This window comes from Moschus berezovskii, chromosome 10 (assembly GCF_049115385.1).
Source record: "Moschus berezovskii isolate FMDL1 chromosome 10, NW_MosBer_1.0, whole genome shotgun sequence".
NCBI classification, from domain to species: domain Eukaryota; kingdom Metazoa; phylum Chordata; class Mammalia; order Artiodactyla; family Moschidae; genus Moschus; species Moschus berezovskii.
The window spans coordinates 101,601,311-101,717,305 of record NC_142469.1 but is presented as its reverse complement, the minus strand read 5'-3'; the positions used below and the strand labels follow the sequence as shown (position 1 = coordinate 101,717,305).

At 51.4% G+C, this 115,995-nt stretch overlaps 1 protein-coding gene and 1 long non-coding RNA gene across 5 annotated transcripts; one reads left to right on the top strand and one right to left on the bottom strand.

The window, feature by feature from the left end:
- Nucleotides 1-4,096: 4,096 nt before the first annotated feature.
- Nucleotides 4,097-108,295, bottom strand: SYNJ2 (synaptojanin 2). Of its 4 annotated transcripts, none has more exons than XM_055433078.2 (27): nucleotides 108,050-108,295; nucleotides 71,707-71,793; nucleotides 60,699-60,969; nucleotides 56,562-56,787; nucleotides 49,196-49,279; nucleotides 43,029-43,090; nucleotides 40,456-40,552; nucleotides 37,963-38,135; nucleotides 37,521-37,602; nucleotides 36,761-36,910; nucleotides 36,494-36,659; nucleotides 33,509-33,700; nucleotides 32,120-32,204; nucleotides 31,102-31,242; nucleotides 29,265-29,457; nucleotides 27,064-27,222; nucleotides 24,185-24,341; nucleotides 23,007-23,124; nucleotides 21,292-21,510; nucleotides 21,130-21,208; nucleotides 19,729-19,897; nucleotides 19,111-19,284; nucleotides 16,347-16,481; nucleotides 14,340-14,452; nucleotides 13,127-13,235; nucleotides 10,891-11,042; nucleotides 4,099-9,359 (listed from the first exon to the last, which is right to left on the bottom strand). In XM_055433078.2, exons 1-27 carry the CDS (start codon nucleotides 108,174-108,176, stop codon nucleotides 8,649-8,651), a joined length of 4,431 nt encoding a protein of 1,476 aa, XP_055289053.2. In that variant the 5' UTR covers nucleotides 108,177-108,295; the 3' UTR covers nucleotides 4,099-8,648. The 4 variants fall into 4 exon arrangements, with proteins under 4 accessions (XP_055289054.2, XP_055289053.2, XP_088696992.1 ...); XM_088840867.1 differs by lacking the exon at nucleotides 4,099-9,359 and adding an exon at nucleotides 9,372-10,411; XM_055433079.2 differs by lacking the exon at nucleotides 16,347-16,481 and having other exon boundaries at nucleotides 4,097-9,359.
- A 136-nt stretch (nucleotides 108,296-108,431) lies between these two features.
- On the top strand, nucleotides 108,432-110,353 carry LOC129560862 (uncharacterized). The gene is made up of 3 exons (XR_008686867.2): nucleotides 108,432-108,963; nucleotides 109,060-109,722; nucleotides 110,003-110,353. It is a non-coding gene; the product is annotated as an uncharacterized LOC129560862 (long non-coding RNA).
- The last annotated feature ends 5,642 nt before the right edge of the window (nucleotides 110,354-115,995 follow it).

Sequence of the window (115,995 nt, the reverse complement as noted above, 5' to 3'; positions counted from 1 at the left end):
ACTAGGATATGGCAAGCCACTCCTGTACTCTTGCCTAGAAAATCGCATGGACAGAGGAGCCGGGTGGGCTGCAGTCCATGGGGTCGCTACTAGTCGGACACGACTGAGCGACTTCACTTTCACTTTCCACTTTCACACATAGGAGAAGGAAATGGCAACCCACTCCAGTGTTCTTGCCTGGAGAATCCCAGGGACGGCGGAGCCTGGTCGGCTGCCGTCTATGGGGTCGCACAGAGTCGGACACGACTGAAGCGACTTAGCAGCAGCAGCAGGATGAGAGTCCAGGGGAAGTGAATCCCAGGAAAGCCATTAACAAATCCTCAGAAGTGGGAGAGGCCGGATCTTTAAACAAAGATACTATAAGGCTCTCCCCAGGGGTGCTATGGGGGTAACCCTTGCCCCTTCCCACACTCAGATAAAGGAAGAGGGGATGAGCAGTAACATCAAGCAGGGATGAATAGGAAGCAGCTTCAGATAAGGTGGGGGGGAGTCTCAGGAGAGTTCATCCTCCATTTAGCAGGGCAAGTTTGTCTGGATGAAGTTTATTATACATAAGATGAAATGGCATGATACCTAACATAAGAAAGCAAACCAAGTTTTATATATACTGATGGCTGAAGATTCCATTATGAAAGGAAATGTAATCCTTGAAGAACACAAAGAATGATGAACAAGGAAAAAAGATTCAGAAACAAATTGGAAACCCAATCCAGACAATTACAGGATAAAGCAGAAACCTCATTAAAGAATGGGAGAGACATGGATGAAAATCCTCTTAATAGAGGGTTTGCTTAATGGTTGCAGAACCACAATGAATGCAGAAAGAAAATTAATTAGAAGATAACGGATAAGTCACCATTCTGTAACAGACAGACACAGTCAACATAAACTCAGGGAATAGGGACCTAGATGTGTTTTTTGGCAACTTTGATTATTGACCAAATCCTTGCATACAAAAAAAAAAAAAAAGGAATGAAAATACTGCACTTTAAGATGCAAACAAAAATTCAAAAACCAATAAAATGCCTTCATGTTAGAAAAGAGTGATGTTAGACAAAAAGAATTGTGCTCAGTTGAATTGCCCTTGACATGGGTACCAAGGTAATGGACCAACATGCTCAAACCTAGAGGAGCTCAGAGAATATTGTTAATCAGTTCTTCTAGTTCCATCCTCTTAGATTAATTTCGGGTAAATTAAGCTTGATACTTAACACTGACATGGGCTTCCCAGGTGGCTCAGTGGTAAAGAATTCGCCTGCCAATGCAAGAGATGCGGAGTTGATCCGTGAATGGGAAAGATATCCTGGAGTAGGAAATGGCAACCCACTCCAGTATTTTTGCCTGGAAAATTCCATGGACAGAGGAGCCTGGCAGGCTGCAGTCTTTGGGGTTGCAAAGAATCAGCATGACGGAGCACACATGCATGCATATACAATGACATACGGTAGAAGTTTATCTAGGCCATATTCTGAGGTCATAATCCAATAAAATTAGGAGGAAACAATTTTACAGTGCCAAACAAACTCTTAACTCCTGGAAAACTGCACAGTCTCCCTTGAACCGAAGAGAAAATAAAAGCAAATTACAGGGCTTCTCTGGTGGCTCAGTGGTAAAGAATCCACCTGCCAATGCAAGAGATGTGGGTTTGATCCTTGGGTTGGAAAGATGGAGCAACTAAGCCCATGCACCACAACTATTAAGCCTGTGTTCTGGAGCCTGGGAGCCACACTGCCGAGTCCATGTGCAGCAGTTAGTGAAGCCTGCGTGCCCTAGAGCCTGCGCACCACAACAGAAGCTCCTGCAAACAGAAATCCACAAGCCACAAGCGGAGAGTAGCCCCTGCTTTCCACAACTAGGAAAAAAAGCCTGCACAGCAACAAAGACCCAGAACAGCCATAAATAAAAAAAAGGAAGCATAATTCTTTAAAAAAAAAAAAAAGCAAACTGCAATCTAGAAATTAATGAAAATGTGTGCAGGGTGCATTTAAATGTGTGTAAGGTGCATTTAATAGGTGTTTTTCTGAAACTCTCTTGCTTTCTCCATGATCCAGCGGATGTTGGCAATTTGATCTCTGGTGCCTCTGCCTTTTCTAAAACCTGCTTGAACATCTGGGAGTTCACGGTTTACATACTGCTGAAGCCTGGCTTGGAGAATTTTGAGCATGACTTTACTAGCGTGTGAGATGAGTGCAATTGTGCGGTAGTTTGAGCATTCTTTGGCATTGCCTTTCTTTGGGATTGGAATGAAGACTGACCTTTTCCAGTCCTGTGGCCACTGCTGAGTTTTCCAAATCTGCTGGCATATTGAGTGCAGCACTTTCACAGCATCATCTTTCAAGACTTAAAATAGCTCAACTGGAATTCCATCACCTCCACTAGCTTTGTTCGTAGTGATGCTTTCTAAGGCCCACTTGACTTCACATTCCAAGATGTCTGGCTCTAGGTCAGTGATCACATTATCGTGACTATCTTGGTCGTTAAGATCTTTTTTGTACAGTTCTTCTGTGTATTCCTGCCACCTCTTCTTAATATCTTCTGCTTCTGTTAGGTCCATACCATTTCTGTCCTTTATCGAGCCCATCTTTGCATGAAATGTTCCCTTGGAATCTCTAATTTTCTTGAAGAGGTCTCTTGTTTTTCCTATTCTGTTGTTTTCCTCTATTTCTTTGCATTGATCACTGAGGAAGGCTTTCTTATCTCTCCTTGCTATTCTTTGGAACTCTGCATTCAGATGCTTATATCTTTCCTTTTCTCCTTTGCTTTTCGCCTCTCTTCTTTTTACAGCTATTTGTAAGGCCTCCTCAGACAGCCATTTCGCTCTTTTGCATTTCTTTTCCATGGGGATGGTCTTGGTCCCTGTCTCCCGTACAATGTCACGAACCTCTGTCCAGAGTTCATCAGGCACTCTATCAATCAGATCTAGTCCCTTAAATCTATTTCTCATTTCCACTGTATAATCATAAGGGATTTGATTGAGGTCATATCTGAATGGTCTAATGGTTTTCCCTACTTTCTTTAAGTCTGAACTTCGCAATAAGGAGTTCATGATCTGAGCCACAGTCAGCTCCTGGTCTTGTTTTCGCTAACTGTATACAGCTTCTCCATCTTTGGTTGCAAAGAATATAATCAATCTGATTTCAGTGTTGACCATCTGGTGATGTCCATGTGTAGAGTCTTCTCTTGTGTTGTTGGAAGAGGGTGTTGGTCAGGAAGCAACAGTCAGAACTGGACATGGAACAACAGACTGGTTCCAAATAGGAAAAGGTGTACGTCAAGGTTGTATATTGTCACCTTGCTTATTTAACTTATATGCAGAGTACATCATGAGGAACGCTGGGCTGGAAGAAGCACAAGCTGGAATCAAGATTGCTGGGAGAAATATCAATAACCTCAGATATGCAGATGACACTACCCTTATGGCAGAAAGTGAAGAGGAACTCAAAAGCCTCTTGATGAAAGTGAAAGAGGAGAGTGAAAAGGTTGGCTTGAAGCTCAACATTCAGAAAACAAAGATCATGGCATCTGGTCCCATCACTTCATGGGAAATAGATGGAAAAACAGTGGAAACAGTGTCAGACTTTGTTTTTTGGGGCTCCAAAATCACTGCAGATGCTGATTGCAGCCATGAAATTAAAAGACGCTTGCTCCTTGGAAGGAAAGTTATGACCAACCTTGATAGTATATTAAAAAGCAGAGACATTACTTTGCCAACCAAGGTCCGTCTAGTCAAGGCAATGGTTTTTCCCGTGGTCATGTATGGATGTGAGAGTTGGACTGTGAAGAAAGCTGATCGCCGAAGAATCGATGCTTTTGAACTGTGGTGTTGGAGAAGACTCTTGAGAGTCCCTTATACTGCAAGGAGATCCAACCAGTCCATTCTAAAGGAGATCAATCCTGGATGTTCATTGGAGGGACTGATGCTAAAGCTGAAACTGCAATACTTTGGCCACCTCATGCGACGAGTTGACTCCCTGGAAAAGACTCTGATGCTGGGAAAGGCTGGGGGCGGGAGGAGAAGGGGATGACGGAGAATGAGATGGCTGGATGGCATCACCGACTCTGTGGACATGAGTTTGAGTGAACTCCGGGAGTTGGTGATGGACAGGGAGGCCTGGCGTGCTGTGATTATGGGGTCGCGGAGAGTCGGACACGACTGAGCGACTGAACTGAACTGAACTGAAGGTGCATTTAAAGCCAATGTGTGTAGGGTGCATTTAAAGCCAGAATCAGGGTAAAATATATAACTTTAAATGTCTTTATTGTTAAGCAAGACTAAAAATAATGAAACCCAGTATGAGCTTTAATTAAGAAATTAGGAAAATAACAAAACCAGAGAAGGGTGCAAATGAAAGATTTTAAGTTAAAATTCATTAAAAATGTTTTAAAAAACTGACATAAAATAAACAGTAGGAAATATAAATACCAATGCTGTTATTTGAAAATGTCAACAAAATTGGATAACACCTTGAGAAACGCAATTTAGAAAGTGAAAGTGATGGTTATTTAACAAATGGCATATATTTAATAAATGGCATAGGGTAACTACCCCTCTGATGCTGGGAGGGATTGGGGGCAGGAGAAGGGGACGACAGAGAATGAGATGGCTGGATGGCATCACCGACTAGATAGACCTGAGTTTGAGTGAACTCCGGGAGTTGGTGATGGACAGGGAGGCCTGGCGTGCTGTGATTCATGGGGTCGCAGAGAGTCAGACACGACTGAGCAACTGAACTGAACTACCCCACAGGAGCATGTCGGACCCCCACCCTCACACCATTCATAAATGATGTTCCAGATGCTTTGAAGCACTACTATTAGCCCAGGCAAAGCCTGTAATCTTAAGCATACCAACACTCAGATTTATTTAGGCATTTTTGCTGCCTGCTACTTCTGTATCTACATAAATAGACAAAAATCCTAAGAATAGAATAAAATCCTAAACTGTCATTTAAGGTGCTCTGACATTCTTTCCCATTCGCTCATTCTTTCCACGTACAGAAATCTACTTTGCTACATATCAAATTCTTAATCCACATTCTGTCAAATCTCCCCTGGCCCTCTGCTCACAATTAATCATTCTCTCATTTGTGTTCTCCTATCTCATGGAGACAGAGCTGATTAGACAGGCGCAAACAGCTTGCCCTGTATGAGAATGAGTTTCAGTCTGTGGCCTTGGGTAAGGAAGGCACTGTAACGGGTTGTTTCCTTCCTCCTCATCCAAGTCCCAGGCACTCAGATTAAATTAATTCAATACAGTACTGCCTGGTCACAAAGGACTAGGCATCTTTAATACGTGGAGACTGTCAGTATATTCTTATACCTGAAAGGCATCAGAGAACATTTATGACCTAAATTTCGTGTGTTAGTGAGCTAAAAACAAACCTAGACAGAACTGGAAGATTACTCCTTTCGCCTGTCTCCATGCAATAATGGACTCAAATCACTTCAGCAATCTAAGATTGCTATAAGATCCTATAGAGCACGAATCCTAGCATCTCTCAATATTACAGCACAAAGTTATTAATGTTCTGGCAGCAAGCCCGGCCAGCAGCATTCAACTCATAAATTCTTAACCAAGCTATTACTTTTATGCTGCTTCAACTTAGTTTGATGGTTGAAAAAAGAAACAGAAACTCAGAGGAAAAACTAATAATCACATTTCAGCCAGAATAAAAGGCTGGCTGAAGATACCCCAAGCTTCTCTTCTTATCTGAAAAGAACAAAGCCAAACATTTTCTTTAAAAAAAAAAAAAAAAGACAAAACATTTAATAGGTGTTTTTTTTTTACAATTTCAGTACAAATTATCACTTCAAATAAACAGAGTTTTTATTCATTGCTAGTCATCCAGTAAGATTCAGTACGCAATTTTGCAGCTTTCCTTTTTAATAGAATTCCTTTATTACAAAAGAAATGTTTTTATACATTACCTTGCTGATTACTTATACACAGGTCAGGAGAATTTTAAGTGTCTTGAACTTCAACAACTTTAAACTTTTATAGGAGTCACTTGGGCAGATGTACCAGTTTCAGTAATTTACTGGAACAATTTTTTTTTAAATAGGCAAGAAGTCTGGGAAGATTATGTTGTAAAAAGGAATTTAATTGGGTTCAGGGAGACAATGCCTAAAATACTCTGTGGTGAATGGTAATGCCTTACAGAACAGTAATGAAATAAACTGCAAGGGCACAATAAAGATTAAAAATAAAAACCCTAGAATCAAACCCCCAGGATGCCAGCTGCTCACTGTCAAAATTATTCAACCAACCCCACTGCCAGCCTAGGAAAGATACCAACTGTTAAGCAATGATTTAAAAAACAAGACAATTCCAATTTTCCCTTTTAAAGAGAATGTTCGTGTGAGAACCTCACATATTATCAACTCAAACCCCAGTCTCTGTTGTTCATTAAATCTGAACAGCCATGATCAAACAGTATTCGTTTCTTCATGTTAAACTACTTGTAATTTTTCCTTCGACCTGCCTCAATACAATTGTGTTAATGCTTACTGTCAGATTCTTTAAGTACTGTTTATGTGATGAACACCTACCTTAAAAGAAGTTCTGTTCTCAGTACCATTTATTGGCTATTTGCTGTCTAGAACAAAGAAGAAACCTGAAAATTAAGCCCTAGAAGCAACTTTTGTGGTGATTACTACCCCCCACCCATGCTTTTTCTGACCTGATACACAGATATGCTTTCAAATTCACCTCCTTTTTAGCAGGAAAGAGGTTACAGAGAAAACAGTGTTTGAATTAATCTTTGATTCCATTCTCAGTTGTACCCTTTAGAAGCAATGTGAATCCTGCAAATGGTCTACCTTTCCAAAGCCTATCCCCCATCTTGCGGCCTCTCTCCCAACTCTTTCAATGATCACATTTACTTTTAACATTTCTTAGAGACGTAAAGATGATATAAAGGAGGTAAGTGCCAGAGAAGGTGTCCTAATCAGCTAAGGCTAAAAACACCACTTTTTATGACCGAGTTAACTACTCACATTACCTGTTTATCTCCATGGCTCACTAGTATCTTTTTCTTAGTTTTCAGGTGAAATGAGATATAGCTTTGTTTTTGTCTTGAGTGCCAGACTTAAATAATCTGTACTGTACCTTGACAGTGACAATGAGAGTTAATTCTGAAACCCCAGAGGTTTGATTAGTAGAACAGTGGCATTTCCCCTGGTAAGATTACTGCAACAACAAAACCATTAGCTCTGAACACAGGAATTCCCTGGTCCATTGATGTTTGATTCTACGACATGAAAGATGCCTAAACATGGTATGAGGCACACCACAATCTTGCCAGTCAATTTCTTATCAGCAAAATTATGAAGTCTGTTCCCAAAGACTTCCTGGTCTAACATTCTTTTGGAAATGTAAAGCAGCATGGCGATGTCTTTCTAGATGACTGAATAGTTGAGAGGAAAGATTGAAGGCAGGAGGAGAAGGGGGCGACAGAGGATGAGATGGTTGGATGGCATCACCGACTCAACGGACATGAGTTTGAGCAAGCTCCAGGAGTTGGTGATGGACAGGGAAGCCTGGTGTGCTGCAGTCCGTGGGGCTGCAAAGAGCTGGACACGACTGAGTGATTGAACTGAACTGAATAGTTAAGAGGTGGTGCTGGAAATGTATAGGGGGAAAAATACCCTAATAAAATGTAGATGATAAGTTAACTCAGGATATCCTGGGGCTTCTTATACTTGGGGACATATGGTGTTTTCCCTCCTGAAACCACAGTCAGGTAGACCAGACTAAAACAAATATTCTTCAAGTTGTAACAATGAGACTCAAGATTATGTGCCGGTATGAGTTTTCACAACCTGTGCTGCTTTTACCAGGTGTGGAGTATAAGGGGGGAAAGTCCATGAGGTTTTATTCAATAGGGAATAGAGCGTGAAAAGTAGCACACCAGAGCTTAGGACTGCAGCAATTGAAGGGACACGCAAAGTCTAAGACATGGTACAGGAGGCTCTAGCCCGCTGGAGCTCCGGTGAAGCTAATAGTATATGGTCCAGGGAATGCCACCATCTCCCCTAAGACTTGCACACCATCGTGGTTAATATACATGTACATAAATAAACACAAGGGCTGCTGGGAATGTAGTCTTGTCTTTTGGTGGACCTGTTTGCTGCTTCCTACTCTGGTATTTTTTTTTAACCTGGTGTTGGCCAGGTCCAGCTCTCAATGGTCCCAACCACCTTCTAGTGTAATCTTGTATGCATCAACCTTCAGTGGGTCACCAAAAAGTTATTCCAAATCTGTAAACTGCAAACAATAGTTTTCTAAAAACCACACCACGTACACACATAAATTAAAATTCAGTGGGAAGGAGCTTCCTGGGCATTAGGGGCTAGGTTTCCTTTCCTAAAATCCACAGGCTGAATCTACCCGGAGGTTTCTCATACCCTGAGAGGAGAGTAACATGCACGAGTCTGCAATAAAACATATCTTGGTGGCTAAATAGTAATCGCTTAGAGTAAGAGACACGAGTTTTGTAAACTACACAGGAGTACCCATGTTTTTTCAGTGTGCCTTTAACTAATGTCTCTTTCCACGTGGGGCTGAGGGCAGTGGGCCTTCCCCCTGTAAAGTGGAGCCCAGGGGAGAAGGCAGGCATCCTGCGGAGCAGTGGCCGTGGGCTTCCCCGTCAGGTTTTCGCCAGTGGGTCAAACACCTGAAGCACCGTCCTCTTGTCCTTGTCGCTGACTGTCGCCCAGGGACCGAAGTCTTTCGGTCTGTGCTCCGCGGGCGGCTCCTGGGCTGGTGAGGTACTGAGTTGCAAGGGGGCCGAGTGCACCCTTCCGAGGTTCCCGGTCCCCGAGTCCGGGGAATCGGAGCTCTTGGAAAGCCAGGAATCATTCAACAGGTTAGGGTGGTGGAGGAGGCTCCAGAAGGGATCCTGACAGTCACCAAGAAGGGGGGCACCCACTGATTTTCTGTCCGTGGTGCCATCAGCCTCGGGGCTTGCAGGTGATGATGAAACGCCCAGGAAAGTCGGCTGTGGAGAGAGCGCACCCCCGGCAGGCAGGGCTGTGGGGGGACCGTCGCTGCAGGGGAGCCCCTGGAGAAGCTGGCAGCTGCTCTGCAGCGCCTGCAGGTGGAAGGCCGCCGGCGCCGACTTCTTCCTGCGCGGGGGCACCTGCGGCACGAGGGGCGGGGCCCCCGGAGTGGGCGGGGCGGTTGCGGGTGGGGCCTCGTCTGCAGCGGGCTTCCTGGCAGCACCTTTCTGCGGCTGAAGGGTTCTCGGTTTGGGAACCGGAGGGACTGTCGCTAGTGGAGGGGTGTCAGGGGTCGACTCCGGGGGCCCAATTGTAAAATGGACGGTCTGATGCCCAAGCTGTTCTTCCGGTGACGCGGGCTGAGAAAAGGTACGACAAAGACCATCAATAAGCAGCCTGCCCAGGGAACTGGGACTCGATCAGCACACGTGAGATGGGGCCACGCGGACATTCTAGCAAATTCAGGATTTGAGAATGTCTGGGATGCGGGGGTGTCATCAGGCACAAAAGAGCATGGAAGAAACACACAGGTATCAAGGAGGAACAGCAGGTCCAAAGAAATATGAGTGGAAGCTTTAAACCCACCACAGGGAATAATCTGAAACAAGCTTCTCTGTTACCTAGGAAACGGGATTATAGTCTTCCTTTATAACAGCGAACCTCTCTGAAAACTCTTCCTGGAGGCTGCAGCTTTGATGATTCAGTGAAGTAGCTTATGTCACAGTGTTAAGCTAATTGAAGGACTCTTTGAAGGGTATACTGGCTCCTTGAATCTTTGCTATTTAAATACAGAAGAATGGCAAATTTCACACAGGAACTTCTCTTCCTCGGTTCTGATTCAAACGGACCACAAAGGAAGCAACTGCATGAGACCAGAGGGAGCTTTTGTACAGACGTGGCTGTCGGTAGCTTAAACATCAGCGTTTCAGTATCGCCACTGGTTCTTTAGACAAACCAGCTGCAAAAAACAGCCTGTTCTCTGACAGCCTTTCACTGTAGCTCCTGTGCAGCTGATGAGGAAAGTGAACCCATTTTTACCTCTGGCCTTGAAAAGACAAAGTGAGAACAGAGAAGAGGCTGAGGAGAGAGGTCTGTAAGTGCAAGGAGGCATGGAAAATGGGCGGATGAATGAGCAGACGTGGAACAGCAGAGCAACCCAGAAAACACAAAGCCGACTCTGGAAGAACCAGGTGCCCACGCCACGCTCACACGTTCTCCAGGTGGACAAGCAGCCACTCTGTAACGACCAGCCAAGGATTACCGAGGGTCCGTGACTGGCACACTGAGCTCAAACGGAAGATCCAGATGTCTCTAGAGGTGCCAGTCTTTGGGCTGCTACTGTCCTGACAAACTCATGTCTCTGAAGCAGCAAGCAAGGCTGAGAAGCTTGAGAGCGAGAGCAGAAAACAATCTGCAAGAAAAGTGGCAAGAAAAGCTGTCGCGCCTCCAGGATCCGAGGCTGCACAAGCGCTTGTCAAACAAGGCCCATCCGAAGACCGGCGACTGTTTTTCTAATGCAAATAAGATCTGTACACGTGAACCGTGGGCATAGGACACAGACCACACACACAAATGGGAATTACTGGGACATGTGGAATACAGCGTCCCACGCTGGTTTGGTTTGGGAACGGAAATGGAACGTTTGGACAGAATGATACCTCCAAGCTGTTCCTGTCTTGGTGAGACATTCCCTATGTTTCTGCTCAGTGAGAGCCAAGAAGCAGCAGGGATGAGAAGGAGGAAGCGATTGCTGGGCATGGTCCTCAAGGATGGGGCCACGGCTGGGAGTCGCGACCATGTATAGAGAGACCAGACTCATCGGAGACATCCTTATCTAAGGAGACATCTGAGCATCCCAGGAGTGACAGGCTTACACGACCAGGTTCTTACCTTCCCTGTCCTCCTCAAGGTTGGCTTCTTGATGGCAGGAACCCTGGGGGCGGGCCGACGGGGCAGAAGAGGCGCCACCCCCGCTGTGGGCTCTGGTTTGGAAGATCCCTGGTCCCTCAAGGCTGGAGCATTTAGGGCTTCTCCTGGGACGCCTGAAACATGGAATGGCATGGCGGAGGTGTAAAGGACAAGGCATTATTCGAAGGATAAGGCAACGTATTTCTCTTTGATCTAAATCTCTGAGGGTTGTCAGGACCAACCAGCTAGGTTCAGCCCCAGCTCCTCACACTCACCATCCCTCAACAGGGATGATGATCTCAGGGTCTGTGTAGGGGCGAATCAGTGAGACCCTAAGATCAGGTGCAAAGTTTACTGTGTACCCATGTTGCTCAGGGGAGATGATGTAGAACTCCTTGAAATCTCAGCAGGGCCCATGAGAAGGAAAATATTAAGTTGCAACGGAGGGTAGAGTTCAAACCTCAAACCTCTCCCACTCTCCACGTCTATACAGACTTAGAAAAAAAAAACCTTGACTGTAATCTAATTAACATACCATAAAATTTACCCTTTTTTAAGGATTATACTTGTGGTTATAATCACAATGTTGTACAACCATCATCACCATATGGTCCCCAATACGTCTTCATCACCGCAAAAAGAGACCCCGCACGTTTCCACAGCAGTCACTGCCCAGTCCCTCCTCTCTGCTCGCCCCTGAAAACCACTATAATTTTCTCTCTGTATAGATCTGACTCTTTTGGACAGTTCACAAAAATGGAATCATATAACACATGGCCTTTTGGGTCCATTTTCTTTCACTCAGCACAGTATTTTCACGATTCACCCATGACAGAGCTTGTGTTAGCACTCCATTCTTTTTTGTGGTTGAGTAATATTCCACGGGATGGATATGCTGCATTTTATCCATCTGACCTTGGTGAGCAGCGGCTGACAGAAGGGGGAAGTATGAGCAGTTCAGGCCAGTTGTCTTCAGAGAAGAGGCTAAAAAGAGATCTGCTGCTGCTGCTAAGTCACTTCAGTCATGTCCGACTCTGTGCGACCCCATAGATGGCAGCCCACCAGGCTCCGCCGTCCCTGGGATTCTCCAGGCAAGAACACTGGAGTGGGTTGCCATTTCCTTCTCCAATGTGTGAAAGTGAAGTCCCTCAGTCATGTCCGACTCTTAGCGACCCCATGGACTGCAGCCCACCAGGCTCCTCCGTCCATGGGATTTTCCAGGCAAGAGTACTGGAGATCTGCTGCTGCTGCTGCTGCTAGTGGGGCCTAAATAATGCAGTAGGGATGCTGGTAACAATAACAATAGGATTTTAGAGGCAAGGCATTCTAGAGCATGGCACTGAGCTCTAAAGCCTATGGGTGAAGGTCAGTGGTCTACAGGTGAGGAAGGAGGGAGGTGCCATTGGGGATCGGGTGGAAGAGAGTCCATCAGCTGATGGACGGTTTCATCCATACCATACAATGAGTTGTTGTTGTTTTTTTTAATAAAAGAGAAACCATGGTGTTATCAAGCAACAATGTTTCTCCTCCTCTTCATCCATGCCCTCTTTAAATGTTATTTGGGAATTTCAAATGAATGAAATATCCAGACTAACAAGAAATCAGGCAACTGTAACTGCATCTGGCTTTTCAGAAGGCATACTTTGCCCTCTTCAAATGAGAGTCTAGTACAAAGTCAAAACAAACAAAACCCAAAATTGCTAGTTACCAGTGATTTTGAATGCATAGGGGAGAGTCTAAGTTAAAACATGGTTAACAAGGGTTAGGTGACGTGACAGCAACAAAAAGTGAATCAGGCAGTATGGCAGAGAAGCGGCCCCTGCCTGACGGTAAAGAATCTAGGGATGCCGGTAATTAAGAAAAGAGCTGTTCTGCCTGAAGGAGAACACCTACTTAACCATCTCTTTCCACAAAGCCAGCAGGATGAGTTAGTGCCTCAAGCATGAACCTCTTCTAAAACTCATTTTCATTTATTTCTGTCTCTCCCTTAAGTGCTCCTTAATAATCTTGGGATTATCTATTGATACTTACTGAATTTTAAATACGTAGTTCTAAATCGATGATAAATCTCTGTATGTGAATTTTATAAAATGTTGCTAAAGGGTACTTTTACTGAACACTGCCTCCAGAAAAAGAGTTCTGCTCTTTTCTAGGCCCCTTTTTGCAAGAATATGAGAAGAAAAGCAGAATCTTGAAGGAGCCCCGGGGGAATACCTACCTCCTCTGGCTTCCAGGAGACATCGGATGGCTGCTTCCGCCTCCTGAGCGTTGGTCGTTTTGATCTGCTTGACATTATAAGGCTTACTTATCCCAGTCCTTGCTTTGGGCTTGAGGACAAAAATCAGGAAGAAATACATATTAGCATGAGTGGGAAAACAGCCTCACCCGGTGAGACCTCTGCCTACAGATCCATATGTGAGCGTGAGGTGGACAGAGCTCCATCGTCGACGAAGGCACAACTCCCATCTAAACTACATCCCTCAAGTCTCTCTCCCCTGGAGCACTCGAGTACCCGAGGGGAGGGATGCGATAACATTTAGATGACGCTGGTCTCCCAAACCAGGTGGTTCTAGGATTGTGCAATGTGGACCAACCATCCTCTATTTCGATAACAAAGTAAAAGCAAAAAAGGTTAGTCAGAAGTCACTTCTTCCAAGGTCCAATGAGTCACTCAACAGTTTCCAAATAGTTCTCAAAAGTGCTCATTCTACTTCACTGTTCTACCTCTTAACCTCCACCTCTGGGTCGCCTTTGAGGACCTGCCCTCATCACTGTAAAGCACCGAGGTCAAGTCAGCCTCCTACTCCTGCTGTGAGCATGCCCATGGCATCAGCTGGCCCAGCTCTCCTTATTCTCCCTTCCACCCGGCTCCCAACGGCACCTCCCTCTTTCCTCACCTCTAGTCCACTGACCGTCACCCACAGTCTTCCTTAGAGCTCAATGCCACCCTCTAGAATGCCCCGCCTCTGAAATCCTATTGTTACTATTACCAGCATCCCTACTGCATTATTTAGATCTCTTTTTAGTCTCCTCTCAAGACAACTGATCTGAACTTCTCATATTTCCCCTTCTACCAGCCCCTGCTCTATACACCAAGGACAAAGGCAAGCTCCCTCAGAAGGGAGAGAAGCAGGTATGTCTGGAAACCAACAGTCCCTCCATGAAGGTGCGCTTGAGAGTTTTCATCAAATGTGATTTTCTCTCTCATACTCCAGACGACCATTAAAAAACCCTATAAAGGACCTAGTAGTAAGTTATAGGGTTTGGGGGTGAGTGGTGGATAGGCAAGGAGTTAAGAGACAGAAATCTATGTATTCACTTGAAAGAGGTGATCCGGCATGATGTTAGGGGCTATGCATGGACCACGGGGCAGATCTCATGGGTTTGAAAAGCTGGCCCATTTCGCTCTGATCTGAGAAAGGAGAACTCACCGCTTGCTGAGGGGCTCCTGGCAGGAGTTTTGCCGTCTGCAAAATCGAGTACTGCCCGTGGGTGCCGGAGGAGATGGAGGCATCCGAGGCTGACTTTTTTACCATGAAACCAGCTGTAAAAACCAAGGAGGGCAGAGACTCCATCTCAGTGAAGTCACAGCTACTTCAACACGGAATTCCAAGCCAGCCGAGAGCAAGGTCATGGTCTGAGTACGTCCATGGCCTTCAGCGATTCAGAGGTGCTTCGGAGACTATCTTTTGATTCTCTAATAACTTGGGCCTGTTAATGTAGATTCTCTGGAGAAGCAGTGTTTGAATGAAAATTTTAATCTAACATCCTGGGCGGGGGGTGTTAAATCTGACATAAAACCTAATCAATCATTTTTAAGTGGTTTAAAACACACTACTGTTATTAGGACCAAATTTTAAAGATGTTTTGTGGGCAAAGTCTTAAAAAAAAATTCCTAAAGTAGGAGAATAAACTATATTTAACAATACTTGTGGAGAAGGAAATGGCAACCCACTCCAGTACTCTTGCCTGGAAAATCCCATGGATGGAGGAGCCTGGTAGACTGCGGTCCAAGGGGTCATGAAGAGTCGGACACGACTGAGCGACTTCACTTTCGCTTTTCACTTTCATGCACTGGAGAAGGAAATGGCAACCCACTCCAGTGTTCTTGCCTGGAGAATCCCAGGGACGGGGGAGCCTGGTTAGCTGCCGTCTAAAGCGTCTGCCTGCAATGCAGGAGACCTGGGTTTGATCCCTGGGTCAGGAAGATCCCCTGGAGAAGGAAATGGCAACCCACTCCAGTACTCTTGCCTGGAAAATCCCATGGACAGAGAAGCCTGGTAAACTACAGTCCATGGGGTCGCAAAGAGTCGGACACGACTGAGGGACTTCACTTTCACTTTATGGGGTCACACAGAGTCGGACACGACTGAAGTGACTTAGCAACGATACTTGTAGCCATTAATTAATCATATTTAGAACAACATTTAGTGATAGAAACACTAGATGAAAGACAAATGACCAAAAAAAAATTGGATACCAATTCTGTTAAAAAAAAATTAAAAATTTTGCATAGACGTAGATATATCTAATTGGAAAAAGGATGGAAATCTTTTGGTTAACAACTATCATTGCTACGTAAGTGAAATTAAACTTTTTACTGTTTCTATTATCTCTTTTTGTAAACCTCCACAATAATATAGGATATCACTTTATTTTTATTTAACATTTTATTTTCTGAGCATGAACTCTGAAAAGTGAAAGAATATGCTTAACAAGTCATGTGTTTCTGACGTGCCGATGATTACTATTGTGATGTAATCCAAGATGAACCCAATTCTGAAAGTATGGCTTAGGAAAATCTTTACTGTCATGGTGGGGGAGAAGTAAACAGTGGAGGTAAATAGAAACTGATCAAAAGCATGGTACAACCTTATTTCCGATTATTAAGGAGTGTTTTATGGGCAAAGCATTGCTTTTTGAGGGAGTCAGGAAGAAAAGTGCTATGCTGAGACCCGTTCTCAGCAGACTCGGGCTCACAGATGGAGCGGTGCCTGCTTAGAAGTATGCGCCTGGCCACCTTCTGGGTCAGGGCGCCTGGGCTTACTCGAGTCCTCATGAGCAGAGAGAGGGTGGGCAGTGGTCCAGGAGAGAAGATGCTGAGAGATGCCGTTGGGGGTGTGGGGGAGAAGAAGCTCAAAATGTCCCCAGCTCGTTTGTGGTCCCCGTTCTCCAACCCAAAAGGTTTCAAACTGAAAGCAGCTTCAAGCAAAAGCACGGCCACAGGAGGGCGAAGAGCAGCTTTAGGAAGGGCTCCTTTGATTTGCCCGCAAGACACAAAGCGCTCTCTGACACCAAACTCGCCAAGGATTTAAGATGAAGAGGAGCCCGAGGAGGGGAGAAAGGGCAGGATTTTAGAGCCATTCGCTCAGCAGGGGGGAAGGGTGCGGTTATCCCCAGCAGGCACGGTGGTGAGTGGAAAGCAGGCCGAGTCTTACTTGGAGGGGGGGGTCTCTGCGGCGGGTGAGGCGGCCGAGGCCGACTGGGAACCGACAGAGACCTGCTCGGAGAGCGGTGGCGGAAGTCCCCAGCTGCTTCCAGCTGCTGCTTTAACTCCACCAGGCCGGCATCATCTGGAGGACACGGCGGGGCGTGAGTCAGGGCAGTCGGGCTCGGGTCTGCAGGGACCCGGCGGTGGCAGAGACCCCTCCCGCAGGACAGCTCGAAGGGCCCCTTTCTGCTGGTGTGGGGTGGGGAGAGGGTACCCAGTGCCTGCTTGGAACACTCGGTGAGCCGTGGACAAGGTGTGGTGTCCCCACACGAGAGACACCGAAGAATTTTAAAGTGTAGGCGCGCTTTCTTCCCAAATAATCCACAAGACTGCCACACAGAATGACAGCTGAACACCAGAGCCCCTCCATTTTTCTTTTTTTTAGGTTGAGCTGTGTAGCATGAGCAATCTCGGTTCCTTGACCAGGGATCGAACCCGCACCCTCTGCACTGGGAGCCCAGAGTCTCAACCACTGGACCACCAGGGAAGACCCCAGAGCCCCTCGTGTTTCAGTCCCCACTCCCCACTCTGACACAGGGCAGTGACAGTTTTGGCGTTGAGAATATTTGCACTTCTGTGCCAGCGGGGCAGCCTGCTGTCCAGCATGGAACATCCCTGCTCACTCGAGTCCCAAATCCCACAGCCCACGCCAGCGACTGCACGAGCGTTTGCCATCCTGACTCACCAGGGGCATGAGGAGGGGACTGCTTCCATTTTATTATGTGTTCATTTATTACATTTGGGGCTTCCCTTGTGGCTCAGCTGGTAAAGAATCCGCCTGCAAGGCAGGAGATCTGGGTTTGATCCTTGGTTTGGGAAGATCCCCTGGAGAAGGGAAAAGCTACCCACTCCAGTATCCTGGCCTGGAGAATTCCATGGACTGTTCCCATGGGGTCGCAAACAGTCGGACATGATTGAGTGACTTTTTTCACTTATTACATTCAAATTCAGGACAGTTTTAGGTCTTCCACACCACAGCACACCCCGATTCATTTCTTCCTAGCTCATACTCCCATCCCTCAAATCTAAAAGCGAGGTGCATCTCGTGAACTCTGCTGGGGGAAGCAGGATGTCTCCTTCTAAAGGGAGTGCCTCAGGGCCCTTTTCCAACTCGCTGGAAAATACCCTGATGCTGGGAAAGATTGAAGGCAGGAGGAGAAGGGGACGACAGAGGATGAGATGGTTGGATGGCATCACTGACTCCATGCACATGAGTTTGAGCAAACTCTGGGAGAGAGTGAAGGACAGGGACACCTGGCGTGCTGCAGTCCACGGGGTCGCAGAGTCAGGCATGACTGAGCAATTGGACTGAGGGCCTTAAAGCATCAAGGAGATGTTCCCCCGATGTCCACCAGGGGGCGAGTCTGCCCACATGTCAGAACTCCATGTTGCTCTATTAAGTCTTCATTCAAAAGGCACACACCTGCTCTGCCCTCCAAAGCATGCCTGAATGATGGCCACCCTGGAGAAAAGACCCATTTCCTGTCTAAAGAGCACATCCCTTCAGCCACTTCCGCTCCAGGGTGGGAGCCCTCTGGACGTGCAGCGTACAGAAGCAGATTCGCTGAAGAAGGCTGTTGCCTCTGAACTGGGCAGCAGTCTCACACCTGGGTGTGCATCCGAGTCACCAGGGAGCTCGCTGAGTCGCCAGGTTTCCAGGGTCCCAGCCACACCTGCCAGACCCACATCTCTGTAATGTGGCAACTCATCAGGCCTCAGCAGTCCATTAAGCTCCTGATGTTTCAACGCAGCCAGGCTACTGACCGGCTCTGGACCAAATACAGTCAAAGGGGCTTGGGGGTGGTCTCTGTACCTCCTGGGAAGCATCTAACTGTCACCCCTGTTCCTTGTTCTCAGTCGCAGCTCAGAGGGTCCTGACACCTGGCTAAGCCTCTGCACCTGCAAGCCTCCAACAAGGAGATACAATGTCCAACAGCTGGAAGGCACTGGTGGCTTGCGGCTGAAACGGAGCTGGAGAGTCTGATGCAGAATGTGAACCACTCTAATCATCTAGGGACCAGCAGTTCGATCCCAGTGACTTTCAGTCCCTCTTGAGTCTAAAATGACATAATGATGCTAAGATGCAAAATTACTGTATAACAATACAATGTCACACAAATACAACCAGACACCAACAACTCGGGACACTGATAGTGAGCATGTGTCTTATGGGCCTGAGTCAGAGAAGTCTCGGAGTGGGGGGAAAAAATCACGAATGTAAAAACCAGTTCAGAGCCATGCCAATTTAAATAGAGGAAAGTGACTGACACATTGAAAAAGACCCTGATGCTGGGAAAGACTGAAGGCGGGAGGAGAAGGGGACGACAGGATGAGATGGCTGGATGGCGTCACCGACTCAATGGACATGAGTTTGAGCAAGCTCCGGGAGTTGTGATGGACAGGGAGGCCTGGTGTACTATAGTCCACAGGGTCACAGAATCGGACACGACTGAGAGACTGAACTGAATGGTCATGAATCTGGTGTGTTAGAGGGGTACCAGTTGTTAGAAAAAAAATGAAATCACTAGAGGAAATCAGTGTGGTGGCAACGGCATTCCTTCCCAGAGCCCAGTGTCCACCTCTTGCTATGACTCATTTTACACTTCTGTTCATGGGCCGAGCACACTGGATAGTGGCTTTACGTGACGCCCAGCTGCTGAGCGAGTGAGCACTGCACCAGAGGCGAGTTAGAAAGGGAAAGTCCACGCCACCTTTGTAGGTCGGACGCTGCTGCTTCTTGGCGAACGCCGGTGACCTGCCGGGAGGTGCCGCAGAGGTGCAGCCAGCGGCATCGGAGACCTCGTCTCCCCCTGGGTCACTGTCTGAGATCACAGGCTGGCTCAGCTCATCCGCCAGATAGTCTTCGTCATCTTCGAGAACATCCCCTTGGGGAAGGAAGTGTCCCAGTGAACAATTAGGGGGAATGTACAGAGTCGTTCATCAATGGGTCTGTTTCAACATCGAGGCCCATGGCTCGTGTCAGGACCCCCGAGGCCCCCCGTGGCACAGCCACCAGCAGCCCCAGGCACCCACGTGGCAGCCGGGCTGGGACCCCAATTCCACGTAAGTCTGAGACACAGGACCAAGCCCACAGCCCTGACATTCACAAAACCACTTTCAGACGCCTCCGGTCTTACCACTGCAGGTAGCACCCGTCCGCATGAATGCCCCCCAACTCCGGCCTGGAAAGTGAGCCTGCACTTCCAGGGGTCTCTGGAATCTCCCCAAGGTGGGGGTCTCAGAAGGAATCTTGAGGCTCTTGTGCTGGGAGAAGGTCTCGTCTTCCCACCTCGCCACACTGGGTGGGAAGTCCTGGCAGGGTGACTCACCTTCCGACTCATAGTCCAGACTTGTGAAGTCGAAGTTCTCCTCCAGCAGACAGGAGTTGGCCGTGGGGGACATGGAGGCCACGCTGTCCCGCTTTCGAATGATCTCCTCTTGCAAACCTTTCAGCCAGTCCTTGGTCTTCGGTCTGATCTTCACGGCTCGGCCCTTCACCTGAGGACAGAGTGGCCGCCTGAGAATGATCGCTGACCTCAGACCCTCTGATCTCAAAGTGCTTCACACTCGAAGGCACGCACCGGGAGCCAGCCCACCTTCACTTTTTGCCCAGAGGGTCTAGACCTCAGGCAGGCCTGGCACAGTTTACATTTGGTCTGAATAGAAGTCAAACTGTCATCCCAAGCTTTTCATTCGGTGTGAATTTAAAACCAGCATATTATCCATCAAAATGGAAACCACCTATGAGCCACATGTCCCAAACCATAGAGACAGAAAAGTGACAAAGTCGCTCAGTCATGTCCGACTCTTTGCGACCCCATGGACTATACAGTCCGTGGAATTCTCCAGGCCAGAATACTGGAGTGGGTAACCTTTCCCTTCTCCAGGGGAATCTTCCCAACCCAGGGATCGAACCCACGTCTCCCGCATTGCAGGCGAATTCTTTACCCAGCTGAGCCACAAGGGAAGCCCATGGAGAGAGAACGACCCCAATATTCCTGTCGAGGGTGGAGCAGTGAGCACAGGGAGCCCCAGTCACGCAGGGGGCGCTGTGCTCCAAAACTTGCTGTTTCTGCCCAGTCCTGCAAGGAGCTGGGGCTGGAGAGTAAATACCAAAAGCAGAGGTGGTAATGAGGGGACCTCTCTGGTGGACTGGTGGTTAAGACTCTAGGCTTCCAATGCAGGGGGCATGGGTTTGATCCCTGGTCAGAGAACTAAGATCCCACATGTCTCGTGGCATGGCAAAAAAATAAATTTAAAAAATTTTTTATTAAAAAAAAAAAAAAGATGTGGGACTTCCGTGGTGGCTCAGTGGTAAAGAATCCACCTGCCAATGCACGAGACACAGGTCCAATCTCTAGTCTCAGTCCCACAGGGCACACAGCAACTAAGCCCACGAGTCACAACCCCTGAGCCTATGCTCTAGAGGCTGGGAGCCACAGTGAGTGCATCTCGTGTGCCCCAAAGCCCGGGCCCCACAACTAGAGAAGCCACTGCGGTGAGAGCCCACACACCTCCACTAGGGAGCAGAATCGTGCACGCCACAACTAGGGGAAAGCCCGTGCAGCAACTGAGACCCAGTGCAGCCAAAAATTTTAAAAAATAATGAAAAATTTTTAAAAGACGTGGTAAAGCGAGACCCAGCTCCTCCCCTCCTGCGGGCATCTATGTGGAAGCACAAGAAGCTGGAGGGCACAAGCACGCCCCATGCGTGACCAAGCACGCCTCACCTTCATTCCGTCCACATCGAGGACACTGAGCGCTGAGTGGCTGTCGGCAAAAGTCACGAGCATCTGCCCTCGGTTGATCCTGGGAGAGAGGAGATTCGCCAGGTCAGCCCCGGGGACACGCTCTCCAGCGATGAGCACCCAGCTCCGCCCAAGCGCGGCCACCTGACAAGCACGATTGTGCCGTAATTCCCCAGGGTCTGCATGAGCTCCAGGCGCACGTCCTCAGGAAACTCGTCCTTCTCTTCTGAGCTTGGCGACTGCAGGTTGACGACGACGGTGGCATCCGGGGGGCCCTGGAAAGAGGACACTTCCTGGAACACCCTGTCCCGAGCCCCCACGTTGACTTCTTGCACTTCCACCTCCACAATGGCCAGCACGGGTCTGCATTAGACACGGAAGGAAGAGAGGGCACCGTTAGCCCAGGGCAAGACCGTCCCCCAGCCCCATCACCATCCCTACTCTGCTCTCAACAGCAAACATCGACACTGCAGCCTAAGTGTGCGGCAGCCCCTTGGGCCTGGAACCGAGCTCTCTGGTCCTGGGGTTTCCGTCCGTCTTTCCCTAACCTTGGCGTTATCTTGGCTTTTCTATCTAAGGACGATTTGAGAGAAAATCCATACCAGCCATCGGCAAAGGTTCTTTATATGTAATCCCAGGACTGCTGGAGAAGAAAATGGCAACCCACCCCAGAATTCTTGCCTGGAGAATGAATCCCATGGACAGAGGAGCCTGGCGGGTTACAGTCCATAGGATGGCAGAGAGTCGGACACAACGGAGCAACTAACAGACACAGGACCACTGAGGATGCAGAAAAGTGGGGATTCTCCCTGGGCTGGGGGTTCAGCATTCTGCAGGGCGTGCCATTTGGAGGTTTGCGTTAAGAACCTCAAAAGTGATCATCTTTTGAACAACAAATTCAGTTCTAGAATTTTGTTCTGAGGAAATGACCAGAGTCAGACAAAGATTTATACACAAGGTTGATCTCTGCAGCACTGTCGATGGGGGGGACAGAGGAATAACATCTAACTGTCCCAGGAGAGGGAAGGAGTTACGACGCAGCCACACAACCGCATGCCATGTGCTCACTAAGAACAACGTTGTAGAAATCTACCTGACATTCACTGAAAACAGATGAGCAGGAAATAAGGCAAACCTTGTAATTCTTACATAGGGATGGGTTTACTCTACAAAAAATTTATAAAATCCTCTATTAGGCAGATGACATCACCTTACTGGAGACATCTACCATATTAAGTGGATAAGTGAAGCTGTATCTAATATCCTGGGATAAACCATATGGAAAAGAGCATAAGAAAGAATGTATATGTATGTATAACTGAATCCCTTTGCTGTGTAGCAGAAATACAACATAAATCAACTATACGTCAATAAAAAAAACACAAAAATCCTGAATATAATACTATAAACTCTATGGTGTTTTTAATAACAAAATATTAGGAAAATATTCATCAGTAGGGGAGTGGGTAAATTCACTGGATATACTTAGCGGAATACGGGACAGTGGTTGCAAATGAGAGTCAGATCTCTTAACAGCGACATCACGATCTCAAAAGTATTTAAGTAACAAAAAGGCAACTTGCCCAATGACATAATTTGTCAAAACTTAAATGACACAAAACACCATACAGGCTGTATCTTGGCAATTTTCACGAATGAAGTCACTTTTGATGTGGAGTGATGACAAAAGGCTAACACTGATTAACTCCTGGTGGCGAGCACACAGCTACTCGTCACATGCTCTTTACCGTGTGTCACACAAGCACACACACGCATTCGGACGGGCAGGTCTGTTTGCAGGGACCACCCGACCCCGCCTTCCCCAGCAGCGGATATGCCAACGGCAGCCAGGACCTTACCTGTGGTCAGACGCTTGCAGCTCTGCCCGGCCGTAATACTTGAGGGCACCGGGAGACCAGGTGTGTCTGAGTTGGGTGCCAGTGTCCAGATCGCTGTCGAGAAGGTTGAGTTCTCCAGCTGCTCATGGAGATTCCAATCAAGGGATGCACACACAAGACAAAATTGTATCAACATGAACAAACGCTGATTACAGAGCAGGGGGCCATGTCACGGACCGCTTCCTTTCTCAGACTCAGTGGCTCTAACCCCTTGGACTTGAAACTGTGTCAAGGCGGCCTTGGGGCCTGGGGTAAAACCCCTCCCCTGGGACTTCCCTAGTGGTCCCAGGGTTAAGACTCCGCACTTCCAATGCAGGGGGTATGGGTTTGATCCCTGGCTGGAAACCAAGATCCCATGTGCCTCAAGGTGCAGCCAAAAAAACAAAAAACACTTGTCCTGAGCGGGCAAAGTGGGTGAGAACACGGCAGTCACTGCTGCAGGCATTCTGCCCCGGGCCCACGGTAAACAGGACACCTGCAGCTCTTCGTACAGTAGGAGAGGCAGAGACTAAGGACACAAAGCTTCTTGCGCAGATGTCCACAAACTGATCTGGACAAAAACGCATCTTCTCAATCTGCAGGCGAGATTTCTGGGCTTTGCAATCTCAGCATCCGTCTCACCAGGACAGTTTAATTGTTTATGTATCAGTTTATAGGTGTTGGAATTTTTAAACAAACTGCACTTCTTTCTGGGCCTCAATAATGGTTCAAAACGCAATCGATGACTAATGAAGGAAACGTATCTTTCTTGTGTCTCGCTGATGTGTGATCTGGATTGGGGCTTTCAGCAGGTAAGAGCTGAGCTGAACAAAACGGGCTGGAGAAAGGGCACAAGTGTGAACAAAAGGCAGCGGGGTTGGGTGGCGTGGGCAGAGAGCCACGAGGCACAGATGCAGAGACCCAGGAGCCCGCACACTCGCAGGCCACAGTCTCCAGAAAGAGGCCAGGGTGGGGCTCCCCCAAAGCACCACGCCCAGAGCTTAGGGGTAACATCTGGAATGAGTTTCATGTAGTTCCGGGTTAACAGGAGCCTTGTTCTTTAAACAGCGAAGAGCACTGGACTAAAGAAACATGATCTCCCCTGTGGCACACGGGTCACCGCCCTGCTCTGCGTCTGACGGTGCACACATGTCACCCACCTGTTCTGTCCGAAGGGTACCTCTTTCTCCACCACAGGACCCTGTCCGTCCAGGCGGGGGTGCGGCACTTGTCACTGGTGTCATAGGCAGCGGAGCCCACGTCGTACTTGTAGGTGGGTCCAAAGTCAATGGTGCCCTCGTGAAAGTCTTTAAAAATCTATCGGGAGAAGTCACAGGACCATCTCAGTTCTCCTACGTCACGTACGTTACACATACCAGAGGGCATGTTCCAGAGCGGTTCCTTTTGTCCCCGACAGGGACGGAATCTATATCATAGTGGCAGGCATGTTAAAAATGGGACATCTGAATGCCTTTTAATTAGCAAAAAAAGTGACGATCATCTCTTTGTTCTGCCGACAGACACACTACTGGGTCTCCCACCCCCCTCAGCACCGGATCTATCACATGGGGGGCAGTGACAGACACAGGCAAAGAGGCAGTTTCCACGCTGAGAGGACTGTCCAGCCCAGCCCCAGAGAGGCCTTGATCTATACCTTTTAACTAAACCAACTGGCTGTCAACTGCAAATCAGTGCTCGCCAAGGACGTTTGCCATCTGCGTCTGCAGATTGAGCTCTGTGCTGCTATAGCTTCTGGCCTTCATCACCCCCTGAGGGAGTTCAGGGAGAAGACTCTTGAGAGTCCCTTGGACTGCAAGGAGATGCAACCAGTCCATCCTAAAGGAGATCAGTCCTGAATATTCACTGGAAGGACTGATGCTGAAGCTGAAACTCCAATACTTTGGCCACCTGATGCGAAGAACTGACTCACTGGAAAAGACCCTGATGCTGGGAAAGACTGAAGGCAGGAGGAGAAGGGGAAGACAGGATGAGATGGTTGGGTGGCATCACCAACTCAATGGATATGAGTTTGAGCAAGCTCTGGGAGTTGGTGATGGACAGGGAGGCCTGGCGTGCTGCAGTCCGTGGGGTCACAAAGAGCTGGACACGACTGAGCGACTGAACTGAACGGAGGGAGTTCAGGGTGGAGAGTGAGGTACTCGGTGCTCCAGGGAATCGGTGGGACAGGACTTTGATAGATACTTTCAGGAACTGATTTCCTGATCCCAATCCCTGCATCCCTTCATATCGAGAAAATCACTATATCCCTTCGTGACTAGCAGAAAACCTTTTGTAAAGTGAGCGCTTGACTGCACTGAACTCCTCCTTCACCCAAAATCTTATATATTGAATTTTCCCCACTGCCTCTTTGGAGCAGTCTCTCAGAGCTCTCCGAGGTGCTGTCTCCCGGGCTGCAGTCCTCATTTTGCCCCAAATAAAACTTAATTCGCAACTCTCACGTTGCGCATCTTTTTAGTCACCACAGGTAAGGAGCAGCTCAGAACGGAAGCCCAGTTCTCCTCCGTCTTCACTTAACCGTGGTCCAGCCCTGATGCTTGGGCAGACCGGGAACAGACGCTCACTCAGTGTTCGAGTGGAAGGGTGTGGAGGACACCAGCAGGAGGAAGGAAGAAGGACCCTTAACAGAAAGGCCTGTTAAGGTCACTTTGCCCTCTGGCCATCCCCAGTGACCCAGGTCACCAAGGGGGACGACAGAAAACCTGTAGGAATGACCAGATCTCGCTGCAGAAGGAGTCTTACCCTCCCTGCCTGCACCATCTAACCGCTGCATTTCCACCAGGTGAATGGAACTAGCTGTGATTCCCTCCCCCTCAGTCCATCCTGCTAGGAAGCAAACCAGAGCCGAGATGTGGAGGCCCACCAGTGTGACCTTGAACTGAAGACAGATCCTATAGCTGAATCTTCCCTGTTACGGTCGTGACCTGAGAAGGCACTAAAAACCTGCACAGGGTCACACAAGGGAAGCCTGAGCTGAACTCTGACAGTCTGGGCTGTATCATGGCTCTGTTTACTGACTGTGTGATCTTGGCCATGTTATGTGACCTTAGCCTCAGTCTTCTTATCTATAAAATGGGTATAATACCTAATCTGTAAGATGGTCTTGAGAATTATGTATACAAATCAGTGTGTGAAGTATGTTAGACAGTGTAGTAAATGAATTTGTTAGCACGTTCACTAACAAGAAACAGAGATATCACTGAAATAAATTGCTTTGAGTAGAGTCTAGCATGTCACTTGCTGGTTTAGTGCGCCTGACATACAGCCGTTCCTATGAGCCTCAGCCCGAGTAGAGTGCTTGGACTGTATATGTCAGACCCGCCATCCTCACCAGCTGTGTGCACAGAGGCTGATGTGGGGCTGTTTGAATCAGCTTGGATTCAACCTTACTCCCTGGGAAGCCCTGGACCAGGGTTCAGCTTGTCAGGAAGAGGAAGGGACGGCTTCCTGCCCCTCCAACCACAGAGCCGGGGCATAGAGGCTCCTGTCACCCTGGGCTCCTCCGGCGGCTTACGTGTAGCCAGTATCTTTTCAAACAGCGACAGCCCCTCTGGCCACGAGAAGACACAGACCCTGACTGTGGCCAGAGAAAGTAGGAGCAGGACACGAGTGTGGATGGACGCTCACATGTCTCTAGCTTCTCATGCCGGGCACGTTTCTACCATATCAGAAGCAGTTAAATCCACGCATGAAGCTTAATTTGCAAACAAGAGCGTGTAAATTCAGTAGATGCTGTTCCATACCGGGGGTTCCCAGGTGGCGCTAGTAGTAAAGAACCCGTCCGCCAATGCAGGAAACAGAAGAAGAGGGTTTGATCCCTGGATCAGGACGATCCCCCGGAGAAGGAAATGGCAACCCACTCCAGTATTCCTGGCTGGAGAATCCCATGGAGAGAGGAGCCCGGCGGGCCACCGCGCACAGGGTCATAAAGAGTCCGAGAGGCCTGAAGCAACGCAGAACGCACGCACGCACATTCCACATTGGAGCAGGTGTCAAAAATGATTTCAAAAGCACAACTTACTTTTCCACTTGACTTCTGCAGCTGTAGCTGATCAAATTCCAGAAGCTTCTTCCAGTCTTGGCGTTTAACAAAATAGAAGACTTCCTCGTAAGTGAGATCAATGCGGTAGTTGAAATCACCACACCAAAACACATAATCGTGAGAGAAAATGTTTCTTCCCTAAGTCATAAAAAGAAAGAAATCCTGATGATTTGATCCATCTTGCAAGGAGTGTGGGAGAGGGGAAAAACAAATTCACTATACAGAAGGTGGGCAGATATGTTTTTCTTAAAATGTTATTTTTAAAACAAGAGTCTGCTAAAGCATCTCATTTTTCACTAATGCCATAAAAAACCTGCTGATAGACTTGCACGTGGCCTACTTTTTACATTTTAAATAGTGTTTTTGAGTGGTCTGGAGAAAGCCCCAACCTTAACACAAGGAGCATGTTGGCCAACATTCACTCTGCCCATCAGATCTCGGCCACCAGGTTGTACTCTGCTTTGTTATGTCTGTATCCTAAGAACAATTGCCCAAATAGTCAGTGTTATGAGAATGAGGTTTAAGAAAATAAGTATAAATGCTCAGGACATGCGACTCTGTGAAAGCTGGTGGATTTCATACATTTTTATCCTTGATCCTCCATCACTCTCCTTGATCAGTCCCCCTGCCCCCAGCCTGCCCAGTAAGCTCTGTGTCTGCATCCAGGGCAGCCCTGTCGATCTCAGACATCTTCCCCTCCCCCCTCAGGAACCACAACAATAGCAGCGCAGTATCCGCCGCCCACAGTGCTGGGCGCTGTTCTGGGGCGCCCTGTCCTCACAGTGGCCCTACGAAGCACATACTCTTGGTTCTCTAACAGATTAAAAGAAAAAAAAAAAAGTTCAGAAACTTTGCTGAAGGTTACACTACTAGTACATGATATAGACAAGATATGAACTCAGATCTGCCATGCCCCGAAACCTGTTTCTGTTCTACTACACTGCGTGATACTTCCACTCCCCTCAGCCCACAACAATATTCTGGACAGAAGACTGAAATTATCACAGCCCAATAAAAGAACCGTGCAGAGCAGCTCTGCCTAAAAGAATGCTCTGTAGTGATGGAAAGGCTCTGAACCTCGGCTGTCCAAAGCCCAGCTACGTGGGGCCATGCACGTGAAATGCGGCCAGTATGACTGAGGGCTTTTGGCTTTATTTTATCTATTTTACATTTAAACAGCTGCTTGTGGCTAGTGGCTACTCTACTGAACAGCACAGGTATACAGTATATGGGTACCCTCAATATTTCTATTGAATAAAACCTCTGTCATCAACTCTTTAATTGTTGAAACTGTGTCCCATGCTTGCTACTTCAAAATAGCACTCTTCAAGTGAGAAGGGTTGGACTTTACTTTTTTTTAAGTTACACAGACACAAAAATAAAATATCAGTCCTACATAATCTGGAAAACTACAATGACAAGCTTCCCAGCTCACTTCTTTCTTTTTATTCCAAGAAACAAAAGCTTCAACAAGGACTACAGCTCTTCTTCATGAAAACTAAGGAATTCTTGCCCTGAGTGCAGGCCAGTGAACAGGATGGCAGTTTCAAGGGATCTGGCCTTACACAGAACAACTCTGTGACCCAGCCGTGTCTCAGACAGAATCTGTGGCAGGAACGGCTGAAGTCCACCCTCACTGCTGGGGAACAGGTGTGTCGGCAGTGTGCGAGACCATCATCTCTGCATAGAAAGGAAAACATTCAAATCTGAATTCGCAGAGATGCCCCAGCTTCAGAATGAAAACTTCGGAACCCCCACTAGAGGGCGGCATGATGCATGATATTGGCAACCAAGAAACCAGACCAGGATCCGGGGGCTCCTGAGTCAAGAAACGGACTGTTTTGGAAACCGGGTATTCTTTTCTGAGCCACCACAAGTCTCAGGAAGACCAAATTGTACACTGGGTTTGGATTCAAACATTCTTCACCAACTTAAGACAAAGCCTGACACACGGATTCTCCTTCCCAGTTCCAAGCAGTTGCCTTAGAATAAGAACATGCAAAGTATATCAGCATGTTCAGAAAGGTATGGAGATACAGCGGGAACCCAACATTCCTGGGCTGGTCGCCCCGCTCACCTCTCTCTCGGCCTCCCTGGTGGATTCCCCTGCCTGGAGTGCTGAGCCCCCAGGGTAGGGCTGACCCAAGCAGGGACCCAGCACCGCCCACCACCCTGCTCACCATGGGGAAGCTCAGCTTCTGGGTGATCTCCTTGTAATCCTCATTCCGCTCCTTCACCTGGGACTGCCCGGCCGTCAGGTGGCAGCAGACGAAGCAGAAGCTGCTGCTGTGGAACTGGAAGCGGATGGCCACGGCGCCCTTGTTCCCTGCCTTCCCTCCCATGCCCGTCTTCACCGTGTCGATCGCCACGTCCCTGGAACAGAGGACGCACACGTGGTGGGGGGGTCTTCCCAGTGGCTCTGAAGGAAAAGCAGACACTGTTCTGCTACAGAGATGAGCCACCTCGTGGTGGCACGGGGCTGGGGGCTTTGAGAACCCCCCATACCATCCGCTCAGAGGCTCCCATCGCCAGTGACCAGGCTGCACGGGGACCCGCGTCACCGTCCACTCCACGTCACCCCTCCCCTTCCTCGCCCTGGGGGCAGCCCCCTGGTGCAGATAGGAGCATCCTCTCTGTGGTCCCAGCTCCCTCCGAGGTTGCTCACACAAAGCACCCCATGAAGCACCTTGGAGTTGAGTCACCTCCCCCACCACCTGCTTGCAGTCTCCAGGCTACCGCAGAAGCAGCCACCTCCTCCTACACAACTTTTCTGCAAAGTACAGGAGGGGCCCTCAGATAACTGACATATGTTTAAGAAACAGGAGCCATCCAGTTATCTGTGCTGGACTGGTGGAGAGGGGTGGCTTCCAAGCAGTGGCCTGTTGGTGTAAGATGCTGACTTACAATGCACACAAGTGAGTGCGTGGGCCCACAGGACTACGGAGTCTCCACCTGCTCCCTGGGACTGGCGCCCGACAGACAGAGTGTGGGGCAAGCCTGCCAGCAAGGGTGCGAGCTCACCCGGCTCGAGACTGGAGGGCCACAGGGCCAAGGATACCGGGGTCGGGACCTCAGCGGGCACCCAGGGAACCCGGAGCCCCTCAGCATGGATCCCTTCCTCGTGTTCCATCTCTGATCCCGACCCCAACCGCAGCCTCACTCTAACCATAACCAACCTTTACCCACTCCCTGTGGACACTGCCAGGCTCTCACAGCAAGCACGGGGGACACAAACTGTAGTTTCCCAAAGGTCACAGAAGAGATTATTAGGAACACAGAGCATTTTGCTCTACAGGTGCTGCCCCGGGCAGTCTGTGGTCCTCGACCTCCGAGGAGATGCACAACCTGTGTGACCCTATTGGGTTCAGGGGTCAGGCCAGCTCAGTGCCAGGTATCGGCAAAGAGAAAGACTGGGGGGATTCTAACAACATGAGTGAGACCAGGGAGCGAGGGAAGGCTGTGAGACAGCTGAGGTTCGAGAAGAGGAGTTCCTCCCAACCTTAAAACACACATGCATGCATGCGCGCGCGTGCAGACACACGCCCTTTCCTAAAAGACATCCTGTTCCAAGGCATTTCCCCTGATGACATTCATAAAGCTGTCACTTTGGAGACTGGGTAATGGGGTGACAGCGGTAGAGTTTCTGCCCACACATCTTTTGAAATGTGGAATTCTTTTGAAAAGAGACAACAACTCATTTCCTGATGAGTTACCCAGCTCTAGGTCAGAGGTTTCCTGTCTAACACTGCAGCGAGGGTGCCCAACTGAGCCTGGCTGACACCGATGGTGAAACACTCCTCCTAAAAGGGTCCAGCTTCCTAAGCTAGAAGTTCCCTTCAAGGCTTTTTAAACACTAGACAGTATTCTATTCAGCCTGGTTTTTCCCTGGGGTTGTTTGCATTTGACAAAAATAATGACAGGTCCTGATTCCTGCTTCAGGAAGTGGGGGGCTGGGGGGAGGAAGGAGAATAAAACAATCCTGGGTTCCCCAGATGTCTGTAAACGAAACGTTCTTACCTGATGAAGGGGACATGGTACGGGCGCACAAAGATGTAAAGACAGACGCCCACCAGCTGTGCTGAAGTCAAGAGAATGTACCGATGAGAGCGTGAGATGGCCTTCTGGAGCTGCTCACCCCACATCTTCCTGTTGGTGGTACTGGAGAAGAGAAAGCAACGATGCTGCTCATAGTTAGCTGCACGCAGGCTCTCCCACCTGGAGACTCCTCCAGCCCTGAGCTGGTTTTTTTATACCAAACTGACGTCATATCGCTTGCATGCCTGCATCAGTGCCCTCTGAGCCTCAGTCCTCATAGCGGACTATCTGCGTATTTCTGGTGTGTTCCGCACATCACCTCTACCCCTGCCACCCAGCTCAGGGCCTTACTCGTAAGACCAGCACGTGTGCGTGCTAAGTCACTTCAATCTTGTCCGACTCTGTGACCCCATGGACTGTATGTAGCCCGCCAGATTCCTCCATCCATGGGATTCTCCAGGCAAGAATATACTGGAGTGGGTTGCCACTGCCTCCTCCAGGGGAATCCTCTTGGACCAAGGATCAAATCAGAGTTTATTAGGTCTCCGGCATTGGCAGGTGGGTTCTTTACCACTAGACCTCCACAGAACCAGGCTTTATTATTCGTTCAGAAAGTGCCTTACAGTGGACTAGGAAAAAAAGAGTCCAGCTGAGTTCACACCAAACGTTTAGTCCAGTGGTTTTCTTTCCTTTGTTCTGGTTTCTTACACCTCTTCCTCTCTCGCCTTTCCCCAGGAAACCTGAGTCAGTCCCCGCCCAGCCCAGCCCAAGCCCTCGGGGCTCACACACACTGCAGGCAGCATCATGACTCAACCCTCCAGGCGAGGCAGCTCCTGGAGCACAGAGCCTCCCTGACCCTTCCTTCTATTCCCTCGATCAGCAGAGAGAGGAACAGGGAGGAGCAAGTCTGGGAGGACTTCGGGAACTCAGGCAGCACCAAGGGTCGCAGGTCAGTGGCCGCTCCAGCTCGGGACCCCACACCCCAGGCCCGGCTGCCCACCTGGCGTTGACGATGTTCCCCGCGCTCAGCTCCACCATCTCTTCGAAGCCCACGGCAAATATGTCAGCTGGGCTGTCACTGTCATCTGCAGAACAAGCAGGAGATGGAGGAAGTCAGACCCACCCACCAGCGACTCCAGGGCCAGTGCCCTGTGGCCCGGGCGAGCCCTCCCGGCCACAGGCGAGCACACGCCCACCTCCCTCCAGCTCCCACTGTGCACACGGTCCTTCCCTGCCTGCATCCCAGGAGCATCTGTGGCTTTCTCTTCAAAAGGAACGGTTTAACGGTCACCTTGAAGGGTGGTCATGAAGTCACAGGACACGTGGAAAGTGCCTGGACTCATAACACCCATGCCAGCAGACCTGCCCCTCCCACCTGCTAGACCCTAAGCTTCGGTGGGTAGGGGGCACTGGCTCAAACCTGCGTGGCCCTCAGTACTCTCACAGCCCTGGACCAGCCCCTCTGGGTTAATGTCTGACTGTAGTGCCCTGGGGGTCAGGGGACGGACATGCTCTGATGAAGTCTGCCCCAGAAATGCTGGTCTACAGACCTCAGAGCGAGCAGAGGGGCTTCTCATCAGCTCTTTGTTCAGCTCTTTCTTCCCTTGAAAGGGGGGCCTTCGGTGAACAGAACCCTGCAGCCACCTGCCACATCCCTCTCGACGAGCCCTAAGCTATCCCCGTGACTCTGGGCCGTGTCCTTGCGGTACCCTGCCCCCTGCAGACAGGGCAGACAGCAGAAACGGGGCTCTGGGCTCTGATCGTCTTCAAGGTACATTAGTGCAGCCCCCCACAGGCCCCCCAGCACTGCACACAGCAGGCAGGGAACTGGCCCACGAGGCTTTCCAGAACCCAGATGAGCAGGAGAAGAGCCAGAGGCCTAGATAAACGGCTGACTCTCAGAGAAAAATCACGTGTTTGGATCCTGACCTCTGAGGTCATTAAATATTATCTTGCATGACACAGGATAAAAGGTGAGGTGTCCAACCTCATAATTATTTTTTATTCTTAAAAGGGGACACAACTGCTTCGTGACTGCTGAAGCAGACACGTATCAACATGGGGGGTCTGACAAAAGGCAGGAGTGTGTGTCCTAGGTCAGGGCGTGGGTCCAGCCTGGCATCTCACTCCCTACAGCCTGAAGGTTCTAGTCATCAAAACCGAAAAACTGCAAAGTCTACGTGTGAAGAGAAAAGGGAGATTCACCACTTGGGTAACCCTTCCAAACACTTGGAAAAGAAAAGGTGCCACATATGCAACTTGCCGGACATCTGGAAAGTCAGACCACAGCGTTTGCTAAATGTTCTGAGGGTGCGAGAAGGCCAAACGCCCACCTTCCCGCCCGCGGCGCGGGGGCTCGACCCCGCCGCCCCGTCCCAGCCACGCTCACCCGGGGGCCCAGCGGCTTGGCGCAGTGACGGCGCGTCCAGCAGCCAGTCGGCCAGCTCGGCCGTGCCCAGCAGGCGGCTCCTGAACTGCTTGCCGCCGTTCACGTTCCAGGTGCCCACGGCCACGCGCACTGGCTTCAAATTCGTGAACTCCGACTGGCGCTCCGACATGGCTCTCAGGACCCCGGGAGTCACTATCGGGGACACAGAAAGGGCGTGTCTGTCTGCACCCCAATCCTCAGGAGTTTCCCCCGCCCCCCCGAAACCCAGCCAGGCCTGCTGCCAGAGAGGGACGCCAAGGCCATCCACAGGGACCAGCGGCCGTGCCTTATGAGGATGAGGCTAAACCCCATCTCGAGCAGAGCACCTCCCCGTGGCCCTTCTGCCGCAATGTCCCCTCCACACTTCTCCCAGCAGAGCCACCGGGCTGGGACTCCAGGTCACAGGGACGCGCATCCTCCGCGGTCACGCCACGATCCCACGGGAATCTCATCAGCGGGTACCCTGCAGCTTCCCGCACAGACTGATGGCTCTGACACCCACTTTGCATTCTCCACCTTCCAATCCAAGTGCCAGCAGCGGCTTGTAGCACCCCAGACTCAAGTCTTTAAAAAATCATTACTCTGAACCCAGTCCATTCTCTAGATGGCCAAAATATGTTCCATTTTTTAAACCGGGCACTTAACCCAAATCTCCATCACATGCACTCTGCCATGAAATGAGATGCACCGTACTACTCAGAGCTTCTTTCCACTTGTCCTGATGAGGCCTTGTCTCCAGGGTTGACACGAGCGTCACCCTGGCTATCAGAAGCCAAACAGGAATTTCCCCAGCGATGGAAGAAAAAAAGCAGAAAAGGGGTGTGAAGCCACTTTCAGCATGGGCAAACTCATTTTTCAAAAACTCAAAAAATTCCCAAGATAAGAGTTATACACCTTTAGAAGGAAAACTGCTAGGTTTCCCCTTCTTTCCCACGAACCCTATAATGTTTACCAGCTTTAGGGAAGAGGTCCCCAGCCTTTTTGGCATCAGGGACTGGTTTTCATGGAAGACAGTTTTTCCATGGGTAGGGCGGGGGTGGTGTGGGGTGGTTTCAGGATGACTCAAGTGCATTACGTTTATTTCCCACTTTATTTCTGTCATTGTTAGATCAGCCCCGCCTCATACCTGCCATTAGATCCTAGAGGTTGGGGACCCCTGCTCTAGGGGAGAGTGAAACTGTTCGTCGTTCAGTCGTGTCCAACTCTTTGTGACCCCATGGACTATAGCCTGCTGGCCTGCTCTGTCCATGGGATTCTCCAGGCAAGAATACTGGAGTGGGTTGCCATGCCCTTCTCCAGAGGATCTTCTTAACCCAGGGATCAAACCCGGGTCTCCTGCATAACAAGCAGATTCTTTATGTCTGTGCAACCAGGGAAGCCCTAGGAGGTGAGATGCCATTAAAAATTACCCAAAGAAACCCCCAAGTCACTTTTATGTTGACTCTTCAACACATCCCCGTATACAAACCTTAAGAAAAATGAATTCACAGATGCAGAAAACAGTTGCCAGAGGCTGGGGTGGAGGTAAGGGGCAGTGGATCAAGGTGGTCAAAAGGTACAAACTTCTAGCTATGAAGTAAGAAGCCTGGGGATGTGATGTACAGAGTGATGTTGTAGCTAACAACCCTGTATTATACATTCGAAAGGTGGCTCAGACAATAAAGCGTCTGCCTACAATGCAGGAGACTGGATTCAATCCCTGGGTCGGGAAGATCTCCTGGAGAAGGAAATGGCAACCCACTCCAGTGCCCTTGCCTGGAAAATCTGATGGACAGAGAAGCCTGGTGGGCTGCAGTCCATGGGGTCACAAAGAGTTGGACACGACTGAGTGACTTCACTTTCATACATTCGAAAGGTGCTGAGAGATCTTAAAAATTCTTTTCACATGGAAAAAAAAAACTTTTGTAACTATGTGTGGTGATGGATGTGAACTAGAATTATTGTGGTGATGACCAACCTAGACAGCATATTAAAAAGCAGAGATATTACTTTGTCCACAAATGTCGGTCTAGTCAAGGCTATGGTTTTTCTAGTGGTCATGTATGGATGTGAGAGTTGGACTGTGAAGAAAGCTGAGCACCAAAGAATTGATGCTTTTGAACTGTGGTGCTGGAGAAGACTCTTGAGAGTCCCTTGGACTGCAAGGAGATCCAACCAGTCCATTCTAAAGGAGATTGATCCTAGGTGTTCATTGGAAGGACTGATGCTAAAGCTAAAACTCCAATACTTTGGTCACCTCATGCAAAGAGTTGACTCACTGGAAAAGACTCTGATGCTGGGAAAGATTGAGGGCAAGAGGAGAAGGGGACGACAGAGGATGAGATGGTAGGATGGCATCACCGACTCAATGGAAATGAGTTCGAGCAAACTCTGGGAGATAGTGAAGGACAGGGAAGCCTGGTGCACTGCAGTTCATGGGGCTGCAGAGTCAGACACAACCGAGCAACCATCCACTGAGGGCCCATGGCTGTAGCCCAGAGCTCCACAGTTACTCCAGTCAGCCAGTGCCACACTGTCTACCCTGCCCAGCCTTCCCTATGGAAACTCCAATAATAACCATGGCTTAAGCACCCTTCTGCCTCCCGACCACCCTGGGGTTCTCTATGTAGCCTTGTGTGGCATCTCCAGGACTTGTGAGGGAAATGACTGTGTTCTCCTGAGCCTCTCCTCAGCCTCTACTTGCAGCTGCACCTGGCTGAGCATCTCACAAGAAACGAGACAGCTGGTTGCTTAGATCAGCTGGTCAGACCGTGAGACGGGTCAAGCTGGAGTCAAGGGTCAGATTCTGAGCACAGAAGCTTGCTCAGGGGCTGCCTGCCACCTGCCATCGAGGATTATGTGAGGGTGGGCAGGCTGGCTGGACCCGCCGCATGCCCTCTGGATGGCAGGGCAGCCGGACGCCCCCTCCCCCACCGGCCCAGCTCCAGGCAAGTGGGAGCCCCTCACCCAGCAGGGCCGGGTTGTCCAGCAGCATCCTCCCCTTGTCCGCAGACTCCTCACTGTAGACGTCCCCGACCAGCAGCAGCTTGATGGCCTCCTGCTTCACGCCATCGAAAAAGTTGGACTGGATCGTGCGAGACACGGACCGAGCCCCATCCTTCAGCTTGCCCACCTGCCACCGGCCGGACGACGGACAGACAGACAAACGTGAGAGGGGCCCGCGTGGGCCCCCGCCCGGCTGCCCGCCCGCCGCCCCTGGGGGCCTGGCCCTACCTTGGCCTTCCCCTCCAGGGCCCGGCTGCCCGTGAACATCTTGCTTAGGCTGTGCCCGTTCAGAGACCACATGGCCTTGAAGGACTCCACGAAGCGGTCAGCGATGGGCCTTGAGTTCAGCCCGAGGCTCTCAAGCTGCAGATGTAGGACCTGGGAGAGGCAGAGGGGCCAGCGGTCACCGACATGCCCCCCAGAAGCTGCCCAGGGGACACCTCCAGGCGCCACCCCCCGTGAGCTCCTACTCAGTGATCACAGGGCTCACTCTGCACCCTCAGAGGACAGGGCCCCCTTGCAGCGGAGGACGGGTCTTCCCGCCACAGTCCACCCGACTTCATCTACAGCACCCAGCCCTCCCCTGACACCCCCAGCAAGCAGGACAGCCAAGGCTGGACAGTGGGCAGCACTGACCCCACACCTCCTCCCAGCAGGGAGCCAGGAGAGGTCACCCGGGCAGCAGGCTGCAAACCCAGCCTCACTCCGCCTTTGTCCATGGGAAGGTCCACAACAATCACTACAGCCTATCTTTCCTCCAGGTGGCACCTGTGGACCACTGTGTCTGGGGTGCCTTCCAAAGAGTGTGTGAAAGGCCCATCACATCACTGGCCACTTGGCCACTCAGCCACTCAGCGAGACCCCTCTCTAGATGCCGGGCACATGGCTGTCCCCTCCCCACAGTGACCACAAGAGCCCACGAGGGTGCTGAGCCCAGCCCATCCCCCCGACGGCCCAGGACAGGATACAGATGGCCCAAGAGACAGACCTCGAGGGCAATGAAGCTTTGTACTGTGTTGGTTCGGTCCAGGCAGTCAAGACAGTTCATCCGCAAAGTGCCTTTCTGAAAACTTAGGAAACCAATGGATACGAGTTACAAGTTGTGTTGGAAGAAGCCTGTGGGACTGCATGCCCCCAAGGAAACTCATGAAGAGAGAACCCCTCACCTCCTGCCTGGTCTCCCACCACTACCTACAGCCCCCCCTGCAGCCCAGAGTCACCGGCATGACGCAGACGAGTGGATCCTAAGCTGTCTGCCCAGCTCTGTCTTTCCCACAGAAACCCCAGTGGAGGTTCCCCAGCAGTACACGTCACACGTCTGTCCACCAGCTAAAGCAGGAGCAGCGAGGGTTGGGGGGGTGTGTTCCCGGGAGACGCCTGCCCCTTGGCCAGCCCACCCAGCGGGAGGTCAGGACACGGGTGAGACTCACCGTGGACTTACATGCTCGCCCCTGGAGAACACGTCAAAGTCATCCCAGTGCAGCTTCAAGTGGGGCCGCAGGAGGTTCTCCAATTTCTCGAGCTTCCCGCCTTTGGCAAACTGATGGAAGTCAAAGTTGATCATAGGCGTGTCACCGGCGTGGCAGGAAGCCCAGAGCAGCTTCTGAAAGGGGATGGGAAAGGGTGGCAGGGCATCTGACTGCTTAACCGCATCACTCGGCAGGGCCCGCGGGCTCAGCCTGGACCAGGCGGTTTACCAGTCCTGACCCGGAAAGGGGCAAGCACAGAACACGACCCTGGGGGCAAAACCACAAAGTGCATCTCGCCTGCAGAAGGGCTGGAGGCCCACCTCGGATGGAAGACAGCCACAGACTCTGTGGCTCTGCCCTGTGCTTCCTTGGGGCCGCCCTAGGCTTGGCAGGGACATCACCTCCCACAGGGCTCTCCGGAGGGCACCCGCGGGGAAGGACTGCTCCGTTCCGCAGGCCCTGCAGTGCCCGGCGCCCCAGGACACGGGGCAGTGAAGCAGGTTGCGGAGCTCATAATCCAGCTGCCGTTGCTCTGGTAACCAGTCCCATCCCTACAAGCCAAGCCTCCAGGAGGGGAGGTCCAGCCCGGCGAAACCCCAGGGTGGGGGAGATGGGGACTCAGGGCTTCCCGGGGCTTAGATCCGGCAGGTGAGCCGGACTGAAGGCAGGGCTGGAGGTGGGGAAGCACGCAGGTGGGTGCTGGGCAGAGGTCTGCCCTCTACACTGGGTGCCCCAGCGCTCTCACCAGGTGGTCCTGGGGGCCAAGGATGAGGCGCTGCCATCCCAGGGTGTGACTTCAGGTCAGGCTTGTCCACCACGTGCCCAGGCAGAGTCTAGTGACTCTAAAGGGCTAGAAGGGCTTCGGGCAGTCTAGTCCCTACCACTCTGAGTGCCTGACCCCCACGGGCTAGATGCAAATCAACTCACAACCACCGACATCAAGAAGGTCTCGCTGTGAAGTCATCAGCTGACACAAAGCAGGCACGCTTGGCGGCTTCATGAGCTGAAGAAGTGGCGTGGCCCCTGTGGCCTGAGAGCCACGGGTCACAGGCCAGCTGCCGGTGCGTGGACCTCAGCATGGCAGAGCCCATGGGCTGAGGGAGCTCCTCTGACGCGGCTCCAGGGGGGACCATGACCCAGGGTCTCCAGTGTATGCCTCTCACCCATCCCTGCCCAGAAGCCTGGCCTCCTGCACTGGGCCCCGGGTCTGCTGTCATCATTTGCCTTTCTGGCCTGGGGGTCCACCAAATGCTGGGGGCAGCTAAGAACACCTTCTCCCCAAAATCAAGGCATAAAGGGGGAAAGATTCTTAAGGGTTTTTTTCCCCCCTTCTTTTTTCATAAAATAAGCTACCAACACTGCTGCCAAGATGGATGGGAGGGGAGCTCCTTGTTAAGCTTGTTGCCCATAGCAACAAACCAAACAGGAAAAGCAGGTCTGGCCAAGTGAAACTGGCCACCAGAAAGTCTGCTCCAAGCACGGGGCTTCCCCAAGCAGCAGGAAACGCGCATCCAGTGGATTCAGCCTCCACTGGCCAGGGGCCAGGACCACAGGGGACACGCTTCCTGTGAAGTGAGGGCTGACTTCACACTCTCCATAAGGGGCTTCCCTGAGCTCTGAACCACCACAGGGTTTTTTTTCTTTCCCATCCAGCAGGAAACACGGGCTGAAAGGACTGTGTAGGCCCACAGCCCACTCAGTCCAGGAAAGACTGAACGCACACAGGGGCACTGGGAATAGGGACAGACGCTTGGAGGTGGGTGGAGCCTTCTGCTCACGGCGCCCCTCCCCATCCAGGGCTTCTCGCTGCATATCCCCGGGGCGGGTGAGGGGGAACACGTGCCAAAAGCCATGGGGAGTCCACAGAGAGCTGGGGACAGTGAGCAGCTTGAGGGGGGCAGCCCAAACAAGGCTGGATGACAACGCGAAGGCTCCAAGTTCACAGGAGGCAACTATGTTAGGCTGCTTGTGTTGAACCCAGCAGGGGCTCTGAAGAGCAACTTAGGTACAAGTGTCCTGCGGGTGTTTGTATGGACTTGCCAGGAGGTGCAGGCCAGTGGCTGGGCCCGCTCGACAAGGGAGCAGCTCCCTGAGGGGGTCAGGATGCACGGGGTGGAGCCCAAACATACACGTATGCATGCACACGTGTGTATATTTGTCCAAGAGAGCTGGGAAAGGCCCGGCCATGCTGAGTCCTCAATGACCCAGGGGGGAGGAAAGGCAGCTGGAGCTAGGAGATGCTCTGTTCTCATTCTGAGCAAATTCACCCAACCATGGCTTCACGAAAATTAAACTTCATTCGTCAGGAGGGAGCCCAGATCACTATGCTGAAGCTCTGATGGAAAAAAGTCTCCCCAAAGATGGGGAGGGCAGGCTGCTGCCTCCAGTCCCAGGGAAGCCCAGCCGGAGCGGCCCCCACCCCCCTCGGCCTCGCCCCGGGGCGGGGAGCGTTACCTTAAAGGCTCTGTTGAGTACCTCCTCTCCGCCTCTGCTGCCCAGCAGGTTCACGACCACCTGCTTCCCGTAGTGCTCCTTCAGAAGCACCATATGCCTGCAGCAGAGCAGCGCAGTCTGTGAGGCCCCGCCCTGGGACACACACTGACGACCCCGCCCCCGAGGGAACCAGCTGGGCACTAGCGGTCCAGGATGAGCTGGCCCCAGGAAAGGCACCGGCCGAGGGAACAGCAGATCAGACTTCTGAAGACGCGTGGTGTTAGACAAGGATATGCCAGACTTCTGTACAGTCCCCCTGTAAATCCAGAACTGTTAACCTGCCTCTCATGAACAGAGCCTCATAAACACAATGTGCCTATCTCCAAGGTTAATCTATTTCACCTGGTACTTTCTCAAATCTAGAAAAACCAGTAAGGGAGCCATCAACCCCGCGGGGCCTAGTCTTTTCATCGAAGTGCCATATTTCATGATGTTTAACCTCAGCAAGAAGGTTATAAGAAAATTTCCATCTTTAGGGAAATTCCTTGCATATCAGAGACTCTTACACATATATTGAAATAGTAGGGGGAGATTCCAATATTCTTACCACCAGCTATTGAAAAGTAACTATAATTTTAATAATGTTGCTGCTGCTGCTAAGTCACTTCAGTCGTGTCCGACTCTGTGTGACCCCATAGACAGAAGCCCACCAGGCTCTCCCGTCCCTGGGATTCTCCCGGCAAGAACACTGGAGTGGGTTGCCATTTCCTTCTCCAATGTGTGAAAGTGAAAAGTGGAAGTGAACTCGCTCAGTCGTGTCCGACCCTTAGCGACCCCACGGACTACAGCCTACCAGGCTCCTCTATCCATGGGATTTTCTAGGCAAGAGTACTGGAGTGGCTTCCAGTGCCTTCTCTGTTAATAATGTTAGAAATAGCTAAATGTAGCTTTTAAAAAAATAGGGAAAAGACATAATATAAAAAAACGGACGTAAAACTGATTTAGTAATGCAATCTTTACGCTTGAAACTAGAAAAAACTGGAAGACAACACAGGACAATGTTAAAAGTGGTGGAATTTTATGGGTTTTTTGATTCTTTTCTTCTTTAAACAGTTTTGCATTTTCCCAGTGTCTATAATAACGTTTCTCTCATAAATGGAATATTTTAAAGTCAATTATCACAAAAGAACCATTTTGGCCCCATTAAGGGGGGAAAAAAACACAAAAAACCTGTCTTACTAGCTCTGAAGGACAACAGTGCAGAGAAGAACAAGGATGTGAAAGTGCGCAGTCTATGCTGCTCTGCAGACGGTTGACGATAAGCCTGCCTGCTCATCTTCAGATGGGCTTCTGCCTCTGTGGGGAGGAACTCTCCCAGGGCCGTGGTCCTAGCAACCCTGCCTTGCTGCAGTCCTTCTCCTGGGAAGATGCAGGGCTGGATCAGCTCTGGGCCATCGGAGCCTCCGCACAAGCCAGCAGGCTGCGCCCCGTCCCTGGAGCCAGGCAGCCCCGGGGGGTGGGTGCTGGAAGAACAGGACGTACATGGCCTTGCTACTCCAGGCTCTGTGGTTCCTCCTGCTCAGAGAAGGTGTGTCCTGGCCTGAGGTCTGACATGTGGAGTCAGAGCAAGGCCTGCTCAGGTGAGGAGTAATATGGTAATTGGGGGACACAGGTGGGCTGGTGTTACCAATTTTAACGTCAAGAAGAAGGCTGCGAGCAAATTTAAAGTCCAAATGAAGCTTCAGGTAGCATGATTAGAACACTTAAAAATTACTTTGAAAATTATTTTTATAGCCATTAAGATCATTTTAAAATTAGCATTCAGAGTAAAATATATATATATATATTTTAAGAAGCTAATAACTATTTCAAGTACGAATTACCAAGAGTTCAGGTTACTGATGGCTTTTCTTGAGCTAGCTGAAAAATACGAAGCACGCAATGATCCAATCTGTGTTTCAAAAAATTAACTACATATGAGCCAGAATTGAGGAGAAGGGGACGACAGAGGATGAGATGGCTGGATGGCATCACCAACATGATAGACACGAGTTTGAGCAAGCTCCGGGAGCTGGTGACGGACAGGGAAGCCTGGAGTGCTGCAGTCCATGGGGTCGCAAAGAGTCGGACACAACTGAGCGACTGAACTGAACTGAACCAGAATTTCTTCTAGAATGACATAAAAACTAACAGTGGGAACTGCGAATTAGGGCACTTCTGGCTTTTCCTTTACACCTTTCTATACCATGACTTTGTAAAGCCTGGGAATATATAACTTCAAAAGCAAAAGGAAACTGGCTTGGAAATACCCTATAGTTTAGATGATCCCTTATTAACTAGGACAAATAGATAAAAGCGTCACTGAAGAAGGAATGGATAAAATAATTGCAAAGTTTTACCTGAGCAATTTATTAAATGAACCTGCAGGGAAACCTGAGAGCAAGGAAACAATTCCATTCTGTAAACTGCCTTTTGGCAGAAGAGCCAGAGTGAAAGGCAGATTCAGAGTGCACATTTGGGGTCTCCCCCTTCTGCCACTCCCTGGCCCCCCGTCCCGCTGTCGATAGGAGGAAGGATGGACTTGACGGCCCTACCTGTCGAAGGCAGGGGCGCTGGCCTCCAGGCCTCTGCTGAGTCTCAGATGATGGGAGCCAACCTAAATCAAAGAGAGATTTCGCGGTGATTCCTCCGGCCCAGGATGCGATCGCCTTCCCATTTGCCCTCCGCCACCAGCCAGGCCAGAGCAGGAGCCCCACGGCTCCTCCGTCGTCCGTTTACAGCTCAGGATGGCCAGACCCTGAAACCCGAGTCCGGCTCTGCTATGGCCCTATCCTAAGTGCTGCATGGACCACGCCGACTGGACTTATTCACAGAAGACAGACCACAAGGCCCACGTTGGATCCACAAACCCTTCCATGGGGCAGAGATGCGGCCCAACCAACCGGGAGAGAGAAACCAGCCTCCAGCCTCTTCTGTGAGGCCAGGGACCTTGACTGCCCTTCAAATCTGAGCTGTCATAGCCACCCGCAAACGAATCTGCCTTACTGTCTAGAACTACTTACTTCATACCGGCAGCTTAAAATGCAAACTTGAAACTACGTGTTGTTATTGGCTGAGGGCCTCTGTCGCTGGACAAATCTAGGACAACCTGGCATGGAACAGTGTTAAGGACAGTAGTGGATTATAACCTGATGAAGAGAACAGGAATCCAGGAATCTCTACAGAGGCGAGCTGGCTGGCTGGGTGGATGAGTGGATGGATAGATGGATGCGGGACGGTGGACGGGGCGGTAGCTGCCTGGTGAGATGGCTAGCTGGGTGGGGAACAGGGATGGATAGAAGGGAGGGTTTTTACAGCAAATACCAACCGATAAACACAGAGGAGTGATGGGAAATCATCGCCTTATAACTATCCCGGGAAAAAACTGTTCGGCAAAAATCATCCATTGACCATACATCTGAAGAGAGTTTGGTGAGGAGTAGGGTATTTGCTCCAGTGTTCTTGCCTGGAGAATCCCAGGGACAGTGGAGCCTGGTGGGCTGCCGTCTGTGGGGTCGCACAGAGTCAGACACGACTGAAGTGACTTAGCAGCAGCAGCAGGGTATTTGCACGGTTGCAAAGCGTCTCCCGTAAACCGCTTCTTGGTTGAAAAGTAAGACGTATTAAATAGAGAAACTGAAGAACACCTTGCACAGGTGATTGAAAGTAACATCATGGACGAGGGGCCAAGGGACACTGTGGGCTCCCAGATGGGATGGACTGAGGACACGGTCCTTGGGCAGAAGCCAGCCTGGGGCGCTCTCTGGAAGGTCAGCCTTCCTCTGTCACCGGGACAACCCTTTAGTCCTGCTGCCCGAGGCCTCACGTCTGGCCTCCCCACGCTGGGCCCCGCCTCTGCCCCTGCCCGGCTCGGACACTGACCTGCAGCTCTCCTGTCCGATGTCACTTACTGCTGAGGCTGCTGTGGGTCAGAGCCGCAGGGAGCAGCTTCGGGCCGGGCTGGAATGAAACCACTGCTGGCCCCGCACACAGGAACTGACCTCGCTGCTTTTATTAGTCTCCTCCTTCATCCACCCTCCTCCCCTAGCCAGCTGGACACAGGACCAACCACCCCCTTTCGGTCCCTAAAGCCAGAGGTGCGATCCTAAACGCTCCAGGCTGAGCCTGAGGAAGTGGCTGGACGAACAGCGTCTGGCTGGGTGGACATGGAGTCTCCACCAGCTCTTGAGAGGGTCCCAGAGCCACAAAGCGCATCTCTGAACATTTCCCCGCCCCTCCCCTAGGTAAAGATGCCAGTCCCTCTGGTCTGGATCCTTGCCATCGTCCTACCTGGTGGCTTTACCTCCACACTGGTGGCCACAGTGTGTCCCAGCTCCACAGTTAAGCTGTTGGCTTTAAATCAGCCATGATAGGAGTATTTATACTACATAAATGGGCAAAGGCAACAACCCCAAACTTCTCCCTCCTGGCCCCAGAAAAACTGGTTTACCACCATAACCCTGAGTGGTTCCCAAGCCTTCTGTACATTGTAGCCATCTAAGCATCTTCAAAACAGCATGGATGGCTGTTCCCGCCCGTGGTGATGTAACTGGGATAGCACGCACCCTGAGCACCAGGAACTGTATGAGATGCCCAGTGGTTTTAACGTGCAGCAGTGTGGACACCACTGGGCAAAATTCAAACTTCACAGTGTAACGTACAAAGCCCACGTTCATCAGGACCTCTCTGGCCTCTCCAGCCACACCTTTCAGCATGAGCCTGTCCCCCAGGCCGAGCTGTAGGCGGCCGAGCCAGCATGGTTCCTGGATGTGGTCTGACGCAGGGGTTGCAACATCTGCATCGTGGTCCCCTCTGCCTTCCTGGCCAGGGTGATCCCACCCCAGCCCTCCCAGGTCAGTTCAGACGCCCACCCCCACAGCACAGGGACCTCAGCCGCCCTCTCTCCTGGCTCTGCTCACACCACACCGTCACGTCCCGTACCCTCCTCCCCAAAGGCAGGGGCCACCTCTGATGTCAGGTGTCTGAACGTACCAGACGTGTGATGAGAGCATGGAGGATGAATAAATGGCTTCCCCGGGGTGTGTATGAGGGCTGGGAGGCGGAAGAGCCAGGAGACTGGTCCTCGCGCTGCACATGAACTCAGAGGTGAGGACACTGTCGCTATCCACACAGCATCCTCACGGGGACTCAGTGTGAAACTCCGACTCGACTCACAAGACGCAAAGAGCCATACCTCTCCTCATGCAACTTGGGCTTTTGTCTCTGCATGTGTGCTCAGTCGCGTCTGACTCTCTGCGACCCTATGGACTGTAGCCCGCGAGGGTCCCCCATCCATGGGATTTCCCAGGCAAGAATACAGGTAGTGGGTCACCACTTTTTCCAGAGGATCTACCCAACCCAGGGACTGAACCTATGTCTCCAGTATCAGCAGGCTGATTCTTTACCAGAGCCACCTGGGAAGCCCTTCTATCTCTTAGGTGCTATATTTTATGTTATGAATAACATTAACAACTACCATTTTTTGTACTTTTTAGATTCTAGATACTGTACTGAATTCTAATACATTTTATGATATTCAATCCTCTCCATAACCCTATGAGACTGGTACTGTCAATGCCATTTTACAGAAGCATAAATTAAGGCTGAGCAAGTAAGAGTTTCTCCACTTTTTTTTTCAGATAAAAAGTTCTCAACAGTATATGGTTCCTAAGCAGGGGAACCAGAACCTGAACTGGAACCCAGGTTCCTATAACGTAGGAGCCTATGCTCTGAACCACACAATAAGCTGCCTTGGGACCTTATTTCTTTCTGTGATGTTGCTGGTAAGCCCAGGAGCTTTGTGCAAGGCCTGTGGTCTGCACTGCGTGTACCACATTATGTTGGCTTCGGTTCACATCCATTTTAAGCACTATTTTCTCCTCATTCCAACCTCGTCATTATTTCTAAAACTGCTGCAGTATGATCCATCTCACATCGTCTTTGGAACAAAGGAAGGTATAACCACCCAACTGAGCGCACACAGGGCTGCGTACCCCGGAGCTCAGTGAACAGGCTTTGACGGGGAGGAGGCGGACGTGGGCAAGGTGGGAGCTGCAGAGGGGACTGGTCTCCTCCACCCTCCTCGGCTGAGCCACACGAAGCTGCAAAACACAGAGCTGACCCTCCTGCGCATGACCTGTCTGTGTGTGCACCCTACAGGGAGGAAGCCGCTGAAGCAACAAGAGCAGCAAAGTCTTCAAACGAACCCAACATAAAACATAACTAAACAGACCAGACCGGAAGAGCAACTAGCTTTCCATGTGGCTCTTTATGAACGGCACAACATGCTGACATGACAAAGATGAACTGTGAAAGGAGCGTGGCTGCTGGAAACACAGTCAGGACCCAGGAGTTTGCAATGAAGGTCCTGGGCCTGTGAAAACATGAAGACAAATCACCGTCCACAGACCTCTCTGCACACCTCCGTACCCCACCTCGTCCCCTTGCCAGGGCTCATCTGCTCCCTGGGGCAAGCGTAAAGGCTGCAACACTGCAACTTAAAATGCAAGCTATTCACCCCCAAATCTTTGCACTGTTCATCTAACCTAAGTGAAGACGCAGTGAGAGTTTTTCAAAATGGAAAAAAACCACCAGGACTGATCAGACTTGCTACTGAAAGTCCAAGTAGGGTGACTGAGAGCTAACCCCCTCCAAAGAGGACCTCATCTGCCTTTGATGCAGAATAATATTTAGAGAGTGAACACAGGTATCAAACCCAAAGGTTAGCAAAAGATCTCATGAACACTTAAGTCTTTTGAAACTTATCTTGAAGAAACCACAAAGGCTATGGAGGAGCCTTAACAAGCGTCATGGGTCTAAGAGGTGCTATAGCTGCAGAAAAGTGAGCCACCCAAGGTCCACAGATGATGGTCCAATCAGTCTTGGGGGATGACCCTCCATGGCAGGGTCAGGCAGTGTCCAGAGCATCTGCGGGTTCAACGTGAAGACCGAAATTAAAGAAGCGAACGACAAGCTTTGTTTTCAGAAGTGGGGGACCAGAGCCTGAAGAGTCCTAGACACAAGACAGAGATGATGAAGGAGGCTCCTGGAGAAGAAGAAGTGGGAAGGGGGGACTGTGAGGTCTGAGGATGCAGACTTCGTGCGGCACGGCCCCTGCAGAGGCAGACTGTGCAAGGCAAGGAGAAACTAGCTAATGATAACAATGACGATGATGGAGCCATCCTGAATCATGACCTCAGGCCTGGAAGAGGAACCCCAAACTGGGTGAGAGGCTAACAGAGATGAATTCCAAAGGGTCCTTCCCAAATTCTGAGATGCTCTCACAACCACCCCCCGCCCAGGAAAACGCCACATCTAAAGAAAAGTAAACTTTGAAACCCCCTTTAGAATGTCTAGAATAGCAAATTATAGAGACAAAAAGTAGATGAGTGGTTGCCGAGGCCTCGGGTAGGGCTGGAGGGAATGGGGAGTGACTGCTGATGGGCGCAGGGTTCTCTCGGTGGTGAAGAATGTATTCTAAAATTAGACCGTGGCGATGGTTACACAACTCTGTAAATGGACTAAAATCCAGAGAGTTGTACGCTTCACAGGCTTCTCTAGGTTATATCTCACTGAGCCGTTTAAAAACACAGCTCTCTCGGACGGGCTCCAGGGAACACTCCACCCGTCCCCGGGAGTGCCTCTCTCCGCAGCCACTTAATGCCACCAGCTGCCGCACCGTCTTAGGTGTTCCTTTCTGTTGGAGAAACTGAACGTCCTCAGAGCTTTTTCCGTAGAACTCAGAGCCCACGTAAGACATTTGCCCACCTGTCTCCCCGAAGCGGGGACAGCTTCCTTTCCACGGCTGCCTACTGCATGAGGACAACGTGAGGACAAGGTGCCCACAGCTGAGGCCAGGTCAGGTCAAGGGCGGTGAGACCCGGCGTGTCAAACGCTCCCAAGGATCTGGCAGGTGGCCCTGGGCCTCGAGCCCTCGGGAAGAAGGGCCAAAGCGATAGAAGCTGGGCACAGGGGTCTTGTGAGGGCACCTATGTCCCCTCTGGCCAGGGAGGAAGGTCCCGGGGGATTGGCATGGAAGGATCTCAGGTCCACGCGGCTGAAACCCTCCAGGGCAGGAACTCAATGGGGCCGCATGCTATTCGGTTGACGACAAATGTGTACTTGGCCTCATACCCTGAACGCTTCCCAGGAGACAGAAGGCCAAAAGACCTGGCACCGGCCAGAGCCCCGTGTGGGACAGCGAGGGGTAATTTTAGAAATCACGAGAAACCTGTGTGCGGTTCTCACGTGGCCCAGCAACAGGCGCCTCCAAATGCCAGACCGGCCGCACGGCCGCTGGGGCCCCCAAAACCTTTCAAAGCTTTCCAGGAGGGCCACAGGTCTCAAAAGACATCGGAGGCCACATTCTCAATGCACCAAACTGGGGTCTGAGTGAAGGGAACTGCCATCACACGACGTAGTCCACTTACCCGCAGAGACCTCCTAGCTCACCAGCGTCGTCAGGGAGCTTGAGGTGGGAAAATCACACAACGCGTACAGCATCTCTGTGCACAACTCCACACAGACGTGCAACGCTCACACGCACATGTGCTCAGTCACACACATGTGCACACACACTGACAGCTCAGCTTAACCCAGCTGGGCTGGGCAGAAAGACCTGAAACTGTGCCAGGAAAGAAATGCGATGAAAAGAAACAACCCACACCGCTGTGCAAGAGCAGGCGAACGAGGACACGCCCAGACAGGCTTTCTGATCACTTACCTGAAGCCCTGGCTGCTCCCAAAACAGCGGAACGGAGCCTCGGATCTGGACAAAAGACGACACGCCATCATCCATGTAAATCGTCTGCACCGCAGGGAGACAGAAGGGGAGAGGTATTCTTCAATGAAAGCGAACGTCCCAGGGCCGGGTAACGGGATCCGGCTGCTGAGACCCGACACCGACCAGAGTGAAGGGCGGCGCGGGCTGGGGCGCCCTCTGCCCCCCGCCCCGCCCGGCCAGCCCCAGCCTCCCAGGACGACGGGAATTCCCACAGCCTGACCCAGCTTCCCCGGAAAGCCCCGCAGTCTCCTCCCCACCAGCTTCAGGAACAGAAGCAGCCGGGCTCTGGGACTTCACTGAGACCTTCCTGAAGCCCTCGACTGTCAGCCAGTCAGCCGGCCAAGCAGCGGGCGCCACTGGAAAAGGACCAGAGGAAATGAAAGGGAGCAGCGGCAGCGCAAAGCCCGGCTGGTGGCTCCTGACCGCGTGAGTCCAGACTCGACCTGACCTCACGGTCGGTCATGGCCCCACGGCGCTGTGTTCCTAACCGTGTCACGGAGTCCACACACAGACAGACACACACACACTCCTTCCACAACCTTACATACACACACACCTTCCACAAGCTTCCACACACACATCCCTTCCACAAGCTTACACACATACCTTCCACAAGTTTACACACACACACCAGACCTTCTACAAGCTTACACACACACACCTTCCACAAGCACATACACACACCTTACAAAAGCTCACATACACACATACCCCTTCCACAAGCTTCCATACACAGACACACGTTTCACAAGCTTACACACATGCAGACACATACCTTCCTCAAGCTTACACACACACACCCCTTCCACAAGCTTACACACACACACACTCCTTCCGCAACCTTACACACACACACACACCCCTTCCACAAGCTTACACACACACACACACACTCCTTCCGCAACCTTACACACACACACACCACACCTTCCACAAGTTCACACACACCCCTTCCACAAGCTTACACACACACACACTCCTTCCGCAACCTTACACACACACACACCACACCTTCCACAAGTTCACACACACCCCTTCCACAAGTTTCCAGGGTGATAGTGCCTGCAGGACACAGATGATTCTGACAAGTTAAAGTATTTCCCCCACCCCACCGCACATCGTCCCTTCAGGGCGCACCAACTCTTCACCTGCCTGCCGGTCCCCACAGATGCTCTAGCGCCCGGGAAGTCTAAAGGGACAAAAAGTACAGTCCTGTGCATCACGAGGGGGAGGCTGCAGCAGCTATCAGATGCTGCCCTTTATCTGGGTAACTCTACCCTGGCCTGGCAGGGCTGGCTCAAGAGATGCCGCTGGCCCTTTCCATTTCTTACCGGCCTGCTCCCTCACAGAGTAGCTTTGCATGCGGCTAGATCACGCTCAGATCACACATGCATTAGTAATTCTGCAGTGGAGGACCTGAACATTAGACTTGAAGGTTCCCTGGACTACAGGAACCACACAAGCCTGGTCGTCATTAGGTTGGGCTGAAACTCTATCCCTTCATCTCCAAAGGAAAAAATGCACTGGGTTAAGAACTTGTCTGTTTCCAGATACTGATCACCAGCAAGTGGGTTACCCGCCACTGTTTTACTGACAAAAGCAGAAGAAAGTAGCAGGCTGTTTAAAGTACTGTTGGCTACAAGGAGATTAAATGCATACAACCGTGCTCATGTCCAGGCTCTTGAGAGATCACCAGTTCGGCCAACAACTCCACATAAAGGCAACTCATACCAGGACCCAGGATTTGGTGTATGCGAAGGACTGTGGTGCTGGAGAAGACTCTTGAGAGTCCCTTGGACTGCAAGGAGATCCAACCAGTCCATTCTAGAGGAGATCGATCCTGGGTGTTCAGTGGAAGGACTGATCCTAAAACTGAAACTCCAATCCTTTGGCCACCTCATGTGACGAGTTGACTCACTGGAAAAGACTCTGATGCTAGGAGGGATTGGGGGCGGGAGGAGACGGGGACAACAGAGAATGAGATGGCTGGATGGCATCACCAGCTCGATGGACATGAGTCTGAGTGAACTCCGGGAGCTGGTGATGGACAGGGAGGCCTGGCATGCTGTGATTCATGGGGTCGCGGAGAGTCGGACACGACTGAGCGACTAAACTGACTGACTGACTGAAGGACTTCCTGGTGGCTCAGATGGTAAATAATCTGCCTGCAATGCAGGAGACCTAGGTTCGATCCCTGGGTCGGGAAGATTATCTGGAGAAGGGAATGGCAACCCACTCGGGTATTCTTGCTGGGAGAATTCCATGCCCAGAGGAGCCTGGCAGGTTACAGTCCATGGGGTTGCAAAGAGTTGGACATGACTGAGCTACTAACACTTTTGCTTTCAAGGAACTATTACCCTTCACTTTATTTTGTTGTTATTTTAGTCACTGAGTCATGTCTGACTCTGCAACCCCATGGGCTGTAGTCCGCCCAGCTCCTTGGTCCATGGGATTTCCCAGGCATGAAAACTGGAGTGGGTTGCCATTTCCTTCTTCAGGGGATCTTCCCGACCCAAGGATTGAACCCGTGTCTCCTGATCTGGCAGGCAGAGTCTTTACCGTTAAGCCACCTTCACTTTATGTAACAAGTGCTAAAAGCACTGCTTCCAGCGTTTGACCACACCCCTCCTGAGCTGAAACTCGGACAGAATCAGCTTCAGCAAAACCCCTGACAGGCAGTCCCAGCACTGCAGACCCCAGGCCTGGAGCAGGAAGGAAAGATGCCTCCAGATTCCTCCATTCCTCCTCCCGCATGAAAATACCCGGCTCTGTGCCCCATCCTGTCGTCAGGAACACCTGCCTCTTGGTTCCCAAGGTGACAGGACAGCACCAACTGTCGCCCAGTAGTCATGGATTTGCAGGGCTTTCCTTTCTGGGTGAAAGAACACAGGTTTTGATGCTAGTGGGAGATTCAACACCTGTGGCCTGGCTTCACAAAGGTAATTTTAACAGCAGGTACCTGGCGGAGGGGAAGGGAGGAAAGATGAAGGGTGAACACAGGTGAGCTTGTGAGCTCTGGGACACCACCAAGCTGGGTCCCACGCTCACCTGATCAGCAGGGTGGCCTTGGCTGTGTTCTTTAAGCACCTCCAGCCTTGGTTGCCCTCTCTCAATGGAGTTTGCATCACCTGGGTCACAGAGGTGTGGACGAGGCCCCGCAGGAAAGGGAGTGAGTCGGGCAGGGCTCAGGCTGCAGGCAGGAGAGGGAATCTAGTGGGGGAACAGAGGTGGGGGTGCCACAGAGCAGGCGGGACTTCAGGAAGGGGGAGTCACAGTGGAGTGTGGCTCGAGGCCAGGCCTGGGACCCCTGGACCTGGCACCTGCATGCCCTCTTTCACAGAGAGGTGGAAGCAGCGACCCAACAACCCCCAAGAGAAAGGGACAGCAGGAAGACTCGCCACTGGTACTGACGCTTTTCTCTAAAAGGCTTTCCGCTGAACTTCTGTTGCAGGATGAGGTGTTTGAAAACCAGTCCTTTCTAGGTCTGCACTCACATCTCTCCCGACCTCCCTGATTAATCAGTGGCCTTATCTTCAGGAGCCAAATATTTATCTTTAGCTTTTGCTTTCATCCGGTAGACGAAGGGACTTTCTGAGTCACAGTGGCAGAGCACGCCCACCAGGCAGGTCCTCCAGCTGAGCGGCCAAGACTCCAGACCCTTCCTCCCTGTCGCCAGGGAGACCAAGATGCCATCTGCACCTGCACGCTCGTGCGTGTCCAGAGCACAAACACACACAACGTATACACGTGTGCACACAAGCACACACACAGCATACATATGCCGGCATGCCCCCACCCCCCAACAAAAGCCCCCTACCCATAAAGTGCACACACACACAGCCTGCCTTGATGGAGAAAGACTGTTCTTTCCTCTGAGGGAAAAACATAAAAGGCAGGAGTGCGTGGTTTGAAAACACCTCCCTTTTCTGGCTTCCCTAGAGTCTGACTCAGGAGAAGCCCATTTGCTACCAAAAGTCTCCGCATCAGGGATCCAGACGGCTCCATCTCGCCCCATCTCTTGTCTGGACGGCCTGTTAATCACCCTCAGGCATCGGCTACGGGAGCCTCCTCCCAACCCATTAGCAGGGGACACAGGCTGGAGGTGACCCGCCAGCATCATAGGGGGATGAGCCACTGGAGTTAGGGCGCCTTCCTGCCTCGGGCTCAGTACCAACCAAAGCCACCGCCTGCCACCCTTGGGTGCGGACGTGGGGTTTCAGACCCTGCTGTTTCTCTAAACGCCAGGGGAGCAAGCAGGCAACACCTTGTCTTCCTCTCCCCCTGCAGGACTTCCGCTCCAGCTCCAGGCTCCTCCTAACACACAGACCTCTCCCTGCCCCCACTTGCTCTGCTATCTTTCTCGTCTCTCTCCAGGCAGGAGGCTGGCATCTGAGCACTGACCACTCACCCTGGGAGACACCCCCGAGATGCAGACGCCTGCACGCGAGGAGCCAGCTGGTTCATTTCCTTCCTGTGGCGTCCCCAGCCAGCAGGCTCACGATCAAACTCAGGATGTACATCCGGTTGCCAATGAGGATGCTCCTGGCATTGGCTCTGGGAACTGATTCCTCCCCGGGGTCCCCTTCTCCCCCACATGCCAGGGCAGTCAGGCTGTTCAGGGGTGGGGGGGCACCGTTGGGCGTGAACCATCCCCAACTCCTCCCTTCCGTGGTGGAGAGCACGGAGCCCGTGCGGAGCAGCCTGAAATGGACACGCCCCACGAGGAATTGCCCTGGCTGCCAGCCCACAACCTCCTGCCCTGTTTGGGTCTGTGAAAATGAAATCACTGGGGGCTGCAGACACCAGGAGCCGCAGGGCAGGTGCGGTCATCTCGAAAGCCTTGCTGGGCCACCATGCGGTACTAGAGGCGACAAGGTCCTTGCCTCCAAGCCCAGAAACTGGGCAGGCGGGGGGACCAACGCAAGTCACCATGCACCTTAGATGAAACAAGCAGAGCAGAGGCTCAAGCCCTGTCTGTAGAGAAATGAGAAAAGCAACAATATAGGGATTTTTCATACAGCTAAACGGACTGCATTTAAAGCAGAGTCCTAATCTGCTAAGGTCAGATGATGGTCTTGCAACGGACTGAATTGTGTCCCCCCACCCACAGAGGACATGCTGACGTCCTAACCCCCAGCACTGCGAACGTGACCTGATTTGGACAGAAAAGTCACTGCAGGTACAGTTAGGTAAGCACGGTCAGGTTGGGGTTAGACACCGTCATCCAACCTGCCTGGTGTCCTGAAAAGGGGAGAAGAGTCACGTGGAGGGGGAGATAGAGACTGGCACGATGCTGCCATGACTGGGCCACTGGAAGCTGGACAAGGAGAGCTGGACCCTCCCCCAGAGGCTCCAGAAGGGGCATGGCCCTGCCCATGCCCCGATTGCAGACTCTGGCTTCCAAAACTGAGAGACAGTGCATTTCACCTGCTTTAAGCACCCCCACCCCACCGCCCCGCAACTTGCGGCGCTTGTCACCACAGCTCCAGGAAAGTGCCACCAAATTCTTGACATTTTCAGTGTTTAAATGTCTTATCTCTCAGTAACAGTGATCAGGAGGGCAGTTGCTTTCCCAATGACTTACCTGACAAGACACAATAGGTGGGGCCCCAGTTTATAAAATAAAAGCAACACAAAACTGGTTCAGGGACTTCCCTAGTGGTCCAGTGGTTAAGAATCCACCTTCCAATGCAAGGGACGCAGCTTCAACCCCTGGTTGGGGAACTCAGATCCCACAAGCCACGGGGCAACCAAGCCAGTATGCTGCAACCAGAGAGAAGCACCTGCAAGCCCAGAGAAGCCCACGTGCCGAATGAGGAGCCACACGCCACGACTCATGCGACCCGAGGCAGCCAGAAACAAACAAACATATTTTTAAAAAACCTCAGGGTTATAAGAGAGGGGCCACGTTTCCTCTCTCGGTTTTTAAAAAATATTTCTTTGGGTGTGCCTGGTCATAGCAGCACGTGGGATATAGTTCCCCGACCAGGGATCAAACCCAGGCTCCCTGAGTTGGGAGTGCAGGGTCTTAGCCACTGGACCGCGCGGTGAAGGCCCATCCTCTGTCATTTTTAACCAGGTGTTCATTTACCAGCCTCATCTATGTCCAGGAGAGCAGATAGTGGGAAAATAGAAGTCGCAGGCAAGAAACTGACCCTGTCACTCATCTTCGGGCTGCTGACTGACGTCCTCGTACTCAGCATCTGACCCCTAGAGGACCCTCCCCTGAACTGTGCCTTTGGAAAGCCCAGGCAGGTGCAGCTCACACACCAAGGGCAGGGCCTCAAACCTGTGCTGAATTAAACTGCTCAAGTCCTGGCAGGAACCACCTGGTGCAGCGGCAGCAGGAAGAGGGGATACAAAGTCACATCTCCACTAACTGAACACGAGCTGTTTGCAGCTTGACACGCACGGCAACACCGCACATGTGCCTTTCATGGGCTTTATGACTTACTCCACTGCCAGTCTACACGGTGGTACTATCCTACAAATCGCATGTTAGCAAAAAACATAAATAAATAAAGCATCTCTGGGAATGAGAACAGAATTTTGGGGAATGAAGTCAGTAAGAGATTAAGCAGATGATTCTACTCCACGGAGCTGAAAGCAACTGATGCCCAACACGGAACTTTCACAAACCCCAGCTGCTAAGACTTGCTTCTAGGATGAAGTCTCAGCAGATCAAGAATGAAAAATAACTTTCTTCTCTCATCCTGCCATTACTCATCTACTTTTATTGTATCCTGTTTAGTTGCCAAGCTACGTCCAACTCTTTCATGACCCCATGGACTATAACCCGCCAGGCTCCTCTGTCTGTGGGATTCTCCAGGCAATAATACTAGAGTGAATTGTTATTTCCTTCTGCAAGGGGATCTTCCCAATCTAGGGATCAAACCCACGTCTCCTGCATTGCAGGCACATTCTTGACCACTGAGCCACCCGGGAAGACCATCCATCTATTTACTTTTATCTTAAAAAGATTTTCAAATCCTATTGGTTCATCCATCAGCGGCTCTCTGAATAACCACCACCCTTCTTTCACAGCCAAAATTCCTGCTACTTTTTAGCTGAAAATACCCCAGATAAGCAACATTTTTCCAGCATGAGAAGAGAATCAAGAAAGAGAACACCATGCAAACCAGAGGCCACGCTTGTAGACACAGCCCCAGGGACACTTTCTGTCCTCCTGGGAGAGTGAGGAGCCGCTTTCATCAGAAACTGCCCCCAACACCCCGAGTGGAAACACATTTGCGTGGGTGCACCCACTATGAGCCACTGGGGACCCCGGGCTCGCCTGGGCACTGACCTGCTCCGTCTCCACGAAGTTGGACACGTGGCCGCCGTCGTTCACGCCGCGGGTGTGGAAGCGAGCACCGGCGCGCTCGCAGCTGACGCGGGAGATGAGGCAGGCCTTGGCCTGCTTGTGAGAGGCGTACACCGTGCGGATGGCCACCACCCCGCAGATGACCTTCAGCAGCCAGTCACAGCAGTTCACCTGGTGCTGTCTCAGGGGCACGTGCAGCAGCTGGTTCCTGCAAGACGGAGCCCACGGTGACTCGGGCTGCCTCACACCCTCCAGGAAACACTGCGCCCCTAGCAAGCAGGGGAGGTGCCTGGGGGCCGTATTCCTGCACTCCACACGGCCCATGAACTCCACACCCGGGACACGCAACAAGGATGTTCACATGCTCTAGAGGCACCCCAAACGGCAGGGCCACCAGGACACGGGCAGCGGGAAAGGGTCACCCCCGGGCGTCAGCAGCAGTGACGGGAATGCAGGTGCGGGTGTCAGCCAGTCGCCAGGCTTTCAGGGAACCACAGAGGAGCCTCTGTTTACACCAGTGGCTTCTGCAGTTTTTGAACATAAAACCCTTCGGTAAAAATTTAATCATGTTTTATGATGAAAGAATAATGATAAATGACAAATGATAAAAATAATACATACATGCTTATTTAAATTATATACAGATCCCACAAGGTGAACATGATGAGAGCATTACAAAGCAATGGGAATTAAATAAAAAGGATGAGATGAACATAAAACTTAGAGTTCCAGTACTTCCTCCCCACACCCAGTGGATGGTGCTGGGTCTCTGGCGTCCATGATGATCTTCATGGGATAATAGCCAGTGTTTAGCAAGGGCACCGAGCTTTATTCTAAGTGCTTTGGGATGAATAGACTCATTTCATCCTTGTGTCAACCTATGTACAGGCATTATCATTCACCCCATTTTACAGATGAAGAAACTGAGGCACAGAGGAGAAATGTTTGCCCAAGGTCACAGAGCCAGAAAAGCTGCAGCGTGGCATGGAAGCTGTGCTCTTCAGCCCAAGCCTCTCCTACCGAAGGCCCTACCTATAGACCTGTACCCACACACAGTCCACACCGGCTCTCGTGTCTCACTCACCTCCCTGACACCCACGGGAGCTTACTGAGCAGGTGATGGATGAGAAGTGAGGCTTGGGGGTAGTATGAACCTCAGTCTGCTTCCAGACTCTACACGCTTCACCCAGGGGACCCGAACTGTGCGGTTCTACGGTCCTTAACATTCTCCCCTGGGAGGCAGGGACCCCCACAGGGTAGAAAGCTCATCTAGATCACAGTGCACTATGTATTTAAAACGGCAGCACCATTCCTGCCCCGAGCCCTCATCAAAGACACAGAGCTCTTGTGTTTGGAGAAGTGTGCTATGAGCTCTGACATCCCAGAAGGCTTTTCCAAGTGGCAAGAGCAGCCACTCTCCATTCTCAGGCCAGCCCCCTCCCCGACATGGCCACGTGGGCACTAAGGGACACACCACCCCCCGGGAAGCAGGGCCCTGGGCTGCCTGAAGAATGATGAGCACGAAGCATCACTTTACAAAAACACCTTCCCCTCTTCTGAATCCCCCTCTGAAATTCTGGTGATAAACCAACTTTGTTGTTGTTCAGTCATGTCTGACTCTTTGTGACCACATGGACTGTAGCACCCCAGGCTTCCTTGTCCATCACCATCTCCCTGAGCTTGCTGAAACTCATGTCCATTGAGTTGGTGATGCCATCCAACCATCTCATCCTCTGTTGTCCCCTTCTCCTCCTGCCCTCAATCTTTCCCAGCATCAGAGTCTTTTCCAGTGAGTCAGCCCTTCGCATCAGGTGGCCAGAGTACTGAAGCTTCAACTTCAGCATCAATCCTTCCAGTGAATATTCAGGGTTGATTTCTTTTAGGATTGACTGGTTGGATCTCCTTGCTGTCCACGGGACTCTCAGAGAGTCTTCTCCAGTATCATAGTTTGAAAGCATCAATTCTTTGGTGCTCAGCCTTCTTTATGGTCCAACTCTCACATCTGCACTAAATCAACTTTAGTAACCCATGTGTTAAATCTGCACCAAGGGAAGGTCTCCAGAATGTTAAAGGGTCTTCCAGCCACACAGTGATGGCTGCTATCAGTCAGCAGGGGTCAAAGCAACCTTCCGCTAAACAGACAACTCTAAACAATCCCTGTTGCAGTCACACTGGCCTGACCCCCTGTAGGAGGACGGCTCATAACCTCGAAGGAAGAAACCCAAACCTATAAAGGAAAAGAGCTTGCATCTCCTTCCAGTTATGGGTGAACAGGAACCACCCAGAAAAACGCTTTCACCCGCCAAACCCTCACTCTCACGCACCAGCCATGTCCACTGCTGACCCCATCTGATTCCAGATGTGGGCTCAGACCTTGAACACAGCACCCCAAAAGGTGGGTTCAGGCAATCAAGCCCGTGACCACGCAGCCAGGCCTGACTCAGCTGTGGTCAGCTCCACGGGTGCCGCCCTGAGCCCAAACACCACGCCCCCTCCAGAGCTGGCTTCTCCTGGCCAACTGGAGACAGTCCAGAGTCCACCTGGGGCCTCCCCTTCCCAAGTCCCTCTGAGTCTTCACTCGGTGATTCCCCGCTTTGTCTTCCTCTTCCCTGTGTACCTCAAATCTCCAACCAGAGCTGGCACAGGCTGCCTGGGAAGAGCAGGTACAAAGGGTGACGCAGATTCCCCAGGCATTCAAGGCTTGTTACAGCTTCTGAGACCTCTAGACTCGGCTCATCAGGCAGTCCCAGCTGAAAACGGCCCCGTGGCCTAACAAAGACCCCTTCAGAATCCACAGCCCCTGCGTTCCTGAGCTTGGCTGCCTTCAGGAGCACATCACCTGCAAAACAGAGCTAGTGATTCAGACACACCATCTGGAGTGTGGTCCTTGAACCAGCGGCCCTGGTGCCACCGTCGGCTGCTTGCTGGAAATGCAGAGTCTCAGGCCCCAGCCCATTCCTGCTCGATCAGAATCTGCATTTTTAACAAGATTCACGTCCTTGAAGTCTGAGCATGCTACCACCCCCCAAACCCCACATAACCAGAGAACCTAAGGGGATCTGGGGGACAGGGAGCATGGGTACATATGCAAGGACACTGCGAACCCCTCTTTCTCCAAGTGGAAGTCAGAAGCACACTTGTGGGGTCCCAAGTGCCAAGGAAAGTACACTTAACAGGTGATGAAACCTGTGACCTCCTCTGTTTGGACAAAGGGAGGAAGGAACAAAAGGAGGGCCCAAAGATGCCTCATCAGCCCTGACTCAGGGCTGGAAAGGCCCCAGAGGCCAGCACTGGAACCAAGAACACCCCGTCCTGTGAGGCGTCTCCAAACAATTCCTACAGCAGGACTTTCATCACTTCTGCTTCTGACTCGAATCTCCTGGTAAACCTGATGGGAGGAGCTCCACTGTATGCAAATAACCACGCTCCACCCCGGGTCTTCCACAGGACCTGTCAAAGGTCATGACCCCAGGGCCCACAAAGGGTGACAACGGACACATTTAGGGGTTATCCACGCACCGCTGGTCCCCGAAGGGGCCCGTTACTGCCCATCACCTTGGGAGGATGACTCAGCTCTGCCGTTGAAACCGACAGGTTAGGTTGTGGGATTAACAGTGTGGGACCTGGAGCCAGGATGCCTGGGTTCAAATTCCCTGCCTCATTCAAGCCTCAGTCTTTTCACCTGTAAAATGGGAATAACAGACCCTACCTCATTGTTTCCTATGAAGAATATGTGAGTTATGACCCACACAGAACTTAAGAGGAGTACTTGCTTTACAAAGGTCTGTACGCTGGAGGAAAAGCACAAGAACTGAGGGGGTTGGGGAGGCGCTGAGCACAGGCCCAGACACTCAGGGAGCACTGGCAGATGCTGGCACTTGTGCCCCTTAGTTACGGAGCAGATTTTCCTTCCGGAGTCTACCTAAGACCACGTTGAACACCCTCCCTGATTCCAGCGGGGGCTGGTTTTCCTCTTATTGTGCAGAGAGCGAGTGGGCATCAATCACAGCTCCAGCAGGTGACCCACGCGCCCGGGGATGATGCTAAGAGACAGAAGATGCAGGTGCTCATCAGAGCCCGCCCTCCGTGTGAGCCGGGGGCAGGGGACCCAGGCCTCACCAGAAGAAGGAGTTTCCCCACTCGGAGCTGTCGTCGCCTTGCTTCTGCGCCCGGACAGTGAGGTCGAAGCTAGACCCATCGTTGGGCCAGGAGAAGTAGAAGACCCCCGAGTTGAGGATCTTCCGCAAGGCTGTGAGGCGGTCCTCCTCCTTGGCCTCTTCCTGGAGAGGGTAAAAGTCGGTGGCAGTGATTTTGTAGATCTCGGCCTCTGGGATTCTGCCCACGGATGCACAGCCTGTCACCAGAACCAGGAAACTCAGGAAGGTGCCACCTGGAAGGGAAGTAAGACACGGGGACTGAGGGTCGCAGGCGGTGACGCGGGCGACGGACAGCCGCAACCATGAGATGGACTTCCCGCTCTCTCCCTCACCTCCCTGCACCCCTCCTTCAGCTGAGGGATCCGCCTGCCGCCTGAGCCCAGAGCCTGGAGCTGTGGTTCCAGAGCCCGGCCCGGCCCACCAGCAGCAGAGCCACCTGGAGGCTGTTAGAAATCAGAACTCTCAGCCCCACCCCCCAGACCTCAGGGGCGGGGCCCGTAAGCAGCCTGTGCTTAACAAGCCCAGGGGTTCCTGCTGCCCCTCACCCCCACCCCCAAGCCTGAGATACTGCCTGCAGCCTGCCCAGCCCACACCCCAAGCCTTTCAAATCCACCCTCCCCACGAAGCCCCAGGGCCCCCAGCCAGGATCAGTCCTCCAAGCGCCACTGATGGAGCGGCCTGATCGCAGACTGACCTGCAGGCTTCACCTGCCCACAGGGCTGAAGTGGGAACCCCTGTCCCCACTGCCCACCTCCTCCCTCTCCCCACCGTGCAGCACACAGAGTCCAGCTGCTCTTATGGGCCATCTCTGTGGCTCCCCAAAAGCGCCCTTGCACCCCTGGGCCTCTGCCAGTGAGGCCTGCCTCCCCACTCACCTTCTGGCCCCCACCCTCTAGACCAGCTGGAGCCTCCCTGAAGTCTCCGCCCACACCCCCCTTCCCAAGAGAACTCCTCTTCACCCTTCTGGGGTCAAGTCAGCAACAACTCCTCCAGGGAGCCTTGCATGCTCTCCTGAGACACCGCCAGGGGCCCCTTGGACGCTGTGAGGAGCACTTAGATGTTCCCTCTTAGTTCTCATCACACACAAAGCTAACAGCCTCCTTCCTGCACGTGTTCCCCAGCCAGCTGGGGGTTCCTTAGGGACAGGCTCTGTTTGGTTGTCATATCCCGGCAAGCATTTGACGAAAATGTCCTAAATAGGCCAACAAGAGAGCAGCTCAAGCCCCCTCGCCACCTCCCCGTGAAAGGTTACCCCAACCACTGTGGACCCTGTTGTTGGGAGGAGAGACAACCCCCCTTCTGGGGACCCCACCACACCACCCATGGCTGTTTTCTGTTCCACGTCCCCACCGTGCAGCAGGCCCAGGCACACAAAGGCGCTCAAAGACACACACTGGGGGCGGGGACGGTGGGGACACTGACCCACCGTCCTCTGTTTCAGGAGAAGGCCCAGGAGACAACTTGGTGGGTAACTAGCCTCGAGGGGCTGGTGTGATTCCGGCCCAGAGCACACCCTTCCCGTCCCACCGAAGTTTAAGGGACTCGCTCCCACCAAGACCTACTCCAGATGACCCGCGGTCGTTGTCTGGAGTCGTGGTGGTCAGCGTTCTCAGATCTCTGGACACTCCACTGTGACCCTGAAGACTGCCAGTCTCTCTGCTCACCCACCCTATATCCCCTCCTCACACTTAACAGGAAGACAGCGCTGCTGGGGTCAGGGGACGTCGGGTTTCATTAAAGACCCCTTCATTCAATAAATAGGTCACCACTCCTATTAGGCTTCACAGGGTAAGGGAGGAGGTCTCATACAACAGGCAACCATACTGGCTCACAAACTACCTCTCCGGTCACGTGATCAGGAAACCTTTATTAATTTCTTTATTTTTGGCTGTGCTGGGTCTTGGATGCAGTGCGGGCTTCTCATTGCAGAGCACAGGTTCCAGGGCGTGTGGGCTTCAGGAGTTACAGCACACAGGCTTCGCTGCTCTGAGGCCTGTGGGATCATCCTGGTCCAAGGCTCGAACCTGCGTCTCCTGCATTAGCAGGCGGATTCTTTCCCACTGAGCCACGAGGGAAGGCAGGGAAACCACATAGGAAAAAGGTGGTTATGGCTGTGGAGTCAGGGGCCGAGTGTCTTAAGGAGAACCGGTGTTGTTTCTGGAAGACAGGTGGGGTTTGTGTGGGGCTGACAGCCTATGCCAGAACCAGTGCGCAGGCATCTCATCTGCCTCCTCCCATGGGCTCAGCACGGGCAAGGCGGAGTTCAGGAACCATCCCCTCGCACGGGCCAGAGGACAGCCCAGTGGTTGATGCTGCGAGCCCGACACTGGCCTCGGGAAGGGGGCGGGTCCCACCGGGAGGGGGTGGGTCCCGGGGGAGGATGGGAAATTCTCTCCATCTCTCCGCCCGCATCGTGCAGTGGGTTTCTAGCCCCGCTTCCTCAACAGCCTCTGCGTGGGGGGACCGAGTCCCTGGCAGGAGTCCCAGGTTGCTCTGAAGACAGCAGGCACTTTCTGTGCAGGGCAGCGGCCCGGGGGAGGCTCGAGGCGGGCGTGCGACAGCAGGCGTGAAAAGGCTCTTGAAATAAATGAGCGCAAGAGGAAGGGCCGTCACCACCGAGGAGGCTGGCTCCCGAGTCCTGGGGCTCGCGGCTCGGGAGAGGATGAGGAAAGAGCCGCTGCGTGGGAGCAAGCTGGAAGCAGATGCTTTGGTGATACTCAGTCCTCAGGGATGCTTACCATGTGCCAGGCACCACTCCACAGACCTGCTCCCAGCACCCTCAACGGGGAGGTCCCGTTTTACAGGCAGGGAGATGGAGGCACAGGGAGGCTGAGTAGCCTGCCCAGGGCAGCACAGCGGGGAGCTGCGACTCAAAGCCACTTTCTAGCCCACCCCGGGCGAGTCACTCAAGCCAAGTCTGGTTCCAGGGCCGGGGGCTCCTGACCATGTCCTTGCAGAAGTACAGCCAACCTGTCTAACAGCACCGCCGTTTTAGACTTGGGGACTGGCCCCGAGGAACTGAACAGCCTGTCCAGGGCACAGCTCATCTCTGTTGGACCCAAGATGCAAACACGGGTCTCACCTCGGCCCAGGCTCCATCTAGCCCTGTGGGCTGGTGACCTTCATCCACTCCAGCTGTTGTCTCTCTAAGAATTGTTGGCCAATGCTCCTCTCGCTTATTTTCAAATTGACACCAGAAGTTTTCATCATTAGTTTAAATGGTTGTGAGTAATATATTTTCCAGCATGTGCTAAATATTGACATGTAAAAATAAAACTGTTGTGGGCCTCTGTACCAGTATCCAGCGGAATCCAGGTGGTGATTTATATTCATCATCATCTATTTTTTTAAGGCATCATGAACAAGATCTTCTTGAACAGATGGGATTTTACTCCTATTTGCCGGCCACTTTCCCCACAGAATTCCACCCTAATGTTACATTTTGCGCTTCACTCGATCATATTGTACAGCACTTTGACCCTAAAGTTCCGAGTCTTTAAAAAGTTTTTCTTCGGGCTTGAGTTATCCCTACAATGATTTTTAGTAGAGATTGGTCAAACAGTGTAAACAAAACATTTTTGTTAAACGATCATTTAACATAAAAAGTAAAGATTTGCTGGAAAGGCTTCTCTTAATGAGATGAATGGTATTTCTCGTTCATGGACACATATTTATTGGTGGAATGAAACTAGATTCCAATTCTGGTTCTATTTTTCATTTTTATAGATGTAAATGCTGAGGAACCTTGTTCACACTGATAAACAGATGGGAACAGAAAGGGCTTCATTAGAGAAACGTCACTCAATTCTTCAAAGTCCTTCTGATTACATGTTAAGAAAAAAAGAAATCACAATGAATTACTGACACAAGCGCCGTTAATGCTGTCAGCTGACACCCCACTTCTTCCATTTTGTGGAAAGAAAACAATTGACTGTCATCTGACTTGTCAGCAAATCTGTCACCTAGTCACTGAGGTGAGTGACTTCCTCAACTGCTGACAATATTCTGAATTGTCCCTTTGTTTGGCAACCTAGAGGCATTTATGTCTGGAACAACACAGCGTGGTGAGAAGCTGGGCGGGCAAAACAAGACAGCAGAAGGGTGGTTATGGATGGAACAGGGAGGGTGAGAAGCCAGCTCCACATCCCAGGACATTCTTAGGCAAACTGATGACCGGGAGGCGCTGAGGAGCAGAACTTGTTTTCCTCAGATCTCACCACGTCCATGCACACGGTCTCCGTGACCCCAGGAGAACGGCCCCTCAGCCTGGCAGGGGTGGTCAGTCCTGGCGTCACCATGTACCCCGACCTGTGTAAGCGCCCCCTGGCTCACGCGCTGCAGGAGGCGGGCAGTAGCGAGCAGGGCTGTCAGGATGCTGTCGGCCAGTAAGCCCACACAGAAGGTGTCTCCAGGGGTAAAACAGGCTGGCGGGACTCGCCTGCCCCAGGCGAGGGAGAAATCCCCTCTGAGGTCACCTTGAGCACGGGACCCCAGCTGTGTTTTCAGTAAATCAGGATCAATCTTCTCACAGCCTGGAAGTGAAATGGGCCTTGGGGGGCGGGGGGGGGGGGGACTTGGGGGTTGGGGGTCTCAGACGTCATCAGTCAAGGCTGAGTCTGAGGCCTTGAAACCAGATAGGAAATTGGAGCAAGGCAAAGACAAAAGTCAGGCTCACCTTGGCCTGAGAAGATAGGGCTCCACACGCCTTTCAACGGCCTGTGGGGCCTCAGGCAAGCCGCAGGCCGTCTCTGGGCACCAGATGGGCTCCCCGTCCCTTTCAGCTCCGACTCTCTGGTTCCAGGGCTCCGGCCTCAGCAAGACCATGCCTGGGTCAGAGGATGCTGGCCAGTCAGGTGAGGTGGTGGCGAGGGCAAGAAATGGGTCACAGGCCAAAAAGACGTCTACGCCAGAACCGGGAGGGCCATACCGCACACAGAGGCAGCCTGGGTGAGCAGGGTGGGGCAGTGGATTGCAATTACCTCAATATAAATATGGGCTTCCCAGGCGGCTCAAGGAGTAAAGAATCCGCCTGCCAATGCAGGAGATACAAGGGTTCGATCCCTGGGTCAGGAAGATCCCCTGGAGTGGGAAATGGCAACCCCGCTCCGGTATTCCTGCCTGGAAAATTCCATGGGTAGAGGGGCCTGGTGGGCAACAGTCCATGGGGTCTCAAAAGAGTCGGACATGCCTGAGCACACTATATATACAGGTTAACAGGGATGGGGTTTCGGTTTGAGACAATGAAAATGCTCTAGAGATGGACGGTGGTGAAAGCTGCTCAACAGTGTGAATGGCCTTCATGCCACTGACCTGCAATGCTTAAAGTGGTTAAAATGGTAACTTTTAGGGACCTCCCTCGTGGCTCAACTGGTAAGGAATGTGCCTGCAATGTGGAAGACCTGAGTTCGATCCCTGGATTGGGAAGATCCCCTGGAGAAGGGAAAGGCTACTCGTTCCACTATTCCGGCCTGGGGAATTCCATGGACTGTATATAGTCCACAGGGTTGGAAAGAGTTGGACATGACTTAGCAACTTTTTCTTTCACTTGCACCGGTGGTCCAGTGGCTAAGATGCCACGCTTCTAATGCAGGAGGCCTGGACTCAATCCCTGGTCAAGGAATCGGATCCCACATGCCACAACCAAAGATCCTGCGAGCCACAACCAAGATCGAAGATCCTGCATGCCATAACTAAGGCCTGGAGCAGCCAAACAGATAAATAAGTAGTTTTTAAAAATGGTAAATTTTATTATCTTATGTATGTTAGTTGCTCAGTCATGTCCAACTCTTTCCAATCCCATGGACTGTAACCCATCAGGCTCCTCTGTCCATGGGATTCTCCAGGCAAGAGAATCCCACTGGACTAGGCTGCCATTCCCTTCTCCAAGGGATCTTCCCGGCCCAGAGATTGAACCCGGGTCTTCTGCATTGCAGGCAGATTCTTTAGCACTTGAGCCACCTGGGAAGCCCTATCTTATATATATTTTATCACAATATGTAAAAACCTCCAAAACTTCCACTTAGAAATCCTCTCCCTCAAGAGGGCCATCTTCAAAGCCCAGCTCCAAGTCAGAGCTGCCCGGGAGAAACCCTGAAGCCTGTGGGGACAGGTCCGGAGTTTCATCCAGCCGTGGCCACTCATCATCCGGCCGGGAAGGTCGGGCACCAGGGCCACCATGAGTCACCAGCACACACAATGGTTCATTCAGGGACGGTGCGGGGCGTGCTCTGCATTGGAATTTCTCTGTGTTTGCTCAGCCTAGGAGTTCTCTCCCCAGCCAGGTACGAGTGGACCTCAACCCTGGTTGCCTACACACCATCCTCCCTCTTGACTGCCAGTCCGGGATACTCTCAGATCAGTGAACAGATGACCTGGGAGCCGATGCTTCCCCACCTGTGAAGTCAGCAGCTGTGACCGGAGGAGCCCGAGCCCCCCGCCCCCACCCCTTACCAGCGAGCTCAGAATCCTGAATGCCTGGATCCACCAGGAATCTGTCTCCTCCTGCAGAGAACACGAGCGCAGTGAAGGCAGCAGTGTGCTGGCTACTTTCACCAGCTTCCGGGAGCCGGCTGAGCACAGCACATCCCAATTCCATCCTGGCCTGAAACCATCTACGCTGGATGCACTTACATGGCGGAAACTGGCAAACACAAACTGTCAGGGATTCCCCCCAGAGAGCCGGATGTCAAACAATAACCGGCCCACCACCGGGTATAAGTGTTAAATTATTAAGACTGATGGCCATTTCCTTTCAAGACTTGCTGGAGAATACTGCATTTTCCGAATCTCAAAGGACTCCTACTGTCAAAGGTCCCCCTCCAGAGACGGTCCATCCTGAAGTGACTGCCCAGAGAAGTCAGCCCTGGCTGACTACCAACCAGGAGTCACAGACCCAAAGGCACTCAGCCTGGGCCCCACGCCTAGTTCTCCCTGAGAGACCCCCTGCAGGACAGCCCCTCACACCCACTAAGTACCCAAGTTCAGTCCATGTTCATTCTTTCATGTGTTAATAAGAATCTTCAGAACTATGTAAGATAGAGATGAGGCAGTTTTCCTGCTTTTAGAGGCATGAAAACAGCCCTCGAGAGATTGAATGAACTAAGAAGGTCAGTCTGTCAAGAAGCTGAAATTAGACTTGAGGAGGGCTGTCTGGTGGAAGGCTGACAGGACTGTCAAGTACAGCTTCACAGGCTGTGCACTGCCCAACTCCGGGAAACAGTTCAACAGAGACCTCAAAGTATTAACCCACGAAGCTATGAAATAGGGAGGCCTTAAGAGCTTAGGGGGAAAGGGAGTTAAATCCCTAGAATCCTTGGGATAAATTCCTTTTATAACAATAGTCTCACTTTCTGTGCCTTGTATTGTATATGTGTCAGGAAGCCCAACTCTCATAACCATACATGACTACCGGAAAAACCACAGCTTTGACTATATGGATCTTCCTATATTCGTTGGAGGGACTGATGCTGAAGCTGAAGCTCCAATACTTTGGCCACCTCACGCGAAGAGTTGACTCACTGGAAAAGACCCTGATGCTGGGAGGGATCGGGGGCAGGAGGAGAAGGGGACGACAGAGGATGAGATGGTTGGATGGCATCACCGACTCGATGGACATGAGTTTGAGTGGACTCCGGGAGTTGGTGATGGACAGGGAGGCCTGGCGTGCTGTGATTCATGGGGTCGCAAAGAGTTGAACATGACTGAGTGGGTGAACAATAATAGGAAGCCCAACTCCAGGGCTTATCATGGGGGCTCCAACCCCTTCCTGCTAATTTCAGAGAGGAAGGAGGGACTCTGCGCTCTCCATGGAAATCTACGAACTTGTGAACATTTCCTAATTTCTAACATAAAAGGCTGTGTTCACTTAGGTAGACTGAAACTGAACAACTGCCCCAAGTTAACTAAGAACCTGAGCGGAAGTCTCTCTCTCTGAACAGAGACCTTCAGTCTAAAAGAGTCAAAAGGGGGCCCGCCTCCCACTCAGGCTGGTCATCCTGGCGGCAGATGAAAGCTGAACTTCACTCTGTACTGCCGGCACCCTCAACAGGTGGGGAAGAAAACAAAACACATCGTAGTTCTGGGATAGGGACTTGCAGATAGAGAAGAAAATCAAGTTCAACCCAAGCATTCCTCGGCGTAACCGAAGAGAACTGGAAAAGCTCACTGACAAGGCCCAGTCCTTCCAGCCTTCAGACTGTTGTTCAGCCGCTCAGTCGTGTCCGACCGACTCTCTGTGACCCCAGGGACTGTAGCCTGCCAGGCTCCTCTGTCCTGGATTCCCCAGGCAGGATTACTGGAGTGGGTTGCCATATCCTTCTCCAGGGCATCTTCCCGACCCAGGGATAGAACCCGAGGCTCTTGCTTTGATAGGCGGGTTCTTTACCACTGAGCCACCAGGGAAGCCCTCACCCTTCAGATACCCTGGGCACTTTCAGAAATGTGTTGAGAAAGGCCAGATAATCCTGACGTTCCAAGTCAAATGCCCTCTCACCACACTCAGGGAGCCTTCACAGGCCCTCCTGGAGGGTGACACAGGCAGGCAGGGCTGGGGGTGTTCAGAGGACACCAGACACGGCCGGGGACCAGGGGCCGTGCTCGCCTCCCCCTCGGAGGGCCACAGGTAGGGAGGAGGGCCTTGTCTGGGGCAGCACTAGGAGCTGGTCACCTCTCTCCACTCCCTGACCTGGGATGAGCCTGCTGTACCCGGGCACCCACAGACACCCTGGCTCACTCAGACACTGTCCGTGGGGGCTGCCAGCCTTCCTGGTCAGGACTGGTTCCCTAGAGCTGATCTCCAACCTCAGCCCAGGAAGGCAAGCTTTCCCCTGGGATACGGGAAAGGTACCACTTCCCTGGTCTTGGAACCTCAGCCTTCCTGCCCCTTTCAGGACAGAACAGCCGAGCGGGTGAAGGCAGCCCCTGATGCCATAAAAAAGGAGTTTAAAACCTAGTCACAGGTTCCAGGGGCTTCCTTTGTGGCTCAGCTGGTAAAGAATCCGCCTGCAATGCGGGAGACCTGGGTTCAGTCCTTGGGTTGGAAAGATCCCCTGGAGAAGGGAAAGGCTACCCACTCCAGGATTCTGGCCTGGAGAATTCCATGGACTGTAAAGTCCACGGGATTGCAAAGGGTTGGACATGACTGAGTGACTTTCACAGGTTCAGGAGGGAGGGGGCATGTGTATACCCGTGGCTGATTCATGTTGCCGTATGGCAGAAACCGACACAACATTGCAAAGCAATTGTCATCCAATTAAAAATAAACACATTTAAATTTTTTAAAAACCCACTTGCCACTTGAGGACTGCCCCACTTTCGGCAAGTCACCGATGCGCAATGGACCATTAATTTATGCACAAGAAAAATATTGCCACTCATAATTGTAAAATGTCAACATCTGTAACATATCTGAAATACCCAGATGTTATAATATAAAAATAATGTGTCATGGAATAGAGGAGCTACAACTCTTCAGCGTTCTAACAGTTCCAGTTCCTACCTCAAGTTGTTGGGAGAGCTGAGTTAATAAATTAAAACACTTAAAACTGGGCCCAGCACAGAGTAAGCACCACATAAGGTCAGCTGTCATCTTCACATCCTCGTGATTGAGGAAAGGCCACAGGAATTTTTTATAACCTCAGAAAAAATAAAAATCATGACAAGGGAAAAAAAAACCTACAGAAACCCTTGGCAGGCAGCACATCTTCATGAAAAAAAAGTGTTTAGAGGCCACTAGATCCAGGTTTGAATTCTAGCTAAGCTTCTTAGGCAAGTGATTTTTACCCTCTGAGTCTGTTTCCTTTACTGAAAAGGAGAATAAAGACATAGTATCATGTTGGCTTGTTTTTAGGATTAAAGAAGCTAATGTATACTTAGCCACTGGCACAAAACAGACATTTAATACATGCATTTTATCATGTGGGTACTGAGTGTTTTTCCTAAACACTGTTTGGTGGTGATCACCATCATATTTTAGAGGAAAAAAAAACCACCCAACTAAAGGAAAAAGAGCCAGAGAAGTAATGGCAAACAACTGTGCTATTCTGTCTGCTGTAAAAATCCTCGGTCCAGGGAACACAGCTGCTGTGTGGATGTGGAGATGAAAACAGCTGCTGTGTGGATGTAGGCTTGGGAAGAGCCTGCGTTTGAGCAGCTCACAGCCTGACCTGGTCTTGGCCCCATAAATCACCAGACACTGGGCAGGGACAGTGTAAGTTAGATGGCAGAGAGGGGAGGAAGGAGGTGGGTGCTGAGCCCCAGCATCGCATCAGGGCTCCTGTGAGGCCCAGGAGTACAGAGGTGACTGAGTGGCCTCACGGGGAGACTGTGACTCCCCAGCAGCAGCCGGGTCGATGGCTCAGCCCCTCGCGTCTTACGCTGAGCAAGGATGCCCTCGCATTCCTGTGAGTCCTCTGCCCTTTCCAGTCGGGTCGTGTGGCCCAGTTCTGGAGATCTTTCCCTTGCTCTCGCTCACACCCACCCTCGGTGCCCGATGGTCAGGCGCTGGCGGCTTTTCTCTCCTTGCCAACGATGCCCCATCCCAGCTCCACCCCGTCAAGACACACTCAGCAGGTCCAGGGGCTTCTGACCTCTGACCTCCACCCCCTTCTAGAATACAGATCCCCTGTAAAACAACACACCAGCCCCTGGGGAGATGCCCCCCTCCCCCAGACCAGGCTGGAAGACCTGAGATCCCGGCGGGCACTCAGAGAAGGTAAGGTACTCTGCGCCCTGGCTAGGAAGCAACGCTGACAGGGAAGGACCAGAACCAGGCTGCTCTCACCTTGACCTCTGCCCCAGCCAGGAGCAGCCGGCTCAGTGAAATAAAGAAACGTTTTAAAAGAGGGTAGCAGCTGAAATAAAATGACTAACGCCCACAGCCTCTCCAAACTCACGTAAGAGAAGCTCTGCCCGACACTAGAAGTCTAAGCCCCGAGCGTGTGACAGCTGCCGCCCTCCACGCGCGTACTCACCGGACTTCAGCCTGAGCTCCCCCAGGCAGCCGTAAGCATCGGTGAGCTTCCCGTACTGGCCTTTAATGACCTCCTTTTCTTCCGGGGCTGCGGGAGAAACACAGCACAGAGAGCATCAGCCAAACCTACCAGTGGAGTTCATTCACTGCAGCTTCCGATGCGGCTCCCACCCACTCGGCAAAGAAAACGCAGAGTCAGTAGCTCGGCCCCAAGTCATCTGTGTGGAGGCTTGTGGATCAGCAGATCGCCGAGCTCCAGGGACTGAGATCTTCCCACCTGCTGTCTGAAAGCTCCGGTAGCGTCCCGGGGGGCTGCAGAGGCGGAGGGGAGTCCCTGGCCCGCGGAGGTGCTGGGTTTGAGGCAGGAGCAGGTGTCTCAGGCCAGCCCCGGCCCTCGGTACTTCAGCCCACATGCTCAGAAACAGTACTGAGTCATCGCTCCCCGATGGGGAGGACCTTCCTTCCTAAGTATCGTCCACCAGAGGCCACATCGTGCAAGTGCCCACCCACCCCCCGGGGACCTGCTAACACACGAGGGCTGAGCAGGAGGCCTGGGTGACCCTGGCGTGCCAGGTCCAGGGCCAGTGAATTCCAAGGCAGGCTGATGAGCAGAGGTCCCCGGGGTCTTCAGAGTTACTAGAAACACCCAGGACAAGACCCAGCCTGCTGAGAGGCAGAAGAAGAAAAACTGGCAGAGGGAAGGACTGGGAGAAGTAGGGAGCCCTTAACCTTGACAATGATACCACAGACACCATTGGAGGTGCCACTGGCTCTTACAGGGGCCAGGTCTTTGTACCCTTTTCTCAGAAAACGTTTCTAAATGCATAGAACAAAACAGAAACACGGATGAATCCCTAAATAAGGACCCGCAAGTACCATTAGGGCGACTTGCTATGGAAGCAAAAACTCAGCCTCAACTGAATTCATCTAATACAAGGGCTCTCCATCTGGGGAGACAGAAGAAAAAGCCTGGCAGACACCACAGCTTCATAGATAGGTTTTGGGAGACTCTGTATCTCTAAAAAGTGAAAGTGAAAGTCGCTCAGTCATGCCTGACTCTTTGTGACCCCATGGACTATATACAGTCCATGGAGTTCTCCAGGCCAGAATACTGGAGTGGGGAGCCTTTCCCTTCTCCAGCGGATCTTCCCAACCCAGGCATCGAATCCAGGTCTCTCGCATTGTAGGCGGATTCTTTACCAACTGAGCTATCAGGAAAGCCCTATAATCTCTAAAATTGTATGCAAAATTTTTGATGTATATTTTTATGAGACTGGGATCCATAATTTTCATCAGAATCTTCAAGGAGCTCTAAGATTAAGAACCAGTTTAATAAATGATATTTTCTTCCAAAATTCACATGACTTTTTCTAAGTAGGGTTTTTTGCTGGGGGAGGAGGGAGCAGAGTAACCTAAAGGTAATTACCCAAAGTCGGGGCTTCCCTGGTGGCTCAGCAGCAAAGAATCCACCTGCCAATGCAGGAGACTCGGGTTCAACATCTGGGTTGGGAAGATCCCCTGGAGAAGGGAACGGCTACCCATTCCAGTATTCTCGCCTGGAGAATCCCATGGACAGAGGAGCCTGGCGGGCTACAGTCCATGGGGTCGCAAAGCAGCCACTAAACAAGTGTATATAAGTCAGTCCCAATCTCCCAATTCACTGCACCCTCCCTCCTGTCTAAATCCTTCCTTCCTCTTCAAAACTAGCGATCGCATCCCTCCAATCCCTGCTTCCATCTTCACATCTCATTCTCTCTTCCTCTCCCGCCTCCCTCTTCCATCTGTTAAGGACAATTGTGAGTACACTGGGCCCCCGGATCATCCCTAACCATCTCCTATCTCAAGGCCCTTTGTTTAATCACAAGTGCGAGGCCCCTTCCGCCACACGCGGTAACCGTCACTGGAAGCGGGCATCGGGAAGGGGGCACTGAGGGGCCCACAGATGGGCACGACCCCCTTCCTGGAGCCCGTGGCTCTTTACTCCCACACTGATGACAATGAGGAGGACAAGGCAGCCTTCCTGCCCACCCCGGTCTGCTCCCTGATGGGAAGATGAAGGCCTCCTCCGTTCAGGTGATGACGAGTCCGCCGTTCAGGGACAAGCCTGGTGCCACGTGCCTATGGAACCCTCCTGGAAGTGGCCTGCTCCCTACTCTAGGGCAGGTGAAGCCTGTGAAATCCCATCCCCGCAGGTGGAAGTGAACTGCCCCCTGCAGGCCTGTTCAGGGCCACACGTGGTGTCTCCTGGTCTAAAGAGAGAAAGGTAAACAGGCAGCTCCGGTCCTCACTGCGGTGGACACATTGATCAATCCAAGAGCTTGATTCTGACACACACAAAAATCATATTTCAACCCGCAAAGCTTCACAAAGCCTTTGCACAGAATCCTGAAGCCAGAGTATCAACTGGGTCTCACCCTGTTGACCCTAAAACGAGGAGGTCTTCGTGCCTTTATGTCCCTCTGCAAACAGTCCTGACCAAACAAACAAAACCCTGGGAAACTGCCGGCAAAAGAAACCTGGTCAGGTCGACACTTCAGAGGCGGGAACGGGACTGCAGAGGAAGCTGTGGAAACAGAACTGACCCCCTGCCCTGCTGGGTCACAGAAGACAAGCACACACACCAGGTCCCCCTGCACTGGGAAAATTAAACAAATACAAATTTAAAAAAGACTTCTCATCCTATTTTAAAAACAAACAAACACAGAGCCACCAGGCCACCTTGTCCCATCTAAATCCTGTAAATGATCAACTTCTTAATACATAATCAGCACCGTCATCCCTGGCTTTCACACAAGGCACCTCACGGAGGGTCACAACCTGACTGCATGTGACAGGCTTGGGAGAAGATGCTTTTCCTCCATCACAAAAAGACAAACTGTAAACTAACTGGGGGGCTTAAAACATCAAACCTTTTCAGCTCTTGAGTCTGGAGTCTGGAAGTCTGGAAGCAAGGTGTCAGCCAGCCACCGTCCTCCGAAGGCTCCAGGGAGGGTCCTCCCCTCCTCGTCCTGGCTGGTGGTGGCCGTCAATCTGGACCTTCTTTGGCCTGCAGCTGTGTCACTCCAAGCCCTGCCTCCTTCGTCACATGGCTGTCTTCTGCCTGTGTGGCTCTGGGTCTCTCTCCTCTTGCAAGGACATTCATCGCATCGGACTGGGGGCCCACCCTACTCCAGGATGACCTCATCTCAACCTAATTACACAAAGGACCCTATGTCCAAACATGGTCCCATTCTGAAGTATTGGAAGTTAGGACTAGAATGTATCTTTTGGGGAACACACCTGAACCCATAAGATTCAGTAACCTTTTCTTTCCATGAGCCAGCCCTATTAAAAGTCCAGACTCTCTGCAAAGCATCTCTCCTTTTCTCCAGGCCTTCCCCTCCAAGGCTCCTTCCCACCCCCTGCGATGTGTAAGCGGGGCGCGTCCCACGCCTGGGAGACAGGGCCTCCTCACTGCGCCCCCAGGACCCCCAGAGGCCTGGCCTCCCAGGCAACCTGTTCCAAAACCACCCGACACTGCTGCTTGCCCCAGATAACCGTATTTTCTCACTTCGTGTCAAAGGAAGAAGAAATCCATTTTGCTCTTAAAAGGGAGCTCCCAGACCAAAAGCCTCAGGCAGGTAATGAAGGAATGAAGCTGCAGGGAGGGGGCCGTGGGTGACTCAATGATACGTGCGTCTCCTAATGGGGACACACAGTCCATTTCTGCCCACTGCCCCAAGGAGGTCAGGCCAGCCTGGGTACCAGCAAGTTTCCAGTTTTTTGAGAAAAATAGGACACTTCTGATTTCTCAGTCTTGGCAACCAACCCAGGTTTATTTTAAGCTCTGTGTGGGCTGCACACACCTCTGCAGACTGTATTTGGTCTGCCCATTAGCAACTTCTGTCCTTCCTTACTTAATGTCTCAAAAATAGAATTTTGCCATCTTCCGTGCTTTTGTTTGTTGCATTTCCGGAGGGTTCGTCCATGTGAGAATGCTTTTGCTTCCCCCTGCTTGCCGCCCCTCCAACCCTGGCCGTCGGCCACAACTTACTAGGAAGTCCTCCCCTTTACCCACCCTTGTCCTCACGCACCTCTTGCCCTGGGATCAGCCATTCATTCCAGTGAGCGTGTATCTGAGGGCCAGCTAGGCACAGGGACACAGCAGGGACCCGAACAGATCCAAACCCATCTACCCCAGAGGCGCGGGGCCTTGGCAAAGAAGGGACACGTGCCATGAATGGATGTGTGACGGCAGCAGAGGCCAACCCGCAGGGGGTGGGAGCCAGAAGCAGCGGCCCCGACAAGGCTGTCACATTGGTGGCAGAGCGGCAGCGCCTACTCGGGGCCAGGAACCACAGAAGCTTCCTGCCCAGGGGGACAGACGCGATCAGCAGCACAATACAGTGACGTGAGCTAGGAAGAAAAAGCGAACAAGGAAGAGGGGTGGGAAGCGGGGGAATGTGGACTCTCACACAGTGCGGTTTGGCAAAGCCTCACTGCAGGGGCAATCTGTGAAAGCAGATGAAGGAAAAAAGGGAGATGGCTGAGTGGAGGGCTGGGGAGCACTGTGGGCCCAGAAGAGCATGTGCGAAGGTCCTGGGGCTGAAGCATTCCTGGAATATGCAGGGTCAGTGAGGTCAGCGAGTCTGACAGAGGGAATGGAGCCAGGGACACACTGCGAAGCACCGTCTAGGTCATAACAAGACTTGGGGTTTTGCTCTGAGCCAGAGAGAGGCACTGCAGGGTTTTGAGGATCACTTGAGAGTTGGACTGTGAAGAAAGCTGAACGCCGAAGAATTGATGCTTTTGAACTGTGGTGTTGGAGAAGACTCTTGAGAGTCCCTTGTACCGCAAGGAGATTCAACCAGTCCATTCTACAGGGGATCAATCCTGGGTGTTCATTGGAAGGACTGATGCTAAAGCTGAAACTCCAATACTTTGGCCACCTCATGCGAAGAGTTGACTCACTGGAAAAGACTCTGATGCTGGGAAGGATTGGGGGCGGGAGGGAAAAGGGGACGACAGAGAATGAGATGGCTGGATGGCATCACCGACTCAATGGACATGAGTTTGAGTGAACTCCGGGAATTGGTGGACAGGAAGGCCTGGTGTGCTGTGATTCATGGGGTCGCAAAGAGTCGGACACGACTGAGCGACTGAACTGAACTGAACTGAACTGGCTGCTCGGTTGAAAACAAATCCAGGAGGGGCAAGAAGAAGGCAAGGAGACCAGTTAGGAGGTGCTACAATGATCCTGCAGAGAGGATGCTTGGAGCGGGGTGGGAGGGGGCGCGGCTGGAGGTGCTGGGAACAGGCACACACCACACACACACACACACACACGCTCACACACCTTACTATTAGTGAAACTTGCAAAGAAAAGCAGAGCAGTGTAATAACTTTATGTGCCCGCCAGCTGTGACTGCTATCTATTCACACTCCAGCTTACTTCATTCATATCCCCCATCTGAGAGGGTAACAGGCAGGAAGGCCAGGGGTCTCCAAACGGAGGAAACAGGCTGCACGTGTTGCTTAAAATTCTGTGTTGCTATGACAACACCTGGTTCCACCTGAACTTCACTTTTCTCAAACCTTGAGCTACCCAATGTGTTTTTCTTATGGAAATATTTTTCTTAAGCCATGTTAATGAAACTATGTATTTGCTTTGGAATTTGCCTTTCCTCAAAATGGTTCCACCTAAGACTGACATTTTTTCTTTTCTCAAACCTTAGGCTGATAATAGCTCAAAAAACCAGTATTCATATCCATTGTTTTATGGCTGGGGGATGACATACCTCGTGCCATCCTATCTCAAAAATGCACACTGTGGGAGAGGGGCCTGCTGAAGCTCCCTCAGCCTTGAGTTGTCTCTCTTATCTGATTAATAGCTTTCTAACAGACATAAAACAGCTTGCTAAAACTAGCAGTGGGGCACTCTCCAGCCCCTTCTGATGTCTATGTGAGAAGCTTTCTCTGTCCCCTTTTCTCTTTAATACAACTCTGCTACACAAAAGCTCCTGAGTGATCCCTGGTCCCGAAGCTAAATCTTCTTCAGAGATCACGAATCTGACATGGTTCACCGTAAGCTATCACATCCCATCTCCGACACCTCACATCAGTCTCATCTTGCAGGTTCAGACAATAAGCAACAATCAGTGTCAGGAATTTAAAAAAAAAAACCATCCTAGCCCCACTAAAATCAGAACTCTGGCCTTGAGACCCAGATATCTGTTTTCACGAGTCTTCCACTCGAGAACCACTGCCCAAGATTATTCCAAGTAAATTCCAGACTTCATATTGTTCTATCTATAAATATTTCAGTAAGAATCTCTAACGGATGAGGCTTCCTTTTAAAAATGCACCACAACACCATGTTCATATCTTTAAAAATGTAACCATAATTCCTTAACATCATCAAATAGCTGCATATACGTTGAAGGCAGAAGCAAAAGACTTTGTGGACAGAACCGGCATGGGACATGAGCGAAGGACAGCTTTCAAGGATGATGCTGAACAACCGACAGGATGGTGTGACCATCACCCCCAGTGTCCATGAAGACGGACAGGCCAGGTCCGGGCAGTGCACCGGGAGTGGGGGTCAGACCGGCCCCAGTAAAGACTTGGAGGATGCGACTGTGCCAGCTGCAGTCACACGGGCACGTCAGCTGAAGATACAAACGGGGCGCCCCCAGCCAACAGAAGCTCCTTAAAATCACACTCGGGGAGACTGTCTGGGGAGGGTGTGGAGGGGGGACAGGGTGCTTAAGGGTCTGGGGGATGGAGAAGCCAGAAAGATACGGAAAAGGTGCAGGGCCTGGTGTCAGGAGCGAGGGGAGAGAGTGTGGAGGACGTGAGATGCGGCAGCAAGGGGCTCACATGCTGCCCTGAGTCCCTTCCCAGCAGCACTGAGAGCTCATCATTCGAGTTACACACAGAGGAGAGGCAGGGGAAAAGCAGCTTCCGTGAAGGTGGGGGGCAGATTTCTGAATGGGGAGGAGGAGGGAAAAATGGAGGCTGGGAGCAGAAGCAGTTCCCTGAGGAATGCATCTGTGTGTGTGCGCACACGTGTGTAGAAATGGGGGGCTGGGAGCGGAAAGTGGGGTCTAAAGGTTTCCCTAAGAATAGTTCACAGCAGTTTGCACGCTGGCAGAACTGATCCAGGGGCGGTAGAGGCTGCTGGAGGGGAGAGCAGGGGCCCACTGACAACGCGGCCGGCACGGCCCCGACGTGTGAGTGTGGGGCCGCCTGAACAGAGTCAGGACAGCGGGAGACACAGGGGCGCAGGCGGTGGGAGGGCCGGCGCGCAGGCTGCGGGTGGGAACGCTCTCCTGGCGCCTCAGGTTTTCTCTGTGAATCAAGACGCAAGTTCAGTTCAGTCGCTCAGTCGTGTCTGACTCTCCGCGACCCCATGAATCACAGCACGCCACGCCTCCCTGTCCATCACAAAATCCCAGAGTTCACTCAAACTCATGCCCACAGAGTCGGTGATGCCATCCAGCCATCTCACTCTCGGTCGTCCCCTTCTCCTCCCGCCCTCAACCTTTCCCAGCATCAGAGTCTTTTCCAGTGAGCCAACTCGTCACATGAGGTGGCCAAAGTATTGCAGTTTCAGCTTTAGCATCAGTCCTTCCAATGAACACCCAGGATTGATCTCCTTTAGAATGGACTGGTTGGATCTCCTTAAAGTCCAAGGGACTCTCAAGAGTGTTCTCCAACACCACAGTTCAAAAGCATCAATTCTTCGGTGATCAGCTTTCTTCACAGTCCAACTCTCACATCCATACATGACCACGGGAAAAACCATAGCCTTGACTAGACGGGCCTTTGTTGGCAAAGTAATGTCTCTGCTTTTCAATATATTATCAAGGTTGGTCATAACTTTCCTTCCAAGGAGTAAGCGTCTTTTAATTTCATGGCTGCAATCAGCATCCGCAGTGATTTTGAAGCCCCAAAAAATAAAGTCTGACACTGTTTCCACTGTTTTTCCATCTATTTCCCATGAAGTGATGGGACCAGATGCCATGATCTTTGTTTTCTGAATGTTGAGCTTCAAGCCAAACTTTTCACTCTCCTCTTTCACTTTCAACATGAGGCTTTTGAGTTCCTCTTCACTTTCTGCCATAAGGGTAGTGTCATCTGCATATCTGAGATTATTGATATTTCTCCCAGCAATCAAGACGCAAGGTGTCTGCTCAAAGCCCCGAGGAGGCGGAGGCGGAGGCGCGGAGCTTCAGCGGGAAGGGCCGTCGGGGGAGGCGGGAGGGTGAGCGGGACACGCCAGCGTAACCGGAGGGCCCGCCTGGGCACCGGCGAGCATGGTGACGGGCCCGCTCCAGAGACGTCCAGCCACACGGAGGCAGGCCCAGGCGAGGACAGGAGGCCCTGCCCAGCGGCTCCCCAGGGGAGCAGGGCCGCCAGTGAGGGGCGGGGTGGAGGGGGAGGGGTGCGGAGGGAAGTGGGTGGGGAAGGCATTGGAAGAGGAGGCAGGTTCACCTCCTACCCTGCTGCTGGGAAGGGAAGTTGGTGCAGCCACTATGGAGAACAGAATGGAGTTCCTTAAGCTAAAAAGAGAGTTGCCATAGAATCCATCAATCTCACTCCTGGGCAAATATTCGGAGAGAACTGTAACTCAAGAAGATACATGCACCCCTGCGTCATAGCAGCATTGTTCACAATAGCCAAGACATAGAAATAATCCAATGTCCATCAAGAGATGTATCGATAAACATTGTGGATAAATGAAAATATATATTCGTTCGTCATTCATTTCTTTAGTCGCTGAGTTATGTCTGACTTTGTGACCCCATGGACTGTAGCCTGCCAGGCTCCTCTGTCCATAGAATTTCCCACGCAAGAATATCAGAGTGGATTGCCACTCCCTTTTCCAGGGGATCTTCCCGATTCAGGGATCAAACCTGCTTCTCCTGCTTTGGCAGGAGGATTCTTTACCACTGAGCCATCAGGTAAAGAATAATGGCTTTACCTGATACACATACATACATAATTACATACACACATACACAAATAGAATACTACTTGGCCATAAATAAGAAGGAAACAATGCCATTTTCAGCAACACGGATGGATCTAGAGATTATCATACAAAGTGAAGTCAGAAAGAGTAAGACGAATGCCATATGATACCACTTATATCGGCAACCTAAAATGTGATAACCTGGGCTTCTCTGATGGTCCAGTTGTTAAGATAAGTGTTGAAATGCAGGTGACACTGGTTTCACCCCTACGCCACAGTGAAAAGCCCATGCGCTGCAACTAGAGTGGTCCCTGCATGCCGCGACTAGAAAAAGCCCGCGCTCACCCTGTGTTGTTGTCCAGTCACTCAGCCATGTTTGACTCTTGGCAACCCCATGAACTGCAGCACGCCAGGCTTCCCTGACCTTCACTATCTCCTGGAGTTGTCCATTGAATTGGTGATGCCACCCAACCATCTCATCCTCAACTGTCCCCTTCTCCTGCCCTCAATCTTTCCCAGCATCAGGGTCTTTTCCAGTGAGTTGGCCTTTTGCATCAAGTGGCCAGAGTGTTGGAGCTTCAACTTCAGCATCAGTCTTTCCAGTGAATATTCAGGGTTGATTTCCTTTAGGATGGACTAGTTTGATCCCCGTGCTGTCACAAGGGACTCTCCAGAGTCTTCTCCAGCACCACAATTTGAAAGCATCAGTTTTTCGGTGCTCAGCCTTCTTTAGGATCCAGCTCCCACATCTGTACATGACTATGGGAAAAACCATAGCTTTGACTATACAGACCTTTGTCAGCCAAGTGATGGTTCTGCTTTTTAATACGCTGTCTAGGTTTGTCATAGCTTTTCTTCCAAGGAGCAAGTATCTTGGAATTTCATGGCTGCAGTCACTGTCCACAGTGATTTTGGAGCCCAAGAAAATAAAGTCTGCCACTGTTTCCATTTTTTTCCCTATTTGCCATGAAGTGATTGGTTCAGATGCCATGACCTAGTTATTCGCATGTTGAGTTTTAAGGCAGTTTTTTCACTCTCCTCTTTCTTCTTCATCAAGAGGCTCTTTAGTTCCTCTTTGCTTTCTGTCATTAGGGTAGTATCATCTGCATATCTGAGGTTATTGATATTTCTCCTGGCAATCTTGATTATGGCTTGTGCTTCAGCCAGCTTGACATTTCACATGATGTACTATGCGTAGAAGTTAAATAAGCAGGGTGACAGTATACAGCCTTGACATACTGCTTTCCCAATTTTGAACCCGTCCATTGTTCCATGTCCAGTTCCAACTGTTGCTTCTTGACCTGCATAAAATTTTCTCAGGAGGCAGGTAAGGTGGTCTGGTAGTCCCATCTCTTCTAAGAACTTTCCACAGTTTGTTGTGATCCACAGAGTCAAAAGCTTTAGTGTAATCAATGAAGCAGAAGTAGATGTTTTTCTGGAATTCCCTTGCTTTTTTTTATGATCCAGCAGATGTTAGCAATTTGATCTCTGTTTCCTCTGCCTTTTCTAAATCTAGCTTGTACATCTGGAAGTTCTCAGTTCATGCACTGTTGAAGCCTAGCTTGAAGGATTTTGAGCATTACCTTGCTAGCGTGTGAAATGAGCTCAATTGTGCAGTAGTTTGCCCATTCTTTGGCATTGCCTTTCTTTGGGATTGGAATGAAAACTGACCTTTTCCAGTCCTGTGGCCACTGCTAAGTTTTCCAAATTTGCTGACATATTGAGTGCAGCATTTTTAACAGCATCATCTTTTATTATTTTAAATAACTCAGCTGGAATTCCATCCCCTCCACTAGCTTTGTTCGTAGTGATGCTTTCTAAGATCTTTTTTTTTTGTACAGTTCTTCTGTGTATTCTTACCACTTCTTAATCTCTGCTGCTTCTGTTAGGTCCATACCATTTCTGTCCTTTATTTAGCCCATCTTTGCATGAAATGTTCCCTTGGTATCTCCAATTTTCTTGAAGAGGTCTCTAGTCTTTCCCATTCTATTGTTTTCCACTATTTCTTTGCATCGTTCAGTTAAGAAGGCCTTCTTATCTCTTCTTGCTGTTCTCTGGAGCTCTGCATTCAATTGGGCATGTCGTTCCCTTTCTCCCGTGCTTTTTGCTTCTCTTCTTTCCTCAGGTATTTGTAAGGCCTCCTCAGATAAGCACTTTATCTTCTTGCATGTTTTTTCCTTGGGGATGGTTTTGGTCACTGCCTCCTATACAATGTTATGAACCTCTTTTCCATAGTTTTTCAGGCACTCTGTCTACGAGATCTAATCCCGTGAATCTATTTGTCACTTCTACTGTATAATCATAATGATTTGATTTAGGTCATACCTGAAGAGTCTAATAGTTTTCCCTACTTTCTTCAATTTAAGCCTGAATTTTGCAATTAGAAGTTCATGATCCGAGCCACAGGCAGCTCCAGGTCTTTGCTGACTGTATAGAGGTTTTCCATCTTTGGCTTCAAAGAATATAATCGATCTGATTTCAGTATTGACCATCTGGTGATGTCGGTGTGTGGAGTTGTCTCTTGTGTTCTTGGAAGAGGATATTTGCTATGACCAGTGCTTTCACTTGGCAAAACTCTGTCAGCCTTTGCCCTGATCCATTTTGTACTCCAAGGCCAAACTTGCCTATTAGTCCAGGTATCTCTTGACTTCCTACTTTTGCATTCCAGTCCCCTATGATGAAAAGGACATCTTTTTCTGGTGTTAGTTCTAGAAGGAGTTGTAGGTCTTCATAGAATTGTACAGCTTCAGCTTCTTCAGCATTAGTGGTTGGGCATAGATTTGGATTAGTGTGATGTTGAATGGTTTGCCTTGGAAACGAACCAAGATCATTTTGGCATTTTTGAGTTGCTCCCAAGTACTGCATTTTGAACTCTTTTATTGACTATGAGAGCTACTTCACTTCTTCTAAATTTTTTAAAAAAAATTTAAATAAAATATGACACAAATGAAGTAATCTACAAAACAGAGTTCAGACAAAGAGAACAGACTTAGGTTGCCAAGAGGGAGACAGGATGGGAGAGGGGTGGACTGGGAATTCGGGATTCGCAGATGCAAACTACTATACAGAGAATGTGTAAACAACAAGCTTCTACTGCACATCAGAGGGAGCTAGATTTGATATCGATGAGAAGCCAGAATGGAAAAGAAGATAAATATGTGAAAAAATTTAAAAGGGGTGGCAGGTTCACGGGATCGCAGTCTCACTGGGGTCAAAGCGGGTGGAATTGGAGAACTAAGGGATGAGCTGGAAAGACGAAGGTGGCAGATGAAAATGGCAACATCTGACACAGATGGAGCGGCTGGGCTGACGGAAAAGATGGCAAAACCAGCAAGGAAACAGGAAATCTCAAGGAGGGACAGAGGGCAATGCGGTTCCGCGCTGTGTGTGGACAAAGGGTCAACAGGCCTGCAAGAGAATCGGACCCGAGGTTAGCCTCCCAGTCCCGTAAATTGATAAACGTTGTCCATGTTACTAGACGACAGTATGGCCAAAACGGACCATCTGGTAGCAAACACCGGACTAGGAGGGATCACAGCTGACAGGAACAATGATGAGGTCCCAGGAAGACTTCTTGAACGGAGCGCTTCTTTAAGGGAGACTGGAAGCTGAGCCACCAACGCTGGATTCTGGGGTGACCGGGAGCAGGGGTGGGTCAGCAAGACGCCCTGTCATCCCTTCCCGCGCCACCCCGCCACCCTGCCCAGCATCCACACCGGTGACTGGGCTGCTGTGATGATGACTCCACAGAAGAACGCTCCATGTGGCCCTGCCAGGAGCTCTGGTTCCTGTCCTGGGTACCGAGTTGGGTGTTGACAGTTTGGATGCTTAGATGAACCTAGAAAGACCTCCTGGTGGGCGCTGGACATGAGACTCCTAGTTGACTGTTTTTAAAGCGGAAGGAAGGAGGACAGCCTGGAGGTGGCAAAGAGGAGCCTGGGGACCACTATCCTGCCCCTGGGTCCAGTGCGCCAAGGGCAGTGGGAGGGCAAGGGCTCCCCTGCAGTGGATGGCACTTGCCCCAGCATGAGCGATGCCGGTTCAAGATGCTGGTTCCCAGGACAGGGCTCTGTCGTCAGACATCCCAGGGCCGGGGCAGGGCTCCTGGGAGCCAGAGAGCTCAGCAGTGTGGCCAGAATCTGCTCTGCTCCTTAAAACCCAGGCCAAGCAGGCCGTGCTCCTGGTCAGCAGGCGAGCTGTCTGGACCAGTCATCAACCCAAGCACACGTGCTTCTCTCTTTCACAATATTTTCCACAATCACATGCCTTAAGGAAATTCCAGCAAGGCCCAGCCCACGGGTCAGAAAAATAAGTAGGTCAATTTAACCATGCAGACGGCCCCAGACTGAGGCACCCCTTGTGGCTGTGTCCCTGGGCCAGATATTATACCAGCTTCTTCTATTTCATGGTCTCCAGAGGACAGAGTCACTCAGATCCAGGTCTTCTTCATGTGCTAATTCTGAGCTCAGCTCAGACTGGCTTGTGGCCGTTCCTTCCAGAGTTATCAGTTGGGAGCTGAAGCAGTGCCCCAGAAAGACAATGGCCTTCCTCGGGCGGGCAGAGGCTGCTGGAGTGGGGGTGGGGGGTGGGCAGGGGGTTGCTAAGCAAAGTGGAAACCAAAACAACAGTCTGAAACAGAAGCTTGAGAAGCAAGACAAAGCCAAGCGGGCAGACACGTCAGCCCAGCTAGGACACTTTCCTGTGCTTCCCCAACCTTTCTCTCCAAAAAGCCCAAGCCACACGAAAAGGTCAGCGGTGAGTGGTTGGCAGGGGACACTACAAAAAGAAACAAACGCTACCTAAGCAGAGGCACCGCCTCCCTGCAAGAATGGGTTCACGGGCACCACCAGCCAGAGGCAAAAAGAGGACAACGGACCGTCCCCTGCAGCCACAGCCGGACAGACCCCCTCCTTGCAACAGACTCAGCAGAGGCTGGCGTGGCCAGACCGGGGAAGGGAGGCTTGTCCTCCTCGGACAAGAGGGCTTGAGTGCTGGGCTGGACACTGAGCCTTGAGAGTTGAGTCTTTTTTTTTCCCCCTAAAAAGGAGGAGTCTGGGCCTTTAAAGAAAGTACTGACAGAAGGCTGACTGTGCTTCTGACAGGGCCAGGCGATGGGGCTGAAGTCCTGCTCAGCAGTTCTTGCACCTCCAGGAGAGGGCACAAAGGGCTGGGCCCAGCTGACTGCAGGACCATCCCACCCCACAAAGCACAAGAAGGAGCGTAAATTACCCCCTTTTCCACAGAGGTGTGCCTGCTTCTCTTTGGACGCAGGGGAGAGGTAAACCCTTCAGGCCAAGTTCACGGCCTGCCCAGAGATGTCCACCCTTCCCCCAGGGATTCTGCCCCAAGAAAGCCCTGATGCGTCACTTCCGCCTACAACAAACCCTTCCGTTTGCTTCCTGTAACTAACATGTCAGCTCCACCCCCCAGGTCTGGCGCTGGAGGCTCCACTCCCAGCTACTTTTCCAGTTTCTGCTCTAACTGACCAGCCAGGCCAGTTCTGGAGTATTTCCCCCTCTCAACATCACCGTCATCGTTACTCAGAAAGAAGCATGTCCTGACTCCACCTGAACGCCCCTCCCAGCCCTGCCAAACCCTGCCTGAGGTCTCCTCCCACACAGAGAAGGCCTGTTACCATGCATACACACACACCTACCTTTAGAAGCCACACTGTTGTTCAGTGGCTAAGTAGAATCCACAGACTGGAGCCCGCCGGGCTCCTGTGTCCATGGGATTCTCCAGGTAAGAATACTGGGGGTGGGTTGCCATTTCCTCCTCCAGGGGATCTTCCTGACCCAGGGGATCGAACCCAGGTCTCCTGCACTTGAGATCCATATATACCATCTAATGCAACATGGGGCTTCCCAGGTGGCACTAGTGTTAAAGAACCCACCTGCCAATGTAAGAGAGGCAGGTTTGATCCCTGGGTCGGGAAGATTCCCCGGAAGAGGAAATGGCAACTCACTCTAGTATTCTTGCTTGGAAAATTCCATGGACAGAGAGGCCTGGCAGGCTACAGTCCATGGGGCCACAAAGAACTGGACACAGCTGAGCGACTGAGCACATACAACATGAGGTGCAGGAAGGGAGCCAGAGAGAAGGGGGAAGTCACACCCTCTGCACATCAAGCCCATCACTCAACAAGGATGCTAGACTTCTGCTGTCCAGGCACTGGGGGGCGGGGGGGGGGCAGCGGTGAGGCAGGAATAGAGCCAGGAGGAGAAGCATCTTTCAGGAAGGAGTGTGATCCCTGGGTGATGCTACTGGACACAGGACAGACCTGCAGGGGATCCATCCAGCAAGCTGGCCATCTCTGGGGACCCCAGGGAAGGGCTTCAGAGGAGTGGCACGCCCCTAGTTCTGACTAGGAGAACAGGAGAGAGAGCAGAGACCCTGCACAGGGGGCAGCACCGAGCAAGGAGGCGGGGCGCTGTGGAGACAGGGCGTCTCCGTTGCCGGGAGAAACAGCAGCCACGCAGACATGCAGACGACAGCGCTCGAAGCACAGAAAGCGAAGAGGAGCTAAACCTCTGGATGAAGGTGAAAGACGAGAGTGAAAAGGTTGGCTTCAAACTCCACATTCAAAAACTAAGATCGTGGCAGGCGGTCCCATCACTTCATGGCAAATAGACGGGGAAACAATGGAAACAGTGACAGATTTTATTTTCTTGGGCTCCAAAATCGCTGCAGATGGCAACTGCAGCCATGAAATTAAAAGACGCTTGCTCCTTGGAAGAAAAGCTATGACCAACCTAGACAGCATATTAAAAAGAAGAAACATCACTTTGCCAACAAAGGTCTGGATAGTCAAAGCTATGGTTTTTCCCATAGTCACGTATGGATGTGAGAGCTGGACCATAAAGAAGGCCGAGCATCGAAGAGTTAATGCTTTTGAACTGTGGTGTTGGAGAAGACTCTTGAAAGTCCCTTGGACTGCAAGGAGATCAAACCAGTCCATCCTAAAGGAAATCAGTCCTGAATGTTCATTGAAAGGACTGATGCTGAAGCGCTAATCCCTTGGCCACCTGATGTGAAGAGCCGACTCATTGGAAAAGACCCAGATGCTGAAAGATTGAAGGTAGGAGGAGAAGAGGGAGACAGAGGATGAGATGGTTGGATGGCATCACCAACCCTATGGACATGAGTTTGAGCAAACTCTGGGAGATGGTGAAGGACAGGGAAGCCTGGCATGCTACCGTCCATGGGGTCCCAAAGAGTCGGACACGACTTGGCAACTGAACAACAAAACATGAGATACATCACCTGTTGGTGTAACAGTGGAAATCACCCAGCTAGAGAGGAAGGGGAAACTGGGGACGGATTCTTCACAGGTGAGAGGGGACAGGACCGCTGAGAAGGAAGAGGTGCAGGGGCTGGGAGGGCAACACACCCGTACAGTGGGATGTGGTGCCAGCTGCACGGGGCAGGCAGAGGACACGTCAGAGGTTGTCACAGTTCTCTTTTTAACTATTTTATTCTCCAGGTGACACAGGGAGTGAAATCATGAGCTGAGAGGGCCAAGGCATTGAAGGCTTGAGAAGAAGAGAAATAGTCACCCAGGGAGCGGGAGGGAAATCTGAGGAGGCAAACGCAACCAGACTACCCAACAGCACCAGAAACACTTAGGAAGTTGTGACAGACCAATCACGCGCTCGGGGTTTTCTCCAGAAGCATCCAGCAACGTGAGAGTGTGTGTGGAGTCAGGGGAGAGGACTAGCTTGGGGCTGGGGACTTTGCTTGGCAAGAATGAGGAGAGTGTGTTCAAGAGGGGGACGATCAGCACGGTTGGATAAGGAGGGAAGGCAGGAGGGGAGGGCAGGGAAGGTGGGGAGAAGGCTCGGGGACCACAAACTCAAGGTCTGAGCAGAGGTCCTGAGCAGGCAGGAGGGCAGAAGGCAGCAGAGTGCACGCCTGGTGCTAGACTCCCAGGGTGGTGTGGTGACCGGTGATGAGCAAGTCTGGGGTGTGAAGGAGATGGAAGGAAAGACTTGGCAGTGACGAGGCGAGGGGGGCAGACCTCATGGGAACAACCTTGCCTGGGATGGGGGCAGGAGAGGCGGCAGAAGCCCAGCCCACCATGAACATGAGCGTGGCCGGGAGGCATGCGGTCTTCTTGGGAGGGTAAGGGGCCCCCTGGGGGAGCAGCAATGAGAAACACAATGCCCATCCCACCCCCAGCAAGGCTGCCAGGTTTGGGGGGCGGGGTGTGAGTAGGTGAGGACGGGGCATAGTTCCAGGAGGCTGGTGTGCGAGTGGATCAACCTCCCTGATGTCGATCCCTCCTCTGTATTTTAATCCAGAATCCAGACAACAGCCCCACTATTCATTTCCTAGCCTTCTCTGATTTTTACAATTTTTTGTTTGATCAGATTCATTAGGGATCTGACCAGAGCAGTTTGTTCACCTGTGTTTGATGCTCACAGACTGTCACAGCTTTGCATCCATGCTCTTTGGGGACCTCTGTGACAAACCTGGGAGCACACAGGTTCAGGGGAGATGATGGAAGTGCAGCTCAGAGCAGACACGTTAACATCACTTCACTACTTAAATCCCACACATGGGTACTATCTGGGGGCGCGGTTTGTGACAGGTTTGGCGTCCTCTTCCATTTAAGTCTATTAGCTAAACACACCTGCTGAGTCACAGAGGCCCCACCCAAAATCGGAGGCGGGGTGGGGGGAAACAGTCACACATTTTTTGTTACAAAAGGGCAGAAGAAACCTCCTCAAATGAACTTATATAACACTGTTTCATTGACTGGAAATTGTCTCCTCCAGCCAAAGGCTTTCCTTACCTGGAATCAGCTCCAGTCTGGAACAGAGAAGCCCGTGGCTGGCTCAGACCCTGACCTTAGAATCTTAGTCTTTGCAGCAGGGATCCCCCAAGGACACACCAAGGACACTGGTCACCAGCAGGTGTTGGTGTGTGTTCTGAGAACTAAAGGTCAAAGGTGTCTGGGGCAGGCCGGGTTGGCTGGGCAGGAGGGTTTACTGTGGGGCCTGGCCACCTTTCCAGCACAACCTCGTGTTGGGCGTCTCCCAGGTTGGGGGCACCCTGTCCAGAAGTCCCACCCCGGCCATCTGCCCCGGAAATCCTTTCGTGAGTGTTTCCCCTCTGGGGAAGCCTGACTTTACAGAATGCCTCTAAAGCCTGTCCCCCTACCCCATCCCACCCCGCCCCGCCTTCCAGGGGAGTTTGTTTTGCCCTCCCCAACTTGGGATTTTTCCACGGTTGCCACACCTCCCACCAGCCCTCTGGCCATGGTGGCCCCGTCCTACTTCCTGCCACTCCTGACCTGGCCATAGCACCTGAGCCCTGGCCTGATGGGCGGGAGCTCAGCTGAGCAGGTGTGTCCCAGATCGGAGACAAGTCGGATCTGGGCTTGTCTGGGAGCCCACGGGGCCAACCTGGAGAGCCACTCATGAGACATGACAAGAATGACAGTGTGGCTCCACTGCTCAGGCCATTTGGACTTTTTCTCAAGAATGCATGACTTCAGCCACTATTTCTATTGGATGACTGATCTACAGGCTTTTACAGTGTACAAAGGCCATCAATCTCTCGTCCCTGCATATGTTGCAAAAGGCTGTACAGAGTTTCATTCCAGTTTCCCGCTTGTCTTTTAACTGTATTTATGGTGTCTTTTGATATCCCATGAACTTCCCCGGTGGCTCAGGCGGTAAAGCGTCTGCCTCAATGCGGGAAACCTGGTTTCAATCTCAGGGTTGGGAAAATCTCCTGGAGAAGGAAATGGCAACCCACTCCAGTATTCTTGCCTGGAAAATCCCATGGACAGAGGAACCTGGTAGGCTATAGTCCATTGGGTTGCAAAGAGTTGGACATGACTGATCGACTTCACTTTCACTTTGGTATCCCAGAGCTTTAAATTTTTATGTAATCAAATCTCTCAGTCTGACACAGGAGGAGTTGGGGGTGCTAAAGTGAAAGTGAAAGTCGCTCAGTCATGTCTGACTCTTTGCCACCCTGTGAACTATACAGTCCATGGAATTCTCCAGGCCAGAATACTGGAGTGGGGAGCCTTTCCCTTCTCCAGCGAATCTTCCCAACCTAGGGATTGAACCCAGGTCTCCCACATTGCAGACAGATTCTTTACCAGCTGAGCTAGGCGCTTCCAATCCTGTTTCCAGACCTGCACGCTGGTTATATGGCAAGTTCATTTTGTGCAAATTCATGAAGCTGTCCACTTAGAATTTGTTCATTTTTCTCTATATGTTATACGTCAATAAAACAGTTCTTAAATCTCTCAGTTTACTTTTCCTTTATGACTTCTGAGTCTTATACTTTGCTTAGAAAGGCTTTTCATACCGTCACACTGTGAAAGTTTCTCCTATATTTTCTTCTAATGCTTTAAAAGTGAGATTTCTTTACAGTTAACACTTAAGTACCTCTGGAATTTATATATGATTTAATGTAGGGCTCTAACTTAATTCATGTCCACATGGGCTTAACAAAACCTTTTTCAAACTCTCTAGCTCTGGTTCCCTGAAAGTCCTTAAAGATAAAACATACCCCACGTCACTAAATAACACAGCTTAAGGCCAAAATGAACTTCATGAATGACGAAGCCCTGATGGGGACCCCAGGCTTGGGGCTTCCTTAAGTGTGACAACTCTTGTAACTAGGAATGCCCCTTTGTGAACCCAGGAATCCATAACTATGGGAGTTTTATAAAGGAACCTAGTCTTTTTATAAGGAATCTGCCTGCAATGCAGGCAATGTGGGTTCAGTCCCTGGGTGGGGAAGATTCCCTGGAGAAGGGAATGGCTACCCACTCCAGTATTCTGGCCTGTAGAGTCCAATGGACAGAGGAGCCTGGTGGGCTACAGTCCACAGGGTGGCAAAGAGTTGGACACAACTGAGCAACTAACACTTTCACTAGCTCCTGCAGGCACAAGGTTTAAGCTGGGGAGAAGCTGGTGAGCAGCAGACATCCATGTGAAGTCACCTGCGATGAACAGCTGCAAACACCACTCACTCCCCAGGAGGAGAGCCAGGCCTTCTCCTCTCGGACCAGAGTCAAGGAGGACCCGCTCTTAAATATTCGCTGAATGAAGGAAGTGCCAAATTGCACAAACACCATTTACTGAGTAGCCACCTTTTCCCAGCTGATTTAAAGTGTCACCTTAATAAGAAACTAAATTACTTCATTTACATGAGTCTGTTCCGAGCCCTCTCCTCCAGCCTATTGACTTGTGCCGTGTCATTGTTATGACTTTACAGTATGATTTACTATCTGGTAGATCAAGTCTGTCCTGACCTTTTTCAAAATCTCCTTGACTATTTTGGCCATTTCTTCATCATTCAGCAGTGTTTCTGAGTCTCTCCACACATCAGACAGTGTTGAGAAGACAACGCCCCTCTTATTAGTTTCCTGGGATTGCCAAACAAAGTACCACAAGCTGGGGGATTGAAACAACCGCAGGTGATTAAATAACAGCAAAATCCAGGAGTTGGCAGGGCCAGGCTCCCTCCGGAGGCTCTAGGGAGAGTCCTTCCTGCCTCTTCCCGCTTCTGGGAGCCCAGGGTGTTCCATGGCTGCTGGCAGCATCACTCTCGTCTCTGCCTCCGTCTTCGCCCGGCCGACTCCCCTCTGTGTGTCCATGTCTTCACACGACATCCTCCCCTCGGTGTGCCCCTGCCCCTATATCTCCTCTTCTTACAAGGACACCTGGTCCCACCAGATTAAGGGCCTGCCTACTCCAGGAAGACCTCATCTCAATGTGCACCTTAATTCTGGCGACAAGGACTCGACTCCCAAGTAAGGTGACATCCAACTGAACATATATTTTTGGGGGGGACAAACAACACAAGCTCCAACACCCTGCTCCCAAGGAGCTGGCATTCTCAAGACCCAACAGGCAGCGCAAGCAAACACATAAGGTGATTTTGGCGACACGTGCTACAGGGACAAGAAAACAGGTGTTGGAACGGAGACAGCTGGGGCATGGAGGCCGCGGGCTAGTCTGGCTGGGGTGGCTGGGAACGTCTCACTGAAGTCACTGAGTTGGGCTCGGATGAGGACAAGGTGGCCAGGCAGATGGCATGGTGTGAGCAGGGATAATGAGGAAGGAACCACTCAGGGTCCCTCGAAGGACTGAGCCCAGGATGCAGTGGGGGATGAGGCTGGAAAAAGAGCTGGGGCACAGGACGCAGGCTGTGCAGGCTCAGCCAGGGTCGGTGTGGGATGATGGGACGGCCCGGGAGTGGCAGCCAGGAGGCCAGTTAGGAGGTGGCGTGTGGTCCAAGCGAGGGGAGGCAGTGGCTGGACCAGCACGGCCGTAGCTGCAACAGGGGACCTGGCGGATTCAGATCTATTTTAGAGGGAAAGTGGGTCTTGATGCACCAGTGCACTGGATGGAATTGAAGAAAAGAGCAGGATCTGGAGGACTCACAGGTTCTGTCTGCAGTTATTAACCCCACACACGCAGGGTGGGGTGCTATGTGTGTGTGCTCAGTCATGTCCAACTCTTCACAACCCCAAGGACCGTAGCCCGCCAGGCTCCTCTGTTCATGGGTTTTCCCAGGCAAGAATACTGGAGCGGGTTGCCATTTCCTGCTTCAGGGTATCTTCCTGACCAGGAATCGAACCTGGGTCTCTTGCATCTCTGCCATTGGCAGCAGGACTCTTTACCACTGGGAAGCCCAAGGTGGGGGTGGGGGTGGGGCTGCCATTACTCAAAATGGGAAGATTAAGGTAAGCACAAGATTAAGTGGGGAGAGAGAGAGAGTCCCATATATTTTAAAATCAGCCTGTAAGCTTTACATCAAACTCCTGTTGACTGGATTTTACTCATAGGTACTTGCATTTACAGATTTATTGAGAACAAACTTTTTACAATGTTGATGTTCCTTTCCCAAGAATATGCTGTACCTTTTTACTTACTCAGTGCGTCCATAAAGTTTTATAGCTTTACATTTATGTTTATTCCCAGAAACTGTTGTTACTGGGCGTGGAACCTGTTTTTCCTATTGCACACTCTAACTGATTTAATGATGGTATATGGGAAAACTTTAGATTTTCATCTTGAGCTTGAAAAGCAGCCACTTTATTCACTAAGTCTAATGAACTATCTCATATCTATCACCTAGCTTGAACAGGCATCAGCATTTTCCCATCTTATTTCACCTGTTCTCCCATCCCCACACGAGTCCGTCCATCCTCCTAGAGTGTTGCCAAGCAAGTGCCAGACATCATGTCAATGCACTCAGAGACACCGGGGTCTGGCTCCTGGATTACATAAGTGGACAGTCTTAGCATCTGCACCCAAAGACCCTGAGAGCATTCAGGAGGGGAGAAGACAGAACCACAGATATGATGACTCTCCTGCAAGACCCAGGAGAAAGGCAGGAACCAAACTGAAGTCACAGGCCCACCCTGTAAAGCTCATGAACTTTCTTTACAGAATCATTCCTCCAGTCTTCATTCTCGGTCTGTTTACTCTTTTAAGACAAAATTCTAATAAGCTCTCAGCAGCCTACTTTTTCTAACAGCCAGCTGACCCAGAAACCAAAAGGGGGAGGGTGCTGCTGAAGTCAGACACACACCCGGAAACCCCCGAAGTGTGGCGCCATCCGTGTGCAATGGTACCTCACTATCATCTCTCTCTTCATAGATAGGTCTGATCCCTGTGTTGTAAAGGCAGGCTACAATGACCAGTTCTGTGGTTGGATTAAAATTCTACGACAACACAAGCTAAAAAGGGCCACGAGCTGTCCACATTCTCCAGGGCAGTTTCCAGGCCATAAGGTGCCTTTTTGTGAATTAGAAAAAAAGCACCCATTATGGACAGATTCAGACCCGCAGTCACAGCTTGGAAAGCAGGGGGGCTTGGGAGAAAACAGGAGTTCAGCCCTCTTCACCCACTCTTCCCACCCCCCATCTCACCCCAGAACCTGGCACAGAGTCCTGGACCTTGCCCTGTGGTTCCATCCCAGACTCCTGAGGTCTTTGCAGATGTCGATATTTTTAACACCCTGTCCGTCTAGTCAAGGCTATGGTTTTTCCCGTGGTCATGTATGGGTGTGAGAGTTGGACTGTGAAGAAAGCTGATCGCCGAAGAATTGATGCTTTTGAACTGTGGTGTTGGAGAACACTCTTAAGAGTCCCTTGGACTTCAAGGAGATCCAACCAGTCCATTCTAAAGGAGATCAACCCTGGGTGTTCATTGGAAGGACTGATGCTAAAGCTGAAACTCCAATACTTTGGCCACCTCATGCGACGAGTTGACTCACTGGAAAAGACTCTGATGCTGGGAAGGATTGGGGGCAGGAGGAGAAGGGGACGACAGAGAATGAGATGGCTGGATGGCATCACCGACTCGATGGACATGAGTTTGAGTGAACTCCGGGAGTTGCTGATGGACAGGGAGGCCTGGCGTGCTGTGATTCATGGGGTCGCAAAGAGTCGGAAACAACTGAGCGACTGAACTGAACTGAACTGAATGGACATCATACCTCTTCCCCTGTCAACAAACAAGTAAAACTTAGAGAAATAATTGCAATCGTTTTGTTACTCCTCGTTAAAATCAATTTATACCAGATGAACTCTCTCAGTCTTTACCCCAAACACCATGTGTCTGGAGAGAGAGGAAAGTAGCCCTTAGAATTGGGAAGTACAAGATTCTGTTGGTCCACTCCAGAGACATACGACTTCAACGTGGAATTCTATTCTTGCAGCCCCACTGCTGGTCCTCCTGTGTTACCCTCACGGACGTGATCTGGCTGCAGCTCTTTTCCCGGGTCCACCAGGACATCCCCTCCTGGTCCACAGGCTCCTCTTCCCTGGCCCACAGGCTCCTCCCCTCCTGGTCCACAGGCTCCTCCTCCCTGGCCCACAGGTTCCTCCCCTCCTGGTCCACAGGCTCCTCCCCTCCTGGCCCACAGGTTCCTCCTCCCTGGCCCACAGGCTCCTCCTCCCTGACCCACAGGTTCCTCCCCTCCTGGTCCACAGGCTCCTCCCCTCCTGGTCCACAGGCTCCTCCTCCCTGGCCCACAGGTTCCTCCCCTCCTGGTCCACAGGCTCCTCCCCTCCTGGCCCACAGGTTCCTCCTCCCTGGCCCACAGGCTCCTCCCCTCCTGGTCCACAGGCTCCTCCTCCCTGGCCCACAGGCTCCTCCTCCCTGGTCCACAGGCTCCTCCTCCCTGGCCCACAGGCTCCTCCCCTCCTGGTCCACAGGCTCCTCCTCCCTGGCCCAGAGGCTCCTCTCCTCCTAGTGCTGCTGCTGCTGCTCAGTCACTTCTGTCGTGTCTGACTCTGTCCGACCCCACAGACAGCAGCCAACCAGGCTCCTCTGTCCCTGGGATTCTCCAGGCAAGAACACTGGAGTGGGTTGCCATTTCCTTCTCCAATGCATGCATGCATGCTAAGTCACTTCAGTCGTGTCCGCCTCTGGGTGACGCTATGGACAGCAGCCCACCAGGCTCCTCTGTCCACAGATTCTCCAAGCAAGAATACTGAAGTGGGTTACCATTCCCTTCTCCACTCCTCCTAGTGGTCCCAGTGAAAAGAGAAGCAAGTGCCACTAGGCACTTGGACACTGTTATAAGGGCCTGGCTCCCTGGTGGCTCAAACAGTAAAGAATCCGCCTGCAATGTGGGAGACCTGGGTTGGATCCCTGGGTTGGGACGATCCCCTGGAGGAGGGCATGGCAACCCACTCCAGTATTCTTTCCCGGAGAATTCCACGGACAGAGGAGCCTGGAGGGCTACAGTCCATGGGGTGGCAAAGAGTCGGACACGACTGAGCAACTAAGCACAGGCCTGGGTGGGCAGCAAGTTATTTCCAGCCCTCATTTTTCAATATTCCTTTCTCTATCCACACTATGTAAATAGAAGCAAATAAGTCCTTGCTGAAACAGGCCATGAGGCGAGTGTCACTGTCCTGTTTGCCGGAGCAGGAACACCGTTGCTGCCCCTGACACTCTCCCCACCCCCACCCTTCTCCACCAGCAGGGGCCAGCTGGCTCTGCATGACCTCAGCTCTGCTTGGTTGGGAGGCAGGAGCAGCAGAGGACTGTCTCTGCTTAAACAGTTTTTCTAACATATAATATTTATCAGCCACGGATAAGATTGATGGTGAAGCTAAGTCCATGCAACATACAGGCAATAAAAACAGACAGATAAAACAAGCCCACACATCCCAGACACAGAACTCACCCTACCCCAGTCTAGATTATTAAAAAAAAAAAAAAGCTACACAATATGATGAAAGGTATGATTTTTCAGGATGCCAGTGGATATTAATAAGAATCTGCTAAAAGAGCTACTGAATTAACACAGTTTATGATACTTTAATGGCTTCTCTGGTGGCTCAGTGGTAAAGAATCCACCTGCCAATGTAGGAGATGCAAGTGATGTGGGTTTGATCCCTGGGTCAGGAAGATTCCCCTGGAGAAGGAAATGGCAACCCACTCCAGTATTCTTGCCCAGAAAATCCCATGGACAGAGGAGCCTGGCGGGCCACAGTCCATGGGGCTGCAAAAGAGCTGGATATGACTTAGTGACTACACAACAATAATAATACTTTAATAAATACTGTTACATTCCTAATTTAAGCTTAAATTGATATGACTTAAAATATATTTTTGCTGATTACAGGAAAGGGCCAGAATCAAGGAGACAATCTCACACATTTTAATTAATTGATAAGTATCCAATTTAAAATGTATAGCATCAGATTCCTAGGTTTAGTTGAATCTTAGATCTCAGCCATGTTAGATTTTACTTTCCAAGTCATTTCTCCTAAGATTCAAATTTCTGGGTGGCTTATAATTTTAACTAGGTGTGTAAAGTAGGGGCATTGCATATTTGCGTATGCTCAGTGTTTAAGGTTTGGCTGGTTTGTTTGGGTTTTTTTAAAGACACAAGGAATCTGAGAGTGGGGGAAGGCAGGAGAGGTTGCTATTCATTTGTTTTCAGATGAGGATTCTGAGGCCTGGGGGATTCACTAAATGCCCCCAGGGGAGGAATAGCCTAAGGACTCAGGGCCAAAATTCAGGTCTCTGCGCTCTTTCCAAAAGGCAGAAAAGGAAACAGGTGAGGGGCTGGGAGGACTTATCACTAGAACATTCCAGGGTCAGAGGTGAGGAAAGGAAAGGAGTTTGCTTTTCCTGAGCAGAGATTATCACCACCTGTCAGTACAGGTAGGACACAAAAAGGCGGCGGCCAGCAGAGATAAGCTGTACGCGGGGCTCCCTCAAACCTGGCCGTTTTCCTAGATCTTGCCAGGTGACCAGACCACCCCAGGTCTCCCATGGGCCTGAGCATCAGTCCTGAACACCCTGCCTGCTTCCCAACCCACCCCACCTCCCACGTCAACCCAGTTACTAGCGGAGCGTTTGGGGGCCCAAGTTCTGCTGCGTGAGACCTCAGTGCCCTAGAGGACAGAGAAAACCTCTCTTCCTTTCTCCCATCTGGTTTGCCCTGGACATCACCTCAGACCTCGTCAAAGAGCAGAAGTAGCAGAGGAGGATGCCCTGTTCTCGGGGAGCACATGGTTCCCCTGAAATACACAAGAGTCAGAGAGCAGAGCACAGCATCCAGGAGGTGTGGGGTGAGGGCATCATGCCCGCAGCCTCAGGGAGCGGGGAGGGGAGGAGGTGGGGCAGAAGTGGGCAGAGACGCAGGAACAGAATTAAGTGCTAGCTCCCCTGATAGTACAGAAACCTCTCTGGGAGAGTCCCATATCCTCAAGAAACCGGCCTTAAAATTACGTTCAGACTTGCATTTGCACTTTGGAATTGCTCCCAAGATCCAGAAAGAGCTGCCCTGCCCGCCCTCCACAGTTAGCATGCTCAGAGTGAATCCTCCCGCCCGGGTTCATTTTCTGAACCAAGAAGCTATGTAAGCAAATCGTATATCCTGAGTGCAGACCGCTACAGCCCCAGCACCCACCAGGCGCACCCAGCCTTTCTGGGTGGGGCGCTTTGCTAGCCCCACTGGACCCACACCAGGTGCCTGGTGCCCAACCCCGGGTGCAAAGCGGTCTGTCTGCCCCCTTGGCAGAGCCACTCCCAGGCCCCCAGGACAAGCAGGCGGGCCCCCTGAGGGGCACCCCGCACACTTCCTCAGGAACCTCGCCCCACTCAAAATAGAGGCAAGCTTCAGGAAGACACTACGTGTTAACTGTTTGACCAGCCTCAATAGAGATGCATGTCCTTAGGAGCCTGGGGTCTCACTGCCACCTCTACTGAGGACCCCAACGCTTCCTTCTGAGCCCTGAGTCCCAGCCATGCTCTGCTCTAGGCATCAGGGTGTCCTCAGAAAAGGACAAGACCCGACACAGGGCTCGGCCCTGCCAGAAGGTGGAACCCACACACTTCCCGTGAAGATCTCCCGTTGGTAATCTCACACACTGCTCAGAAAGGAGGGGACTGCTTCCCCCAGCTGGACACCCCTCTATAAAAGTGTCAGATAGGGGACTTCCCTGGTGGTCCAGGGGTTTCAGGATCTGCCTGGCAGATGGGCAACTTCCCTGGTGGTCCAGGGATTTCAGAATCTGCCTGGCAGGGCAGGGGACTCAGGCTCCATTCCTGGTCCAGGGAGATCCTACGTGCTGAGGGGCAACTAAGCCCACGCGGCGCAACTCCTGAGCTCGGGCACCACAGCTAGGGCCCGTGTGACCCAAAGAAAGATCCCACGCGACACATCGAAGCCCTTGCGTGCCGCAACTCAGACCCGATGCAGCCAAAATGAATAAATAGTTTTTAAAACTCTTCCAAATTAAAAAAAGAAGTGTCAGATGGACACCCAGTCACGGCCGGGAGGCGGCGTGGATGCTCACTCTTACCAGCAGCCCTTCTCTTCACTGAACACACATATGTCCTGAAGCCCAAGATAAGCAGAGCGACACAGGACAAAACGGCGTTTTTCATACAGTGGGTTTTCTTGTTTTCCTAAGCACGAGACTTCAGCCCACACACTGCTCTCTGGAGCCTCCTGGACTTGTTCAAATCACGGCTCGGCCACTAACTAGAAACAGAACCTCATGCAAGCTCTTCCCCATCCCTGTGCCTCAGTTTCTCCAAGCGTAAATGGAGATTATCAGGACCTGCCCCTCTGTGAGGGCCGAAGCGGTCAATCCATGTAAACCGCAAACAGGGCCTGGTACGAGGCAAGCACCCCACGAGCGTTAGCTAGGATGATCGAGTGAACCAAAGTTTATTTGACCACCTGAAAATCCAAAACACTCTGTAACAAACATCCTTAAAGCAAAATGGGTTTGGGAGTGCATGCCTCCTGAGATATCCTAGCCAGAGAACACTGGGTCAAAGCCCAGTTTCTAAGGCTTTTCAGTGAGCCATCCTCAAGGAGGACATCTTTACATAACAGGGCCCCCTTCTCCTTCCAGCAAGTCTTGGAAGCAGGAAGTGCCGGTGAATGGGCTGTTCGGTGTTGACTTCTGCTGAGAATCCGGCATCTATCGAATTGCCCTCCAGACCCGCAGCCTGGAGATGCCGGCGCAGCGAGGGGGTCTCGCTGTCAAGCCCTCAGCTCACTCAGGTGCACTCACCTTTGCCAGTCTGATGTGATTTTCCCCTGGAGGGGGGCTGGTCACCACACACACCCTAATGCTAGGGACCCCAATCTAATGCCCAAGTGTGAGCCTGGGGCAGTTCGCCAGGGCTTTAAGGACACTTCAAACGGGAGAAAACACACACTGCGTTCCCCACCCTCAGGTGAAAAGGTGACACTATCCATCAACAGAAGCTGAGCAGCCAGAAATCACAAAGGGATACCTGGGTGCCCAAGGAACGCCCCAGAGTGAGACCCAGACCCACCCAGGTGCCCAGACATCAGGTGCCCAGATGTTGGGTCACCTGGCCCAACATTGATGGGGTTTGAGACAGGCACCCTTAGAGCCTTGTGCCCCCCATGTGGAAATAATTCTAAGGTATCTATCAAGCTCACAAACTGCTAAAAACAAACTACATTCTATCCTCTTGGCTCGAGAAAGACAGCCCAGACGAAGATCAGATCCAGAAGGCACCCAGCAGAAAGAGCTGCCCCCAGTCTGGCTGCCTCCTCTTTCCACCGACCCCCCAGCTGCAGGCTCCACACCAACCTGCAGGGGTCTCATGCACACACCAGAGGACACCCTAGCAAGTGTGTGTCCACTTCCACTCACACCCGCAGCCCTGCCGCACTGCTGCCCTGGCCCCGGGTGGACACACCCACTGCACGGTCTGTCAGGGGCTCTGGGAAGAGACCAAAGCAGGCCGGATGCGGGCTGGGTACCATGTGTGCAGGAGATTCCAGGATCCTCTGGCGTGTGGTCCAGGGATGGGGGGTGGGGCAAGCAGCAGGGGACACAGCCCCTCGGCCCGACCCCTCATTCTGGTGAAAGGCACAGGGCAAGGCCCCCCCGGCCGTGGTCCAAGGGCAGTGGGACCACTGAGCCCATCAATGCTGTCCCAGGTGGGGACAACCCTGCTCTTCCAGGCTGTGGTTTATTCTTGCTATGTGGTCAGTTCACTCTCAAAAATGTATCTTGGCCAGAACCTCAGAATCAATTCACACCATCATGTCTATCATTGGTCATATTTCAATCCATTCAAGCAGGTTTTAGAAAAGGCAGAGGCACCAGAGATCAAATTGCCAACATCTGCTGGATCATGGAGAAAGCAAGAGAGGTCCAGAAAAACATCTATTTCTGCTTCATTGACTATGCCAAAGCCTTTGACTATGTGGATCACAATAAACTGTGGAAAATTCTGAAAGAGATGGGAATACCAGACCACCTGACCTCCCTCTTGAGAAACCTGTATGCAGGTCAGGAAGCAACAGTCAGAACTGGACATGGAACAACAGACTGGTTCCAAATAGGAAAAGGAGTACGTCAAGACTGTATATTGTCACCTTGCTTATTTAACTTATATGCAGAGTACATCATGAGGAACGCTGGGCTGGAAGAAGCACAAGCTGGAATCAAGATTGCTGGGAGAAATATCAATAACCTCAGATATGCAGATGACACTACCATTATGGCAGAAAGTGAAGAGGAACTCAAAAGCCTCTTGATGAAAGTGAAAGAGGAGAGTGAAAAGGTTGGCTTGAAGCTCAACATTCAGAAAACAAAGATCATGGCATCTGGTCCCATCACTTCATGGGAAATAGATGGAGAAACAGTGGAAACAGTGTCAGACTTTATTTTTTTGGGCTCCAAAATCACTGCGGATGCTGATTGCAGCCATGAAATTAAAAGACACTCCTTGGAAGGAAAGTTATGACCAACCTTGATAATATATTAAAAAGCAGAGACATTACTTTGCCAACAAAGGCCCGTCTAGTCAAGGCTATGGTTTTTCCCGTGATCATGTATGGATGTGAGAGTTGGACTGTGAAGAAAGCTGATCACCGAAGAATTGATGCTTTTGAACTGTGGTGTTGGAGAAGACTCTTGAGAGTCCCTTGTACCACAAGGAGATCCAACCAGTCCATTCTAAGGGAGATCGATCCTGGGTGTTCATTGGAGGGACTGATGCTAAAGCTGAAACTGCAATACTTTGGCCACCTCATGCGGCGAGGTGACTCACTGGAAAAGACTCTGATGCTGGGAAAGGTTGGGGGCGGGAGGAGAAGGGGACGACCGAGAATGAGATGGCTGGATGGCATCACCGACTCTGTGGACATGAGTTTGAGTGAACTCCGGGAGTTGGTGATGGACAGGGAGGCCTGGCGTGCTGTGATTCATGGGGTCGCGGAGAGTCGGACACGACTGAGTGACTCAACTGAACTGAACTGAATAAATTTTGAACTTGTACAAATGCAAGCAGTAGGGGAGGAAAAAAGAAAGCAAGCCAAATAAATTAAACCTTGCTTGGCCATGAATCAGTTAGGAGATTTGTTTTTCATAAAAAAGATTCAGGGATAGGTGACACAGAACGGACTGAGGAGCCTGGTAGGCTACAGTCCATAGGGTCACAAAGAGTTGGACATGACTGAGTGACTTCACTTTCACCTTCTTTCATTCTGTGGTGCTGGAGAAGACTCTTGAGAGTCCCTTGGACACCAAGAAGATCAAACCAGTCAATCCTAAAGGAAATCAACCCAAAATATTCATTGGAAGGATGGATGCTGAAGCTAAAGCTCCAATAATTTGGCAACCTGATGTAAAGAGCCAACTCACTGAAAAGACCCTGGTGCTGGGAAAGATTGAGGGCAAGAGAAGGGAGCGACAGAGGATGAGATGGTTGGGTGGTATCACCGACTCAGTGGACATGAGTTTGAGCAAACTCAGGGGGTTACAGAGTTGGACACAACTTTGCAACTGAAAACCAACAATCCACAGGTACAGGAGATTCATTTTTTCTTTCACTTTTGTGTACATTTGAAAATTTTCACAATTAAAGGTTAAAGGAAAGGTTTGGAGCCATGCAGCCCCCGCAAAAGAAATCTATGATCAACCTAGACTACATATGAAAAAGCAGAGACATTACTTTGCTGACAAAGGTTTGTCTAGTCAAAGCTATGGTTTTTCCAGTGGTCATGTATGGATGAGAGAGTTGGACTATAAAGAAAGCTGAGCGCCGAAGAACTGATGATTTTGAACTGTGGTGTTGGAGAAGACTCTGGAGAGTCCCTTGGACTGCAAGGAAATCAAACCAGCCCATCCTAAGGGAAATCAGTCCTGAATATTCATTGGAAGGACTGATGCTGAAGCTGAAACTTCAATACTTTGGCCACCTGATGCAAAGAACTGACTCATTGGAAAAGACCCTGATGCTGGGCAAGATTGAGGGCAGGAGGAGAAGGGTACAACAGAGGATGAGGTGGTGGGATGGCATCACCAACTCGATAGACTCAAACTCAAGTCTGAGTAAGCTCTGGGAGTTGGTGATGGACAGGGAAGCCCGGCGTGCTGTAGTCCATGGGGTCGCAAAGAGTCAGATACAACTGAGTGACTGAACGGAGCCCAAAAAAGAGCCTGGCAAATCACATTCCTCCCAGTGAGTTACAAAAAAGCCGGCAGAAGCACACACTAACCTGGTCTGCAATTTTGTCGAAATTATGAGGAGCAAACCTGCCACTAACTGGAAACGGCCTCTTCAGGAACAACAGTCCACCAGGCCACTGTGCCCCCCACCCTGGGTCACTGGCCAGAGTCCGGAGCCCCCGCCAGGCTCTATCTGAGCTCCAATCCTCATCCAGGAGGATTCATTCGACTCTCTCAGATGCTCTCAGGCAGGACAAACTTCAAGTCATGGACCAAATAAATCCAGGCCATGGAGCCTGACAAAGGGGCCAAGGCAACCGTTCAGACAGAGCCTTGCTGGGCTCCACGGCAGAGTCTCCAAGTCAAACAAGATCTGACCCTGTGGCCTCTGTGCAAACAGCGGCAGCCGGGAGAACCCAGGCCCGTGTTTACACAGAACCTTTCCCCTCAGAAGCTGAAAGCAATTTCAGGACACTCAGTAATTAGCTTAATTAAATCTCAAGGGGGGGGTGGGGCTCCTGCCTACCCCGCTCCCCGATGCCTGTTTCACTCGAGCATGGCTGGGGATGCAGAGAGGCAGGGTTGCACACCTCACACACACGTGTAAACACATCACACTCACAGGCCACCCTTCCTTGGGGGGCTGTTTGGAGAACATGGGACTTTAGAGCCTTGTCACTGGCTCTACAAATGGCTGAAACCCATGAACAATGCACAGTTCCCTTCATCTGGTCCAAAGGAGGATGTCTAAAAGGGACAAAGAAGACAGCAAGCACTTTTTGTCCCAATATGCAAATGAGAGAACATCTGTATGCTAATTGTGGACCACGGACCCATGGGAATTGTTACAGGCTCCGGCTTTGTATCGTTATTTGAGAGGCCCTTGGAAATGGCAACCCACTCCAGTACTCTTCTTGCCTGGAAAATCCCATGGACGGAGAAGCCTGGTAGGCTACAGACCATGGGGATGCAAAGAGTAGGACACAACTGAGCAACTTCACTTTTTTTCTACTGATGAATCAGCTCATCAAGAAAACTCTATAAAAACCTTTGAAATTGGTGCCAACATGTTAGGCTTTTCTGCCTCTGGAATGCCTATTCCCGCTGATCCATATTAAAGAAACATTCTCAAATCTTTTAGAAGCTGGAACTTGGAAACTTTTCTCACCGGTTGGCAGGCCGGGTGGCCACCCAGATCATGTTGGAATAGAAGGACTAACCCAGAAATCACTAGTTTTTCCTAAACTCAAAACCTAAGTCAAGCCCTGTCTCCGAAATACCTGAAAACATTAGTGGGAAGCCTTTTAAACTTATGACCCCTATGGGCTAGGATGTGCCCTGTAAAAGCAGCAGTGTGTACCCACCTCAGAGCTGCACAGAATCTAGGGCCACTCAGTAAACACTGAGAAACCACTGCCCTCGTGGGAATAAACCTTTGACTTGAGTCTGCTTGACCTCTCATTTCTCCCTGGTGAGACTCATCAAGGGAAACCAGAACTGACCTGAAGAGGAAGCCTGAACCTCATGGAATGGCCAAGGTTCCACCACCAGCTATGCAAGCTGCCACAGCTGCACTGCCTCACACAAAAGTAGGGCCTTCTTCTTTCCAGCAGGGTGCTGGGGGCGGGGAGAATGAAAGCACTCTTAACCTTACCCAGGAAAGCAAAAAGCTAGACCTTTGGAACACAGATGGGCATTTTAAGTTCAGAGCCAGTCTATCCCATTGTGACATACTTAGGATGCTCTAAAAGTCTGAGACAACTTTCCAATAACAGAGGCTCCTACAATCCTTCTAGGGACCAGCAACATTACAAAATGCCTTTCAAAAACAGTTTCACTTAATGTAAGAAAAGGTCTTCCCTCGTGGCTCAGACAGTAAAGAATCTGCCTGCAGTGCAGGAGAACTGGGTTTGATCCCTGGGTGGGGAAGATCCCCTGGAGAAGGGAATGGCAACCCACTCCAGTACTCTTGCCTGGAGAATTCCAGGGACAGAGGAGCCTGGTGGATTACAGTCCATGGGGTCACAGAGAGTCGGACATGACTGAGTGACTAACACAAAAAAGACTTCAAAAATTAAGCCTTCAGTCCAAAGTCTACTGAGAAATGAATGCCAGGTTAGGTGACAAATGTGGACTGCACGTGAGCTGAGGCCACGCCCATTCCTTTCATTATCCCCTGTTCTAGAATCCAGAGAATTGTAACCATCAACATAAGATACATTATTTCAGCCCAAACCTAATTTCCAAATGGAAAATATGCATTATACTACTTTCATTAATCATTTTAAAATCTTCACTTTTGAAAAGATAAAGTCTTTTTTATCCTAGTGGCTTCAACAGTGCACTGTCACTTCAGTCGTGTCCAACTCTGTGACCCTATGAACCATAGCCCACCAGGCTCCTCTTGTTCATGGGATTTTCTAGGCAAAAATACTGGAGTGGGTTGCCATTTCCTTCTCCAGATCTTCCCAACCCAGATACTGAACCCCAATCTCTTACATCTCCTGCACTGGCAAGTGGGTTCTTTACCACTAGTGGCACCTGGGAAGCCCAGCGGTTTCAAACGAACTCTTAAATATACAGGAACTTTCTTAAGGTTGCTGTAATCCAACTGAGGAATATTTTACTCTCTTTGATGAAGCAGTAGTTTTGTACCATGCAATTAATCTCTCAGCTCTGACAAATGTGGTACGAAGTAGACATTTAAAATGAAATGGAAATTTCTGTGATTTTTTTTTTCCCAGACCTTAGCAAATGACCAAACTTGGACTTTTCAAGCTAGAGTACAAATTGAAATAATCTGATAACAATTTAATCCATGATTTACTGCACAGCTTATGGAGCTGACACTACTGGAGACATGGTTTTTGTAACCAAGTGACTGAAAACCAGCCATATAACCACATGTTAATAAAATGATTAAGGAAGTGGAAACAGAAGAGATGGTCCTTCCAAGATGTATACTGAAGAGTCTAACTGGAGAATGGGAGTGTTCAATGTGAAAAAAAGACTAGAGTCAGTTATAAAGTGTGTGGGGGGTAAGCGCACTGGTTATCCACCTAAAGGAGTAGTGACCCTCTGCTGCGCTTTGCGTTTAGCTACAAACAAGGGGGATGGTATATCTGGACACCAGTTGTAAGCCTGTTCTCCAGTGTTCAGGTTGAAGTTCCAACGATCCTACCTGGTTTCGCTCACTTTGGTATTACCTGGCCTTCCTTGTGAATGTTAGACACCAAACAAAGGGCCCAGTGGCTGGTGATTCCAAGAAGCCACTCTGTACACCAGTACAGAAACAGCCACTGGATGTCAGGCAGTGCTTTCTGTCACCCTGGCCAAGCAAGTTTCTTAGCCTCCCCAGGCCTATTATTCCTCTGTAATATGGACCATACAACAGCCCTCCTGCAGAACTGTGAAAATTAAATGAGACAGTCTCTAAAGCCCTTGACACAATGTCAGTGCCAAGACTTGCTGGTCTTGACAGAGTGGAAATGCACAGACTTGGCAACTACCTAAGGTCAAATCCAGGCTTCCCGGGTGGCTCAGTGGTAAAGAATCTGCCTGCAATGCAGGAGACAAGCAAACGATCCCTGGGTTAGGAAGATTCCCCTGGAGAAGTAAATGGCAACCCAATCTATTACTCTTGCCTGGGAAATTCCATGGACAGAGGAGCCTGGTGGGCTACAGTCCAAGGGGTCACAAGGAGTCCGACACGACCGAGTAAACAGCAACAACAAATCAAATACAGCCAGTACAGCCATCCGGTCGTGCATTTGCCTCCAGGTTCTATACTTTGTGGGAGTGATGCTTCTCACCCAAGCACTTAGCTGAGGCCAAGGTGCCATCAGCTGTTTATCCGGTTCTGGGTTAACGGTGCTTTGTCCCCATCCCCTCCAGGAGCGAAGGAGGCCATCACAGAGCAGTGGGCATTCCCTGTTTCATCAACAGGTGCCAAAGAGAAACAGCGCCAAGCGCTTGGTCAGGCCGGCTCCTAAGTCAAGCCTCCCGGATGGTCACGAATCTGGAACGCGACCCGGGGGAGCGCGGGGCAGCAGAGGCCAGAGGCGGCTCTCCATGAGTGACCCGCCCGCCGGCAGGCGCGCAGCCGGCAGACGCCGAGCCGGGACCGTGCCGCCTGTGTCCGGGGGCGCGGCCGCACGCGCTCTCAGGTGTGCGGGCGCCGCTTCATTCAAACAGGCCCCCACCGGGCACCCCGCATGTGCGACCCCCACTCCTCGGCCGCCGCCGCGCCCCCGGGACCACTGGCTTCGGGGAAGGGAGGTGCCCGTTTGCCTCGGTCTCAGCAGAAGAGGCGGGCGCCCTCCCCTTCGGGCACCCTCCCCCCGGGGAAGGGGACGGGGGAAGCGGCCCGACCCCCCGCGCCGCTGCGGAGTCGCCCGCCCGGGAGCCCCGGGCAGCACCGCCTGCCGCACTCACCGAGCGTGGCCACCGTGCCGGCCTCGAAGAGCAGGCAGTCCCTGCGGCCGCGCGCCTCCAGCAGGACGCTGCTCTCCCCCGAGTCCTCCAGCCGCCCGAGCAGCCGCAGCGCCTTGCTCAGAGCCATGGGCGCGCGGCCCGGCGCGGCTCCCCGAGCGCCCGCAACTTCAGGAGTTTCACTTTGCGCCCCGCCGCGGGCCGGCCGCAGGCTCCTCCCCGGCGGCTCCGCGGCCTCCGCGCGGCCCGCCTCCGCCGCGCCCGCGCGCGCCGCCCCGGGCAGGTGAGGGCGCGCGGCCGCCTCCCCGCCGTCCGGCCGGCTCCGCCGAGGCGCCGCGCTGCCCCCAGCGGCCGGGCCGCGGCTGGGTGGGCGAGCTCCGGGCAAGATCCGGGGGCTGGTAGGGGCCGGGAGCGCAGGGGAAGTGCTCCCGCGGTGGGCGGCAGCCGGGGAGGAAGATTCCACACATTCCTGGGCGCGGAGGAGGCTGCCGTCCGCGGGGCGCCCTGCAGCTCCTGCAACGTTACGGACGCCCCGCGGCCTTATATGGGCCCTCCGGGGCCTGGCCGGCGCCACTAGGCTAGAAACTGCCCGGCCCGGGCCCTCCGCAGCACTCCGGAGACCTCCCCAGTCCCGTCCAGGGCGCTGCGCCTCCCTCTCTGGTCTGCTTCTGCGACCCTGGGCGAGTCGCCTGTCCTCTGTGACTCAGTGGCCTGAAAGGGTAAAGCGGGATTAGGAAGTTTACTTGCTTCGTAACGTTGCGGGGGAGGATGGAGTTAATTCGTACAAAGGGCTTGGTGCACGCCTGACCTTGGAGCGGAAAGTGCTCCATCCATGTTGCCTTTTACTAGCCTTCTGTTCAAAGGGTCCTGCGGCCCACTTCCACACCAGGCAGAATTTGGGTAGCGGGGAGTCAAAGGTAGGTTGTCTCTGAGAGCACTGAGCCCCTGATCTCTGGACCTACCGCTTACCGTGGGACCTTGACTTCTCTGAACCTGCTTTTCTCTCTTATCAGATGGTGAGGGTACCTGCCCCAGAGGCTTGCAGGATGGGCATGGAGTCATCATTCAGAGCAGCTGAACACTGGGAGTGACAAGCAGGGCAAACTGAGGTGCTGATAGTTGCAGGAGTGAGTGAGGGGGTCCTTTTCCCGCCGACTTGCAACCCCTCCTCCCCCTCTGCTGAGCATACCGCCCTTGACTTAATGGGACATACTTCAATCACCCAGTGTGTACTCAGGCCTGTGGACACCAGCATGTATCCGTGCATTCCCCATTAGACACGGGGCCCATCTAGGATGACTGGCAGCTAAGGAACAGGAAGTAGACCCCTCTTGGCACTGGGTTTTAGCCCGGGTGTTGGGACTGGACTGCAGGGGAGAGGAGAGAGAACAGGGCAGAGGGCTTACCTGGAGTCACCCTTCGGGTGGGTTTGGGGGTTTCATTTCCTTTCCTTAAGTGGGTATGTGTACGTTGGCTCCAGACCTCATCCGGGTGCTCTCATCAGACCCCGAATCCAGGTGATTCCTCTCTCACCCCTATTCTGCTCACAGGGAGAAAGACTGTGGGTCAAGTAGTTTATATATCAGGCACGTTCTAGAAGAAGTAAAGCGCCCAGTGCCAAGGAGGACAGCCATGCTCTTGGAGACATTCAGGAACGACCAGCAACGACTGACCAGGTAGTCCGTCCCCTGTGGACCCCTCCCAGGTGTGATTCAGAGAATGAAGGAAATGTGCACAATAGCAGACATTCAAGTCGTTCCTGAGTATTCTGCCCTCTTGCTCACATATCCCATTATGATATGATGAAAGTCCCAAAAAGGATGCTCATAAGTTATCCAAACATTTGCAAAATGGAGACATTGTTTCTGCCTGAGAACAGCGAGCCCATTGAATGAGGCAGAGTAGCCTCTGGCCCACGTTTCCTTTCCTTTTAAACTCTAAGTTCTCTTCTTCCAGGAAGCCTTCCTGAGGTGCGGAGGTTCCAGATAACCCCTCACACTCACAGATGTCCACTTCGGCTCTCACCTGCTCACATGTTGCTTGAAAAGTGTTTGTAGAGTTCTTTTTTCTTAGTCTTGTTTCACAAATTAGGTTGTAAGGTATGCGGTAGGGGATCAAGTCTTTAAAATTTTCTCTCTCCTCTTTCCTGCCTTTCCACGCGTCACATAGTTTACGGCTCTGCCCAGTGACATTCTGAAGACGTTTTAGAAACTTTCCTGTAGTCCAGACCAGCACTTTAGCTTTACAGCTTAGACACCGTCAGACACAATCAACTGTAAGATGAACTACTATTTCATGTACCACTGAGAAGGAAAAAAATGCTGCCAATTAAACTACGTAATGAAATCATTAGCAATGCCCTGATTTCAGCAGTTATAGTGTGCGACTTAGATGCCAATAATGGCTGTTCCCCACCTCTGAGAATTGGCTGAATGAGCCAAGTGCCTGCTGTGTTTTCAGGTCGCTGCCCTCTGGTTTGGAGTGGGATGGGTCCATGGGGATAGCAAAGAAAGCCCTGCCCTTTCATCCATGCTTCCTTGATAGACCGAGAGTCACCTAGGCACCGGTCCATTTAGCAGATGGAGAAAGTAAGAGATCCTAACACATTCAAGAAAAAGGTCAGCTCTGACACTTGAACCATGAGTGCAGCCTGAGAAGACCACTGGGCCTGTCTGGCGACTGTTGGGGCACATCCCACTCCTGAGAGGTAGCGTTCTCGGGGAAGAATTAAGGAAGAAACGGGGGCAATCAGCATAGTCTGCTGACTTTGGAAGCCTGACTGGGAAAAACACAGAATAAACAGGGCGGGGAGCGGAGGGGCCAAGAGAGGACAAGAGAGCTTTCTAAGGCAGGCCAGGCCCGCTCAGATGAGGTTTCCTTCGGATCATCTGGGCTTCTGAGTTGCAACTTGAGGGAGCAGAGAGGAAGCAACTGTGACATCCCTGGGGTGCAGGGGTGCGTGGTCGTGGGCGTCGGGAGTGAGTGGAGAGAAACAGTTGGGTTTGGGGTAGTTCTTCGAATTCTGGAGCCCACGGAGTTTGCTGCTAGTGTAGACGTGCAATAGGAGGAGGCAGGAGTTTGGTGATACCTGATATTTTTGGCCAGGAAAGACGGGATTGTCATCAGGTGAAATAAAGATGAGACGGCTGGATGGCATCACTGACTTGACGGACATGAGTTTGAGCAAGCTCCGGGAGCTGCCGATGGACAGGGAGGCCTGGCGTGCTGCAGTCCACGGGGTGGCAAAGGTCAGACACGACTGAGCAACTGAACTGAACCAAGCTGAGATAAAGATAGCCGGGGGGAGCAGGTGGTTGAACAGGCAGGCAGATTGGGGCATATTAATTCAGACACCACTTAGCAAACAGCAACAAAATTTTGAGATGCCTGTTAAAAATCCAGGTGAAGGTGTCGAGTGGGCAGTTGGTTATGTAAGTTGGAGTCCAGGGGGAGGTTTGGGCAAAGGAGTGACTATGAAGGCTGTGAGCATCCCCAGGGTGTTTAAAGCCTTGGTCTGGACGAGTTGACCAAGGGCTGAGTGCTGGTCAGAAAGGGAGGAGTGGGAGCTGAGCCTAGGGACACTCTGGTCTGGGGTGCTGAGGGCAAGGAGGGGGCCCACAAGGTAGGGGACCACCAGCCGTCACCCGTCCTCGGATCCAAAGGAAGGAGTCATCCCGAGGAGCAGATGGCAGTCAAGGATGGCAAAGGCCACCCTGGGTCCAGGACAGGACCGGCCCTCTGACTTCTGTCACAAAGAGGTTCCGACTGCCCATTAGGAGAGCAGTTTGGGGACAGGGGAGAGGGTACAGGGAGCTCTTTTTTACAGCCCATTTCTTATTGCATGACCCTCTGTGTAGCCAGGCATCTAGGTGTTGACTCCAGGTGATTGAAATCATGCAACACACTTGGAGACTGTCATTCTGAACCCCCTCAGCTTCTCGCCAAACACTCCGTTGTTCTAATTACTGTGGGTCCATCTTCCAGTTTCCTCGCCTAGAAACGTGTGGTACGCACGTTGGACACAACTGTCTAATAAGGCTCTGACTCACGTGGCACACGATTAAGGCAGTGATCCATAGTCTTTACTGGGTTTGTTTCAATTTCATGTACCTTTGTACTCTCTTTAAAAGGGTTTCATTAAACATACAACAAATTATGACTTAACTTTCATACCTTAATAAAAGTTTCCATCTAAATGCATTCACAGATTAGAAGATACTCTTTCATCTAGACCACGGGCCCTTTTAGGGAGTTGAGAAGAATGTGATCACCGTAATATACTGGCCAAACGACTCAGACCAGCCCAGATGAGCTTTATCGAGTCTCTGTGTGTACTGACTGGCTGGCTTTCAAAGATTTCTAGCCCTAACTTTTAGATAAAACTTGAAAGTTTTTCAAAGTGCTTTTCCTACGCAATATTTAATTAGCCATTAACAACGCTGTGCATATTTAAAGCTAAAAACTACTATTCTCAAGTCATTAATTAATTGATTCATTCATTTACCCAGACAGCAATCGCCCATAAACTTGTTTAGTCACCAAAGAAATTGCATAACCTTGCAACTGGTGTCAGTTTTCTAAACAACAATTATTTAATATCATTGGATATTGTTAGTCTTCACATTTCCAAGTGTCTTGTAAATGTCATCAGTCACTTTCCATAGTTTGTGTGAACTGCATAAGTAATGTTGACCCAATCTGACTGATGTGTCTCTAAACCCCCTTTAGTTTTTTTTTTTTTTGTGGTGGCCTCTCTTGTTGTGGAGCACAGGCTCCAGGGCTCTTGTGCATGAGTAGTTGTGGTGCGTGGGCTCAGCAGTTGTGGCACACAGGCTTGTTGCTCCTTGGCACGTGGGATCTTTCCGGACCAGGGATCAAACCCATTCCCCTGCATTGGCAGGGGAATTCTTAACCATGGATCACCAGGGAAGTCCTCTTAACCCTCTTCAGATACACAGCTTTCCCTTCCAATTCTTTTTTCCCTTGCAATTTACTTGTTGAAAAAACTAGCTCGCGTGCCCAGCAGCCCTCACAGGCTGCCTTTTGCTGAGTGTCGCTGTGGTGTCATTTAGCATGTCCCCTTCCTCTGTGCATGACCTGTAATATAGCTCAGTGGTTGGATACCCGCCCCCCAAGTTCCAGGCTCGCTGCCCTCCCTCAGTCCCCAACAAGCCAGGTCCCAACTCAGGGTGCCAGTGTGAACCGTCATCCACTGGCTGCGTCCTTCTCAGCTTGCTTCCTTCCCACGCGAGACCCCTCAGAGGGAGCCCACCACACTGTTTCCTACCCTTCTACGTGTCCCTGTTGTTTCCCCGGGGGCAGGGATTCATCTGACTCCACACATCTGTGCTTTCCTCGGTCACCTTCACTCGACAGAATCAAGTAAACTTTAAATGCACAAACTCAGCAGCCTGACAGCTGGGTTTGAATCCTAGAGCCACACTTTCGGTGCGGGGCAACCTCGAGCAACGAGCTGAACTTGGCTTCGCTGATTCCGAACCTTTTGTATGTGAGAATTAAGGACTCTGTGAGCATGAAGACAGGCCGTGCAGTAGTAAAGAATCCACCTGCAGGAGGTGCAGGAGACACGGGTTCCATCCCTGGGTCGGGAAGTTCCCCTGGAGAAAGAAATGGCAACCCACTCCAGTGTTCTTGCCTGGGAAATCTCATGGACAGAGGAGCCTGGTGGGCTGCAGTCCATGGGTCACAAAGAGTCAGACATGGCTGAGCACGCGCACGCACACACACACACACACACACAGGGTGTGGAACAGCACCTGCCCCACAGTGACACTGCGCTGGTGTCAGCCATCCCTGCTGCTGCCCACTGGACATGTCTGTACGTCTCAGGGCCATGTCTGTACAGTTATCACTGGACACCCAGTGCCTGGCATCCTGGAGTTCTTGTTGAGTGAAGGAATGAAGGACACGTGGATACCCGCATGGAACTGACCTGGAAACCGAGCCTCTCACTTAGACACTGGGCCAATGGCAGCTCAGATGATACAGGCCTTTGAGTTTCATTGCCAGAGGCTAGAACTGGAATACACAAGAGAAGGACTGAGCAGCTGCAGCCATGGGAGAAGTAGGAGGTTGGTCTGTGTTCTCTATCGCAGGCGGCCCGGGCGGGCTGTCCAACCATGAGGTCCTTCTAGCTCCCTGGCATCACCTTCCTAGACATGGCCGTGTGTCTTGGCCATTGTCCACTCCACTGGGATTGGGAAGCCTCATGGTGCAGGTGAAGTCTGGGGTCACCCGACTCAGTCTCAGGTCCCCGAGAAAGCGTGCCTCGCTCTGCTGGCCATGGCTGTGGGGCGGGGGTTCAGTTCAGTTCAGTTCAGTTCAGTCGCTCAGTCGTGTCCGACTCTCCGCGACCCCATGAATCACAGCACGCCAGGCCTCCCTGTCCATCACCAACTCCCGGTTGGACATCATTAATAGGAGGGGTTGCTTGGAGGTTCATTTTATTAGGTTACTATCTTTTGTAAACAAGGAGCATGAGGCACTGATCTGTACACACACACCTGCACCTCCTGCAGGTGGATTCTTTACACACACACAGACACGACTGTCTGGACTCATGACTTCACGTGGGTATAGCCGAGTCCGGGCTCTCATCAGTTTTCCTTGCAACCCAAGAACGTGACCCCTTGGAGCCTCCCAGACACAGACTGAACCCCGTCAGCGTGCCTGGCAGCTGGGCCACCTCGCAGCCGTGGTGCGCATGGAGCCCGGGTCATGCAGGGTCTCAGGCCGGTTTGTGTGGCCCCTGCCCTCCCCCTGGGTCTCCTTCTGAAAGCCAGTCGATGGGTCCATTCAGAGACAGGTCTGTGGGGGCGCTGCGGGCCCCGGGAGCCAGGGGAGCTGCATTCGCGGCTCTGGCCAAGACCGAGCTCCACACACAGGGGTGCCCGCTGCCAGTCCAACCTTGGGCCCCGCCCACCATCACGACCGGAAAAACAACCCGAGGCACACCTGTCACAGGTGGGGGGTGGGGGCGGGGCCTTTCTCAAGCCAAGAACAGCTGGAACCTGCTTGTCCATTGTTCGGTTCAGCTCCACACTCAGGGAGAGCCTTTTCCAGGGGCCCAGTGGTTATTCAGGGTGGAATCTGGCTGGTCAGTTAACAGAAGAAGCTCTAACAACAAAGGTCTGCCCCCTCTCCCCATCCCCGGCCCTTCCATGCCCTGCATAAGAGCTGGGCCAGTACGTGGGGGAGAGGGGGAGGGGGGAGGGGTGGGGGGTGGAGCGTCAGCTGCCCAGCCCCTCCCCCGCAGCATTTCTGCCAAAGAGGAAGCGCAGGCCTCCCAACGGCGCTCCCTTTTCAGTACGTGGGTGCCTCTTTCCCCTCTGTCCTTAACTCTTCTCCAGAAATACCCCTTTCCTGAGGGGGTTACAAGACCCATCCATGAAGGAAAATGCCAAGTATTGAATAATAAGAGCTCTGTACCTCGCCACTCCAAGAGCGTGGAGAAAAAAGTTACAGAGGGGTGAGTTTTGGTTCCACACCCAGAAGACCTTTTTAGCAATTAGATGCATGTTATAGTTTAAAAAAGGGGGGCTGCCTGTGTAGAAGTAAGCTCCCCATCTTTGGTTAGATGCAGGCAGAGGCTGGTATGTAAGAAAGGAGAAAATTTATGTTTCTGTTTTTCTGTATGTTTGAAAAGTTTCAAAATATAAATTTTAATAGAATTAAAATAATATAAATTTTAAATAAACTACAAATTTTATAAATACATCTAAAATAAACTGTGCTCTTTCAACTTAAAAATTCTCTCAGTAACAGCATATTATAGCTAATGTATCAGAGGTACTCAGGAATGCTTTGGCTAGAAGTAACAGAAAACTCACCTATAAAAGTCTTAAATAAGAAGTCTCATGGTAGGGCATCTAGAGTTAGGGTAGCAGTTCAGCAGTGTCATCAAAGATCAAGGTGAGGTCCTTCTTTCT

What these genes read in the sequence shown, in the direction of transcription:
- SYNJ2 (XM_055433078.2), bottom strand. Translation starts at nt 108,176, where the DNA reads ATGGCTCTGAGCAAGGCGCTGCGGCTGCTCGGGCGGCTGGAGGACTCG. An exon ending in AAAGCTTCATTGCCCTCGAG is followed by an intron (nt 36,911 to 37,520) that starts GTCTGTCTCTTG and finishes TGCCTCTCCCAG; the next exon opens with GTCCTACATCTGCAGCTTGA. An exon ending in GTACCCTTCGGACAGAACAG is followed by an intron (nt 23,125 to 24,184) that starts GTGGGTGACATG and finishes CTCCATGAGCAG; the next exon opens with CTGGAGAACTCAACCTTCTC.